At 40.8% G+C, this 144,179-nt stretch overlaps 1 protein-coding gene across 1 annotated transcript; it reads left to right on the plus strand.

Moving 5' to 3' along the window:
- Positions 1-13,620: 13,620 nt before the first annotated feature.
- On the plus strand, positions 13,621-64,246 carry ALKAL1 (ALK and LTK ligand 1). Its single transcript, XM_073329414.1, has 6 exons — positions 13,621-13,682; positions 15,493-15,849; positions 53,721-53,774; positions 59,147-59,227; positions 60,883-60,959; positions 64,172-64,246. The coding sequence occupies exons 2-5, from the start codon at positions 15,504-15,506 to the stop codon at positions 60,945-60,947; spliced, it is 546 nt and encodes a 181-aa protein (XP_073185515.1). The 5' UTR covers positions 13,621-13,682; positions 15,493-15,503; the 3' UTR covers positions 60,948-60,959; positions 64,172-64,246.
- Positions 64,247-144,179: the final 79,933 nt, after the last annotated feature.

The following is a 144,179-nucleotide window of genomic DNA, read 5'->3' on the forward strand; positions in this document are numbered from 1 at the left end:
ACTCCACAGTTCCCCAGCTGCTCAGCTGGCTTAAAGGCCAGTTAATAAGCCAGACAGCAGGCAATCAAGGGCACAAGATTTAAAGGTCTCTTGAAGTACATTTTGAGGAGACAATTTAAAAATGAGGGGTGGAGCTATTGTGTTGGTGGTACCAGTGACTTCTGTACTCTTATTTCTCTTCCCACCTTTTACAGAAATAATTCAGTTTGTGTTCCACCAACGCTTAAAACTTTAACAATTATCAACGCTCAAAATTTTAGCACACTGAATAATCAAACATTTTTTTTCTGTCTAAAATAAAACCCTCATGAACGTTTTGGTGGAATCCTTGAGGTTGGCCATCTGGCACTTAGGGAATGCCTACACTTCAAATCAGGAGTATAAATTCCACTGGTTGAGACAGCACACTAAAATTAGAATGTAGTCACAGTGGTGCGAGGAGCTAACTTCCCCTAGCACGTACATAGGGTTCCAGGCTGTATTCTGGGCAGCTAACCCTTCCTGTTTTTCATGCTGCTGCAGCTACAATCTATTTTTAGCATGCTAGTTCCATCAGAGCTAGCATAGGTATGTCTCCTCAAGCTGGGAATGAAATGCCCAGCTTGAAGTGTAGACATATCCACATGATGCAATTATTACTTTTGTGCTTTATAGAAAGACTGAAGAGGGCACTACGATAATCCATCTCACTTGGTTGATTTTTTTTAAGTAAAATTACTCTCCAACTGTCTAGAAAGGCTTAGGCTCAAATTAGTTAAACCTGATCAAGTTAGATTTAATAAAGGGCCATATGGTGCAGGAAATCTGGGGCTCTTAATGAATGTTCTTTGCTTGACCCTGTCAAAGGCTAGCCCTACTCTTATTTTTTTCTCTTGAAATAGATAAATTCCCTTGTCTGGGATGAGAACATCTAGTTATCCCAAACCCATGAGCTTTGGTAATGGATTTTTCAATGGGTCTTATAGCACTTCTAAAGCATCCTTAGTGGCTCATGGAATCTCCCTCCTTTTAGTTGGGGTGGGGGGCCCTGTCTCAGTTTCCCCCCCATTTCTTAAATCTCTGAGTAAAGCTGATGGTCTATACAATTATCAATAGTCAGTAATCAACCACTGTAATCAAAGAATGCATGTTAGTCAAACTAAGAGAGTAACAAATGCAGGGTCACAATGTGTGTGCACATTACTTTCTGATCTATGACCAACCCTTCTATCTTTTAGAGTTCTCCTACTGTGACTCCGGAGCTGTGGCTCTGATCTGGGTTTAAGATCGATGTGACATTGCTGTGTGATCGGTATTAGAATGGGTGCAGAGTGTTTCCAAATAGTCCACAGAAATGTACCCTTTGCTCAGCAACGTGAGCAGATTTCCTTCTCCATGATGAAAAGAGCATAGTTGAGGAGGATACCTGGTCATGATGCAGGAGAGCCATAGAAAGGGCATTGGTGTCTTAAATGCAGTCTGTGAGTGCAATAATGGGCCCAGTCCTCCTTCCATCCAGTCAGTGGGAATTTTACCATTGATTTCAGCAAGAGGAGGATGGGGTCTGACAGGCAAAGCAGCCATTTTTAGAGATATCCAGTTACTCCTCTTGCCAGCCAGGCTTACTCAGGTGTGCTTAGGAACTGCATTTTAAGGAAGAAAGGAAAAGCAAAGGGCAGTCATGAGCCATAGGCGCTGCCTCTGTGGGTGCTCTGGGGCTGGAGCAGCCATGGAAAAAAAAATAGTGGGTGCTCAGCACCCACCAACCACCTGCCGATCAGTTGTTCAGTGGGCCCTGCCCATCAGCTCCTCCGCCTCCCCCCGCAGCGCCTCCTGCCCGCTGCTGATCAGCTGTTTGGTGGTGGGCAGGAGGCGAGTGGGGGGCCCAATGAGGCAGGGTGAGGGTGAGTTTGGGGGAAGGGGAGGGGCCTCGGGGCAGAGCAGGGGTGGAGGACCCCTCGGGAAAACTGAAAGTCAGTGCCTGTGGTCATGAGTCCCAGTTGTGATTAGAAATGCTTCTGAAGGTTCACACGATACATTGTCTCACAGCCAAGCACTTCAAACACATACTCAGCAAAAGTAAAAGTACACAGCTAAGCTTGGAACAGTTTCTCCAATGGAAATACCCCTGGGAAGTAATCTGTAGGGAGGAAAATCCTGCAAAGATGCCCTTGAGCAGCAGTTATTGACCCTCTGGATCACAGAATCATAGGACTGGAAGGGACCTCGAGAGGTCATCTAGTCCAGTTTCCTGTACTCATGGCATGACTAAGTATTATCTAGACCATCCCTGACAGGTGTCTGTCCAACCTACTCTTAAAAATCTCCAATGATGGAGATTCCATAATCTCCCTGGGCAATTTATTCCAGTGCTTAACCACTCTGACAGCTAGGAAGTTTTTCCTAATGTCCAACTCAAACCGCCCTTGCTGCAATTTAAGCCCATTGCTTCTTGTCCTATCCTCAGAGGCTAAGAAAAACAAATTTTCTCCCTCCTCCTTATAACAACCTTTTACGTACTTGAAAACTGTTATCATGTCCCCCCTCAGTCTTCTCTTTTCCAGACTAAACAAACCCAGTTTTTTCAATCTTCCCTCATAGGTCATGTTTTCTAGACCTTTAATCATTTTTATTGATCTTCTCTGGATTCTCTCCAATTTGTCCACATCCTTCCTGAAATGTGGTGCCCAGAACAGGACACAATACTCCAGTTGAGGCCTAATCAGCGAGGAGTAGAGCGGAAGAATTACTTCTTGTGTCTTGCTTACAATACTCCTGCTAATACATCCCAGAATGACATTTGCTTTTTTTGCAAAAGGTTCCACTGTTGACTCATATTTAGCTTGTGGTCCACGATGACTCCCAGATCCCTTTCCGCAGTACTCCTTCCTAGGCAGTCATTTCCCATTTTGTATGTGTGCAACTGATTGTTCCGTCTTAAGTGGAGTACTTTGCATTTGTCCTTATGGAATTTCATCCTATTTACTTCAGACCATTTCTTCAGTTTGTCCAGATCATTTTGCATTTTAAACCTATCCTCCAAAACACTTGCAACCCCTCCCAGCTTGGTATCACCCGCAAACTTTATAAGTGTACTCTCTATGCCATTATCTAAATTATTCATGAAGATATTGACAGAACCGGCCCCAGAATTGATCCCTGTTGGACCCCACTGGTTATGTCCTTCCAGCATGACTGTGAACAACTGATAATTACGCTCTGGGAACGGTTTTCCAACCAGATTTGCACCCACCCTATAGTAGCTCCAACTAGGTTGCATTTCCCCAGTTTGTTTATCAGAAGATCATGCAAGACAGTATCAGAAGCTTTACTAAAGTCAAGATATACCACGTCTACTGCTTCCCCCCATCCACAAGGCTTGTTATCCTGTCAGAGAAACTACCAGGTTGGTTTGACATGATTTGTTTTTGACAAATGCATGCTAACTGTCACTTATCACCTTATTATCTTCTAGATGTTTGCAGACTGATTGCTTAATTATTTGCTCAATTATCTTTCTGAGTACAGAAGTTAAGCTGACTGGTCAGTAATTCCCTGGGTTGTCCTTATTTCCCTTTACATAAATTGGCACTATATTTGCCCTTTTCCAGTCTTCTGGGATCTCTCCAGTCTTCCATGATTTTTCAAAGATAATCGCTAATAGCTCAGATATCTCCTCAGTCAGCTCCTTGAATATTCTAGGATGCATTTCATCAGGCCCTGGTGACTTGAAGATATCTAATTTGTCTACATAATTTTTAACTTGTTCTTTCCCTAATTTAGCCTCTTATGATCCTACCTCATTTTCACTGATATTCACTATGTTAGATGACCAATCACCACCAACCTTCTTGGTGAAAACTGAAACAAAGAAGTCATTAACTACTTCTGCCATTGCCACATTTTCTGTTATTATTTCCCCCCACACATTGAGTAACAGGCCTACCCTGTCCTCGGTCTTCCTCTTGCTTCTCATGTATTTGTAGAATGTTTTCTTGTTAGCCTTTATGTCTCTAGCTAGTTTGATCTTGTTTGGTGCCTTGGCCTTTCTAATTTTGTCCCTACATACATGTGTTGTTTATATACATCCTTTGTAATTTGACCTAGTTTCCACTTTTAGTAGGACTCTTTTTTTATTTTTAGATCATTGAAGATCTCCTGGTTAAGCCAAGGTGGTCTCTTCCCATACTTCCTATCTTCCTACGCAGTGAGATAGTTTGCTCTTGTGCCCTTAATAATGTCTCTTTGAAGAACTGCCAACTATCTTCAATTGTTTTTCCCCTTAGACTTGCTTCCCATTGGATTTTACCTATCAACTCCCTGAGTTTGTTAAGTCTGCCTTCTTGAAATCCATTGTCTTTATTTTGCTGTTCTCCCTCCTACCATTCCTTAGAATCATGAACTCTATCATTTCATGATCACTTTCACCCAAGCTGCCTTCCACTTTCAAATTCTCCAGCTCCCTATTTGTCAAAATCAAATCTAGAACAGCCTCCCCTCTAGTAGCTTTCTTCACCTTCTGAAATAAAAAATTGTCTTCAATACATTCCAAGCACTTGTTGGATAATCTGTGTTATTTTCCCAACAGATGTCTGAGTAGCTGACAACTATCATCACCAAGTCCTGTGCTTTGGATGATTTTGTTAGTTGTTTAAAAAAAGCCTTATTCACCTCTTCTTCCTGATTAGATGGCCTGTAGTAGACCCCTACCATGACATCACCTTGTTTTTTACCCCCTTTATCCTTACCCAGAGACTTTCAACAAGTCTGTCTCCTATTTCTATCTCAACCTCAGTCCAAATGTATACATTTTTAATATATAAGGCAAAACCTCCTTCTTTTTTTCCCTGCCTGAGCAAGCTGTACCCTTCTATACCAATATTCCAGTCATGTGTATTATCCCACCAGGTCTCTGTGGTGCCAACTATGTCATAGTTGTGTTTATTTACTAGCATTTAGCGTTCTTCCTGCTTATTTCCCATACTTCTTGCATTATTATATGGACATCTAAGATACTGATTTGATCTTGGGGAACCAAGAGAAGGCTGGGACTATCTATGGGGAAGGCCTTGTGTGTGTCTATGCTGGGTTTGGGGTCTCTCTCACTCCGGGTCCATGTAGCTCCTTTGGAGACCTTAGCTGCCCAAAGAATCCTCTTAAAAAGGAATTCACAACCAGACTCCACCCAAATGCAGTACAGTCTGGCTTCATGTTCTATTGTGTACTGATTCTCTCAGGCTTGAGGGGGGACGACATACATTCTTTTCAGTTCCACTCTGCCCCTTATGCACCGGGCCAGTTTTCTCCTCATGTGCAGGTCTATATTTTCAGTGTAGAGTTCTCTATGAGGTACCAGAAAAAGGAAGATGTTGAGGAGGAGATAGTTGCGTGACCCATTATTCCATTTGGATGGTACTCTTCAAGTGTGCATCCCAATGGTTTTATTGGGCCCCAATTAGATATGCACTTGTTAATTCTTGTACCTGGCAAATACCTGTGGTGAAAGGAGATGAACAGGTGTGGAATGAGAACTGTACAGCTCAGCATAAATTAACCTCCATTTCAGTTAAACTGAGAAAAAGCCTACAATAGAAGAGCTTATAAGTCATTCACATTGATCACTTCCTGATTTTCTCTTATATTTTTTCTTCTTTTCTCCCCTTAAAGATCCCCATGGAACTAACAAAAATGTTAATGTAACATTACAGTTGCAGGGCCATTAAAAGTTAGGGAATTAAAAGTGTTAAGGTTGCCTCAACAATAACTAGGGCACAACTCAAATGCCACAGTGAAGAGCATGATATGACTGATAGATTGCACATATTCAGCATTTTCTCATGTTAAATGTACATCTTAAAATATTGCTGTCTATTATTAAAATATATGGGATGTACAACACTGAAGCCTTAATTCTTGGAATTTCTCGGTGTTTGATCTTGCAACTGCAGTGTGTGTGTGTGTGTGTGCGTGTGTTTCTAAATTAAAAGGAAATATAAGGGATGAGAGATTTCTCTGTGTGTGGGTGGATACATGGATGGATGGAAGGGATGACTGAGCAACAGAAGGAAAGATTTAAAGGCACCTGTAGGAAGCGGCAGAGAGACTGTTGCAGAGGATACCACGACAGAAATCAGGGAAAAGATGAAAAAGGGCCAGAAAGGTAACAAGACTAGGAAGAATTAGTGTTTTCATTATATTTAAGCTTTTGAGGATAGGTGCGTCAATGCATCCAGTATCATAATACACAAAAAGGGGAAATTAACTGAAAGTGAAATACAAAAAATTTTAAATTCATAGGAAAAACCCACACTACTAAATAATGCATAATTTGCCTGTGAAATTTTTTACAATAAAATACACTTGGGGCCAAGAGATTATGTGATTCCAAAGAGGATATGAAAATTTATATGGATAATAATGTCATGGATTATAAAACTAAAAGGGACCATTGTGATCATCTAATCTGACCTCCAGTATAACACAGGCCACAGAACTTCCTTGAATTAATTCCTGTTTGAACTGAATCACATCTTTAGAAGAATGGTTTCAGAGTAGCAGCCGGGTTAGTCTGTATTTGCAAAAAGAAAAGGAGTACTTGTGGCACCTTAGAGACTAACAAATGTATTTGAGCATAAGCTTTTGTGAGCTACAGCTCACTTCATCGGATGCATTCAGTGGACATTCAGTCTTGATTTATAGATTTCCAGTGCTGGAGAAACCACAACAGACTTGGTAAATTGTTCCAATGGTTAATTATCCTCCCTGTTAAAAATTTGCATTGTATTTCTAGTCTACATTTTTCTAGCTTCAACTTCAGTGATTGGGTCTTGTTATAATTTTTCTGCTGGACTAAAGAGCGCTCTATTATCAAATTTGTGTTCCTTGTGTAGATACTTATAGATTGTGATCAGGTCACCTCATAACCTTCTCTTTGATAAACTAAATAGATTGACCTCCTTGACTCTTTCACTATAGGGCATGTTTTCTAATCCTTTAAACATTCTTGTGTGTCTTTTCTGACCCCTCTCCAATTTATTAAAATCCTTCTTGAATTGTGGACATCAGAACTGGACACAGTATTCCAGTGGTGGTCAAACTGGTGTCAAACAAAGAGGTACTATTACCTTTGTACTCTGACTTGTATTGTTTATACTTCCAAAGATAACTTCAGCCCTTTTGGCCACAGCCAGTTATGTTATTCTTCAAGTATGTGTCAGTGTGTAGCCCACTGCAGATGAGCATGTGCCTCATGTGTGAGACTGTAGTTTTTTGGGGAGGTTGTTAATAGCAGTGTCTGTCATGACTGTCCATAGGACCATGCTCCTGTACAAAGGCCAAAGGGTGGGGTGGCCACAACCTTCTCTCAGTTCCCTTTTACCACCCATGGCCATGAGACAGAATCTGGTGACTGTCTGATCCACTAGTTCTTAGCTCAGGTTAATATCCAAAATCTTCAGAACCACTTCTGATCTCCTGTTTCCCTCACCATGATCTGATTCCAACCATCTGGACCAAACTTCGTTAGTCGGACCATTTCCCCCACCTCCCAACCCATACAGGGCTCTTCAGAATGGCAGACTCAAACGTGAAGGCTTCCAATTCTGTCCATTCTGTGATAAACTAATTCTACTAAAGGGCAGGCAGAGTAGATTTCTCTTTTGCCTGGGGTAATCACCTTCTGAGCCGATGCTTGGTATTCTTATCCAGTCTTGATATGAGAGGCAGAGACTCCACTCTCTGGAACAGTCCAGGCAGATCTCATCAGTCCCTGTGGAAACAAGCTCCAGAATCCTACTGGTGGACAAGCCAGCATCTTCAAGCATACTATCAAGAAGGGGGGAGGGTGACATCTAAGATCACCATGGAGAAGACAGCACTGAGGAAAGATCTGGAATAGATATTGGTACTGGCACTAAAGTCAGCTTAAACGTTGAAGCCTGCAGCAACACCTCCAGCAATGAAGTAGAGCACCAAAAGGAGTTGCTCCAAGCACCAAGGCAGAAATTCAAGAAAGAGCTCAGCGTCCTCCCATGAGGACAGTCACAGCAAAGCCTCTGGAGAGAAATCCTACAAACTCTGCATGATATTAATGCAACAGACTTAATGGTGTGTTCCTCTCTGTATCGATCCCATTGGGGCATGAGACTCAGACAGAACAAGGTCCTTCACTGGTGCTGAAAAATCTACCAACATCAGTACTGACTCTGATACTGACTCTGACACTTTAAACATGGGTGATGTCTGTAAAGAAATACGTTCTCCCCATCACTGAACAAAGAACCTTCTCCTCTAAGGTCTGCAATCAGCAACACCAAGAGACATACAGAATTCTCCTATAGGACCCAGCTGCCACTGGTTAGTCAAGACTCGCATTTGTCTAGCCAAGAACCAGTGAACCTTCCATATGCACAAGGTATGCTACCGTGGCACTACTGAGAGTCTCTCCAAGCCCAAGACTGGTGTGTAGCTTTTAATTCGTAGGATGTTTACTTCCATATCACCATCCACTCAGGCCACAAGAAGTATCTAAGATTCACGGTGGGGCCTATTATTAATACAGGGTTCTGCCCTTCTGATTCTCCATGGCACCAAGAGTGTTTACCAAGTGCCTGGAAGTAGTGGCAACACATTAATGAAAACAGGAAACCCACATTTACCCCTACTGGCTGATTAGTAGCAGATCCCAGCAGGAGCTTGAGACAACCTTAAATTGTGTCCTTTCTCTGTTCTCTCAACCAGGATTGCTTGTGAACTACAGTAAATTGTCTCTCATACCATCACACACAGTAGAGTTAATAGGAGCTTTAGTCAGCTTCAGAGCAGCAAGTGGTTACCTGCCAGCAGACACGTTCTGGTCTCTTCAGTCTGTCATAAACAATTCACAGATGAAATAGACTATGACAGTCCCTATGTGTCTGGAGCTCTTAGGCTACATGTCAGTGTGCACCTTGCCAAACTTCACCTGTGGTCCTTACAACTTTGGCCTCCTCATCCAGATGGCTCATGAACACGGTCCTGCCTCAGGTCCGGTGAGCGCTCATTTGGTGGATAGACCCCTTGAATGTGTGGAAAGGGGTAACGTTTTCAGTCACTTCCCTGATGATAGCTTTTATCATGGATGATTCTGGAACAGGCTGGGGCATCCACCTCAACCACCTGCAAATGTACTGAGTAACATAAAATTGATGATTATAAGTTAAAACTCCCATTGACTTCAATAGGAGCAGGATTTCACCTTCTGGGTTTTCTTGTGTAGTCGGGTCGACATGAAAGACATGCTAACAGATTCACTTTGACTCAGTCAGGCACCTATCCTTTGAATCTTCACTTTATCTGCTTTCAGTTATATGGATAATTTTGGGGTAAATTTAGGTAATTGGTGTATTTTAGTACCTAGAATCTGTGGTAAAACCTCATCACTAAAGCAACACTTGCAAGCAGGTCACCCACTTGCAATTGAGCTGTGTTGACTGAGTGACAGAGGATGTGGAAAAAGCTAATGTACTCAATAATTTTTTTGCCTCTGTCTTCACTAACAAGGTCAGCTCCCAGACTGCTGCACTGGGCATCACAGCATGGGGAGTAGATGGCCAGCCCTCTGTGGAGAAAGAGGTGGTTAGGGACTATTTAGAAAAGCTGGACGTGCACAAGTCCATGGGGCCGGATGCGTTGCATCCGAGAGTGCTAAAGGAATTGGTGGCTGTGATTGCAAAGCCATTGGCCATTATCTTTGAAAACTTGTGGCGAACGGGGGAAGTACCAGATAACTGGAAAAAGGCTAATGTAGTGCCAATCTTTAAAAAAGGGAAGAAGGAGGATCCTGGGAACTACAGCTCAGTCAGCCTCACCTCAGTCCCCGGAAAAATCATGGAGCAGGTCCTCAAGGAATCAATCCTGAAGCACTTACATGGGAGGAAAGTGATCAGGAAGAGTTAGCATGGATTCACCAAGGGAAGGTCATGCCTGACGAATCTAATCGCCTTCTATGATGAGATTACTGGTTCTGTGGATGAAGGGAAAGCAGTGGATGTGTTGTTTCTTGACGTTAGCAAAGCTTTTGACACGGTCTCCCACAGTATTCTTGTCAGCAAGTTAAAGAAGTATGGGCTGGATGAATGCACTAGAAGGTGGGTAGAAAGTTGGCTAGATTGTCGGGCTCAACGGGTAGTGATCAATGGCTCCATGTCTAGTTGGCAGCCGGTGTCAAGTGGAGTGCCCCAGGGGTCGGTCCTGGGGCCGGTTTTGTTCAATATCTTCATAAATGATCTGGAGGATGGTGTGGATTGCACTCTCAGCAAATTTGCGGATGATACTAAACTAGGAGGAGTGGTAGATACGCTGGAGGGCAGGGATAGGATACAGAGGGACCTAGACAAATTGGAGGATTGGGCCAAAAGAAATCTGATGAGTTTCAATAAGGATAAGTGCAGGGTCCTGCACTTAGGACGGAAGAACCTAATGCACCGCTACAGACCAGGGACCGAATGGCTAGGCAGCAGTTCTGCGGAAAAGGACCTAGGGGTGACAGTGGACGAGAAGCTGGATATGAGTCAGCAGTGTGCCCTTGTTGCCAAGAAGGCCAATGGCATTTTGGGATGTATAAGTAGGGGCATAGCGAGTAGATCGAGGGACGTGATCGTCCCCCTCTATTCGACATTGGTGAGGCCTCATCTGGAGTACTGTGTCCAGTTTTGGGCCCCACACTACAAGAAGGATGTGGATAAATTGGAGAGAGTCCAGCGAAGGGCAACAAAAATTATTAGGGGTCTGGAACACATGACTTATGAGGAAAGGCTGAGGGAACTCGGATTGTTTAGTCTGCAGAAGAGAAGAATGAGGGGGGATTTGATAGCTGCTTTCAACTACCTGAGAGGTGGTTCCAGAGAGGATGGTTCTAGACTATTCTCAGTGGTAGAAGAGGACAGGACAAGGAGTAATGCTCTCAAGTTGCAGTGGGGGAGGTTTAGGTTGGATATTAGGAAATTTTTTTTCACTAGGAGGGTGGTGAAACACTGGAATGCGTTACCTAGGGAGGTGGTAGAATCTCCTTCCTTAGAAGTTTTTAAGGTCAGGCTTGACAAAGCCCTGGCTGGGATGATTTAATTGGGGATTGGTCCTGCTTTGAGCAGGGGGTTGGACTAGATGACCTCCTGAGGTCCCTTCCAACCCTGATATTCTATGATTCTATGATAAGGTGAAAATTCAAGAGTGTCTCACTGAAATGATTTTGTCAGTATGACTTTAATTTCAGCCCAGCTAAACACAGACTTGCTACTGAGGGATGTCAGAGAAGCAAAAGAAAGTACCACTAATCAATGCAATAACTAAACCAGTGGTTTATAGTTTGGCTAGCACGTAAATATCTCAAACAAATTATGGCTATTGTGGTCATGTTCTTTACATATATCCTAAATAAGGGGCTGTGTCAAATGACAGAATTAAGGATTACTCTCTCTGCTGTCTTCCAAGTACTTTGCTATAAAAATCACACTGGGATTCTTTCCAAGAATACTGATGTGGGGGCTCTTCATGGCCACTGCTAGATAGCCCTGCTGCAGTCCTGGCCTGAGAACAGGTTTTCAACCTATCAAAATTGCCTGGGATTAGTAAAGCAGTCTTCTCCCCCCACTTGCTGCCCGTGTCTCCTTCTTTGAAATACTTTATGAAGAATGCACATACCCAACAACATAAGCAGAGGTAAGGCTTTGCACAATAGCAGAAAATAAATCTTTAAAACAAATCATAGTCTCTGAGGCTCTTGGGTACTTTTTTTATAACAAAATAGGAATAGCTACTTAAAAGTAGAGATTCAGGATGCATGTTGCCCTAATTAGTTCTTGTCATTATTTTAGGCTTGATCCAACTCCCATTGCAGTCAATGAGAATCTTTGCAGTGACTTTAATGGAAGATAGATCAGCCATACTGTCTGTTATGCTTACTCTCTTTATTCCCTTGGTTTCTTATTTACTCTCTTGAAAATAGAAGAGGAATACATTAAAAAAATGTAAAAGATGGGATAGTGCATTGGGCTTTCACCTTTGGCAACCTGGGTTGTTCTTTTTATATTTATTTATTTGAAAGTCTTTATTGTTTTTTTATATTGTTAATCCAAAAATGATAGGGTGCGGGTCATTGGAAAGAGAGAAAGAACTGGCAGCAAGCATAAAAGAGAAAGGAAGAAGTTGGGTGGTCCACAAGGTATTCAATGAATGGCAATCAAATAAAATGAAAGTGTGACACAGAGCTTTACAGTATATAACTATAGATTATTGACCACACGTGTCAAGGAATAGGTTACGGCTACCTACAACCAAATTTGCTGGTTTTATACTAATTCCTAGCAGACATCCACTTCCCAGAACCACCTCAGAATTTGGATGGCATGAGTAGTAGCTTTTGCTCAAGAGACGCTCAGGAGTCCAGATCAGGATCCATAAGATTTACAGATCAAGATTCAGCTGCATTTGCAGAGCTGATTAGGGAAGCTTGAAAAATGCCTTCTCCTTACTATGGTTTTGAGATCTGAGACTGGGAAGATTAATTTAGAATCATAGTGATTGCCACTGATCAAGGGAAAGTTTCTTCCTAGCTCCTCTAGTAGTTAAAGTTTGGCTTATATGTTTAAGCATGAAGATTTATATCACCTCCAAAACTCTTGCTTAAAAAACCCCCTTACTCTTACAACTTTTGTTACTCCATATAAATGTCCAATTCTTTTTTGAATCCTGTTAAACTTTGGCCTCAGGTAACTTGTGGCAAAGGGCTCCATTGGCTAATTCTGTGCTGCTGTGAAGAAGTATTTTCTCCTATCATTTTTAAATGTGCTGCTTTTCAATTTACTGCAGTACCTTCTGTGCCTGACTGTTCTTCCAGTGCAGAGGTCCAATTCCCAATGATTTCAAAGCTTCCTTTCCATCTTTATGAATCTTCAAGGCTTATTTACATACCTTTTGGAATTAATGATTTTGCTAAGGGAGTGGTAACTATTTTGCCATTTTATTTTTTGTCTCCCATGTTTGGAAATTATTTTTTAAAGAAAAGTATTAACTTTTAATGTGCTTTAGTTTATCGGTTCCTTAGAAATTCTCTCTCCCTATCTGCCCTCAAAATATAACCACTTTCAACCATGACAAACCTGGGTGTGTGCAATTTATACACACTGTTCTTTTCTGATGGCTTCTTTTTCCTCTCCATTCAACAATATGAGTTCAATTAATTTTACTTTCTCCCGATGTATTAACAGTTGTACAAGGGAATTCCACTACGTTCAAAAGTGTTCTCCTCTCTTATACGTGTAGGTTTATTAGCAAGCATTTCCTAAGCCACAGAAAAATCTAGTTTCACAAATAGATCCGAGCCACTTCAACTGATGGCTTTCAATTTCTATCCACTGGGGGACGAAAAGGGAGGAGGAAGATTGTCAGAAACACTTTCGCTGAGCAGAAGAATGATTAGCAAAGAGGTCTTCATTGACTGCCACCCACCTACAGTCGATAGTACTCAAATGAATACGCCGACAGTGAACTATATAAGACAGGTGAATGGCTGCTAAAGGCGCATCCTGCTGTTTTGGGTTTCGAACCGATCGCTCCCCATTCACTCCCTTACCAAAGAAGTAAGTCTGCACTTGGAGGAAGAAGAAGGAAAGTCTCTTAGCAACTTAGAGATACCAGAATTGAGCAAAATTTGATTCTACTTCAAGGTAAGCGCTCCCCCTTGTTCTCTGTTTAGAGAGAGACACATTTTGCCAGGCTGCTGCAATTCTCTTTGTAATCAAGATGTGGTGGCTGGGGTTTAGCGATTTCTTTAATTATTCCACGGGTATTGTCACCACTTAGAATAATCAGGATCCGCTCGCCGCATCAATGAATGAAAGGCTAAATCTGTTCCTAATTCATTCCCAGAGCTAGTCATATGCAATAGCTGCCGGGGGAGGGCTGGAAACCTGAACCATTTTGGAGGCAGTTCGCTTGCTGTGAGATCTTTTTAACTCTTTTGGCAAAAGGGAGTTGGAAGCGATGCAAACATAAATCGGTTTGTAAATAACCGAATTATCCCCCCCTTTCATAATCCTAATTGTTTGCTATATTTAGAGTAGCTTACTTAAATGTATTAAGCTCTCTGCTAGGAGTCTCAGCCCGTCGTTATTGTGTTTGCCTTTTAAACAGCCTTTCATATTTCTCTCCGGTCCAAAATAATGAAACACCTCAGCATCCGTTTTCCTAAAATACTTATGGAAGTATCTTGGCTGTAGTATCCACACGTGTGTAATGTGCTCGCGTGGAGGGGTTGAGCTCTCACCCTGATATAGTAAAGCAAATTAGAGGTTTGGACTTTTAAAATGTATTCGTATCAGAACACGGGCTACATGGAACAATAAAGCGCCTAAATTCTCTTACCAGTCACCTAGCCAAGTCCCTTACCCCCCCTCCTCCCCGAATGCCAGGAGTTTGGTCAATGAAAGTGCCTAGTAGATTCCCAGAGATGAAAGGAAAGGAGGACTTGTGACACCTTAGAGACTAACAAATTTATTAAAGCATAAGCTTTGGTGAGCTACAGCTCACTTCATCGGATGCATCTCACGAAAGCTTATGCTCTAATAAATTTGTTAGTCTCTAAGGTGCCACAAGTCCTCCTTTACTTTGTACAGATACAGACTAAGACGGCTGCTACTCTGAAACCAGAGATGAAAGGCAAGCCCTTAACCAGAACGGGGGGAAACTGTCATTCTAAGGGGAGAGACCGAGAAAGGGTATTTTATATAATGAATATCAGTATGAGACTCCACGGCAATGCCAGAGTAGTGTGGGGATTTCTAGTTCTATGGTTTACAAGTCCTGGGAAGATTTCTCCCTCCTTCCCCATTAAAAGAAACGCCTCTGTCTCGGTTATTTGTGTCCAGCTGAAAGTTAAAACTGGCTGTGATTCCGCTGAATGACTAAAGCCTCAAGAGTGATCACACTGGGAGAAGAAAGCCAGGCAAATCCCCCAATAAAGCCCTGGATTGTAATATGTGCTGCTTGGTTAATACCCTTGTCCTAATCCGTGTCTATAAATGTGTCCTAAAGGGATCCGGGGTCTGAGATGAAACTGCAGCGCTTGGCGCGGTGGGCGGGGAAGTGTGGCGGGGCCAGGCAATCCCGAGACCCCTCCTCCTCCCCCGCCGCCCCCCACCGCCCCGAGCGCAGCGGGACTGGCACTAGCAAGGTCCCCAGCCCGGCAGCGCGCACTTGGAGATAGGGGCGCGAGAGGAGAGGGGGTGCGCTGAGCCCAGCGCCCTTGCGCCCAGCCGGCTCCCCTGTGCGCCCAGTGACACGCGCCTCCGCGGCGCTCCAGCCAGCCTGGTCCCAGCAGCGCTCTTCTTCCCCCGCGCCCTGCAGCCGGCTCAGTCAGCCCCATTGGATTCGCTCGCTTCCCCCACCCAGTGGGACAGGAGCCGGCCCCAGCATGAGGAGAGGGCTGGGTGCGGGCATGGCCAGGAGCTAACCGTGCTCTGCTCTCTCTTCTCCCAGGAGCCAGAGAGATGCGAGGGGCAAAGAGATGTCACGCTCTGCCTGCCATCTTCTTCCTGCTGCTCACTTCAGCCCCTGCGCCGCCGGGGGTCGAGGGCAGCAGCAGGGACCTGGAGGCGCCAGGAGGGGACAGGAGGACTCTGCTCAATCTCCTCTTGCAAGCTATCGGGGACAGCGAGAGCCACCCGCTCCACCCCTCTCCAAGGGGGGACAGGGTGATCTCCCGGCGCTACAGCGGCAGCGCCCTCTACTCCGCAGCTGTGGACCAAGACCCCCGGGTGACCTCCTCCGCCTCCGCCTCCAGGGAGCGAGCAGGGGGGCAGGTGCCCCGGCTCTTCACCAGCTCCAGGCACGTAGGTAAGAGCAGCGTCCCTTTCCCCCCTCCTTTCCCCTCCGCACCCCGGAACCCAGCAGGCGGGGGACGGGTTTCAGTCACTAACCGCTCAGCCTCTCTCCCCATCCCTGGCCTGGCGGAGGCAACTTGTCCTCAGCAGCTGCGGTACTTGTCAGACCTAGTCTGGGAGGAAGGGCGCGTCTCCCCTGCTCCCCCGAGGGCAATCACGCGCGTTGTCTTGTGCTCCGTGGGGATCTGTATTTCGACCCTGTCCTTTTATCTGCGGGAGCGGGACGTGCTGATGGCTTTAGAGCCAGCAGGAGCCAAGCTGACCGTCATCCTGGCTGGTCTGAGATCTGCCGCTTTCACGGGGATCCCTGCCGCGCCGAGGAGCTGGCCTGAGCCTTGTAGAAACACGGAAGCAGAAATCTGCTTCTCTTCTTCTTTCCCCCTTTGCCCCAGTGTCCTTGTCGCTGCTGCTCGGCTCCCGTTGCAGCCACCGCGGCGCGAAAGCTGCAAACTTTCGGTGCAGGCAGCAGCAGGAGCAGCGCGCGGATGTTTTGACTGGAGCCGAGCGCGTGGCCCGATGCCGCGGGATTGGATGCTGCTGCCCGTATCAACTGCAGAACTTTCCCCACCCTGTCCTTAAAAGTTTCTACCTAGGCGATTCCCACTCGCTTTCAGGTCCTCGGGTGCCTTGTTAGCCTTTAAGTGCTGCAGGTCTCCCGAGGCTAAGAGCCTGCGTTTACTCGTGAGCCGCTGTCCCTCTCCCTTACACACCGCAGGAAGTCAGATGACGGGCTGCAGCAGCGGAAAGCGCCGGGGTAGGGAGAGCCGCTGAGGGCGGGGGTGAGCCGCGGCAGCACGAGAGGCTCTTGCAGAACAGGGGCTTCTTTATCAATCGCCCTCGTTTCCAGGCGGCTCTACTCTCGGCAGCCCCTGGATTTGTTTCTGCCTTTGCGTCCCTCCCGGGGCAGACGCAAAGACAACTAGCAAACAAATATAGGAAGCGATTTGTTATCCTGCCGCCTCCGCTTTGGCTCCATTCCCCAAACTAGCAGTTCAGCTTGTCTCGGGGTGTGTGTGTGTAGGGGGGAGGATAAAGTTACACCAAACTTACCAAATCATGCGGTCCTTATCCGGAGGTGTGAGAGGGGCAATCGAGTTTACTGGTGCCATGTGATTGTCACTTTGGCTGCAAAAATCGAGCTTCATACTTTTTTGCAAAAACAAAACTACTGAGTAGTTGTTTTAAATTAAGCCCTCCGCTTTTCACATTTACATTGACTTGTTCTCTCCTTGGGTCAGCACAGAAACAATTCGCAGGAAAACGAATTCCTACCCACATTCTGCGCTGGCAGTTGTGTTCTTCCTAGAATTAAGCACAGAGAAAATAACTGGTGTTACATTTAGCTCTGGATTTATTAATTCAAGATGTCTTCAGTTTTATTGACACTGACAGCACCATTTGGTCCAGATATTAATTAAATGTTAGCCACTTTCATGAGTCTGCGTGGGGGATATGCAGTTTAAGTTTCCTTCTTTTTGTGTGAAGAAGCTCAGAGTAGGTCAGAAACGTTGGTACCATTAAACAATGAGGTATGGCAGGGGACTGAATTGTGGGTTTGGGCACAAAAGTCAATTGTGTTGATCGACACAGATCAGGTACTAAGGTCTTATTGTGATAACATCTTGTATCCACTGATGATGCCAATACACTGAGTTACAGTGAATAGTTAGCAGAATTCTTTAATAGATAAGTGTACCACACAGTCTTTTGTCTATGTATGCTTAGGCTATGTACATTCTACAATAGTGGTATTTTTGTATGAAGGTAGCATTATAAGATTTACAAAAAGTAGATTAAAGCATGAATGTATCCCAGCTGTAGCCCACTGGCGTTTTCCATCAGGCTCACTGCTGTTTCCTCCTGATGATGTTGAGGAAAAGACACATTAGAAAAGTTGACATGGCAAAAACAAATAAAGTTTGGCCCTTCAGTATTGTACTTATGCCTCTTCTATACATAGTTCTCGACTTCTGCTTTTCAAAGGGGCAGGAAGATGTAATTAGTGAATACAGTCCCAGAAAGGAGAGTATCCTTAATGAACCTGCCAGAGTTTCCTCCAGTGCTTAGACCACCAGTTTCCTGAAAAGAGAGGTGCCCAGGATGCATGATCTATCACTATCCTGGCTTGGACTACATGTGAGAAAACTGCAAATATGTCTGATTTTTCACTGGTCCCCTTTTCAAGGCAACATGCAGGATGCTTGACCAAGTTCCACCATAAGTAATTTATGCTCATGACTGGATGGTAAAAGGACAGAATAATTTCACCCCCTCGTCTATGGATAGAAATCCTCAGGCTGGGGAGTGCTATTTAAAAAAATATATATTTTTTTAAAAAAAGCATGATAGATGCAAAAGAAGGATAAACCTTTTAGCGCTGAGAGCAGCCAGACTAACCCTGGTAGTTATGAAAAAGTCTACTAGAAAACATGTTCAGACAATATCCCCACAGATTCATGTGCTGACAAGAAGGGTGATAGCAGGGAACATAGGTATTGACATACTGGAAAAGACTAGTGGGCCATCAAATTCTGTATCCTGTCACTAAAAGTTGCTAATATCAGATGCTTTAAAGGAAGACATAATTATACAATACCTACCATAGAGGAAGTTTCTTATGCATTAAAATATAAAAGTTATAAGCATATACAATATTTATATCATATCTAATGTAACGGTGACTCTTCATTACCCATATAAATCTCTATTTTTTAGAATCTTTTCTGATAGACAGAGAAATACTTTTGAGTGCAGTTCACACAGCATGGTTTCTTTCTCTTTAAAGACTTAGTTTTGGAGAATGTGGTGCTTGTGAAGAATGCAGAACTGATAACCTTGGAAACTACAGACCTCCAGTTATCCATAGAACAGGTACAACATGGTTAACCACCAAGTAAGCTTCCTCCCTGATCTAGAGAGAGCTTCTCTAGAGTTTAGAAATTTTCATGCTTATTCAGCTTCTGATTTACTGACACAATAGACAGCAAGGGTGCCAATTAGCACCTGTTTTTATGGCTGAGGTTTTTGAGGTGGTCACCCATCTACTTGGAACTGGACTTAGTTCATCAACTCTTTTCATTTATGTCAATGGCATGGTGACAACTTTTGTTTCAGATGGTCATAAAGTGTCTATTGAACTGGATTGATGAAGGGATTTCTCAGTCAGAAGGCTGGTTCAATCAGCTCAGGACTCAGGCAGAACTCCTTATTTGGATCATCACTCTTATGTTCATTTTTGAAAATGATCATTTTGTGTCAAATGACAATTCAGTACCCCTTTTTGTTTCTTCTTTCAAAAACAAAAGGTACATGGAGCTATGGAACAGTAGGAGAAACACCTATTTTATGTGTCCTTCCTTTCCCTTTTCTGCTAGGAGCCATTCAATAAATTTGGAAAAAGAGGTCTTAGATTATACTAAATCATCTCATATTGTGCATGGAGACCATTATTTCCAGATCCAGTGAAGATGTCAGCTTCATCATCACTTTCTCTCTCTCTACTCAGAACCCAAGTCACAGGAACATCCATCGCCCAGATCCTTCCAAGTTACACTTGTAATTTTGATTAAGGAAAGTGAGCATCTATTCCCAGAGGGGTATTCAGACAAAGTAATATCTAGCAAACAAAAGACAATCTTCTGCTAGGATTTCTTCTAGAATGTGACTAAAAAGACACGTTGTTCCTTTGAAGAGTGTTATCCCTAATGGAGTTAAATTTGCTACTGCAACATAGAATCATAGAATATCAGGGTTGGAAGGGACCTCAGGAGGTCATCTAGTCCAACCCCCTGCTCAAAGCAGGACCAATCCCCAATTAAATCATCCATACTTTGAGCCTCTATAAGCCTGACAACTCGTCATATTAAGAAGCGTATTTTTTGCTTTGAAAAGTTTTTATGGGTCCCTCCTTTTTGAACCATGATTGAAATTTTCTCCCTTCCCTATATGTAACTGTGGCTTCCTAATCATCATTACTCTGAGTACATGAGTTTTCAATTCAGCCTTTTCATCTGAAAATTAAAGCAGTATTTTCCACAAAGATAAGGTGGTCCTCAGGTTATCTTCTAATTGAATGTTGGGGTAAATATAAACATTTCATTAATTTCATGAGAATTTCTTAGCTGCCTTTTATCCAAATACTTTCTTCAAAACAGGACAGCTTTGGTGTATCCTACATGCTAAAGTAGTCCTAAAAATTAAAAGACTGTATGTATTCACTATTCTTGCTTTTTGTAGAAGAAAGAGTCATCTAAATTCACAACAGCTAGATAGGTCAAATTTTGCCTTTGTTATGACAGGACATTATTTTAAAAGATATTAGTTGATTTTTTTCCAGGATATTAGGCCACAAAGCCAGGTTCTGTTCTCAGTTACACCAGTATAAATTCAACAGACAACTTCAGATTTTAAATGATGTAATGGAGAACAGAACTGAGGCTGATGAAAAATAGGAACTTGCTAATTATTATAAAAATACTAGGAAATTAAAAAGTATGTTCTGTCATGATGCACATGGGATATTCCAGGCAGTGCCTATGCATTCTATTAATTATTATTATTTATTATTATTTTCAATTTTGAAATAACCTTTTCCTACTTATAATGTGAAAGTAAAGATTTCTGGATATTGGGAGAAAAGGAAATAACAGTTAATCGAAATTTTCCATTCTCCAGAATAACATGTTCACCAGACAGAACCACCCCTAAAGATCAGCTAAAGTAACAGATGGAGCCACTTTATAAGTAATTCTACTTTATTAAGTTAAGAAGTCAAATATTTTTATTTGACTTCCTTAGTTAATCTTAGGTTTCAGAGTAGCAGCCGTGTTAGTCTGTATTCGCAAAAAGAAAAGGAGTACTTGTGGCACCTTAGAGACGAACAAATTTGTTTGAGCATAAGCTTTCGTGAGCTACAGCTCACTTCATGAATGCATCTGATGAAGTGAGCTGTAGCTCACAAAAGCTTATGCTCAAATAAATTTGTTAGTCTCTAAGGTGCCACAAGTACTCCTTTTCTTTTAGTTAATCTTGTGGTTCCAAATCTACAATTTGTGAGTCAATCATTTTTATTGGAAGGTTGGTGAGCAAGTCCTTCTGTGAGCTGCTTCCAGCCACTTAATCCATGATTAAGGATTAGTAGTTTTGCTGTTTTGAAGGAAATAAATGGATAGGTAAGCAAAATTATAATTGTGTGTGTATTCAAAATCTAGTAGCTAATAGACAACAAATTAATTCTTATGGAGTAAAGAAACCATAGCATGTTTAGCTCTTCTGATTATCTTCTTGTTGAAGTAATTATCAAGAGCTATTTCAGCAGAATTTCTGGACAGTGTTTGTAGGATTATCAGGTTTCAGTTAGTTCACAGTTCGCTATTATTTTATAATGGCTAATGTGTATTTTGTATAGTTATTTTGGAAGGAAGATTATATTTAGCACAGGGTTATACCATGTGCTTTGCAATTCAACTAGCTCTTTGTGTTTTCTTCTGTTTTGAGGGGAATCTAATAATATCGTGTTTATTATGGTAGTGCCTAAGAGCCAACCAAGAATGGCGCTCCATTGTGCTAGGTACTGTACAAACAATGGATAGAGGGTGGTTCTTGCCCTGAAGAGCTTACAAATGAAATAGGCAAGACAGACAAAGGGTAGGGGAAGGGGTAGAACACCCAAGCCAGATGGCAGATGTGATGGCAGACCAAATTCAACCTGTATCAGTGCTATTATTATTGTTTTATTTTATTTTGTTCCTTTATCTGACACCCTGTTTCTCTGTCCCAACTCCCCTCCCTGGAACGAACCTCTGTGATCTCAGTCTGTCCCCTCCATCTGTTCAGGAGCCATTTTAGACCCACCCTTTCCTACCAGATGAAATGTTACTTTGTATTATTACTGACATCAAATCATAGAAATGTAGGGCTAGAAGGGACCTTGAGAAGTCATCAAGTCCAGCCCCCTGTGCTGAGGCAGGATCAAGTAAACATAGACCATCCATGATAGGTTTTTGTCCAATCTGTTCTTAAAATCCTCAACTGATGGGGATTCTACAACCTCCTTTGGAAGCCTATTCTAGAGTTTAACTACCCTTTTATAGCTAGAAGGTTTTTCCTAATATCTAACCTAAATCTCCCTTGATGCATATTAAGCCCATTATAGCTTGTCCTACCTTCAGTGGACATGGAGAACAACTGATCCCAGTCCTCTTTATAATAACCTTAACATATTTGAAGACTGTTATCAGGTCCACCTCAAACATGCCCAGTTTTTAAAATTTTTCATCATAGTTCAAGTTTTCTAAAGCTCTTATCAATTTTTCCTCTGGACTCTTTTTTTCAATTTGTCCACATCTTTCCTAAAGTGTGGCACTCAGAATTGGACACAGTACTCCAGATGAGGCCTCACCAGAACCAAGTAGAGTGGGACAATTACCTCCTGTGTGTTACATAAAACAGTCCTGTTAATACAGCCCAAAATGATATTACCCTTTCTCACAATTGCATCATCTTGTTGACTCACATTCAGTTTGTGGTCCACCAAAACCCCTGATCCTTTTCAGTGATATTACAACCAGTTATTCCTCATTTTGTAGTAGTGCATCAGATTTTTTCCTTACTAAGTAAGTTCTTTGCACTTGCCTGCATTGACTTCTGACTAATTCTCCAAAATTTGTCAAGATTTTTTGATTTCTAATCCTGTCCTCCAAAATCGCTGCAATCCCGTCTAGTTTGGTATCATCTGCAAACTTTTTAAGCATTCTCTACACTTCATTATTTAAGTAAGGGATCAGCAACCTTTGGCAAGAGGCCCATCAGAGAAATCCGCTGGTGGGCCGGGATGGTTTGTTTACCTGCAGAGTCCGCAGGTTCGGCCAATTGCAGCTCCCACTGGCCGCGGTTCGCCATTCTAGGCCAATGGGGACTGCGGGAAGTGGCGGCCAGCACATCCCTCGGCCCGCGCTGCTTCCCACAGCCCCCATTGGCCTGGAACGGCAAACCGTGGCCAGTGGGAGCTGCGATCGGTTGAACCTGCGGACGCTGCAATTAAACCGTGCCAGCCCACCAGCAGATTTCCCTCATGGGCCACGTGCCAAAGGTTGCCGATCCCCAATCTAAGTCATTAATGAACATATTGAATAGCACTGATCCTGGCAGGACCCCACTAGATACACCCTCCCAGTCTGACAGAACACCATTGATAACTACTATTTGAGTTTGGTTTTTCAACTAGTTATGCACCTACCTTAAAGTAATTCATCCTAGACCACATTTCCCTAGTTTATAAGAATGTCATCTTTATCTTGGCTCTTAATTTAAATAATCTCCACACAGAATAGGAATACGTGTTCCCTGAGCCCCAAGCACAGGGCAAGTGTTAAAGGGTTAGGGTTGTCATTGAATTTACTGAGGTCTCAGTGGGTTACAATTGTGCTGCTACAGTTTCTCACCTGATGGTTCTGCCCTCAGGATTATTGTGCACAGTATCACACCTACATTTTGAAATCACTATGTGTGTGCCTGCCAAACAGGGTTTGACATGCTGTAAAGGGATATGGACTCACATGTGGACAGCTATTACAACCTATGATTTGCCAGCAGTTCTCAAACCCATACTGGATGGGGTCAAGCCTATAGGCCACTGTCCCAGCTACTGTGTGAACAATTGAAAGTACAAATATATTGAGTTTTAAAATATAATGAAATCCATCAAATAAAAATTATTAGATAAGTTCCAGTGACTCTTGCATATTTTTTTTACAAATGAAAGCCAGACAGGGCATATTTCACAGGATGTTGAAAAACACCTAAGTGATTTAGGAATACAAGTCCCATTGAAATTCAGTAAGAATTGTGCTTCTAATCCACTTAGGTGTTTTCAAAACCCCACCTTGTGTGACCTTTAAGGCCAGTAGTCCCCAAACTGTGGGGCAATCCCCATCCTAGGGGTGCACAGAGCAATGTTCAGGGGTGTGTGGAGGGATCCAGGCCAACTCCCGGGGGGCGGGAGGGTGGGGAAGTGCCACCCAGCTCCGCTCTTCCCCCAGCTCCCCTTCGGTCCTGCCCCCAGCCTAAGCTCCTGGCCCTGGCTCTAGTTCTGGCCTCAGCCCCCAGCCCCGCTCCTGGCCATGGCTCCCAACCACAGCTGCTGGAGGAGTGCACAGACAGATTATATTAGGGGCAAGGGTGGGTGTGGCTTAAAAAATTTGGGGACCACTGGTTTAGGCCAAGATTTTAAAAAATAGGGGCCTAAGGTTAGGTTCCTAATCCATATCTAGGGATCTAATGAAGTGATATGATCAAAAATCCTGAGCACTTCAATGAAAACAGCTGGGTGCTCAGCACTTTTGAAAATCAGGTCACTTACTTAGGAATCTAGATAAAGACTTAGAAGCCTAACTTTTACCATCTGGGCTGAGATATTCAGTGCTGCATGAAGGATTAAAATTATTAAAAACTATGCACCCAGGCCTCCATAGATGGCTTTGCAAACTTCTCCCCAATCTGTAACCTGGATGAGTGCTCACATATTTTGCACGAGGCAGTGTTTTTGCTGAGTTCATGTCTCTTTCCCTTTTGTGACTCGCTTTATATACCACTCTAGCAGCTCTTCTTCTGTTACCCTGATTAAAGATGGTTTGCCCCATCCTATAAGTAAATGCTGACAGATATTGGGCTCACCCCTTTTAATGGTTATGAAGGCATTATGGGTGTGATTACAGACTGTGTTATGAATACCCATTTGTGCATTAGCTACTCCCCGCTAGGTGTAGTGGTTTTGTAGCTCAGGCCCAGTTTTCTTGAAATCCTATTTTGCTCTTAGTACAATACAGCTGACATTTCAAATTCTTCTGGCTCACCATGTACTGGGATTTCATGGGATTTGGTCCGATGCAAGGTGATAGCTGTCAGTATGGGATTTCCTCTTTTCCGTGCTTTCTCATGGACTTCTTATTTACTGTATTCCAGTAACATCCAAAGGGCCCAATCAGGGTCAAGGGCCTGTGCTAGGTATTGTACAACCATATAAATTGACAGTGGGCTGGTTTCTCTGGTCTGCTAGGTCCACAAATTGACTTAACATGGCCAAACAGGGCCAGTGGAGGACCCCCTCGTGCAGGGGAACTCACCCAGTGATGGAAACCTGGCAGATGCAGATCAGCCACCTCCTGTAACAGCTGTCCTACCCACTCCCACTGTAGAAAAGGATGAAGGGGGTGACTGAGTGGAGAGGGAGTGTGGTAGAATAGCACTGTACTAAGCCTGATACCTCTTGGGCATAAGGACCCCAAATGTGTAAGTTAGAGCTATACCCCACAGCTGAAACTTGAGCTGGGTCTGTGTAGGTGAGGCTCAAAGAGCTGTAAATGGCGCTGTATCGGCAATCCCCCACACTGCATCTGTGCAGAGTTTGGATACAGTCAAGAATCTGTTCCACTATCCATGCCCTGAAGAACCTACAGAATAATTCAATGTAAGACCTAAGTAAAGGGAGACAAATAAAAACACCTTACTAGCATGATTTGTTTAACCATAAACATGTGATCAGTAATAAATTCACAGTGAACTGGAATCATGGGTTCACACAATATGCTCTAAGGCTCCACCATAAAATATGTTACTTTTAACTGTAAATTAATCAACCATGTTGTCTTCTGATCAGATTATATTTTAAATTTGTAAAAATATTTTTAAAAAATTGCTCATTACAGTATTTTTACCTTATGCAAATTTAGAATCAGCATAATAAATATATAATATTCATGTAGTTGTTTAAAGCAATTTGTATACAGTTTAATGCTTTAGATGTTCAAGTTTTGAGAGGTGAGTAACTTAAAAAAAATCTTATTAATATTAGTAGGGGCCTGACCCAGTAAGGTGCTCAGCACCAGTGCCCAGGGGGGGCCTAAGCAGGAATATTTTTGGAGGCCCTCACATACAACACATACTAATAATTAATTGGGGACCCCCTTGAGCTGCTCAGGGCTCTAAGGAATTGTTTAGTCTTCTTATGCCCAGTGCAGGCTCTGCTCAGCACTTCAGGCCTGGATACACGAAAGAAGTTAGGCATTGTGACTCAGAGTCACAGCACCTAATGTTTAGGTGCCTAGAAAATCACAGGAGCATATTATGATTCACCAAGCTGAATTAGGTGCCTAGGCTCCCTGTAGAATGAAGGAGAAGAGAGAGATGCCAGACTGTGATTCACAAAAGTCAGCGTGCTTGTCAGGAAGCTGCCAAAGCTAGCCAATGGGAGTTGCCAACCAGAGGGGTATATGCTAAGCTCCATCCCTCTCTGAGAGATAAACACTTAAATCTGGCCTGCAGAGAGGCCCCTGCCTTTGAGCAATTTACAGCCAGGAGCCCTCTTTGGATGCTGGGTATTAGGAAAGGCTTAAAAACAACAACAAAAAACAGTGATGTCTCCATTACTAAACAAGGGGAAATCTTCTGATGCTTTCTGGAATCCTGTTTGTATTGTATAAGTATATTTAGCATGACAAATGAGCCCCAATGAATAATGGGTTAAATTTTGGCTCCATTGAAATCAATGGCAAAATTCCCATGGACTTTAATAGGGCCAAGATTTTACCCAAAATAGAAGTAAGCAAATAACAGGTAACATAAATTAGCTTCAGAATAATCTGTGACGAGGACTGGATGGTCCACAGGATCAATAATGGGATGTGCATTTTTACCTCTATGCCAGCAATGTGACTCAGCCTAGCTTGGTAGTGAGACTGTGACCAAACTATTGACTGACATGAATCAATAAGCTATTTATTTTATTCTGTATTATTATCCAATTACTTGTTAACCCAGCAGAGGCACAGCAATGAGTCAAAGGTGGTGGGTGATGGAATGGATGAACAAGGGTTACAATAGGGTAAGACTATGGGATATGTTTATTGTTATATAGGCATCTATACAGTGGCATGTAGAGTACATGTAGCTACAGACAGCAGTGTGGACGCTGTGAAAGGCTCTGGCAGAGGCAAGGCAGTGGGAAAAGGCTCCTGCAGCTCCCTGTTGCTGGAGCTATTCACTGGGATGAGAAAAGGTGCTGGTGGGGGAGAGATAGCAGGGAAAGGCTGAGCCTTTTCCCCCTGCTCAAGTATTCCCCTGAAGTGAAGGAAAGGCTCCTGCAGTGGAATCTTTCCCTGCCGCAGTGGAGAGCTGCTGGAGTTTTGCCTTGAGACGGGGGAAGGCTTCAGCTGTTGGCAGAGCCTTTCCCATTGCTGGAGTCTGTTACTGTGGCAGGGAAGGACTCCAGCAGCGGGGAGCAGCCCCCCGCCCCGCCAGAGCCTTTCGCCACTTCCTGAGTCTTTTCCAGGGAAAGGCTCCAGCCGTGGGGATCCAGCTGGACACTACACTGCTAAAACATCATTGTAGGTGGGGAGGAACAGTTTGGGTGAGTAGAACATCATTTAGGGGATGTACTTCAATACACATCCACTTTCTTCAGGCATGTCTTTACTTGTCTAAGCCACGCCTCACTGTTTACACTGCTATTTATACCCATGCTAGAGGGGCAGTATGAGTATGTACAGTACACACCACCAAACAAAGTGGTACACACCCCCATAGATTTTTAAGGCGAGAAGGGACTACTGTGAGCATCTAGTCTGACCTTCTGTATAACACAGGCCACAAGACTTGTCTCTATTAATTCTGGCTTCAAGTCTAACAGCTGTGCTTGGACTAGAACATATAATTTAGAGAAACATCCAATCTTGATTTAAAATTTTCCTTTGATGGAGAATTCAACACAACCTTTGATAAATTGTTCCTAGTGCCAGATTAAAGGATATTTGGGCTATGCACTCTGGAAATTGTGGGCTGCCCACCTTCATTCAAATTAGGCCTGGCTTCCCCCTCGTCATGACTGAGGGGCAGCTAGGCCAAACCTGAGCGGCCCTGAGTCCCTGTGTTCCAGGTCACAGCACCACCCACCCAAATCCTGTGCAAGTGCACTAAACAGACATTGGTTAATCCAGGCATGGTTGTTCCAATGGTTAAGTATCTTCACTGTTAAAAATTTGCACCTTTATTTCTAGTCTGAATTTGTCTAGCTTCAGTTTCCTTCCTTGGATCGTGTTATATCTTTTTCTGCTACACTGAAGAGTGCATTATCAAATATTTGTTCCTTGTGTTGGTACTTATAGACTAGGATCAAATCAACCCTTAACCTTCTCTTTGATAAAATGAATAGATTGAGCTCTTTGAATCTTTCACTATAAGGCATGTTTTCCAACCTTTTAATCATCCTTGTGACTCATCTCTGAACCCTCTCTAATTTATCAGCATCCTTGTTGAATTGTGGATACCAGAATGGACACAGATTTCCAGCAGTGGTTGTACCAGTGGAAGATACAGAGGAAACCTACTCTTTCTATGCCTAGTTGATATTCCCCTGCTTATATATCCAAGGATCACATTCGTTCTTTTGGCCACAGAATCACACTTGGAGCTCATTTTCAGCTGATTATCTACCATGACCTTCACATTTTTTTCAGGGTCTCTGCTTCCCAGGATAGAGTCTCCTCCATCCTGTACTTATGACCAGCATTCTTTGTATGAAAAAATATAACTTTACATTGGCCATACTGAAACACATACTGTTTTCTTGCAGTCAGCTTATCCAAGATATCCAGATTGCTGTGTATCAGTGACCTGTCCTTTTCAGTATTTACCAGGTCCCCCTGAATCTATGCAATATCTGAAAATTTTATCCGTGATTATTTTATGTTTTTTTCCTCCAAGTCATTGATAAAGATGTTAAATAGGGCCAGGCACCTATCATCCTGAGACCCCCTCTAAAAACACAGCCCATCAACAATGAATCCCTCTTTATAATTACATTTTGAGACCTATCATTTCACTAGTTTTTAATTCATTTAATGTATGCCATGTTAAATTTGTATCATTCTAGTTTATTAATCAAGATGTCAGGTGGTACTAAGTCAAATGCCTTTACAAAAGTCTAAGTATATTATATCAGCACTATAACCTTTATCAACCAAACTTGTAATCTCATCATCAAAAAATGATATGAAATTAGTTTGACAAGATCTGTTTTCCATAAAGTGATGTTGATTGGCATTATTATTTACTCTCCTTTAATTCTTTATTAATCAAGTCACTTATCAGCCATTACATGATTTTTCCTGGAATCGATGTCAGGCTACCAGGGTTGTATTTACCTGGGTCATCCCATTTACCTTTTAAAACATTGGAACATCATTAACTTTCTTTCAGTTCTCTGGAACTTCCCCTTTATTACAACTTACTGAAAATCAGTATTAACAGTCCAGAGAGATCCTTGGTTAGATTTTATAAAACTCTTGGATGCAAGTTATCTGGACCTGCTAATTAAAAATGTTTAAATTTAGTAGCTGCTGTTTAAGATCATCCTTACTTTCCATTCCAACAGAAACTATTTCATCATCATCATATGATATGAATACAGTTTTCTCTCCAAATATAGAATTCTACATGTCCATCTAGTAATGGACTCTGCCATTGTTAGGATTCCTTTAATTCTTGATATACATAAAAAAAAAATCTATGGACATAAATTTATTATTCTTTGGATTTAGTTTTAAATTAATTTTAAATGTTTGGGACTATGTCTGGAATGAGGGTCAACAGGGCTGGCCCACAACATTTTGGCCCCTGAGCGGGGAGCTCAAATGATGCCCCCATTCCCCCTTGCTTGGGCCAAAACTTTGGAAGGTCTCAATTCTGCCTTCTTCCTGTTCTACTCCTCTCATGGTACTGCTCTCATTGGGGTACCTACCCCAATAAAGGAGAACTAACAACTTAAAATGCCTTGTTCAAAAATTTTAAGTAACACTTAACTTTCACAAAAAAAAAGAGTACTTGTGGCACCTTAGAGACTAACAAATTTATTTGAGCATAGGCTTTCATGAGCTACAGCTTTGAGTCTCTTGCTTACAACATTTATTTCAACAGTATGTCATGCCACAACACTAAGCCACACAGAAATTTGAAGTTATCTATGTTTCTGGTGATTCCATTTCCTTCTGGCACTGTTCTCCCACAAACAGTTCCTGTCATAGCATTATCCCAAATAATGGCAACTATGGCATCATCTGTCTTCCCAATTTGGTGTTTTATAGGCTTTATCTCCTCCACTTGACTTTCCCATCGTGTGGCACTCAGTGGTTTCAGTGTCAGAGAGGATGTTCCTAGATGTTGCTTCAAAATTTGCCATTGATGAGTTGATGCAGAGAAAAATACATAGATGCTTTGACTTACATTAAAAAATTCAGCAGCCTCACTAGAAGCTGATGCTGCATCATTGACCACCAAGTTCAATGAATGAGAACTGCATGGGACAAAAAAGCTCGAGGGTTTAATTCTGGGATCCGTGTCTGCACTCCTCTGTTCTTTCCTCTCATGTTGTCACCATTATCGTAACCCTGACCTCTCATGTCAGCTATCGCAATTGCCGTATCTTCCAGCTTTTTAAGGAGCACATTTGTCATACCAGCTCCTGTAGTATCATCAATGTCAAGAAATTCTAGAAAATGCTTTCTGACAGTCACCATTGCAGGGACATTTTCACTAGGTTCTATTGTTGTTGTTACAAAACGCACCATTAAAGTCATTTGCTCCGTATGGCTGATGTCAAGTGTGCAGTCCAGAATAACAGAGTAATATCTTGCTGACTTCCGATCTGCCACAATCTTCTGTTTGACTTTTGTTGCCAGTAACTGTATGATCTCATTTTGAATTGTTTTTCCAAGGTAGTGGTGTGTGTACATTTCTTGGGTGGTGACTCTTCTTAGATGCTCCTGGAGTACAGCATCAAACTCAGATGTCAGCTCCACAATTTTAAGGAAATTTCCATTGTTTGGCACATACAGCTGATCTGAAGCGCCATGCAGTGCTAGGTTTTGGGTTGCAAGCATTCTCAAAATGGCAATGAGCCTTTTCAAAACATTTTGCCAGTAAAGAGACTCTGATGCAATCTTCTCTTGATGCTGATCATCTCTGGTGGACTTTAATCTTAGTCTCATCTCAAGCTCTTTCCACCTATGGAATGCTCTCTGGTGATTTGCTGCCTTCTCATGGCATGCCAGATTTCTAGCCAGATTTTTCCAGTCCTTTGTTCCTGTAGAATCCAATGTGGCTGGAACAATAGACTAGAAGACTTTGCAACAAAAACAGTACGCAGCATTCTGGGTTTTTGAGTACATAAGCCATTGCCTCTCCACTTTGTCACCATTGGGGATTTCACGCCAGTAATGTGTTGGATGGAAACATCTATTTTCATTGTCTTTGGGGTACATGAAGTTTTTCAGTTGCTGTGGCCCATGCAGTATAAGAAAGTCCCTAAGGCTACTGCTCAAGTGGGCCCACTGTCCTGGATCATCTAGACTTAAGGAACTAAACTCAGCAGCAGCTGTTTCTTGCGCCTCCACCACACTCATATCTGATCTACACTTTTCTTCAGGAATGTGCATGGTTACATCAGAGATGGAGATATGGATGCTGCAGTAGCTGCCAGGTCAGCTGCACTCTGACTAACTGGAAGATTAGGCATCTCCTCACCACTCACATCCTCACTGGGGCCGGAAGGCTCATCATGACCATTTGTGTCTATGTATCTCAGGTGAGCTCCTTCCTGCTTAGATAGAAAAGTTTCCTTTGCTTTCTTTGTTTTTTCTGAATGATGCCCCAGAGGGGCGTTTTCTTCTTTCACTCATGACTGCTGTTCTCTGCCAGCTAGAGTGGCTCTCAACACTCAGTTGAAGGGGACAAATAAGGAGGCTGGTAGCAGGGCCTGAGTGTTGGAAGATATCAGCGTCTTAAGGGCCTAACTGGCTCCTACTACTTCAGTTGACTGCCTGTTCTCCTCAATGGGTTCATGGAAGCAGCAGGAAACAGGAAGCTCCCTGAGAAGCTGGTGTTAGTCAGTCCAGGCTCCTGGGGGTACTAGAGAGGTACATAAGAGGCTCCTCCTCCTCTCTCTCCCTGCAGCTCCTGCTACTTTCTGTTATTCCCTCTCACCTTTCCTCCTGCCTGCCTGATATGTTGCTTATGCCCTCCTTCCTCCAGCACTCCACCGTCTCTGTCCATCTAGAGCAGAGAGAATACATATGCACCAGCAGCAGACACAATTTTCTACACTCTGGGTCCTAGTGTCGCCCCCCACAGTCTGGGATATGGTAATGCCAGCGCTGACAGGGTGGAGGACAATGGGGAAAAGCTTTCTGAAAGAAGTGAGTTTTCTGGAGGGATTTTCAGGCAGAGAATGAGGTTGTTTGATATCATGGTTTTTGAGTACTACAGTAGTAGTTGCATTAGAAATACTGTGTGGTATTCTCAAAAGTGTGTAAGTGCTTCAGCAAGTACAAATGGTACATGTTAATGGGGCTTGTGCTCTTAAATCTCATAGTGCTTTTGAAAATCCCACCCACCATAGATAGATAATGGTTGCGTATGGTCACAGAAACTTTTATGAACAGGGAGCAGGATGATAAAGGCACAGAAACCATTGTGGGAGAAGGGACACTGGGCCAAACTCAGTCCTGGCATAAGCAAGTGCAATCACACTTATTTATGCCAAAACTATATTTTGTCCAAAGGGAGCATTAATGCAAGTGGAAGTGGCAGAACATAGGACACACGAAGCAGAGTAGAAAAGAAATGATATATAGGGTGCAATACGTGAGGATAAGGAGTTTGAATATGATATTGGGGTAAACTGGAAGCCAGTGCAAACATTCAGGAAGGTTGACGTGCAAAAGCAGTACACAAAGAAGATGCAGATAAGTTTGAAGGGTATACTGTGAAATTTGTGGAGGCCAGTGAGAGGATGTTACAGGAGTCAACAGAACCAGAGTAGTGGGAATGGAGAGGAAGGGATGATTTTAGAGAAACTCTAAGTTAATGCAGAAGAGTTCACGTGGACAATTAATATGAGGCGGGCTAGTCCAGGGTAGATTCACACTCCAGTTTGCCACAAACTAATTGTTTATTTAGACAAGCCCTAGATGTGGCGGAGGAAAGGAAAAAGGGTGTCCTTAGATTACTCTACGTTTGTTAACCTTGGTGTCATGAGAGATGGTGAAGTTGTTGATAGTGACAGAGAAGAGGGAGGATTTTTTTTTTTGAGGGAGGAAAAATAAGGAGTTCCTTAATTCCTTTTCACTTTGAGTTTAAATCGATGTCTGCACATTTGAGAGATATTTCCCAGTTAAAGAAGCAGGGCCAGATAGAATGAGAGTGGTCAGAAGTGCTAAGTGGATTTGGGTATCATCAGCTTAGGGGGTGATAACTGAATCAGTGAGAGTTGGTGGGATCACCCATGTATACCACAAAAAAGTGAGAAGAGAAGGGAGGGAGTGAAGGGGTCCTGAGAGACACTGGATGAGAGTGGAAAGTATGTAAGAAGAAAATGAGGGGCTACCTAGTAATACAGTGACTGGAGAGGTAGGATGGAAACTGATTCAGTTTGCCATAGTCCAGTTTCTATCAGAAAAGTGTCCACATCACAGCAGTTTTTGGAAGCCTTGTTGCCAGTTTCAGCAGATGCCAGAGGCTGATCTTTTATTTTTAGAGATGTTCTTTCCAAGTGAGTGTGGAGGGAGTTTGCCAGGGTAAAAGTATGCCTGTGCTGTGTCTGTATTCTAGAGAATTTAATCTCCAGCACTGCTTATCTAGCACTTTTCACAAATAAATTTACTAAAATAATAACACATTTTGTGCTTTTTCTAAACAGTGCCATTTAAAATGTTTTTTTAAAATATTTTCTCAATATATCCTTATTTCAAAGAATTACACTTATATAAACATATCACAAGTGTTTTCTTCTGTAGAAGAAGTCCTTGATTGAGACCGTATTGAAAGCTATAATTTCCTGAGTAATATTTTGATGTTTGGGCTTTGAGTAGGTTTGCTTTTGGTGATGAGGTAGGAATTGACCGTGGGTTGTTAGAAAAGGGTATGGTGTCTGTGGACATATATACACACATTCATGTACACAGTGGGATAGTATTTTCTATTAAAACATCTTTTCAACTGATTATTTGTGGCTTTTATAATAATATAAGTTTTTAAGCAATAGTATAAATTCCATATGCATGAAAATAATTCCTCCAATTACTCTGAAGGAAAATCAGCAATGTCTAACTATACTTTACCAAATCTCTAAAAATGGCTAATATATGCTACAGGAGAAATACCTAGCAGGACACTCTGGGGAGGAGCCAAAACCCACCAAACAGAATGGAAGAACTTCCATTGATCTCAGTGGACTTTGTGTCTAATTCACTTACAAAATCTCTCTGGTACGTGACACAGAACTGCCTGGAAGTGAGTTTTACTTTCTAAAGTGACCGTTACAATAGCTAATAAGTTAACAGTCTGATTTCTTTCACACTACATACTTTTATTAGTCATCGTTATTACATTAGGGCTGGTGATGATTTTGGAAATTTGTCTGCACACAACTTATGAATTCAGGCTGATGTTGTGAAATTGATGCCTCATGGAATGCCTCAGTGCATAGTGAGTCAGCCTTAAATTGACTGGAGTTTGTCAGACAAGATACACTGTTTAGTTCTAATATGTTAATAATCAGCTTAGGATAGTGGGATGGCTGAAGCCTGGGGAAAACAGTTTGGCCCAGTCTGTCTACAGAAAGGGGGTCTGGAGAGTGGAAGGTCCCCAGATGCAGAACAAAGAAACCAAAGTGTTGATGCTAGCCTTTGAAAACTACAGAGACTGGATGAGTCAGAGGAGACTCACAGAAACACACAGGGAGGTTTGGGCAGGAAAAAGGAAGAGATAGAAAGAGGCAACAGCTATCAGGGATGGTATACTTGGTCCTTCTTCCGCATGGGGGAATGATCTAGGTGACCTCTTGAGGTCCTCTCCAACCACACATTTCTATTCTATGCTTTTTTAGCAGGGGGGTCCTATTTAATTGTGTGAGCAGCTGAGGAAAAAAGGAGCTAGCTGACCTAGAGAGAGAGGATCCTGGACACCCCAGAGGACTCTGTACTAATTCCAGAAAATGCTCCAGAGTGGTGAGGAAACTGATGCAGGGAAATGAGTATTAGTATTTCTCATTTGTCTAGATCTGTGTTTCCCTTGTGCTATCTAAGTCTAGAGTATTTGCCTTTAGAATCCCTTGCAAATCTACCTGTGTGTCTATCTGTTGTTCAATGAAGAGCTAAACGGTTATCCCAAAGCACCCAGATGGTTGCAGTTCTAGGAAAAGGTGTACTTAAGCTGTGGAGAAATCTGAGGGGTCGGTACTGGTCCTGGTGGCCACTGATAGCAGAACTACCCATTTCTGTGAAGGGATAACAGATAGAACATTTGGTTGGAAATGTTACAGAGAGGCCACAGACACTGCTGGAGTCTGCTCAGCTAAAGGGAAGTTTAAAGCACTTGGGTCCAGTGGATTAGGACTCAGAATGGCAGCCTGATGCCAGAGAGATCTTGATCATGGTTTTATGTGTGAGACAGAGGTTATTACTGATGGTTGCTTCAGTGACCTTTTTATAGGCTATTTATTCATGTTTTGGACATGTTTAATATCAGTTGATTGAAACATGGTGGTTCTAGTGAAAATATTGATTTTGCTATCATGTGATTGTTCATTTGTACAGTATGTCAAAACTGATAGGAACTGAATCAGAGACATTTAGAATACAGCCATTTGCCTGACTACTGACATTCTTGATATCATTCTATTCCTACTATATTTTATTATGCCTAATGGGTAAAATTCAGTGCTGCGCAAGTGGATTTAACCCTGCTAATTTCAATAAACCTGTGGTTACTCTTACAAGAGGTGAATTGTCTCATCAAAAGAAGAAAAGTATGTTTAATGCAAACACTAGAGCTTATTGAAAATAAGAACCTATTACAAAAAAAATGAAAATTTGAAGTTTTTTGTTTTGAAGTGTTAGAAATCAATCCTTTTTATTTTTGAAATATGTGATTTTTTTTGTCTTAAATTTTTGTTTTTGAAAATGGTTAAGTTCAATAATGTTTTCAATACTTTTAAAAATAATGGGGGAAATGGCACAATTTGTCTCAAAAATGAAACATTTAAACAGTGTCAGCAATTGTTTGTGAAACATTTCATTTCAGAAAAAAGCCAGTTTTTGTTCCAAAATTGAAATCAGCTGTAATAATTGTAGCCTTAGTTCTTTTCTTGGTGTTTTCAGCTATGGTAGTTAAGTTTCATTTTAGCAAATATTCCATTATGACACAGTTGGAACCTAAGTGTCTGGGGATGGTGATGGAAAAAAAAAATTAAACTGCTCCACCACTTACTGCAGCTATTGTCAGCTTTAAGATTTACTGCAAGATTAGGGATGCTATGACACGAGCACAATGATAGATTTGCCTTATAAAGCGTAGTGCTCACAACCCTATTAAATCCTTCAGTACACTGTTTCTCACCCTTTCACTATTTATGAACCAAGGTTAGGCATTTCAGTGGAAGATAGCTTTAGAGAAATAGTGTTAGTAAGTAGTGCATACTTAACAGTGCATGTGGAAGCAGCAGTGGATAAATGCGGCAGCACTAGATAAGTACAGTAGATCGGCAAACCTATTAAATCCTGTGGGATTAAAATAGCCAAAGAGTTAGCTGTGATGTTGTTAGAATAGCTTTGATAAAGCAGTTACTCATTCTTTGTCTGTTAATGACATATCATAACTAATGTACGGGCAGTGTATCATAGTGGATAGAATAGCGAATTGCTACTCGGAAGACCTGGGTTCTATTAGTGGCTCTGCCACTGGCCTGCTGGGTGACCTTGGACAAGTCATGTTGCTGCTCTGTGCCTCAGTTTCCCCATCTATAAAATAGAGGTAATGATACTGGTCTCCCTTGTAAAGTGCTATGAGATCTACTGCTGAAAAGTATTATTTACAACAGACATCTAGTTTGTCAAACAAGTTTAGTAATTTCCTAGAGATTTTTGTCTTGTATTGTACATAGTATGGTTTGTTTATATCCATTTACATCTTCTTAAAATTATTTGATATCGCTTCAACTACATAACCAGCTTGTAATAACCATGAAACCATAGAATATTCTTTCTTGCGTGTAATGCTGGTGAAAGATTTCAGAAAAATGGCCTGTGGTCCTTTATCCATCACACCCCTTCCAGTATAACCAATGTAATTTATAATCCTTACCTGCTTTGACAAGACATTAGTAAGCCCTTTCGGACAATAACAGCATGATACCTTTTCAATGAAGTGAAACCCCTAATCACCCTACTGCTAATCATTCACTGAACTTTGTATGACTAGAAAACTGATGTGGGTATGAGCGCATGTTGGTTTCCAACTGGCTTCCTGTCATCAGTGACTATTACACAACCCCCATAAAAGGATTACTTGGTGGCTTAGAAATGTAATTATCTGCTTGAGCCTCCAGCTGCTTGTGCCACAATCAAGCAAATTAAATCATTACAAATCCAATATATCTTACTATACTGATTCTAGTAAATTGCAGAGCACCTACATCAGGCATTGTACAATCTTGTCCTCATCTTAAGTGGCCTCTCAGTATTCCCTGGACATATTGTAATAGATTTCATTGTATCAACAACTCTATTCACTATTATTACTAAATTCAATGCCATTGTGCTTATGGGATCTAAGGCGTTTAGCTTTCAGGTAGCTGTGGCTATTTCTGCACTGAATAATGTAACTTAGGAGACCAGAAAAAGTCACAGTTCAATGTTTGGTAGAAAAAAAAATTGCTGTGAAAACTCCTTCCTACGTATTCAGAAGCAAAGCATAAATCCTTCATTTGGTAATTTTTCAAAGTACCATTTCCAAATGAACACCATGATTAGCCTTGTCAAGCTTTTTGTAGTAAACAATAGATCTGAGTATTCAGGGCCAAATATTGGAAAACCCACAGCAGAATTGGGATACTCTGCAAATTAAATCTTGCAGTTACTTTCACATCACACCATGGAGAGGTGAGCTTTATAGATAGCCGTACTAACATGAGGATGTCCTGAGATCTGCAGGGAAAGCTCATGGATCACAGAAGAATCTGCAAAAGGCTGGCACATCTACATTGAGACCCAGGGACTCTGCTGCCCACTAACTGCACTCTAACCTTGTTCCCCCTGGCTCCTCACTTCTGCCTAAAACAGCTCTTCATCCCCTGTAGGGGCAGAGAGTGGTGTCACAAACAGTACTGAGAATAAGATAATACTATCAAGGTCAGCATTATCTTGCCTAGAAAAATCCTCCTGGGTTTTGTGGGTAATGATACAATTGCTGGCCCAGCGCCCTTTCTCCCCAGCTGTGTACGTACATATGTATGTATACACACACACACGTTAAATTACAGTGGTGATAGGCATTACATAAAAGAACAAATATGGAAACAACAGGGACATAGTATATGGAGATTATTTGTAGGGGATTAGATGGGCTCTGTTTAAGGCTAACACTCTTTTCCTCCCAAACTTTGGCCCATTTCAATGTGAGGTTTTCACATTTTTCCCTTTGGTTTATCTTTCCTAGATAGGTCCCCATTACCATAGTGTACCATAGTGTATGAACATCTCATAAATACATTAAAGACTTAACACACTGGATAAGCAAATACTTTGAGTCTAATTCTTATTTATAGAAAGGCCTTTTTATACCACTCTGGCAGTGTAAAGTGTCCTCAATATGGGTGCAAATGTAATTTGTGTTCACTTTGAAGCAGTTTTAGGCTAACAGAGCAGTCTAAAGGTGTAAATGAGAATCTGGCCCTAAGCTTTAAGTGTAAGGATTCCTTGTAGACTGGTATGTCCTTTATTTAGATATTCAGTCCAGATTACTAATTACTCTATCTGCACCATTACTGTTCTAATTCAAAGAAGAAATAGAAACATTTCTAAAATAAGCATAGGAAATGTCAAGTACACTGAAACATTACCACCTACACTGCAAGTAAACTGGAGCCTAATATGTCTCATTACTTTAAATAACTTGTCCTTTTAAAGCTTTATAAGCAGTTAATGTTTATAGTAAATCAGGGTTTGTTCAAAATGTAATAAATATTTTTTGTTCCACAGTCAGGTGTGCCTGCTACTTTGTCTCACAAACAGCTAGGGTAGTATCCTATCCTCTCTTTTTACTGAAATCTCTCACTAATGCTCTCAGATTGTACTCAGATTAATACAGTATCTAATAGATTAATATAACATAATGCTCTCACTCAACTTAATTTGTGTGTGGTATATATAATGGTCTTAATGCCTTTTTAAATGTAAAAAACAGGCATATAAGAAAACTTGATAAGAGGGCTTTTTAAGCACATATCTACAACTCTGACACAGGAGAAAGAGGAATAGTTTATTGGGGAGCTTTAGACTGGCATCCAAATGATGCTTAAATTCGAATTCATTGTTTGGTATAAGCAGACTCATGATAAAAACTATGGTCGCTAAAATATTTTTTCTTCATTTTGTTTAATATAAAACCTGAAAAACTGCATATATCTACATTTACTTCCATTGGAATATTTTTAAACAGTTTGCTGGGAAGACCAGTCTAGCATGAAGTGGGGAAAAATTGTGTGTGTGTGTATTTATGCATATATGTAGTAAGTTTGGTTTATTTCACTCTCCTGCCAAACTGATGGATTGAAGCAGAAGCTTACAATGGAAAAGAAGGAGAAGTTATGTTTTTTAATGGTCTTTTGTTAAGTGAAACCTCAAAGTTTCTACAGGCTAGGGTTAACTCACACAACTATGCTTTTTGAGAGAGACCATAGAAGAATCATTAATAAGCATTGCTATGGCTGTTTTTTTGTGCTCAAAGACAATCAGCCTTGTAAATATATCCTGATAATTTCACTGTGGTTGAGGCTGAAGAAGAAGCTGGCATTTCAGACTCTCTAAGTCAAGTATTAATGAAAGATTAGAAAGCATTGGCTTAGAAGAGACCATTGTATTTTGAACATTATTCTTTAATGATTTTTATTTATCTGCTAAGTTAACTCATTCACTGGCAAAGGAATCAAAATCCCTTGGCAAGTGAGGGATCATGGCCCATGTAGTTATGGGCTTCATTTGCTGGGCCACTACATGGAGAAGAAATGCATGTCCCAGAGAATAGAAATGGTTGGTATATACATAAATAAATACAAAAATTAAATCAGCCTGAGGTGGGCCTTGATCCCTCCTCTGTAATGATGCACATGGGGATCACAAAGGAGGATGGGAGTCTGCCCAAGTATGGGTCCAAATAGGCAGTCACAAGTGGCTAGGTAAAGGTGATGGCCAAGTAAGGGACCCACAAGGTTATTTAATGGCCTTCAGAAGGTCATTAAAAGCTAGGTGAAACTCACTGTGCCCGCCTTGCTCCACCATTCTGTTTGTCTGACTAGTGTTCTTGGTGTCATCCCCCCTCAAATATCTGATTGGGGCCTGGTTTCTTTCAGTTGTGTCTGAAGTGGATAGCTCTTGAATTATTAAGAAAACAAAAAAGACTGATTATCTTTTTAAAGTGACTGGTGCTTAGCACAGTTCACATGCTTTCAGAAGCATAATAAGTGAGTTTCTCTGAAGATTTCCAAATTTCATTCCATGCTCTGCACTAGCATTTCACAGCAGAGATACCCAAGTCTACATGTCATTTGTCAAAGCTCAGATAATAATAATGAAAAAAAGGCAGCAATGGAGCAGATTGTTGGCCCCTTTTGTTTCCTTTAAACCACTCTCTTTGTAGATCTTTCTGATCTGGAGAACAGTTGTTACCCATAAGACCTGACCCAGGGAATGGTTAGCAAGTAATCATTTGGATCCATTTGAATATCCTGTGATATGCCAGTGCTATTGAATTGTGGATTTTCTTCAAATTTGAGGGATTTGGATCTTGATTGGCAAGTATAAAATCTACCTTCAGGCTCCTCTCAATGCGCCTAAATGAGTTATCTCTTGGGAGGTTGTTTATTTGGGATTACAAGTGTCATGACATAGTCTTTCAACATGGTGGTTCGTATCTTGAGCATCCTCTGAAAAATTCAGCTCCTTCTTAGAATGGGTACTAAAAAGTAGAAGCGTCGATTCCTTTGGTTGCACACTTATTGGATACCTTCTTATTTGTTGGGCTTGGGGATATACAGATATAATTTTTAGATTCTCAGTTGCACCTCATATCTTGCTGGGCAGAGCTGCTTGCACCAAAAGAGCCAGTTGCAGTTCCCTGATCATACTCTGGCCTCATTTTAGTTTAAAACAGTCCCAAGGCTACTCTAATGCCTCAAGAGACCAGTACACAAGATGAGAATAGCTAGAGTACAGTAGTGCGCTAGTCATGCCCCTTTCTATACCAAGGACTGAAGGGGCCAGAGGGAGGGAATATAACATAGAAGATGACTATACAAACTGGAAACTCACTCATTCTGGGGGAATCTCCAACTGGGAAAATCTATTGGTATTATGTCCTTTGTGCCACCAGAGCAGAGAAAAAAAGGCTGGATTGAAGAAGATAATCTGGCTCAACGAACTTAAAATAAATTTCAGCTGTTAGAGCGCTGATTTAATTGTTTTGCTAAGTAGATCATTTGAATTACACACAGATTAGGGACCTTTTCTTGCTTCCACTGAAGTCAAAGGGAGCAGGATCAATCCCTAAATCTGCTACTACAGTACTGTCTTTCAGCAGCCACAGCTGTATCACCTGTGAATATTACACCTTTAGGAAATATACCTACCAGGCACCCCACACAACAGCTACTGATGCTTTTCAGTTTACTACTTTAGACGTAAGTCATTTATCTAAAATGGTGTATTTTTTTGTCCATCATTGTTTGGTTGTGATTTTATACATAGCCTTTTTATACTTTGATGATACAAGATTTCTAATAATGACATGAATGATTCTAAGTATCATAATAGGAACATCAATTTCAGTTTCCAGTTTTATGATAATAGATAATAATATTTAGAAGGTATGTATTGTGATAGTAGCAACATTTTCCTTTTCTCAACACATTCTATCTTAAAACTCTGATGGAATAAAAATGACACTTGTGTCCTGAATGAAAGAGTTTAGTGTTTTATAGATAACTTGAGTAATTCTCTTGATCTGTTTTTCTTTGATTACATTTCAGTGAAAATGTTTGTTTTTTTCCCCCTTAACATATTCATCAGAAATGGTTATTTTCTCTTGAAAACTAAAGCATTTAAAGCAAATTTCCTTTTATAAAATTAGCCACTGATGTTACATGTTTCCTTTGACATTTTAAAATCTTATATTAAATAAAAACATATTTAATCATGGAGTTTCTGCTGCAGTAAACAAACGATCAGGAGAAAGAGAGCAGTGACTGGAAACTGGAAAAGATAATTTAAGCATAACTAGAATTAAATTTACTCTAGATTTGTTTGATAGTCTTGCTCCTTGCATTAAGGATTGAGAGACAGTGGGTGAAGCTTTCACATGTGCAGCTGAAAATATATTTCTGCTGCATAGCTAAAAGCCTACACAAGGCATTATGGACGCAGAGTGAAATACAAGCTGACAGATGACAGTAGGAAAGTATTCGAGAAGATCTACAGTCAATTTATGGATTAACATGTATTGGTATAAATTCTGACTGGAAGGTAAATGAATATAGATATTATATGTAATTGTTCATAATGTAAATGAGCTGATATATAGAAATGCCTTAATACAGTGGCAAATTTTTAGAGGTGTTTGGAAAACAGTGGAGGCAAATGCCCAAATTGTTAGAGAAATTAATAGGTGCTGTCTTCAGACAGCTTTTATTTTCCTTTGTACCGTTCGTCAGTATAATAGGAGAGCTGGCCCTTAAATGAAATTGGGTGCAGTGCTTCTGTTCTAGTCCAGGTACACCCTACTTTGGTGTAATGAAGAGGGTGGGGTTGCTCTTGGGAATTATTAATGAGAGTTCAGAAAGCTGAGAGGGGAGGCTAGAATCCTGAGAAAGTTTAGAGGGAGAGTTTAAAACCCAGAGGCTAGGAAGGGAGATCCCAGCGTCCGCAGGGTAAAGAGAGCTCAAAGAAAGAGCAGAGCAGAGCTGGGCTGAGAGCTTGAGCATGGGAATGCCCCCGAAGAAAGGAAAGGTGAGAGTTTTCTGGTTGAGCACTTGAGCCAGATCAGGCTAGTGAAAGTGGAAGGCAATCAGGGGCTCACCTACAAACTTTTCAAGGCCATAGAGCCAAGATCAGAGAAGGCTGAGGAATGATGGATACCAAGGGGGACCTTGGTCTGTAAAGACTTCAGGTCTCCCCTTTCTCTTTATGGCAAGAAGTCCACCAGCCATATCCTACTGTCCATTTACTTCAGAGAACTGGTCCTTTTAGCCTTTATGCACACTGGACGCCAGCTGCAAGTTTTGACAAACTAAACATTCCTTTATTACTTCCTAACATTTGAATCCCACCCTTATTCCTTTTTACCTAAAGTGGGCTCCATAGTGCTGTAAGGAAGGGAAAAAACCCTGCAGACGCTTGCCAGTTTGGCCCAACAAATAAAAATTCCTTCCTGATCCACCGTCAAAAGAAGTGATTGGTCAGATCTGCAGAATCCTGGAAACACAGCTCCAGTATACTTCAACTATAGGGAGGGAGATCAGGCCAGCAACAGTGGCAAGATGTCCACCAGACACATAGCAGGGGTTTAATGGAGGGAGGGGATACATGAGAGCCAATAAGCTTCCCTCAACACCCCCTGATGAACTAATCAAAGGCAGAGAATCCTCTCCCCCCAAGTACATCCCCAGGTGCAATTTAAGCAATTTAATTGCTCTCCCATTCCCTTCCCAGGAGTTGGCCATCCCACCTCTGGTTCAACCAAAATTTCTTCTTGCTGAGAGAGAGGGAGGGGCATTTTGTTTGTCTCACCATTTCTGAAGTATTCATGTAGAGATTATTGAAGTGCTACTCTAGACCTTATTCAGCCTTGCCTTTCACGTTATGTAATCATTTACACTGGTGAAAAGTGAGTGTAGAATTCTACCATTCTGATTTGAAATGAGTAACTGAAACACAAAATAATATTCAGTCAAAAAAGTACGCACAGGCATGTTTAAGTAACTTTTTAGATCAGATTCACTTTAGTGCTGTGCACATGTGCTGGTCTCATCATTTTTGCTGCTAGAGTGACATAATGGGTCAAATTAATCTCTGGTGCAATTCCGTTGATTTCAGCAGATTTACCTCAGGGATGAATCTGGCATATTATTTTGCGACTAAGTGTACCCACTCAATATAATACATTGTCCTACAATTAAACCTCTACACTTGTAATGTTAACCTCTTTAGTATACGTCTTTTTTTTTAGCTGAACAGTGAGTGAAATGCCGTATGAGATAGCCATACTAGTGTACTTATTTGTACGTTATGCGTATTTAAAAAGCACTTTAATCTGGGAGAAATACTTTCACATTTATTTTGATATTATATTCATTTGTTTAGTTTTAGCTTTTTTGGTAATTTGGCATATGAGTGTTGCTAATAACCAATAACATTTTTGTTTAAAGAAAAGTTTATCCTACAAACATCCTATGTTATTTTTGTTTGCTGATTCCTCAGTGAAGTTATACGTGCTGAAAATTGGACAGCACTAGCTGTTATAATGTCACAAAGACAGGATTACAACTTTGCTGCATGGACACCAAGTCAGAAAGCTGGGTTATAAATCCACACAGGTAGCAGTAATAGAAAATGGAAAAGAGAAATGCAGGTAAAGTCAGTTTGCATTTTCCTTGTCTGTTCTCTTCTAGTTTTCCTGACTGCGAAAGCCACTGTTGCGGGACTAATTTCTCTGCAAATGTGAACAGACTTTGTGTGTCCCCTGCTTGCATGAGAGAGGGGAGCCAAACATCGGAAATCTGGGCTTGGGAAGGCACAGAAATAGGGAGAGCATTGGTAGGCAGCAGACCTTAAGTATGCTCTTAAAAGGAACTGATTCGAGAATAGCAGTGCAGCGTTAAGGGGCCGCCTAATGGAAGCAAGTTAAAGGGACTGAAGTCCCTGCCTCTTGGACAGGAGGGGAAACCCAACTTTCCCACACTCCCGTCCACCAGAAGAACAAAAAGGAAACTCCACAAATCAAAACTCTAGGACATGGAACTCTGCTATGCAGGAACAACTGTCACAGTAGAATATGGGGCACCATGGTAAGTGTAATTTCTCACGCAAATTGTTGCATATACATCCTGTAAAAGCAGCACTTGTGCTTCTCTCCTCTTGTGGGAGACTGAAGAGCGTCTTCTTCAACAGACTTATTTAACGTTAGAGAGGGAAGAATTCTATGTGCCTGGAGCCAATGGCTGGTATGTTAATAACTATCAGTCATTTAGAGTTGTAAAACATATCCACAAAGGACATCATAAAAGACAGATGATTTAGCAGGGTGCTATTTATGAAACAAACATGGGCTATGGTACATTGGGAGGAAGTGTTGTTATTTGGGCATTTCAAGTTTAATCTCATGTGATTCTTGTGCAGCTCTAGTCAACTATTTTTTTTATTGCACGTTAGCAACAAATAACAGTGTTTAATTCAGAAACTATCCATAGTTAGGTAACTGAAAAAAAGGATAAACAAAGCAAGTAACTGTTTTAAGAATAATGGCTATAGTGTCCCTTCTGCATGAAGATCGTGGGAGGAGGAAATTCATTCCATAAACTCAGAAATAGCTTCCTGTGTGAAGATTCTAAGGCATCAAACCCTGTAGGGGAAGAATTTGGGGCTGTACAATGGGAACCAGGATATGTTCTCATATCCAAGAGGAAACTGGAGATATCCCTGCGGAGAGACAGGCCCTCTGTGCTTTACCCCATCTTGATCCTCTCTAGACAGCATCGCTTGACCACAAGTGGCTTTGCTCCTTGTGGGGCTCTTGCTAATTAAGAGTGAATGCTGCTCTGAATAGCAATAACATTCAGTGGGAAATTTTCAGGCAGTAGAGCGAAGTTCTCAGCAGATCAGACAATGCCTCATCTGAACTATCCTCTCCTTTCCTCCACATCCAGAACCTTGCAGAACCCTCATTTTACCACCTAGTATTCAGATGGAAAGGAGAAAAAAGGAGAAACGGTGACAATACCTCCACTTCTTCCCTCCGCTGTTTTTGGGGCCTTTGCAGAGCCTGGCATTGGTGCAAATGGCTGGAACCCTGTGCTGCAGGGGTGTGTGTGATGGAGGTGAAGGATGAAGATTGAAGAAACTGGTACTCCCTTTGTGCCCTCTTGCACTGCCTCTAAAAATATACCAGGATGGTATTTATATATAAATGTAGAGCTCATGTCAGCAAGTGACTGATATTACTGGCATGAATCAGCCATAGTGCAGGAAAGCATTGTCAGGCTAAATTGCAGACACTGTTACACTCCAATCATGACTCGCATCATGCCCCTACTCTTCTAGTCTTTGGCTTTTTAATGACTTGTTACTGAATAAAGACATTCTGGGACTATCTATTGGCGTTTGTATGTGCGTGTGTGTGTGTTCATGTAATACCACAATAGTGTTCCTAACTAAAGCTGGGAGAATAGTGTATAAAATGTTCTACCTTCAACATTTAATAGCGTTTTCTTGGCCATGTTCATACCCCCTTTGAGGCTCACTTTCTGTGAACATCAGAAAATTTTTACTCAGAAGAAAAATCACAAAAAGTGAATTGCAAATTCACTAACTTGAGTATATACAGAAGCAAAATTTAAAATTTGGACAAATGAATAGGCAGATCATAAATGCACTCATCTAATAAGGGAACAACAACAGTGCCATGTGGCTTGGCTGACAAATCGCAACCAACTATCACAGTTTACATTTGAATATTCTCTACAACTAGAGTAAAAATACTGAATACAGATTTGTTGTACAGCAAATAAAACCACTAGGCTGGTGCTGTGTTCAAAGATATTGCGTAAGTAGAAAAGGAAAATAAATTAGTCAAATGCTTCATTGTGAATTAGTTACTACACTTGACTCACAGCTTTCATTCCCCAAAACAGACTTTTATTTGGAGAGCTATAGGAGTGGCCATTACATGGTGAATTACAGTAACAGCTCAGTTAGCTCAAATAGCAGAGAGGAATGATATGCCTGAGCATGTCTGGCATATTCCATTCTGTAGACGGCAGTGGTATATAAATTCATGATATTCTATTGAGCAGACAGTGTTTTTTGGCTTGTTTTATTATTGATTTATTTTGAGTCCTGTACTAAGATGAAACCAGCCAATCCATTTTCACTTGTGGTGTCACCGGTAATAGACCACCCTTAGAAAGTGATAAAACATTAGTTAACGTCCTTAAATCTTCATTACACTACAATGCAGTGCATTGTCAATTCTGAATTTCAAACAGATTTGTACTATTCATGGGAGGGAGATCTTCTCTGGGTGTAACATCCCTACTGAGTGTCAAATCATTTCCCATTAATCCCCCATAAAACATAATACACATACCAAACCCTCAAAATAACCCTTCAGTCAATGAGAGTTGAGCATGTTTCTTAACACAAGATATATACAGTGCCTCCTCTTAAACAAAAAGAGATATTTCACTTAGGCTGATGGAAGCAATGATATATATTGATATAATGATATATATGGTGTGTATATAGTATACACACCATATATATACGAGGTGGGTTTTTTTTATTGGGGGCGAGGGGGAGGGCAGGAAATCTACCGAGTTAACTATGCATTTATTAGTTGCACCAATTAGATTGTATCTGGAGAAAGAAAGAGAGAAGCTCAAAAATAGAACAAAGACTGAAATAGATCTGGGAGCCAACATAGATGGATTGATTTACAAGTATTGAACTAGACAGTTGAGATGAATATTTTCTCATTTAGCAGCCATCATATTTCAGGGAGCTCTATACCTTCATGTACACTTGCTCCAGGAAGATGATTTCAGCCCATTTGCAAAGTGGGACACTGGGCAACATGATTCCCCATAGTGCACTAGACCCAGAAGCTATCATTAAGGAAAGTGAACACTGTGATATTGTACAATGAAAGCACAAGGCACCTAGTATGTAAATATAATTTCTCAGTAACAAACTCAAAATACAATCCTAGCAACAGTCTGCAAGGAATGCAAGAATGTGCGAAGAGGTGTATCTTAGAGTTGCAATACTGCCCGAATAAGCTGTGCATTAATTTGTGAGGCAAACTGAGGTGCTCCATACCTCCATAGCCATTGTGTCAGGAACTGAAAAGGTGACAGTTCCCACAGTGTATGATATTCTGCCAGAACTTGCCAGGCCAAATATGATGTTGAAACTGGATTTTGGCACATAGGGCTGAATAGAGTCCAGCAAGGACTGGACTATGCATTTCCCTTTGGTCACCACCAGTCTGCAGGATTTCCAAAATAATGGGCGAGGAAATATTCTTCTCAGTTGTCACAGTGAATGATTTGACTAATTAACTTGCATTGGCAATATTTTGTTTTTGCTTTTAGCATTGTAACACTTTCTATTTATATAAATTTGTTTAAACTGGGTGTAGCAAGATCTAGACAATCTCACAATAACTTTGTTTCATCTTGGCATTGTAATATTGTCTTAATCGGCTATCTATGGGCTCCTTAGACATTATGGGATGGTTTTGCTGAAGAAAAGCCCCATAGAAATGAATGGGGAATTTCTGTTGTGACAAAGAATGCTACTAAATTTTCCTACTGAGTGTGTTCCAGTATGTTTCAAATCAAAATATATTCTTGGCCATTTTAAAGTTTTATTCCTAAACCAACAAACAAGCCCAGTCCACACTAAGGACAAGAGCTTTGCAAAATCTTTTTTTTTACCCCCTCCCCCTTTTTAGTTAAACAATAACAACAACAAATACAACATAATAAACAGTATCTTGAATTGAAATAATTTTTTGGAGAAAATGTTGCTTGGATTTATGGCATACATGCCAAAATGTGATTTGGGATGACTGAGCATCAAGGTTTATAGCGGAAGAGCCAGATTCTCATTCTCTAGCTGCAATACTGGTGCCAGGAAAATACACAAAAAAAGAGCTTACATAGAGCTTAAAATACCATAGTTGTAAAAGAATTTGAAGTCCAAATATGTGGAAATAAGTCCAGAGCTGACTTATAAACATTTGGTTCTTTTTTAAGGCAGATATTCTTAAATGTATATTTTTCTAAGATTACCATTCACAGAGGAATAAGCAGAGACAATGCTAAATATTTCAATGGAGGGATTCAAAGATAGAAGTGATGATTCTGGGAATTTGTGTAAAATCCATGAAAAGTATGTTCCTATAGGCAAGGTAGGTGTATCCGTTGGGCTCCTGACAAGTTGTCATTGCCTCTCTCAGTTACACAAAGTCTAAGTACCTCTAAACTAGACTAATAGAAAAAATACTACTAAAACATAGTGCAGGATCGGTTCCAAACTCTTCCTTAGTAATGGAATTAATTTAGCTTCAGTAGAACCACAAAATAAAACCCACCTTTTCAGGCATTTCTCCTGAGAAATAGGATGAAACAAAACAGCTTTGCATGAAAATGTTTGGTCATATAACCAGAATGAAATACCCCTTGCTTTCTGCTTGAAAAATAATTTATTTAAAACCACTTACACAATATTTGCAAAAGTAAATGCTGTACAGTAATGATAACTAGAGACTTGCACAATGTAATGTTCTATATGTAAGGGGTTGTCCCCTTACTAACATTCAGTGGGGGTGTCTTTGTTGGTTAGCTCCCAGTACCAAAAGTGTGGAGGCCAATGCTCCAGATCAGCCTGATTGACAGGGCAGGCAGGCTAATTGGGGAGTCAGGAAGCCAAAGGGGTCCTATCCTCCGTGTCAGGTGGAATTGCCTGGGTCAGACAGAGTGGGGCCGAGCTAAGGAGAAAGCAGGGGCCCAAGCTGACCTGGGGAGCAGAGCCGTGTCGGATCCAGAGCGGCCAGAAAAGCAGCCCAGGAAGCAGGTCAGAGTTGGGAGCAGAGTCACAGAAGCAGCCCAGGGAGAGCAGATCCTGTGCTGGGAACAGAGCTGCAGCCACGGAGCCAGGTGTGGTGAGCAACTGGGGCCAGCCAAGGGGAGACCTTGGGCAAAGGGCCCAGCGCAGAAAGACCCCCTCCCCAGCCAAGGGTCCTTGCAGGCCCGACTTGGAGGGCAATCTTAACCCGACGGGGGGCTGATGCTGGGAAGAAGGGTCCCACCACCCAAAGCCCGGAGGTGTGTGGCCACCACCAGAGCAAGTTTCCAACCCACAGCATCCCTGCAGCACAGCCAGGGCCTGAGAAGAAGGCCTGGGACCTACAAGGAACAGACTGTGAACTGCCCTGACATTCCAGAGACACTGTTTGTGATGTTCCGTGCCACAGAGCGGGGTGATGTGTTTTCCTTTAACCTTTCCCATTTTTCCTTGTTCTTTTTTAAAATTAATTGTTAATTAAACAACTTGTGTTTGCTTTAAATTGTATGAAATGGTCAGTGGGTCAGGGAAGTGCCCAGTGCAGAGAGTGGGGACACCCTAGCCCCTGTCCTAGGTGACCACAGCAGGGTTGGGGGTTGAGCCCCTCTGGAAGCCTGGACCCAGCCTTGTCGGGGTTACGAGGACTGTGCCAGACAGGATTGTGGAAGGGGAGTCCTCAAGGGCAGAGAGGCCTCTGGGTAAAGGAAGTGGGAGCGAGGACTCAGATCCTTTCTCTAGCCCACTTCACAGGGTAGTGCAGAAGCCAGGAAAGTTCCCCACAATAGCAGGACCATTCTCCCGCTTACATATAACCCAGACCTTGGAATGCAGAAAGTGAACATGGAGTCACTTGTTTTGTTGTAGGAAGAGAATAATGGAGTAAAGTAGCACAGAGAGGCCCAGCCAAGGCCCAGGGCACCATTATGCTAAGTACAGTTCAAACGGAGTAGAAAACAGTTCATGACCTCGTGGGCTCACAGTATATCTAGTGAGCTGTAGCTCATGAAAGCTTATGCTCAAATAAATTGGTTAGTCTCTAAGGTGCCACAAGTACTCCTTTTCTTTCTGAGTATATCTAGACAAGACAAAGAATGAGAAGGGAGACAGAAGCAAAGTAATGCACAAAATCTGTGGGTTAGAGCCAAGGAAAAGCCTAGCTCTCAATCCCCCTCTGATACTTTAACCATAAAACCATCATTCCTGCCCCAGGCATCAGAGCAATTGTAGAACAGTTCTAGCACCACTATTCCAGCCTTAGTAATTTTCATGACTATCACCACCTGTGGAGGGGCAGGATTTGCCCCCGTTGTGCTTAATTATCCAAAGGAGACTAGACATCCAAGATGAGAGATCCCACTGGAACCAAGGAAGAAATCCCTGAGTAAAGAAGATTTCTTATGATTATTAATTGGGATTATACTAGGGATGGAACTCTTGCTTATATAATACATGTCATTATAATTAATTTGTAACTTTGCCTATCAATATAAAGGGGAAATGCAAGATTATAAATCTATGCACAATATGTTGCATCATGTATGTTCTATATGAGTACATACATGGCTTAGTATCCTATACCCATATATTTGTGGTCTTTAAATAGTACTATGATTGTATTTGACCTCCCTATGCCACATTCTCTTCATGTTCAAAGAGTAAAATATATATGCTGCTTACCCATGTAAAAATTTCCTTTGCATCTTCCACACATAAGATACTATTCTGCTGTATTTATGCCCAGTGCAGCTCCATAGGAAGATAATTTAAGCAAAACTTTGCAAATATAGCTCATTTCTACTACACATGCTGTTTTCACTTCATGAAATGATTATGCACCTGAGCAATTTACCTTGCTACATGAGCATCCTTTAATAGGTGATGCGTACCATGTGAAATGTTACTAAAACTGTTAAAAAGAGCTGGTCGCAAGCCTGGCTAAAGTAGCACAGGGCTCTTATCTTGGGAATTTTACACCAACTTTTGGAAGCTTACTCTGTGTCAAGATTCTGCTTCTGGCTTCTGTTGTTGGGTCCATCGTATACAGTCTATCCAGCAATGGCTGCCATTGGTTTCACTTAATTTAAAGTGCTTTGGGAATATGGCTTTTTTTTTGTAGTCCTTTAAATCTTGGTAGAATTTGTTGATCTTTAGTGTCGGTAATTTTGAAAACATGCCTGCTTTTAAAACTGAGAAGACGCAACTAAAAAGATGAGAATTAACTCTCTTAACAATAGTACCATCATGCTGGCTCTCATGGTTAGCCTCATAGTCTGGTCATGTTTCCTTTAAATTGAGAACTGCTTCAGAGTGCAAGTTACTGTTGCTCCTCTAGTGCTACCAGTTAGTTTCAGGTAGAGCTGCTCATGTTAGCAGGTGCAGGTGGGAAAATGCTACCCAAAAAATCTGTGACTATTCACATTTTTAATACAAATTTATTTCAGCTCTGTTTATGGCTTGGGTGTGTGTGTGTGTGTGTGTGTGTTCACTTTCTGGGAATATTCTAGTGAAATGAAAGTAAAGGCCTTTTTCACATTTCACTGAGAGTAATTTTAAATCCCCTGAAATTTCATGAAAATAACTTCAGTGTGCTGGGGAAGAAATGAATTGGCCAACGAATGAAATCCATGTCAGATCAGGCTGGGATTTTCCAGGGTGCCTATGGGAGTTAGATGCCCAAGTCTCATCGAAATTCAGTAGGATTAGGGGACATAAATTCCTTTGAAAATTACAACCTAAAAAATACAGTCTCTCCCCATCTCTGCCCCCTCCCCCAGCCAAAAGAAACCCCAAACCAAAATCCCTGCCCAGAGTCACTAACAATTTATTTTGACAGATTGCTGCTGTCTTCCAATCTATGAAAGGGAACTTGCTTTCTATCTTTAGTTGAATGGGAGGTAATTCAGACCAGAGCTGGATTCATTGCTGATAATATTAAAAAAATTCAGGTAGAGCTATTTCCTATTGTTTGTCTCTGGGAACTGGGTAGAGAGCAGAAGAAGAATACAGAGACTTTAACACTATATAAACAAGAAGGAAACAGCTTATAGTGCCTATACATGTTTAGTGACAAGTCCATAATGTTAACTCCTAATTTGTCTACTTATTAGCATGTATTTTATGATCCAAGTATTTACTATCTGATACAATTATAATTAAGTGTAAATTGAATGATGCAGAGTTATAAGGAATAGATGTTGGAGAAGGGGCAAGATCTAACTCCTACTGACATCAGGGGAAAAGCTCCATTTACTTTAATGGGAATTTAATCATGTTTTAGGTGTATTACTGAGTGTTTCCCCCTTCCTCCGAAGCCAGAAGTTCTAGGTATCTGTAGAACAAGATACTGTATTCGGCTATCTAGTTTTTTATATGGCCCCAGTCACTGTGGTACCTGAGTACTTACAGTCTAGCACAGCATTCCTGTGTTTAGATTGGTTTCAGAGTAGCAGCTGTGTTAATCTGTATTCGCAAAAAGAAAAGGAGTACTTGTGGCACCCTGGAGACTAACAAATTTATCTGAGCATAAGCTTTCGTGAGCTACAGCTCACTTCATCGGATTGTGGTCTTTCTAAAAAATATGGTGTAGGTCTACTAAAAGATATGGATTTAATTAATACAGGAATTACTGGGTGAAATTCTATGGCCTGTTTGATGCAGGAGGTCATACTAGAAGATTTTAATGATCCCTTCTGGCATTAATTGATCGACCTATGAATTATTTGGAAAAAATATTGAAGCTAATTTAATAAACTATATCATATCTATGAAACCGAGAATGTTTACCAATATGGGAGGTTATTGTGTGTGTATAGCATATTTGTGTGCACCTTATTCTTAGTTTATTGTAATAAAAGTATCATGTGTATATTTTTTTTTTCTTCAGAAATATTTCCAAGAGATTCCAATTTAAAAGATAAGTTCATAAAACACTTTACAGGTAAGGACAACTCTTTGCTTTAATTCGTGTACATGATTATATTCTAAACAGACATGAAAAACTAGTTACATAGCTAATATCATTCTTAATGTCTGGTTCTGAATTTAACATTTGTGAAATTAAATTAAGGCTGGAATTTTCAAAAGAGACTAAGGGAGTTCAGTCCCCATAATCTCACTGGATTTAAATTAACAGCTTGCCAGTGCTATTGATGAACTGAATATATCCATATACTGCAATATATATATATATATATCAGATTGCCATTTGCAATTTGATATGAGGAAAATGAGGTATACATGAATGTAAATCACATCTGCTTTCCCTTGATGATTCTTTGAAAAGTCACCTTGAGTTCATCTCTAATTTTACCCTATTCTGTCCTTGACCATAAAGTTATGTCAGAGCTATCTTACTGTTCTTATTTTCAACTTCATTAGTATTATGGCTGTTTCTAGGCTATGTTTATTATTTATAGGTAGGCTCAGAAAGATTAATTTTTTATTGATTAAATGTTAGTAAACATCAATGTCACGATACACTCAAACTGATGACAAAATATTTCCACCGATGATAACTGAATTGCAAATAGGCAAAGTAGGGAAAATGCTACCTGAGAACTTATTAGAGTCAAAATGCAGTGATTTAGACTTTTGAATTAGGCTTATTAGAAAAGGACTAGCAAATGAGTAGTAAAAGCAGGTATAATTTGTTGATTTAAGTGTGTACATTTTGACATGTGATGTTGACAATTTGTGTTTTAACAGATTGTAAAGCTTAAACGTTTTGAATTTCAGTGTCTACTGTCATTAAATAATTGTGGCTACCCCATAATTTTATGTAACTGAACATTTAAATCAATCCAAATCTAAAAAAAACGCTTAAAAATAAACATCAATATTTTCTGTCAAAATTATAAAAAATAAAAATAAAAAAAGGATTCTGCCAAGCTTATTTATAGGCAATTCTCTGTCACTCATCAGCCTAAAAGTGAAGTGCCTCTCTCTCTGTTCTTATGTTCAGTCACACACAGGACCATGATTGATGTGTAAATATCAAAGTTTATTTTAAAGAGCAAAAATAAGTAGACATTTAGGAAATGAAAAAGATTAAATCAAATAAAAATCATAAGAATCATTCATTGTTTAAAATATATATGTATAAAATGGTTAAAAAAACAAACACTGGTTTCAATTTCAAAGCTTGAAAACCTCCCAAACTCCTCTCCAGTCTCTCCCCCCCACCATGTTCAGGAATTAAGGGGTAGGAGAATATCAGATGAGTGGTAATGGTGAGAGACCTGTAGAAGAGTGCTCCTGAATATTATGGGGCATAGAGGACTTGGGAACAAGAGAACTGGAACAGGAGAGAGGAACAGGAGGTTGGAGGGGAAATAGCAGCAACCAAATGAAAAAGGAAGCTGGAGAGAAGCCCCAGGCCTGTGGGGAGGAGAACGAGACGCAGCTTAGGGCAGGGAAGAGTGGCAAAGAGGAGACTGGAGAGGAGACAGGGAGATGAGGAAGTCCTGGTGGGTAAGGAGGAGCAGGAGATATGACCCCAGGTAGCAGAGGGATGAGACGTAGCTCCAGCCAAAGTGGAAAGTAACTCAACTAGGTGATATAGAGGATTCTCTGCAAGGGTCGAAGGAGATAGAGGGGCAGCAGGGTGGACTGAAAATATGGGAGGAAGGAGGGGGAAGATTAGGAGAAAGAGACAAAGAGAAATACAATGAGATTAAAAGTCCTGTAGTTCCCAAGTGCCACAATTGTGGTGTAAAGGAATCCAGCTGTTCTAAGCTTTTTTTGGCTGAATAGAAGAATGTACATTCAACTGATAACCAAATTTCCTTTTACTAATTCTTCCTTAGTTGTTCTTAAACTAAGAACCCGTATCTACCTCTTTGCTGAAAGATTTAGTGGAGTGAGATTACAATTTTACTCCTCCTGGACAGGGCCTGCTTCCAGAAGCTTTAACTTTCAATGTCTCTTGGGTTTTTCAAGTGTTCTGGATACTACTGATGTTGAGAAGTGAGTTGCCTTGGTGTATCGTAGGTACTGTTTTCCAAGATAGGAAAAAAAATTAAAAAAGGAAGGGTGGCCTGAATTACTTAAAATGCATATACTCAAAACACAAATCAAGTGATTTTTTATTTCTAAATAAAACAATAACACTGAAAAGCAGAAAGCTCCTTCTCGTTCTCTCCCCCTCTTTCCCTTCTCTTTAACCCCTCTAAGCTTTCAGTCATTTCAAGCCTCCTTAATCACCTTCGGAGTTGGTTTAATAACATGATATTTTTTTTATCTTATCCTGTTCCTCTATGCCAAAGTCCTCCCTTTTTCAGTGGAAATCCATTTCCATCTACTAAAATGTCTTCAGATTCTGAAGTTCTTCTACCAATGGACTAAAGGCAAAATTCAGCAGAATCTTCCCTAACCATTCAGCCTCTCCTTCTAACTCTTTCATATGCCTCTGTAAATTCATCTCTGACTTTTTCCTACATCACTGAGAGATTTCTTTAAAAATAAAAATTGGTTTGAACATATTTTTCCTGGATATTTCAAAGCGATATTTAGAGGCAAAAGGCAATGCTTCACAGAGCTTGCTACCTCAGTGCTGTCTCCTTCACTCAGGGTCAAATGTCCACAAATCTTCAAGCTAAGCACAGTTTAAGGGTCATTCTAGAGTTCTTGATGACTGTGGATTTTTGCACAGTTGCATCTGCACAGAATCTACTCTATCACCTGAGGCTTTAGAAACCAATAAAGACATGGCCTTGATCATATACGCCATTGTTACTTCCTAACTGGTTTATTGCAAGACAGTGTACCTGGGCTTGAAAACGTGAGTCCTGATAAAATTACAAATGGTGTGGAATGTAGTAGCACATCTCAGAAATACAGAATGGAACCAGCACATGATCCTGTACTTTACTAGTTTCCTATAGAACAATGGGTCAAATAGAAGGTCTTGGTCCATATTTTTAAGGCTGTAAATGATGGGGCTCAGGTTACATAAAGTATTGTCTCACCCTGTGGAAGCTCCTTCACTTTTGACTCTTCTCAGGAATGGTAGGATTGTCTACTTTGAATAAAGCATGTGTGAGAGGAGAGAAGGGTTTTCTAGTGCCTGATCCCCAGTTTTAGAAGTTTTAGTTGAAGGAACTAAGAGTGACTGCAAACCTTACCCCTGTCCAGTACACCTTAAAAAAACAAAAACAAACACACATAAAACCACCAGCAGCAAAAGTCTTTGACCTTGCTTTCCAGTGTAGCAGTGCGTAATACACCCATTTTATTTATTTTAAAAACAACAACTAAAAACACTCATAAGAGTTCTCTTTTGGGGAGCGAAAAAAGAAAATGTCACTAGACTGATGTTAGTCATATTGTTTAACATTAACTGCTCAAATACTGAAGTGGGTACAGTATAAGAACTTAGATGGAATAGAAATTGTACCTAAAACAGAGTACATTGGTCAAAAATGATAGTGAAAAATATCCATGAATACTGTAGAACATATGACCAGAATACAGAAGTTAGCGATGGATAAAGACCTAAATAAGGCCTGATCCTGAAGCCCTTAATCATATAAGTCCATTTCTGTATGAGTAATCCCAATGAAATTAGTCAGACTGTTTACCTCAGTAAGAATTCCTTGCATGAATAGGGAAAGCTGGATTATCCCGTAGATCACGTAGTCTATTCACGTAGCCCAGGATTATTCCCTATGGTATATTTTGTAATGTTCCCAATATACATTTTAAAGGTCTCAAGTAATGGGGCCACTTCCCTTGAAAGACTATTCCATAACTTTAGTAGATCTCACCATCAGTAAATTTTTCTTGAAATTTAGTCTACATTTTCAATGTCTTAATTTCATCCTATTATTCCAAATTATAATCCTGTTTGCATCACTGTAAACAACACAAGCCATTTTACAGACATTCATTGTTAGTTTTAGGGCATCCTACATTTATGAAGGGGTCGGGATGCGGAAAAATAATCAACATTTTTCCATAGTCCATATGCTTCCAAATTAAGAAAAATATTCTACACATCAAATATGCCAAGAGATTATGATCAATTTAAATGTTGAATAAGTACTGTATATAAGATTCTTGGACAATAAACACATTAAACAAAATAAGGGTTTAATTTAAAACCCCAGATGTTCTCTAATATAACAATCAATTTTAAAGATTTTACTTCTGTTTCATCTCACATGTGTGAGGGAAAAATAACTATTTTTCCAGGTATTCCTACCACCTTCATCTGACTTCCTGGCTTATTAGCTACTTTTGGGCTATTTTGTTTCACTTTCTTTAACTCTTGAGCCAAGTTCTGAAGTCCTCCTCAGTTTCAGCATATTTGTGCCATGCAAACAGAAGATACTGACTGTATGCCCAGACTAGGAAGCACAGCTAGGAAGATGTCATGGATCCAAAATAGCAGAGGCAAACCAGTTACTTTCCTTTGAGCCTAACTCTGAAACACAGTGAGTGGTTGAGGATGCATAATACTTTGCAAGAGGCACTATGGGGCCAATCCTGCAAGTTGCTATCTTATTAAAACAGTTTAATAAAACAAATCCTTACATAGAATCAAAAAGTCTCCATGCAGCATCTAAAGCAAACTGAAGTTGTAGTCTAATTACTTTAGCTTTGCTGGACTTGGGAACTTTGTTTAAAATGTTGCTTCTTTAGAGATAAAAATTATAGCAGCCAAACAATGAACTACATCATATTTATTCCTTCCACATTAGACTACTGTATATTGAGCTAAGTGGGCACTGTGGTAGCTACACAATTTTGTTTTTTACTTTATTGGAAAATTTACTCCTGGCTTTGGACTTATTTCTGGGACTTCAAGTCAAAGAGCTGTTTCACTTTCAAAGGACTGTATTCCTGACACATAGACCATGATCATATCAGTGAAAGAATGCATGATAGGACCTCATTACGGTGAGATAATGTGTTAAATAGAAAAAAAGGAAATAAGGGAAAATTTAATGATAAAAATATTTTGACTTTGGAATTTAAAATTTCTCACTACCTCCACACCAATTTACATAACACCTTTCTGTTATCTTGTGGCATCATAATCAGATTACAATGTAATTGTTTAAATTGTATTAACAGATTAAGCATAATTGTATTAAGGCTGTAAAACATTAGCAGTTGTGAGATGGCTCAGACTTGCTTTTTTCAACCTGTGATGTCTTAGGCAAACACAGATCTGTTTCTGAAGATTGTGTTTCATCCAGAAGAATGTTGGAGCAGGGGGATTTATATACACATGTACTAGCTATCAAACAGGCTTTGAAATACTCAAACATTTCCTTTTGTCACTAACTGCTATTTGCGATCCAACAGGGCCAGTCTCATTCTCAGCTGAGTGCAGTAAGCATTTCCATCGGCTCTATCACAACACAAGGGACTGTTCAACACCAGCATGTAAGTAACAGATGAAATGATTTTTAGCTCTAACAGCAGTGTTTTTCCGTCTATAAACATGCTTGTTTTGCCTCCCAAGGGTATGCCTTTACTATGTAGACTATGCCAGCATATCTCTGTAGTGTAGATGCAGCTGACACCAACAAAAACATGTGTTCTGTTGGTGCAGGAATACCACCTCCTCAAAGGACGTTAGCTGAATGGATGGAAGGCCTCTTCTGTTAACATAGTGGTGTCTACACTGGGGGCTATGTTGGCATAGCTACATTAGTTGGGACGTGTTTTTTTCCACCCCCTGACCAATGTAGCTATGCTGATACAACCAGGCCTAAATGTGTGCCATGCTAGGCCTGATCATAACCTTTGCTTATAGCGGTCCTCACGCCATACCATGGAAAATACACTGGGTCTGATTTGTCTCTCACTTTCATTGGTTTTACACTAGTGTAATTCCATTAACTTCAATGGAGATGCTCCTAAATAAGACTAATGTAAGTGAGAAGAGAACCAGGCCTCTGGAAAATGGATACATTGTAGCAAGAAAATGCCAATTTTTAGAAGAATTTTCTGTAATTACATACACACCTCAAAGAATGAAAACCAATGAACTCCCAATTTTCAATTGTTTTTTGCAAATAAAAATAATGCCAGCAAGAAGAGAATCATTGCTTTTACTATTGACAGATTACAGCCCCAGTCCTACAGTCCTTACTGAGCTAAAATTCCCATTTCAACTCAATGGGAGGTTTACCTGAATAAGGACTTCAAGGCCAGGTGCTAAATCTGTACCAGAGCTTTGTTTAAGAATTTTTTTTTCTAAATAATGTATTAAAAGGGGGGAAAATGGAACTCTTAACAAAGAAATTGTTCTAGTGAAACTGAAAGGAAAAGAGAAACTGACTGGCAATCAACAGCACTGTTTGTCTACAACATTTAAATCTATTAGTCATGCAAAACCTCACACTTCCAGACATATGTCATTATTCTGAAAAGTAGAGAACAGTTCTTGTGAGGTGTTGAGAGCTCAAGTCCCATTGAACATTAGTACCTCACAGAATCTGGCCTTCATACAACCCAGAATAGCCAAGTCCGAACTTGACTGAATAATACTAGGCCCTAGTTCTCCAATCCCTGTGCTGTGTAGAATTGGGAATATAGAAATCAAGGCCTGATCCTGTAAAGAATAAATAATATTGTTCATTGTAGTAAAATTACTTTCTCTTTCCTGTAGTGTATAGGGATTGAATAATATCCCTTTAATTGGTTTGTGACCTCACTATCTTCTATCTCATAAGACACCAAAACCCTGCCAGAACAGGATTGTATATATGGCCTTGCACGTTATGTATATTTATTAAATTCACAGAGCCATGTGATTCCTTCATATTATATAGATTTTGTAAGGAGCAAAAGACAAAATTTACCTTCTTTTAATACAATGGTGTACCATAGGTGTGTGATGAAGAGCAAAATTGTAATAAGTAACTGGTATCATTTTGCAACCAGCACAAATTATTTCATGTATTTCAAACAGAAATGTTTTTATTGTGCAGTTCATATAAACCTGGTTCCCACTCTGAACATTAATGTTGCTCACCCAGAATACATGGCAATTCCAATTATTTATTGTTGTTGTGAATTATTTTATTTTATAGATTACAAAAGGTGCGCAAGATTACTAACAAGGTTGGCAATGAGTCCTTTGTGTACACAACCTTAGAAAGTTTGCTGTGTAAGTATCCTTTTTCTTCATCTGATCCTTGTTTACTTTATGGCCTAATGATTTGCTTGATACCTTTCACCTGTTATCTAGAAAACAAACAGAAATATGTTAGTGTTTATAACCTGCTGCTTTGGTATTAATGTGCTCTATTGTGCCACAGTTTGAATTTTGCACCTACTGGTGTATCATGGAGATAGCACATTAATGTATAGACCTGTCCTGCATCTGTTATGCATGCTCCAATGTAGTATTCTTATATTAGCTCATGGCTCCATGTGATGTTTCTGGCACTAAATAATTATGGGTGAGATGACCCACTTCCATGGAAATATCTGAGAAGGAACCTGGAAAGGTGTGGGAGGGCAGGGAATCTGTGAAGCTCCCTCACAGTATTTCCTCCAGATTCTTTCTTCCATGTAGCAGGGTTTGCTCCTCCATGGAAAAAAACAGGAAGTCTGGTTCCCAACCCACAATTCCCCTGATATCTGTGAAGATCCCAGGTGGGCTAGAATCCCTTAAAGGCACAGTGCAAAACGTCCTGTGCCTTTGCACCAGATTCAGGTGCATCTGTAACTCCAAAGTCTGCCCCGGGAACAAGCATGAAGGAGGGTTTGCATTCATCAAAGCGGAGGTTTTGGGGGAGCATAGAAAACATAATACAGCCTGAGGCTTTATTAACTCTTGGGCAGCACGCTTTCTGGATACCAATCCATTGCCTGTGGTTAAATATGGGGCACAGTATCATAAATAGGAAGAAAACAATGCACACCTTTGAAAGAACGTCACTCAACCACATAGACTCTCAGAAGGCTGTTTAGAATGTTCAAACTTTTCATGCTGATGTTAAAAGCACTCTAGAGTCATCATAGCTTATAAATATCAAAAGCTGGGATATTTGTTTATTTAAATATCTTCTGCTGGTGTTCACTTCTTACTACACCCAAACAATGCTTGCAAAGAAGTTACCACAAGGTAGCATGATTTCAAAAACATTTTCCTTTTAAAATATAGTGATAGCCTTAAGATTTAAGAAGCTGTGTCTTTTTTTTTGGTATCAAGATCTCAGTTCAAATTGAAAGGGAATAAGGAAAGAAGAGCAGGATAAAAAGCAGCTGCCTTTGCTGATTTGATTCCCAAGTGAAAATGGGAAGATCCGGGGGTGGGGGAGGGTTGGTTGGGGGGGGAGAGCTTAGAAAAATATATCAATATTCTAGTGCCAGAAGAAATGAGACAACTCTTTCTTTTATCCCAGTATTTTTTATTTTCCTTGTTTAAACCCGAGTCATCACTATCTCAACATGCTTTGTTCCACTGCCACAGCACACCACTGATTCTAGCCCATTGTCTCCTCACTGACTAGAAGCAGGTGTCTTTCCTAACATCTCTCTTCTGTTTATCTCTGTTTTTTATTTTCTTCCTGTGTGTTTCTACAATATTTATCTTCCCCCCTACTCAATTCTATTTTTTTTCCTGCTCCTTGTCTCCTTCTTACACTATGTCTCACTGGTCTGCTTTCCCTGCCTCTCTTCTGCCTCGTCTTCCCTCCTCCATGTCTTTTTTTACCCCTCCAGCTCGCTCTGCAGGATTCCCACAGACAGTTCTATGTTCCCATTCTTCTCTTCACATGGTCTTCTGATAGAGCTAAAGATGTTTGCTGTAGCCTCAGTGCAGGCCTATTCCCCAGAAAGTTTACTGCCTTCTGCTTTATCCTAAAAATCAGGGTAAGGAGATCAGAAGTGGCCCCTGATTTATGGACCCAGCTGTCCTAATTCACTTGCCAAATGGATAGAAAATGAAGAGCTGATTTGGAGGTTAGAAGGGCAGGCAATGTGAGCAGCTTCCCACTCACCATGTTCTCTTTAACATGCATTTGGGCTTTCTTTAAAAAAAACAAAGTAAAGGTTAGAGGGAAAAAGTAATACAGTCAGACAGTATAAACATGTCCCAAGTCTTCCTTGCCTCCCTCTCCTCTCCCATGTTCTATCCTCCTGCAGGGGAGATCAGAGCCTGCTCTTTGTGCCCCTTTTTCCAACCCTAGTACCTTACAGCAGCTGAGGCTTTTCTCTTGGGGGGGGGTGAAGGGCAAGGGGTATGTTTGACCCACCTTCCTCTACCCTACCTCTTACCCATCATGCAATGGGGGTGTCTTTGCTTGCTCCCTTGCCATTTGTCTTGGCAGCAGTGGGCAGGACTGGTGCTTCTCCTTACCCCATTAGTTGAGGATTTAATTGGTGTGATTGATTCTTCTCCTCCTGCTGGCTCAATAAGGTCAAATGTAGTGCTCCCTGCAGCAGCTGACAGAGAACCAAAATTATTGTTGTTCCTGTCTCCCATGAAGGACCTGCTCCTTGTGTTACATCTGAGAGAGCCCTTTTGGGTTCCTTCATGGCACCAACAGCAGGACTAACCTCACCGCAGATATTTAAGTACCTTCTCCCCCCCACAAAATAAAAAATAGGCCCATTTTAGGATGTAAGTGACCTTGATAATTTTGTTTAACCAAAACAGCAACTGTGTTAGAGGGGAGCACAAGCTTGTTCTTTCCCCTGCTTTCCATGCCCTGGGAGAAAAGGATGGAGTGGTATTTGTACATTATGGCTCAGGTTTTCCTTTGGAAATCCCAAGCTCTCTTTCCAAAAGTATATTACACCAACCTTTCCAGGAAGGGATGTACAAAGGTTTCCTCTGTTTCCATTTCAGGACCACGGAGAAGTCTACTGATGTGATACAATATGTGTAGATTGGCTAGGTGACCTGCTAGCTTGGTTACAAAAATGACAACGCTGTAAAGCATTTAGGAACATAGTTTATATGAAGAATGATTACGTGGTTGCAATTACAATCTTTATAGTTTTGTCTCATTAAAGTTACTGTGGTTTATTGCAGAACAGGTAGTACACAATGGTACTTGGGAGTGGCGATAATAAAGATAAAAATGGCAGCCAATGCATTTGTACAGTATGCATGGGAAACTTTCAGCATGCACCACTAACTTTTAAGCCTCTTACCACCATTAGTTAGGATTTGCAGATGCAAAACTCATTAGTGCTCACAGCAGGGGGGCAAAATCCACCTGCACCACAGAGTTAATCTAAAGGTTTCTTCAAATCTAGAGGTTTCTTTAGTTCACACAAAACTGTAATTTGTAAACAGATTTGGATTAATCAGACCACATCAGTGTTGCACAGCTCTGAAACCAGATATGTTTGTTCTTCTTGCAGTCCTTTCTATTACAAGAGAACTCTGATTTGCCGAGAAAGTGCCTTGAAATCTTCCCCAAGATAATAGAAAAGTCATCTTGTATCTTTTTGATTTACAGCATTGTTTTGTTACTAGATGCATTTTATTTTCATATGTTGGACATTCCATATTTGTGTGAAGGAAACATTATTTTATTTTAATTTGTAAATTTGTTTCCTATAGCTCAAATAAGCCAATTATTTAAATATATTGTATATAAAGAATAATAATATACTAATTAAATGTTATCATATGCAGTGAGTTGGTTAGTTTTTGCTGTTGATTTTCTTGTTCCATTGTATTTACACCATTTTGCTCAGGCTCCTACTTTCATTATTTGCACTAACTTGAAATGCAAAAGTCTATGTAACTGAAATCTGAATAAGCTGTAAGTGGGATGTTCTACTTTCAATGGAAGATATTGTATATTATGAAGCTTTGTTAAATATATACTTTATATATTATTGCACATAAGAAAATAATTCCCAGAAATGCACCTTGCTTTCAGGAACATTTGTACAGCTATTCTGGATGATCATCAGTTACATTTGTACTGGCACTTATGGAAAGAGTTGCAAATAATGTAAATACTATAAAAGACTGGAAGACTGCAATGCAGTTTTGGTGGAATAAAGAATATAAAAATAACCTGTTTCTAAGTTGTTTTTATTGACACCTTGGATGGAGTTGGAACTTACTACAGAGATAACATAATACTTTAGCTGTAACAGAACACTAATGTAATGCTGGAGAACTTGCAATAAAATTTGATTAAGAGATCTAACCCTTGATTTTACACAGCACAGGACTTTCACAAAGTTTGCTTCCTAAGAGCTACATTTGCCTACGGGTTCAGTCTGCAGGTGATTAAGTATGTGAATGCGAGTACAGAATGTACCTAAAGTGCACAATGAACACAGCACCTAGTATAGGGCTAAAGATAGCATCCTGACACAGCCCACAACAGTAGAAATATTTTCACAAAAGTAATGCCAGAGATCAATATAAAAGTGCTAGAAGGAGCATGCTTAGAAGGAACAACCCCCTACAAACCCAGCTTGCAGCCACCCAGAACAAGTGCAATGCACCACAGCAAGCTGCAGTAAGGACAATGCACTAGGCCAGTTCAATATGCCATCCTGCCCAAGAAAAGCAAGATTTTTATTACACAGAGTATACCACACTGCATATATATGCTTCTGCTGCTGCTGCTCTGAAGCCTCTTGGACATAGTGTAAGAACTTGGACAATAATATGACAAGTTCAAATATTTTAGAAAAATCTCTAACTACTACATCTTTCTTTAATGATTGAGCAGCTCCAGCAATTAAGGTAACATTTGCTCTTCCTTTATAAATTCATGTTGTTGTTGTTTCTCAAACTTTTTACCATCACATCCTACTTTTCTCAAAGTGAAGAAGAGCTCAGGCCCTGACCTGATGCATAATGGAGACAGTATTCTTATTAATGAAATGTTGAACTATGAAATTCTAGGATCTTTTCCCTGAGACATTTCAGTGAGACAGATGAGCTTGCTTCTCTGCACATACCTTCTCTAGTAGTAGAAAGACTACCCCAAACTGAAATTGGACCATGCTCTTCTAGTTTTCCAAGGAGCAGTGAGGCAGGATGGGAGGGAAACTGAGTGATCTCAGGAGTTCTGGGATCAAAGAATAGGGGAAGACCAGAGGCTCATGGGGAATACCTTTCCCCACTCCAGACAGTTCTCAGAGAGCTTCTATGCATCCATTCTGTTCTGTTTACCTCCCTGCTAGCAAGGCCCATAGGCTGCCTCTTTCTCCTTTTCAGTGTCTCCATATGACTGAAAGCCATGAGAGCAGAAGAGAAAAGACTGTCTCCCAGACATGAGTTTCTGCATCATAGCCATGGGTAGGAAGAGTCACTGCAGGAAAACCTTGCCCAAGCCTTGCTGGATGCATAATATCCAAGGTCATTTCAGACACGTAGACACACATTCAATTTAAAAGAAAATCCCATGCAGTTTCTTATTTTCAGGCTGAAGAAGCCTGATCTGGGCTATTTAATGTCATTCTTGGCTAACCTATAATAATATAGTAATTTGAAGGTCTGTAACTAAATCATAAGCTTTGCCTCCCCATGATAGGAGGTAAAGACCCTGGTCCTTGACTGTCAGGGAAATGGTTAATTGCCTTTCCATAGGAAAGGGTGCAGCTATCTTCTCTCAGTGCAGGGATAATCAAGAGAGGGTGGAAACATATGTGGCGAAGGGAAGTCCCTCCTTCTCACACTCAGATGCTGGGGCTGAGAGAAAAAGAATGTGAGTGAACTGAATGAGGGAAGAAACATAAGCTTGTGAGCCCTCAGGACTGAGACCAGGAAGAAACTAAACCTAAGAATCAGACTTTCAGCTTTCTTCTGGTGCCTTGGCTGAGGTAAGTCATGTTTTGCTGGGAACCTTGGGTGCGGAGAAGGTTATTTGTTCTGGTTAGCCTTTGAAGGGCTAGGACTCTTAGAGCCTGCTATCTTGTGACGAGCTGGAGTTAAAACTAGCCTTTCCCAGGCTGTGAAACACACACCTACTGTCTGACTTCCCCAAGTGGCTACCTTCTTACCACATTCCTTCAACCCAATTGTCTGATACAAACCTAAACAGATCAGAGTAGAAATCTGAACTCATATTCTACTACATGAAGGGCACTCCAGAAATATTTAGATGCAGCATTTTTCAATCTCAAAGATGATAAAATTTGTTGCTGGGCCACACTTTCAAGACCACAGGAGTCTCGGTTGTGCCTGCGTATACAAACCACTAACCGCATGCATATACTTTATAGATATATTTAGACACCATTCCTTTTTAAGTTTGGCCCTTAATTGCTACAGTCTTTCTGGGATTCACGTAGTTCCATCCACTACCTGGAGTTGGGACTTTCAATATTGGGGCACCCAGGCATTAGCCCCCCTCTTTTGCTTCAGTCTTTTGTGTGGAGGCTCCCTCTGTGGCCTGGAGCTTGATACCACCCACTTTTAATCCCTGCCCTGAGTGTATCGAGGAGCCAACATTTGGTGGAGCGGTCAGCTTTCATGGTGATGGCATAGGTAACTGTTATGAGGCAAAGCGAGCAAGCAAAAATTACCAGGGGCTGAAATGGAGATCAGGCATTTATTTGCCAAGAGAACTGCTGCAACAAAGCACTGGGTTGCTTTTGCGCAAATGCTAGTATGTAGATGAAGAAATCAGTCTTCATGATGAAGTATTAAGGGAAGATCAAAGCAGCTGCCAATAATGACAGGGAGGTATGATGCACTGCAAGGCACTAGAGCACAGAGACAGAAAGAGGGCATAGAAAGACTACGAAAATATAATAAAGCAGCTGGAGGCAAAGGCTATACAATGTGGGCAGTGGGGCTATATAGTAGGTAGGAACATGTGGAGGTCATATAGAAAAGCTAACGCAGTGCAGATGCATAGCCACAGGGAGCTTTTCCCCCCAAGCCTGGCCTGGAAGGATCTCTGTGGAATGTTCAGAGGACAGCATTTGTACCCTGCAGGGGATCGTATCAATATCCATTAGTGGGCCTGGCTAATGCTCTTTCTCCACTACCACGGCCCCAGAGGTCAATATGCTATAAGAGCAGTGCAAGTTATGCTAATCTCATCCTAGGGAACTAAGGCCCAGGAATGAGCATCTTGGCAGATGGTACCAATAGAGATTTTTTTTTTTGGTCCTTTTAACTTTCTCGTTCCTTTAGAATGCAGAAAGAAAAGACCGTAGTCCAAGTATGGATGGAAATATAACCCAGAGGTTACAGAAACGTGTGTTGGCAGCTTAATTACAAGTATATATATTCACTTCACTGCAGGGGCCACCTTGACCTTAATGAATGCCAGTGGTATATGAATTACAGAAGCATCAAATAATATGGCAAAGCAATGGGGAGGCTTTAACAGTCTAAAAAGACAGGGGAATTCTGAAAAAATCTTGCACAATGCTTTGATGACAACCCCTTGTGTTTAATCATTGCATCCTATGGTGGGAAAACAACAAGATAGATAGCATGGTTGAAATACATGTATTGTAAGTATATAGGTACTGTATTTTTACCTATTACCATCTATGGGTCTCATTTTATGACCCATTATTCAGATAAGACCCACTTCACATAAGTGATCAATTAACGTTTTTGCATAAGTAAATGTGGGCACGACTCATCCCGATTCCTGAACAAATGTACAGAATACAGGCAAAACTGAAATTAATGGTGCTGTAAATCTGGGCATCTAGGGAAATGTTTCTTCTTTCCCATTACATGAAGTCCATTTTACAATAGAAAGAGCTTTGGTTTTTTTGATATTCACTCCAAATATGCCACACAAAGACTAAGCCCCACGTAAAACCTATTTAAGGGCTACTCACAACTTTGAAACAGATCTTAATAGGTGAATAGGGCCTCTCAGAGGGTGCTCTAGATTGGATGAATCTCAATCTTAGAGCAGTTTAAACACTTTAAATCTAAAAACTGCTTAAACTGCTAAGCCACTCCTACAGCAGATTAGCAAAAGCTATAGTTTAGATCATCGCTATAACTTCAACATGTATTGGTATTTAAAAGTTTAAAATTGAAAACTCCTTAAATGTGCCATGAAAATACATTAATATTGACAGAAAATTTCTAATGGATGAGTGCCACCGCTAACTCTAATGATAAATAATTGGTTGCACTTGCTTAGATCCTTTCATTGAAGGATCAAAAAGTGATTAAAACTCTTTGCTCCAAAAGGAATTCAAGAAGTAAAGTAGTAAAAACTGACACAGAATAAAAAATATGAAGCATAAAAGAAATATATAATGCAGAATGCAATAAGATGTTTATTGCCATATGTTGAAAAAGACTGGAATTTGTGGTTCTGCTTCTTGCGAGTACTGCAGTCGTGAACTTAAAGCAATAAAAATTTCATTGAAATTCACACACTGTCAGAGTTTCTGTTGTATACATGAGTTGTGAATTACAGCTAAGTTATATGTTTCCCACACCGTACAATATTCTCTATCCATTCCTAAATATACTTTACATGTTCTAAGTCATACTGTGCCACAAAAATTGGCAACATGTTATTTTAGTGACTCAATTAAAAATAAGACATCACAGTCTTTGTTGCATAGATGAATTTTTAAAATTTCAGTTGTCTCCTTTGTCAAAATTGCATCTGTATGTTTGGTCCAACTGAATGAGTTTTAAAAACTGGAATGAAATATCATACTTTCAGCACTGCACAGAAGACTTTGCCACGCAAATATGATTTCCGGGCACTTGAAACTAAAACAAACAAACAAACCCTACAAAATCTCTGCTGAGCAAACAAAGTTGTATGGGCAGAATCAATCTTGTAGGTAGCATACTATCAGAAATATTTTAATTTATTAGAAGAAATGATACGATGGGCCCTCTTCCCACATGCTGTTGACTTAAGTCTCTACTAACATTAAAATATATATATATATATACATATATATATATATCAAAATCTGCCTTACCAAACAACCTACTATTTTATTTTTATTCTCTCTTGATCTACATATACTATAAGACATAAAAAATATATATATAAAAATTGTACTCAGTTATTTGGTTCTGATTTTGTCAATTAGTTGTTGTTAAGACCTTCTCTGACATGCCATTCCCATTTAGCCATCTGTGTTTGTCATCTCTTTAACATATCTCTTGTCAGACATATTAAAATTACATAAGCTAGAACACTGTGAGCAAATCACCTCTGACACCTTAAACAGAATTTTTTTTTCTAGATTGTGTCTATGGATGCTGTGAAACATCAAATTATATTAAAATCTAAGCTACTTATTATCTAGAAATTTTAATTTAGACATATTGGGTTGGATATATAATCTGCATTCAAGGTGCTCAATGCCTTTTGCAAGGTGCTGAGAATCCTCAGCTCCCAATGTGTGTGAGAGAGGGGGCAATGATATTTAAAGAGTGCAACTACTCAGTGTAGATGTGCACACACTGGATGGGATTCACAAAGGTACTTGGGCACCTAACTCCCATTGAAATCAATTCCTAAAAACCTTTGTGAATCCCATGCTGTGTGTTAAGTGAGCACAGATATAGATGTGCAATTGCATGTGCCTAACTTTGAAAATCTGGCCAGTAACACAATTTCAAGACCAATCAGATGACTAGTGTGAATTATTTTGAAAATACATTGATTAAATATTCCATATTTTTGTGTGTCAGGAAATCGAGTATTTAAACTTGTAGTATATAGGACACATGTGACCCTATCTCCCTATATTCTGCACAAATTCTTCTCAGAGGAGCAGTCCCTTTTTCCAGAGTCAATGGTCCTGTTCTTTTATATCCTAGATGCTGAAATACACAAGTAGTTGTTCTGAGCTGGTGCATACAAGTATGACATAACTATACGTCTTACTTTTGCCACATAACCATGACATCTGAATAAAACCCACACCTTTTATAGGAAAATAGGAGTTGTCAGATTTGTGGTTCACAACAGTGGCTAGTACCAGACTTTCAGAGGAACACTTGCAAGAAACACTTGAGTGGTTATAACTTGATCGTAGGCAAAGCTTCTTCCCAGCTCCCATCAGTTATGACTGCATTATGCTCTTAAGCATGAGGGCTTATTCCATATTTTAAACAAACAAACAAACACACACTCTCTTATCCTATTGAATGTAACTGTGGATGTTCTCATCCATACAAGTATCTTATCTTCATTTGAATTCTATGACAGTCTTGGCCTCCTTGATACCTTATCTTTGGAGAGAGAACGAACCACAGGTGAGCAAAGTTAGTCACATTATTTAATGCACTACTGGAAGGTGCCTGGTTGACAAAGGTGGCATAAGTACTTACATAGAATATTACACACACAGTTATTAAGGCTGCAAGATCAAGCACTCATAAATTAGGAAATACCAGAGTTAAGGTTGCCTGTTCATCCTTAATTCAGTCCCTTTGCACATACGCATTATGCTAATCTCATGTACTTTGTCCCCTGTACACAGGAGAAATGGTAAAATGGAGTGCCCAATTTGCCTTCTGTACACCATTCATTATCTTATACACAGATCATGTTCTCTTTAAACTAAATACTGCCCTAGATAATGAGCTGTTCCTGCAAGCTAAGAAGGGGAAGAGAGAGTCTTGTTAGGTTTTTGTTCTTTATTTATTTATTCAGAAGGTAGATAGCATGAGGACAATATAAATATCTTCACAGATAGTAGAGATACAATGTGGGTGAGGTAATTTCATTTATTGGGCCAACTTCTGTTGATGAAAGAGACAAGCTTTCAAGCTCCACAGCCCTGAAGAACTCTTTATAAGCTCGAAAGCTTGTCTCTTTGGCCAACAGAAGTTGGTCCAATAAAAGCTATCACCTCATCCACCTTGTCTCTCTCATATCGTGGGACCAAGACAGCTACAACAATACTGCAAATAGATAGTAGTTGCATAAATTCATTCTAACCACTGTTTGGTATTCTGATATTGACTTTCTTTTGGGAAACACATTTAAAGCACCACTCAAGAGGCACTGCACACCTGTTCAGATTTCAATCAAATGCAAACAAGGTTACAGCTAGGCCAAAGAAAGAGAACTTAACTTTTTTTAAAAGCAATAACCCTCAAGTATATTTTTTTTAAAAAAAAAAGAGAAGAAATCCATTTGGATAAAAATGCATACACCCTTTTAAAGAATAATTATTGTTTTTTAAAAAGGAAAGAAATCCATTCCGCTAATAAGGAGATGAAAAATACCTTCCATTTTGGTTACTGTGCTTAGAAATGTATTAGTACTGTTCCAAGGGATACCTAAATCATTATGCGTTCCTGAATCATAGGTAGGTTAGATCACATGACTGACACATACAAGTGGATGTTGATAGTAATCATACAATTATGTATATAAAAATAAGATCTGAGAATTGTAGGTCTGCTAGCATTTGTAAAGTACCTCCACATATAGTCAAAGAATGGTAGCAATAAAATCTTGCACTTTGTTTGTAGGACTAGTAATAGCTTCCCCATGATGAAGGAGATCTATGTCTCTCTTTCCAGCCATTCAAGGCTTAACCCCAATTGTCCACAGATGTAAATCAAGAATAGCACCACTGGAGTAATCGGAGATAAATGAATGCAAAATTAAAATATAGGCACCCAACTCTGTCAAACATATAATGCTGTTGGCTTCTAAAATATGTAGATTTTTGTAACCATTCATAGGTGGATAAAGGAATCAAAGGAAAACTAGTTGTCTGAAGGGTAAATTGGAACCTGTTAATAACGTACACACTCTGGAAAATTTTGCCCCAAGTGATTTAGAAGCCTAAATCTCATTGAATGTCAAAGGGACTTGAGCGCTTGTGAGGATTTTTACCCCATATCTTTTCTTATTGTTAGCCCCAAACTGCACTATGTCTAGACTGGGTCACCGCAACAGTGCAGCAGAGCCCGTATCCTATTTTTCTTTCTGATGGAGCTCCATTGTTGGGATTTCATCTTAATGTTTAGTTACAAAGATTCATACAGGTTTAGCTGAGTCTCCTGAGGCATCAAAGATTTTGAACAGGTGAACATATAATTGCAAATTTTGCTATAACTGTAATTGGACAAGTAAGCTTGTTTGTGATGCAGGGAGAAAAGGGACTCTCCTTCAATCTCTTCTAATCCTCTGAGTTCCTAAATTTGGGTGGTTTGGGGTTCGAGTTCTGTTTTGCTGAGAGATCACTCCATAGGTAATCTAGTAGAATTTTACTAACAGCTTTTATCCTCAGATATGGAAATTTTGGCTGCTAAATTCCCTCGTCCCTGGTGCTACACTCAAGTCACTAATGGATTATAGATGGCCTTTGACAGTTAAGAGCGTGGAGACTGCTACAGAACAGGTGACAGAAGTCTATTTAAATGTGAGATATAGTTTTGCCATGTCTGTGCTAGAAGTGAAGTATGGCTTCTTTGCCTCAACTTGAGCATTCACAGTCTCCCACAACAGAACTATACTGGGCAGTGGACAGTCTAGTTAATCAGGGTTGCCTTTTTGGAAAAAAAAAGTTTTTAAAAGTGTGTCATTTTTTCATTTACCGATAGCTGTTTATTTTTAAAAAGTAATTAATTTTTTTGGAAAAATAATAGAAAAGAGGTCCATTTCAAATACATTGGAACAGTTTTTTTGAAGATTTTAATAAAAATAGCATTTTCAACCAGCTCTGCTCATTACAAAGGTGTTCTCATGTTGCAGCACAGATAAAATTGCTCAAATGCAGGTTGGGCTGTCTGTCTTTATCGATACAGGGTGTATTTTTGAGGGAGCAAATGCTGACGCTCTTCTGGTTGAGTGTTGAGCAGTCTCACTCAATGAGATGCCATGGGTGCTCTGCTTCATAAGTTGTGAGATGGACCCTTGAGCCTCCTGGCTGCTGAAGGCCATAGGGGACGTCATGGGTCTACTCAAGAAAGTAGCTCTTGACATGGACCATTTTGCCAACTATTGACTTGCACCTAAACTCCTTTTATAAGGAAAAGTCATTAAGGAGGTTGTGACAGATTGGTTGACTGCTGGTTTAATTAGCCCTCGGATAGCTTCAACTCCAGTCAATTTTGTTGTAGTTTGAGGTACAGTATTGAAACTCACTGACTAGGTCAATCAGTCCAATCTCTAAAGCAATGGTTGAAGATATTAACACCAATTCTTTTAGATCTGTCAGCATCCTATTGACCAGAAGAAAGCATGGTGGTTTATGATAGCAAAAATTCCAAATTCATGACTTAACTCCTTCCTCCTCAATGCCCCCCAAAAATCAAAATTTGATGCGCAAAAAGTTAAAGGGACAGAACCAGGAAAAGGGAACAGTGGCTGTAGGTCCTTAGCAACCTACAGAGAGCAGGTCAGTGGGGCCAGGCTGCTGGAGCAGGAGTAGAGATTTGTTGTCATTCCAGAGCATGGGGCACAGACAGTAGCAAAGTTTCTTCACTTCCTTGCAGGGGGTAAAAGCAATGGGAGCAACAACAATGGCAATGGCAAACATTGTTCTGGCATGGCTCAGATCCTATCTTTGTGAAAAGGTCTGGAGTGTAGTGCTGGGCAATTGCTTTCCTGCCCCAGGTGCATTCTCAGACACTATGGTGGTATCTGTTCTGTTAACTCTCCTGCTGCACATGTGTATGAGGCCATTGACAGAGCTAGCAAGGCGATAACAGCTCCTATGTATTCATCATGCTGGAAACACCCTGCTCCACGCTTCCATTGCATCTGCCCCAGCTGCAGCATTAGAATAAATAATTCAATGTCTACATGAGATTGGGGCATCGATAAAGGCACCATCCAAACAAGTCTGTGGAGTCTGGATAGAGGTCATGAATGGAAGTATGGGCAATCTAGGAGGAGGCTTGCCATATGGGGGGGTCTTAACCTTGACTGAGTTGCTCATTACTAGTGTCTCTGCCAGATTCATGCCCTGAGGCAGATTAATTCATGCTTTAAAGGCACAATTTTTTAACAGGAAGGCTGATTAATCATTGGAGGAAACTACCAAGAGAAGTGGTGGATTCTCCATCTTTTCATGTCTTCAAACCAGATTGGAGCTTTTTCACAGTTCAGGGCAACTGCACTAGTATTCCCCATCTGTTGTCCCTCAAAGACATGCACTTGCTGTTCCTGGCTCCTTGATCAATACCTCTCTTGGGCAGAGATCTATGTCTCTCTGATTGCTGAAAGGGTTTTTTTTTCTAGGCTACACAGTTCTCTGCCTATACTGTGATATCCCGAGAAAGCCAGACAGCCTAAACGGGCGAGCATCTATACTTTGGTTTCTCTTTGAAGGCTATGAACACCTGTAATTGCCAGCAGTCACAAGTCAGCACACAGCTCTTTCTAAGCAAGCACATTTATTCTTAAGGTGAAAGCATTACAGAGAAAATAAAAGTTCCTAGATGTATGCCAAAAGCTTACCAGAGGTCACCCATCAGCCTTATGGGGCTTAAGTAGGCCAAAGTATTTCCTACCCTTCCCAAGAAAGGTTGAGCCCCCCTTGGACATAAGGTCCTGAGTCAGTCTCAACTCAGGCTATTTATCCAAAAGTCCATTCCTTGTCTGTTGAACTAGTATATGCAAGTCTCTCCAAGTGATGATACTTCTCTGAAGGTGTTACAACCTGAGATAACTTGCCCAAGCTCCCTCCCCACCACACAGAGTTCTTAGTTTCTGAAGGAAACTGCATGCATCTGATGAAGTGAGCTGTAGCTCATGAAAGCTTATGTTCAAATAAATTTGTTAGTCTCTAAGGTGCCACAAGTACTTCTTTTCTTTTTGCGGATACAGACTAACACGGCTGCTACTCTGAAACCTGAAGGAACTGTGGTCACCCTGATCCATGGAATTACATGCAATCCTTGGCCCACAATGATATATAAACTTAATAGAGTAAAATCTCCCAAAAATATTTCAAGAAACTGCCATTTTGGTCACAGATTGTGTTTAGCTAGACACAATCTCGTGCTCAATGAAGGAGTACTGGATGAAATCCTATGGCCTCTGTTACACAGGAGATCTGTCTAGATAATACAGTGGTCTCTTCTGGCCTTAAAGCTTATGATTCTGGCTGATTATCCAGGTGACACAGTTTGCCTGAATTGAATTCCTAGCCACCAGTTCAGGCTAGTCTGTACTAGGGTGACCAAATGTCCCAATTTTATAGGAACAGACCTGATATTCCAGGCTTTGTATTATACAGGTGCCTATTACCCCCCACTCTCTTGTCTGATTTTTCACACTTGCTATCTGGTTACCCTGGTCTACACTCTTGTTACACTGGTGTTGGGGGAGATCAAACAAATCTGCAGTGATGTAGAGGGTCAGGAAGGCTATGAACTGAAGAGTTTTGTGTGGTTACTTAGCAGTAAAACGTCACGTGCTACTCCCAGCCTGTTTCATCTCAGTGATGTGCACCTCTTTGACATTGGTTCTGATCTATACATTTTTTAAATGCAGTATTGAATTGGCTGGGTGGTTGACTGGAATCTATAGTTAAATGACAGTTAAGTCTTGAGGGTTGTGGCATACTGCTATTTTTTATTATAACGCCTTACTTGAATTAAATATAGCATAAAGGCTGGGACAAGGCCCCATTATGTTAATCAAAGTACAAACATACAGTAAAAGACACAATGAATTTACAGTCTTGTTTGAAAGAGACATAACAGTAGCTTATGCAGGACTGCTAGGCTGTCTGAACTAGAACTGAACTAGTTCTGGCCAAGAGAAACTACAGACCGTAGAGTGGAATAAAGCAAGATGTGTTTTGAAGGAAGGGAAAACTGTTAAAGATATTTTTTAGTATTTTAAAAATATATATATTTAGAGGAAAAAAATGAAACCCAGGCTGGTTCTGGATTTTAAGCAGAGCACTGACTCTTCCTAGAATTCTTTAAAATTTAATTATTTACTTTTAGATTAATAAAGGAAGATGAAATGCAGATGCCAGATGGAAAAAATGTATTTCAAAATTGGGAGGGATGGGGAAAACCTGAAGACAATCACATTCTTGCCAGAAGAGGGGAACAAGGGAAGTGAACCTGAAGATTAGCCAGACATAAGGTTCAGATGGAATCCATCCTAGAACTCTGCAGGCAGTGCCAACAAAGACTGGAAAACATTAACAAAACTATTTTAAATTAAAGGTAGGGGCCAATGGCCCAGATGGAACCTGATGTCATGGTTAATAGATCCAGGAAAGGGCCCAAGAAAAGTGCAGCTCTCTAAGATCTATTAAAGGGGTAAAATATATAGAATGTAATTTTTTTTCCTGAAAATGAAGGGTCAACACATGAGCTGTGAGAAACCCTCTTGGCTCAGCATTTGACTGCTGTTTCTGGTTTTTTGACAATTCTACTTTGGCCAAGAAAAAAAGGGGCTGCTTTTTCTTTGTGATTCAAGACTGTCTTCTTTTTTCACCTTTGAACTTAATTTTGCCCAGCAGGGGGAAAAAAGCATTAATATCATCATCATTAATTTGTTTAGCACCAAAAATGTGCTTCTGGCCCACAGTGACAGGGAAAAACAAGAAATAATAATTACAAAAAACACTTCACTTCTTCAGGGGGAAGAGAAGAATAGCATGCTTTTCAGTAGGCTCCTTATTCCTTTGTGGATTATTGGGTGCATACAACAAGGCATCGGTCCAGCTGATGCTCTGCCCAGGCTGGGAAACACTACATCACATGTGCTCTCTGGCATACACAAATGTTTATTGAAGCTGCAGGCTCTAAAGTTGAGTGGGAATTTTTACGAAAGCTGGGTGCAACATCCTTTCATTGTCTCACATCCTTTCCTCCATGTACACCTGGAAACCCATTGTTGATTCTTGCTTCCACAGGGTGATCTCTACTCTTCCCAGAGGCATTGTACATACACATTTATTAGTATTCTTGCCATTTTAAGGATGCAGAAGTCTTTTTTCCACTGGTCAGAATGCCATAATATTTTACGTGATGCTTTTGACAACGTCTACAATACACATTAGGATGACTTAATAATTACATTATAATTACAAATTTGTATTACTGTAGTGCCTAGGAGCCCTAGTCATGGACCAGGACCACACTGCCCCTCGGGAGCTTGTTCATGAATTAAGATCAGAATAGACCCCTGTGAACGTTACAATGATGTACAGAGTCAAAACGCCATTGCTCCTTACAAGAAAATTGGCTGGTCATACTTCTTAAATTACTTTACATTATATTTGCATAAACTGCAAATACTTAAGCCAATTGATGGCATATTCATGTTATCTAAGGCTTTTTACACACTGTACTGATGAATACATTTCAGCATCTCAAGGATACTACTGCATTAAACAGGTAATAAAACAAAGTCACAAAGGGCAATACTTCGTGTGTGTGTGAGAGACAGAGATGCAACTTATTAAACTAGTATATTTTCACTGATGCCATGGACATCCTTTTTATAGATCATTTAAAACATAGATCTTTACAATACATAAAGAATTATCTGCACTTTAAAAGATTTCTAACCCCCTAGAAACACGATATTTTACAGTTTATTAAAGTAACTGCTTTCTTTGCTTTAGGAAAGTTAGGATAATCTTCAATTTGAATGATTAAATTACTTCATCTCTTTGGTTTAACCCTGTTTGTGCTCAGATTATATCTTTCTGAAAGTAGGTGTCAAAATCAGGAATTAAGGACAAATCCAGCTGAAAAAAAATGGTACCACTATTTTTAACTGAGCACCACTGAGGTACAAAACGTAGAAAGACAATCTTGGTTTCAAGAAACTTAAATTCTGAATAGCCCAGACAAAACAGTTCTTTCTCGTACACACCCACACCCACACACTAGCAAACTGGATGATGAGATTAAAGTCACAGAGCAGTGCAGATAACTCCACATCTTCCCCTGTACCTTTTTTCTAGTGTACAATACATTTTTGTTTTGATGGTTTATTGTTAAAAGCTTTCATATTCCCTGTGTGATTTTTAAGGAAAGAGATGAATTGTGCTTTATGTAAGATGCTGTGGCAGAAGTACTATTACCTGATCATTTAAAGCAAGTGGGCCAGATTCACCCCACTGGGGCTAGCTGACTTTTTAAGAAATGCACCCAGAGGAGGGAAGGCAAGTGGTACCTCCAGGACAACGATCCCTCAGGTAATCTGCTTAAAGATTCACTCTGTCACAAGTTCCAGTGCGGCTTCTATAGAATCCCACCTGCAGTGGCAACGCACCAAATCAGCATATTCCCTAGTTGCTATAACAATCCCATTTTTAGACATCACTGATCCCCTGAAGCTGGCAGAGTGAAGGATTCAGCTGCCTTCTGCTTTGGCCCACTAGTATCTACAATGATGGGTTGGGTAAATTCAGCCAGCTCTGGCTGGGAAAAGGTGTAGTATACATCCTTCTCTTTTAATTTAGCCTCTCTGAGATTGACTATTAAAACAATCATTCCCAAAAACATGATGAACAAAGAATGCAGGCCATACCCACAGAATGGGGAATTATATCCTGGAAAACAGTGACTCTGAGAAGGATTTAGGGGCCATATTGGGAAGCAACTCAAATATGACCTCCCAGTACAGTGCGGTGGCAAAAAGGGCCAATGTGATTCTTAGCTATATAAATAGAGGAATAGAAGTAGAGAGGTGATTTTGACTTCAGAATATGGCATTGGTGAGACTGACGCTGGAATATTGCATGCAATTCTGGTGCCCGTGTTTTAAAAAGGATGTTGTAAAATTGGAGCAGATGCAGAAAAGAGCTACAGAAAATGCCTTATAGTGAGAGACTTACAGCTCAACCTGTTTAATTTAATCAAAAAGCAGACTGAGAGGTGACTTGATTAGTGTCTAGTTACCTTCAAGGAGAGGAAATACTGGATATTAAAGAGCTCTTTAATCGAGCAGAGAATGGCATCGTGTAAACCAGTGACTGGAGGCTGAAACCAGACAAGGCACAACTTTTTTCATTTTTAAAGTGAGGGTGATTAAACTTTGGAACCAGCTAACCAGGGAAGTAATGTATTCTCCATCTTTTGATGTCTTCAGATCAAGACTAGGTGCAGGGCTGGCCTTACCATGAGGCGAACTGAGGTGGTTGCCTCAGGTGCTAGACTGCGGGGAGGCACAAGGACCCAGAGTGTAGAAAATTGTGTCTGCTGCTGGTGCATATGTAGTCTCTCTGCTCTAGATGGACAGAGACGGTGGAGTGCTGTGCTGGAGGAAGGAGGGCACAAGGGACATAATAGGCAGGCAGGAGGAAAGGTGAGAGGGAATAACAGAAAGCAGCAGGAGCTGCAGGGACAGAGAGGAGGAGGAGCCTCTTATGTACCCCTCTAACACCACCAGGAGCCTGGACTGATTAACACCAGCTTCTCAGGGAGCTTTCTGTTTCCCGCTGCTTCCATGAACCCATTGAGGAGAACAGGCAGTCAACTGAAGGAGTAGGAGCCAGTTAGGCCCGTAAGACGCTGATATCTTCCCTCACTCAGGCCCTGCTACCAGCCTGCTTATTTGTCCCCTTCAACTGAGTGGCACAGCTGGCACAGAACAGCAGTCATGAGTGAAAGAAGAAAACACCCCTCTGGGGCGGCATTCAGAAAAAGAAAGAAAGCAAAGGAAGCTTTTCTATCTAAACAGGAAGGAGATCTCCTGAGATACATAAACACAAATGTTCTGGCCCCAGTGAGGATGTGAGTGGTGAGGAGATGCCTGATCTTCAAGTTAGTCAGAGTGCAGGTGACCTGGCAGCTTCTGCAGCATCCATATCTCCATCTCAAATGGATGTAACCATGCATATTCCCGAAGAAAAGTGTAGATCAGAGAAGAGTGTGGTGGAGGTGCAAGAAACATCTGCTGCTGAGTTTAGTTTCTTAAGTCTAGCTGATCCAGGGACAGTGGACCCACTTGAGCAGTAGGCTTAGGGACTTTCTTGTACTGCATGGGCCACAGCAAGTGAAAAACTTCATGTACCCCAAGACAATGAAAATAGAAGTTTTCATCCAACACACATCAGAGTCTCTTTAATGGCAAAATGTTCTGAAAAGGCTCATTGCCATTTTGAAAATGCTTGCAACCCAAAACCTAGCACTGCGTGGTGCTTCAGATCAGCTGTATGTGCCAAACAATGGAAACTTCCTTAAAATTGTGGAGCTGACATCTGAGTTTGATGCTGTACTCCAGGAGCATCTAAGAAGAGTCACCACCCAAGAAATGTACACACACCACTACCTTGGAAAAACAATTCAAAATGAGATCATACAGTTACTGGCAACAAAAGTCAAACAGAAGATTGTGGCAGATCGGAAGTCAGCAAGATATTACTCTGTTATTCTGGACTGCACACCTGACATCAGCCATACAGAACAAATGACTTTAATGGTGCGTTTTGTAACAACAACAACAGAACCTAGTGAAAATGTCCCTGCAATGGTGACTGTCAGAGAGCATTTTCTAGAATTTCTTGACATTGATGATACTACAGGAGCTGGTATGACAAATGTGCTTCTTAAAAAGCTGGAAGATACAGAAATTGTGATAGATGTCATGAGAGGTCAGGGCTACGATAATGGTGCCAACATGAGAGGAAAGAACAGAGGAGTGCAGACACGGATCCCAGAATTAAACCCTCGAGCTTTTTTGTCCCATGCAGTTCTCATTCATTGAACTTGGTGGTCAATGATGCAGCATCAGCTTCTAGTGAGGCTGCTGAATTTTTTAATGTAAATCAAAGCATCTATGTATTTTTCTCTGCATCAACTCATTGATGGCAAATTTTGAAGCAACATCTGGGAACATCCTCTGACACTGAAACCACTGAGTGCCACACAATGGGAAAGTCAAGTGGAGGCGAAAAAGCCTATCAAACACCAAATTGGGAAGATACATGATGCCATAGTTGCCATTATGGAGGATAATGCTATGACAGGAACTGTTTGTGGGAGAACAGTGCCAGAGGGAAATGGAATCACCAGAAATGTAGATAACTTCAAATTTCTGTGTGGCTTAGTGTTGTGGTATGATATACTGTTTGAAATAAATGTTGTAAGCAAGAGTCTCCAAGGTGTTGACCTTGATATATCTGGAGCAATGGAACAACTGGACAAAGCAAAGTCATGCCTACAATTTTAGCTGTCAGATGAGGGATTTCAAAACGTTCTGAAGAGTGCACAGATATTGGCAGAGGAACTTCATCCTGAAGCTATTTTCTCACCCATTGAAGAATACAAGAGTCACCGAAGAAGACATTTTGATTAGAGGCATGGGATAATCCCATAAGAGACCCCAAACAACAATTCAAAGTTGAATTCTTTACCCAGGTGCTAGATTGTGCACTAGAGTCAGTTGAAGAACGTTTCATGCAGCCCAAGGAACACAAAAGTATATTTGGGATGTTGTATGATATTCCAAAATGCCTCACTATACCTGAAGAAGACCTACAACAGCAATGCAGGGCACTAGAGACAGTGTTGACACATGATAACATGCGTGATATTGATGCAAGTGATTTAGGTGATGAACTGAAAGCCCTTTCAAGATACATTTCAGCAGGATCAACTCCAAAGGCTGTTCTGGAATATATGTGCACAAATAAGATGACCACCCTCTTTCCAAATGCTTTTGTTGCTCAGCGCATACTTCTAACACTTCCTGTAACAGTTACCAGTGGAGAACGCAGCTTCTCCAAGCTGAAGTTAATAAAAACACATCTAAGCTCCACAATGACACAGGAGAGACTGGTTGGCCTTGCGACCATCTCAATAGAGAATGAGCTGGCCCAGACTGTGGACCTTCAGGAAGCAGTTCAAATCTTTGCAATCAAGAAGGCACGGAAAGCACCACTTTGATTATTCAAACAGATAAAAATGCCAGTGTTTACTATGCAGACAAGAAAAGTTACATTTGCTGGTCAGGCGTTTGAAAGTTAAGTTAAAATTTTTGAACAAGGCATTTTAAGTTGTTAGTTCTCCTTTATTGGGGTAGGTAGCAGAGCAGTGCCATGAGAGGAGTAGAACAGGAAGAAGGCAGAATTGAGACCTTTTGAAGTTTTGGCCCAAGCAAGGGGGTATGGGGGCATCATCTGAGCTCCCCGCCTCAGGTGCCAAAATGTTGTGGGCTGGCCCTGACTAGGTGCTTTTCTGGAAGATATGCTTTAGCCAAAAACAAGTTAGTGGGTGAAGTTCAATGGCTTGTGATAGAGAATTTCAGACTATACTTCTAATGGTCATTTCTGAATTTATGAATCTTAGCCTTGCTGTTGCTTTCTCAATGAAGCTAGTGGTCGACGGACATTATTTGTGCATGATAATTGTGAACATACTGAGGTGAGTTTTACTGGTAGAGCTGTTTGGAAACATTTTGCTGGAATCATTTTCTGTCAAAATGCAGCTCCACTGAAATCAGAATGCTTTGTGAAATTGTGAATTTTTCTGAAGTTTGGGGGACAAGGAAGGTTCTGACCCCATTGAAATGTACAGTTTTGACATTTTTCAGAACATTTCAGTATTTCCTTTCCAAAGGGTTTTTTTGGTTCTGAAATGTTATTTTTCTATTTTGTATTATTGTCATGGGTTCACTCACTGTGAGCAGCACTGCCTGCTGGCCATCCTGGGGATCAGCTCTGCCACCTTGTGCTCTCCCTCTGATGTTGCCTTCTCCTGTCTTGTCTCGCTCTGATGCCCTGCTCACTCCCAGGTCTGCAGGTGTGGCTTGGCCCTCCAGCCAGGTCTCTAAAGTCCTCCCCTTCTGGGGAATTCAACAGTATTTCCAGACCTGCTGTCTGGCTGGCACCTCCAATACGCTTGCCACTCCCAAGTGGCTAGTAGGGGAACCCAGGCCTGCTCGCTACACTAGGTTCCAGCTCAGGGACCCTATAACAAGCAGCCCCAGTCCCTGTACAGTCCTCCCACTTGCTGCTGTTTCCCTGGGCTTCTTCCTACATATCTGGCTTCCCTATTCTCTGGGTTTGCCAGCCTCCAACTCCCTCTGCTGAGGAGGAGTCTACAGCAGTGGTTCACAAACTTGTTCCGCCGCTTGTGCAGGGAAAGCCCCTGGCGGGCCGGTCCAGTTTGTTTACCTGCCATGTCCGCAGGTTCGGCCGATCGCGGTTCCCAGTGGCTGCGGTTCGCTGCTCCAGGCTGATGAGAGCCGCTAGAAGCAGAGCGGGCAGAGGGATATGCTTTCCCAGCACAAGCTGCGGAACAAGTTTGGGAACCACTGCTCTAATGTGATATTATAACAAGAAATACTGTGGAGATAATTTTAAGGTATATACATGTTTGCTGTACAATGTAAAATTAGAAAGATCTTCATTTGAGGTAAATTGGTTTACTGTTCATTTTCCACAGTAAATGAAACACATTAGTGGTTGATCAAAAATAACATATAAAGGTTAAATCCTCCACTCACTGAGGTATGAGAGTAACCCCATTTCCTGTGCATCTCTTCAGATCAGTGAAATGGCAGAACTCATTTTTGAACGTCTTTTGCCTGCCCGTCAGACCTGAGTGCTGCTGTTCCAACTGGGGAAAGAGTTTCTAGATTTACAGCTCCCTTGTACAGGGCCAACAGTGTGAAATCCAAAACTAACCCCATAACTGAGATTACATTTGGAGTTACAGTTTTTAGTTCAAAGCCTTTTATACTGACTGGTGAACACAGAATAGATTATTTCTGTTCAAACGTACAACCATCATTTTTACAGGTACTGCTTGTTCTATGTGCAATGACACTTTTTTCTGTTTTTAACCACTATATTTTAAATGGATTCATGCCAACCATATTTTTTCCCCTACATCAAGGCCAACAACTACCTCTAGAGCAGCTAAACTGGACAATCCAGTTAATGGACACAAAGTGCCATCTTCCATGAAACATATATCCAGCTCACTAAGTATCTGCCAGCTGGTTTGTGGATCACTGGTGGCCTGAAGGTCACTTGCTGGTATTATCTGATACAGGGATCTGACACAGATGTGCAAGCAAGAACCACATTTCAGAGCTAGGTCCTAGTCACAGCTTGGATTAGAGCTCTGAAGCCAGATACCTCTGTCACATGACAGAGGTCAGTAGGTGTTGACATCAGTGCTTACTGGCTTCTTGTATGGTGCAGACTTTCCTGCTTGTTGACTGCAGACACAGCAGATTAGAGGGGAGATTAAATAAAGGGCAAAACTGGACAATGTAACTTTCTTTTTTTCATTAAGATCAGATTACTTAATGCTTATTTTAAAGATAAAATATGTCAGTATGTTTCTAATATTAATGTGCCATGTGTAATGTGGTACATGACAGTGAGTGAGGTAGCCCACATGATTGCTAGACAGAGGGAAGTATTCCACAAGAAAATACTTCTATTGAGATCTGGTCTGAACTTTGAAAAGGTCTGGGAATTCCTGCTGTAATGTAATACCCATCCAGTTGAGGATCAAAACCAGGCAATGGCACAAGAAGCCAGCATAAGCCTCTGACCGAACAGGATATTGAACACCTTCCTTGACAACTCCCAGAATCCTCTCTCAAAAGAAAGTTCATATTATAGTCAGTGACACTGGCAGAGCAGGTACCAGCTCCTGCTAAGCTCGTAGGCCTCACTGAACACTGACAAAAATCAGTCTGGCTCACCCATTTGCTAGTATTGTTAAAATAGGTATTAAATAGGCATAGAGATGTGTTTACTGTTTGGACTTTATGAAATGCTTGTGAGTTGCAGCATGAAGTAATCTCACTTATAATATCTGTATCCCATGTTAGAAGGTAATATTTAAGTGTTTTGCTCTGTAACTATAGAAGTGTTTGCGGTGAAACCGAAAACCTACACAATCAGGACAGAAGCATTACCAAAGGCTAGTTCACCACAAGAGATTTCATCTCCTGCCCAACAAAAGGAGGCTTGTAGACACCAGAAAAGCCGTTGTGGAACATAAGTGGACAAAAGACTTTGTTGATTGCTCCCACCACACCCATGAAGAGGGGATTTGCACAAACTCTCATCCCATCACAGTTTGACCTGGAGAAAGAAAATAAAAATTCCTGTCAAGAAGAAATTGTTGTCCTTATGCAGCTTAAACTTCAGGGAGCGGGCAAGACGTCTAAGCATAAGCAGGAGATGCCTGGCTCTTCAGCTTGGGTTAGCCTTAAAGGCCATATTACCTTGCACATTACAGCAGCTCCTACTACTTTTTGAAACCTACACTGTAATTCATTTGTGTGTATGTTTACCAGTTTTTCCTTAGTTAATAAATCTTCAGTTAATTTGTTATAGGCTTGGCTACAAGCATTGTCTCTGGTTTGAGATCTGAAGTGCAGTGGGCTTGGGGTAAGTGATTGGTCCTTTGGGCCTGGGAGTAACCTGAATAGTGTTGTGATTTGGGGTGTAAGGGACCATCTACCACAAAGGCAGGCTTGCCTGGATGTCAAGATAGGCTGGAGAACCCCAGGGGACTGTCTGTGACTCCATGTTCAGGCTGGTGTAGTGCTTGAGGTGTTCACACTTGATACACGGTTGATAACATCTAGTTATAGAACACGCAACCTATTTGGGTTTTGTGCCCTGTTTTCTAATAGTCTGCCCTGGGGTTGGCACCCATGGGCATGAGCCACTCTAGACAGTTTGACACAGGCCTTGGCCACAGTTGCATCCACATGAAAGATCCTCTGACAATACTGATATTGCAAATGAAAGAAGACAGGGCAGTACATACAGTGTATATAAATACTGTTTCATTGTCACAATAAACATCTTATTCTGATGTCCAGTACAAAATTATAGCTGTTTAAGGGAGGAGCCGAAAGCTATTTTACTTACAGATCCTTTGGCCATCAGAGATTTAGCTATGCATTCATACCTGGGGACATATCCATCCATGCTAAACTACTCCTACATAAGGGTTTTATTAATCTCTGGTCTAATTCAAACAGTTTTAGCTTATGTAATGATGACAGTCATACCTCCCATGGGTCAGATACTGGTGATCTGATATCCTGTCCTTTGTTTTGACTTGTCTGGCTCTCTCCCCATTTTAATATGAGTCTCTGGACACTAGTGATGTGCCCCATACTGTCAGGAAATCTAAATCATGGCAAGGAATAGTTAGTTTAAAACATCAGTTTTATAATGATGTGAGAGAAGGCTAGGCTCATGAGAAACTTATTATTGCAAGAGACAGTTTTGCCCTAATTCATGTTAGGAGAACCCAGAGTTACCCTTGGTCTTAAAAAGAAAGAGAAGAGAGAAATAGAGAGAGCAATACGAAAATACTGTGGAGGAAAAACAATACAGTATTAACATACTGCATGTGCCAGATCTGACATTTAGTCACATCTGTTCACCATGCACAAAGTGAAGCTGACACACATGTGCTTTAAAGTAGGATGTTATGCAAAGTTTGAACCGCACACATACATATTCCCCATCACTCTTCAACCAAAGGAGGTTCTATGGGACACCACTGACAAAAACGCACGACAGTATATATAAGATTTCTGACTTTAGGTTTTAATTGAGAAACACTGATAAAATACCCCAATACATGAAACCAAACCAACAAAAAGTTGTTTATCCACTAAACACCTGAAAAACACCAGAAATGGTTACTTACATCTGCGGGCTTATCTACATGGAGCATCATTAGGGACTATAGGGGTGTCATTACACACTAATGTGTGGCACATTAATTAGTTCGAGTAGACACTGCCGGTGCATGCTGATGTTCTCCTAGTGCGCTTTAATATAGCGCTGTTTGAAACAGTACTATGTTAAAGCACACTAGGGAACATCACAAAGACATTACAGTGTAGACAAAGAGAGACCGAAAACCCCTGACTTTTGGACATCTACATAAAACTAAAAAACTGGTAAAAGATAACCCCCCAAATGAAATCAATAAACCCCACAAAATCTAGAAATCCTAAATATATTACAGGTCCCAAACACACATCTTACAACGTTACCCCTGAGTGCTGAACCCTTACTGTAGAATCTTATATTTTATAAAGGACACATTCTCAACACACAAATTAATGAGAACAATGTTTCAGTATAGACATATCATGTACTAACAATTGCGTGCGTTCACACCATACAATTGTATTCTGTTTATATAGCAATTCTACATGCTACCTGCATGTGGTAAACCTTCTAACATTAGGATTTCTGGTGCAGCTTTTCTGCATGAGTGCCATAAAAGTACTGTCAGCCAAGATGGGAAGACCTACCTGAAGAGTACAAAAACTTTTCACATCATGCACTAGATACTTTCATATGGGGTAAAAACTTTGTGGTGATTAGTAGCGCTGTTAATTAATCACAGTTAACTCACACAATTAACTCCAAAAATTAATTATGACTTAAAAAATAATTGCGATTAATCACAGTTTTAATCACACTGTTAAAAAATAATAGAATACCAACTGAAATTTATTAAATATTTTTGGATGTTTTTCTACATTTTAAAATATATTGAGCTCAATTACAACACAGAATGCAAAGTGTACAGTGCTCACTTTTTATTATTTTTTATTACAAATATTTGCATTGTAAAAATTGTAAACAAAAGAAATAGTATTTTTCAGTTCACCTGATACAAATACTGTAGAGCAATCTCTTTATCGTGAAAGTGCAATTTACAAATGTAGATTTTTTTTATTACATAATTGCACTCAAAACCAAAACAATGTTAAACTTTAGAGCCCACAAGTTCACTCAGTCCTACCTCTTGTTCAGACAATTGCTAAGGCAAACAAGTTTGTTTACATTTACAGGAGATAATGCTGCCCGCTTCTTATTTACAATGTCATCTGAAAGTGAGAACAGGTATTTGCATGGTACTTTTGTAGATGGCATGGCAAGGTATTTATGTGCCAGATATGCTAAATATTCATATGCCCCTTCATGCTTTGGCCACCATTCCAAAGAACATGCTTCCATGCTGATGATGCTCATTACAAAACTAATGTGTTCGTTAAATTTGTGACTGAACTCCTTGAGGGAGAATTGTATGTCTCCTGCTGTGTTTTACCTGCATTCTGTCATATAGTTCATGTTATAGCAGTCTCCGATGATGACCTGGCGTATATTTGTCACTACTGACACCTAGAGGTAGTTTCATAAGATAACATTTTGCTGTACTGTAATAGTTGGTAATAGTATCGATAAGTACTAGAACAACTAGTAAAATGGGAATGAAAATTTGGGAAATGTTTGAATACAGACTCACTTAAGTTAAAATGGTATGCTATGAGCAGGTAGCTGAAAACCAGCATATAGGAAGGTAAAGGACATGAAAATCATGGCAAAATTGTTTTGGTTCCTCGAACAGCCCAGCACAGTTGCATGAGGAGACCTTATGCTAGTTTGGTTTGTGGTCCAGGTGCATCTGATTCAGGTGATTGCTGCCCAACCATCTCGTTAATTTTATTGTAGCACATAGCTTGTGTATGCTAAAAATTCAGCCATAAACTTTGCTGACACCTGGTGGATTCCACTGACAAAGCAGTGAGATACTAATCTGCGTTTACTTCGTGTGTGTGGCTGTCGGATGTTTCCCTTAAAATAAACAGTCATTTAAGTTTCTTCAAATGATCATTCACGCATTTTAGCAAAGCTATCTGTGCAATGTTTGCTTCTCTGAGTCAAAAAATGATTTGCTTTCTAACAATATCTTGGATATGAATGAACTGATATGTTTGGAGAATGTGTTCTGTTTTATTTCACGCTGTAATTATGACCAGAATCTGCTGTAGGGAATAACATGACAAATTGGTCTGTCTTAAAGTTGTCTAGGTTGCCTTTTAACTCGAAGACTGTAATCTAATTGGAAGTCTACAACTTCTCTCTGATGGCACCAATGGCAGCACAGTGGAATATCTAAAATGGAACTGAGATCAATGATTCAGCCCTTGATTTTTGGTTTTGTGTATACTCGTGTAAATCAGAAGTTACTTTACTGAAGCCAAAAGGAATGACATTGGTTTAATGCTTCTGTAAGCGAGATCAGAAGCAGGCCCATGCTACTTAGTATATCTGCATATATAATATGAAAGAAAAGTAATGAGAAAGATAGGGAGTCAGGTGATCTGGATCTTATTCCTTGCTCTGCAACCTTGGGCAAGTCAGTTTCCTTATCTGTGCCTCAGTTTCCCCTCCCACGTTTGGGGGGTCCTGTCTGTTTAGAATATAAACTTTTGGGGACAGAGTTTGCCTCTTAGGCATGGGCTACACTAGAAAATTAGATCTGTTTAACTTAGTCGGTCAGCGGTGTGAAAAATTCACACCCCTGAGCGGCATAGTTAAGCCGACCTAAATCCCTGTGTAGACAGCACTAGGTCGACAGAAGAATTCTTCCATTAATCTAGATACCACCTCTCAGGGAGGTGGATTACCTCTGGTGACAGGAGAATCCCTCCCTTCAGCGTAGGTAGTGTCTACACTGAAGCGCTGCAGTGTCACAGATGCCACTGTAGTGTTTTAAGGGTAGACAAGCCTTTATATGCACAGCACCTAGCTCAATGGGAATCCAGTCTCAATGGAGATTTCAAGATGCTACTATAACTACCATAATCTTTGAAAGATGCTCCATTAGAGATCAGCCCTGTTGGGCTAGTGACAGCATCATGCACTAATACTGAAATCTTTGCCATAGCTCTCAGGATGGTTAGTCAAAAGATAGCACTTTGACCCATTGAAGGAGAATGTTTCATATCGCTATACAGGCAACCCCTGGCAGAATGAAACATTGCTTTTCTAGTCTCAATAGGGAACCTCCTGCTCACTGGAGGAAAAGTCACTGAAGACACTGATGGGGCAAAGGGAAGTATCTTCTCCGTGCTCAACAACTTTACACATTGTTAATTTCCTTTTCAGTCATTTTTAAGAGCAAAAAGTCATCAGTTTGTTTATTTTACTAGTGGTTTATTGGATTTTCTGGTTTAACATTGTCATTATGCATATGAATATGCATAGAAAAGCTCTTTCACTGGAGGATTTCGAAAAGGGCTTGGTAACCATCTGTCTTGGATGGTTTAGACACAACAAATCCTGCATCTCAGCAGGGGGTTAGACCAGATGATCCTTGTGTTCCCTTGTAACCCTATTCTAATATAAGAAGTCATTTAAACTCTTCTTCCTAGAAGGAGACATTAAAACAGTGGTTCCCAAACTTGTTCCGCCGCTTGTGCAGGGAAAGCCCCTGGCGGGCCGGGCCGGTTTGTCTACCTGTCGCGTCCGCAGATTTGGCCAATCGCAGCTCCAGGCCAATGGGAGCTGCTGGAAGAGGCAGCCAGCGCATCCTTCAGCCCGCACCACTTCCAACAGCTCCCATTGGCCTGGAGCAGCGAACCGCAGCCACTGGGAGCTGCGATTGGCCAAACTTGCGGACGCGGCAGGTAAACAAACTGGCCCGGCCCGCCAGGGGCTTTCCCTGCACAAGCGGCGGAACAAGTTTGGGAACCACTGCATTAAAAAATGTAAGTCAAGAAAGGATAAAAAGCACCAGTTACAATAATACCTACTTCAGTTGGTTGTAAATAACTTTACTGATTTAAATATAGGACATAACCCCTTCTCAAAAACACTTTAGTCTTTTATAACTAGTGAAGACTGGACAATTTCCTATTAGAAACAGAAGGAAAGAACCTCTTAAGTTCCTATAGTAGTAACTATCCTGTATAACCAAAAGATGGATCCACCCATGTCAGTGGGAATTTTGCCATGGATCTCAAGACGAGTAGATTCTAGGACCTAAACTCTTATAGTTTTATTTTTGTTATTTTATTACCCTGTTAAAATTTATTTTTTTATGTTTTATTTAGGCACAACTGTCACCACTTGTTTAAAATATATAGTTATGTATATTTTAAAATATTTTAAAAGAAACCTCAAAGGCTAGTTTAGTGGCTGTCTTTTGTCTTCTACAAAATATAGTAGGTTTCAGTGAAACTAGTTAAAACAAATGGTTTGTGTTAGATTTGGGTAACAGCAGTTTGAGTTATTTATATAGAAGATATTAAACTTATTTTCAACACTCCTCAGATTTTACTTTTTGAGCTAAACGTTTTTAAAATGGCCTCAGTGGAAATCAGACAAGTACAAAATTTTTAACTCTCCTCTGAATCACCCCTCATGCAATGTTATACACCAAAGGCACAGCATATTAGAAGAACAAAATACAAATTCTGGAAGAATCAAATTCTAAAAATAAGAATATGCATAGAAAAAGTTACAGAGCTGAGTGATGGAATCCTCAGCCTCCACCTGAAGTTGCTAGTTTACAGTGGGATCAGTGTTGTTCCTGCAGGAATATGGCTCCACAGCACGCAGAGGCTTTCGGCTGCCTGCTATTTGCTTTTCATCGGGAATCTTTTAGAGGCATGGAAGCCCTTAGCTGAAAGACATGAAGTGAGTTTGTTACCTGAAACACAGAATTATAAATGACAGGAGCATTAAGTAACTCTCTTATGCTGAATTTCAGCATAGCATCGTAATATATCTTTGGGCGGGAGGGGTAGATTGGCCATCCTTGCCTCTCGTGTAGTCTTATTGCTCTGGTCACACACCTCCCTGTTTACAGACTTTCCTGTGTGCTTGGCCTCCATAATAATTACTAATGAACACCTGTATCTCTCATGTGAGAACTGATCCCAAGTTTTCCTTAAGGAAAATCTTTAAAGATTTCTGGAAATCCAGGTTTCATTACAGCATGACATGCATCAAAGAAAGAAAGTGGTCATGTTTGTGCACATGAGCACTTGCAGAGCCTCATCACTTAGGATCATAGAATCATAGGACTGGAAGGGACCTCGAGAGGTCATCTAGTCCAGTCCCCTGCACTCATGGCAGGACTAAGTATTATCTAGACCATCGGTGACAGGTGTTTTTCTAACCTACTCTGAAAAATCTCCAATAATGGAGATTCCACAACCTCCCTAGGCAATTTATTCCAGTGCTTAACCACCCTGACTGTTAGGAAGTTTTTCCTAATGGCCAACCTAAACCGCCCTTGCTGCAATTTAAGCCCATTGCTCCTTGTCCTATCCTCAGAGGTTAAAGAGAACAATTTATCTCCCTCCTCCTTGTAACCACCTTTTTATGTACTTGAAAACTGTTTATCATGTCTCTTCTCAGTCTTCTCTTCCCCAGACTAAACAAACCCAGTTTTTTTCCAATCTTCCCTCATAGGTCATGCTTTCTAGACCTTTAATCACTTTTATTGCTCTTCTCTGGACTTTCTCTAATTTGTCCACATCTTTCCTGAAATGTGGCATCTGGAACCGGACACAATACCCCATTTGAGGCCTAATCAGCATGGAGTAGAGTGGAAGAATTTCTTCTCCCATCTTGCTTACAACATCCCTGCTAATACATCCCAGAATGACGTTTGCTTTTTTTGCAACAATGTTACACTGTTCACTCATATTTAGCTTGTGATCCACTTAATCAACATGTGGATAATTAAGGGCACAAATGATCTTCTTACTTTAAAAAAAAACCTGCTAGATTGTTTTAAAACTGAAGGTATCATCAAGGGAAGCTGAATGGAATTTGTCTTATTTCACAGAGAGAATAATTTTGGCCCAAATTGCTCAGTACTTACAATTTCATAAGTAAAGGATAATGTTTTAAACTGAAGTTTGAGGCACAGGCTAAATGTCTTGAATCTATTTTCACAGCATGGCGGTGGTGGGAGGGAATAGCACATGGAACCAAAATGACTAAAATATGCATAGACTAAAACAATAATCACTTTGATAGATGATACAGCACATATATATGTATATATAATATAACACCAGGAGCTAAACCACCAGTTACATAGTTTCCTGCTTTCTTTTCCCTTTTCCCTTTCAGACATTTACAGCAAATCTTTGAATTAAGATTGTCCTAGTTATCATGGCAAAGATACAAGACTGAATCATTATTGTAGGCTTTCCTAACATTTTAAGGGATTCAGAGTATTACAGTAAATATTTTCTCTTGGAATAAGTTAGCAGCATGGAAGATGAGGGAAGTTTTGTTGTATTTCAAAACCAAAACCAATTTGCTTTTACTTTTCTTACATGAAGAAAAAATAGTTGCTCCCTTTAAGTTTAAAAATCATTATTTGTCATTTATTTCATGCTTTAAAAACTTTCAGTTCATTTAGATGAAAATAAAATTTTGTCCAAAACAAATATACTCAGAGATTTACTGTGTAACAACACTGTGGGGACATGATCTATCATTCTCTGACATGGACACTTAACAATGGGCAAGTCACTTACACATCCTTCAGTTTTGCCATGTTTATACTGGGGTCTTAGCCGTCAGAATAAGTTAAAGAAGCTCTGGGACTGTTCTCTTTTGCACCAGAGGTCGGTTTGGTCCCCTGCAACCTCTAGGATTGGGAAAAGAAAGCGGACATAAAACCACACTTCTGAGGTGAACTGAGCACTGTTGTCAGAGGGGTTTTACTTTTGTGTGTGTGGGGGTGTTAATTTCTTAATTTAAAAAAAAAAAACATTGTGAATCACCGTATCATAGTGCCTTTAATTTTTTTCTCTCCAAACTAATTTGGAGGTGATCAACATGATCTGTCACTGAAAGGTATATAGTTGCTTGACTGTGAATTGGGCAAAGAATGGTGCATGCATTGTTTCTCTGAAAAGGTTATATCTGCAAAGATATGCTGCTACATTCTGCCTGCTCCAGGTCTTGGCCCATCCTTTCTCTGGCCTTCCAGTTTCACTTTTTCTCAAGCTTTCCAGTTTCTCTGTCTCTGCTGAACTATTCCTTCTAACCAATCTTCAAGACTTCCATTTAATTTAATATATTTTCCCCTGTTTTGCACCTTGTATAGTCATCTGCACCTGTGTGAAGTGAAAATAATCCAGATCAGAGGCACAAGCCAATGCAAACCAAGGGGGCTTGCTTTATTTTACCTCTCTCTAATCCCTACTTACTTGCAATGCTGCTTGGGGACTGTAGTGAAAAGAGGTTTAAAAGAAATAAAAGCATTTTAATATTATGTAATATTCAAGCAATCTAGTGGTATGGTTGACCAAGAATCATTTTAAAAATTGTAATAGAAATTGCTGGTACAGTTTTAGAGCCTGAGATATTCCATGAAATTTAACAAAAGAAAAGGACAAATGAAGACTGAAACCAGAAAAATCTCAATTTCATTAAGACCTTTATGGAAAAATCTTCCAAGGAGTGAGGTGGAAGCCACTTCATGTGGAATATTTAAAAGCTGACTGCACAAATCACTAGAAAAAAAATATATTGCAGGAAAAAATCCTAAATGGAAGGAAGATGGATTAATGACCAATGGATCTGATATTTCTAACTTCTATGGGACAAATTCTGCCCTCCATATCTCCCACACAAATCCACCCCTGCAGAATTGACTGTGATTCTGATACTGCATCTAATTACCACACCAAACTTGTGTTCCTATCAATGGCTTGAGGGCCTTTTTTCTGAGTGTGTGTATAAAATGAATTGACCAATTGCTAACAACAAATGTTTCAAAGAGAACCTTTTAACTGCATGACCTAAGTCAAGTCTCAGGACTATTTTTGTGGGATGCTCTCACTCTCAAAGTCTTACAACAGCTGTTGAGTAGGTAGCAAACAGTGTCGGGAAAAATAATCAAAGATAACTTGAGAGGACTGAGCTGTGAGATTAGGGTTTATAATGATAAACTTCATGATTAGTGTATTTATGATTTGCAGACAGATGGTACAGATATCATTATGGGAAATTGGAAAAAACCCAGTTGGCAAGCAAGGTCTCCATTTTTGTTTAATAAGCTCGCTACGTCCACACCAACCCTTGCGGAGCTTAATTTGATTAAATGAGAATCTACAAGACTGACAAAATTAAGCTCATAAATACAGTGGCTCAGATCCTCATCTGTCATTGAAGAGGCAGAAAGATGCCTTTTGCCCTTTCCTGACCCTGAGCAGCTCTGCACTAGTCTGTTACACTCCCCCACTCGTCTCCTCACATATTGGATCAGGGTTAAAGCTAGTTTAAATGGCACCAGTTTCCAAGGACCCTGAGAGGCCATTAATGTAGCCAGGAATCACTTGGGTTCAGGGATGCCAAATCTACAAACAACCAACTTGCCAAGTGCTAGTCAATAGCCACTGGGAGACTTCATGCTTGCTTTTCATCTCCTGAGTACATGGATCTCTGGTAAAATGCTTCTTGCAGCTATAGTGAGAATAAATGAAGACAAACAATGTATGTGTAGCTAGAACAGCCCTATGTTTGTTTGTACCCTAGACAAAGACAAGATTTGGTGCCTCCTTTTTGGGGAAAAAAAATCACTCATTGCTCTCTCCTTTCCAATTAGTCTCCTACTGGTGTCTTTTCCCTCACTGTTTCTGCAGTGTCCCTCTTTGTTTTCCCGAAGCAATCCAGAATCATTTGCATTTGAATCAGCTGAGCTTCAAAACCGGTGTCCCATGAACTGGGGCAAAAGATTCTGAAGCACAAGAGTGATCCAAAGGAGCCAACTGCACATAATTGAACCAAAATGAGAGCAACCTCTTTGGAACTGCGAGGGAAGAGAGTGGGAAAAAAAGAAAAGTGCTGAAACTCTACAGGTGGATAACAGCAGCTTAGGACTTGCATCACAGCTAAATGCAAGGTGGAAGAGATTGTTTAGCATAAGTACAGGTTTCAGAGTAGCAGCCGTGTTAGTCTGTATCCGCAAAAAGAAAAGGCGTACGTGTGGCACCTTAGAGACTAACAAATTTATATGAGCATAAGTGAGCTGTAGCTCACGAAAGCTCATGCTCAAATAAATTTGTTAGTCTCTAAGGTGCCATAAGTACTCTTTTTCTTTTAGCAGAAGTAGTTAGCACACATTCAAGTAGAGTGGCCCACTAATACCCCTCCAGTCATAGGACAAAAAGAGGGGATTAGTGGGTTACAGACGATTGAAATAAGCCATACATCCATAAATCCTGTCTCCATTCAGTCCATGATTTTTAGTGTCTGGAAGAGTTATGCATTTAAGCTCCCAGGCTCATCTTTTGAAAGTGTTGTGCAGGTTTCCTTTGAGGATGAAGACTGAGAGGTCAGATATAGAGTGATCACTTTGTGAAAAGGGTTCATCCACTGGTGATCTGGTGGTTTTTTTTTTTTTTTGATTCACTTACATTAGCTGGAGGAGATTGCATAGCATTATGGTAGGACCAGTCATTTGATCCAACAGGACCTTGAAAGTGGCAAAGAACAACTGCTCTTCTCAGAAAAATATTTTCGCAGTGACATGACATGGACACCATGTATCATCAGTGACATAGATGTTATCTTCCTCCTCTATCTTACTAGGAGATTTGTCCCTTCTTCCCTAACAAGGTTCTGGCCACAGCAATTTACACATTCAGCACCTCCAGACTCGATTACTGTAACTCATTGTGTCAATGTTTGAAGGTAAGCTTCAATGTGGAGGTTCAGGTTTGTGCCAAATGGCTTCATAATGGGTTGGGCTGTTGTGAGCATATTTCCCCTGTGCTCCAGTCCCACAGTGGGCTCACCGTCTGCTTTTGTTGCTGGTTCAAGTTTTTAGTCCTGATTTTCATTAGAGAGCTAGAACTTGGTGACATTAGTATCAGTATCTCTAGACACACCTGGGGCTGGATTTTTAAAGATTTTTAGCTTTAGGTCTCTACATAAGGTGACTGGTGAGATTTTCATAAGCACCTAAGTGCCTGATTTCCATTGATTTCAGAGCTTTAGTGATGAGTAGAGCTGACTAGAGGATGACAATTCCATTTTCCAACAACTTTTGAGGTTCAAAATTTGTTTGCATTCAGTATTGGAAGGAAAACAAAACCTTTTGAACATTTTTGTGACAAGAGACTTGTGTAGAAATGTCCATTTTTGGATCAAACTGTGTGTGTGAACTTACATCTGTTTGAGCACTGACCTAGGATGTGAGAGACCCAGCTTCAAGTCCATGTCTCATTCAGAGTGATTGGGGATTTAAAAACTCTTCTCCACTCAGGCAGAGTAAGGGACTTGCATGTGGGTCTCCCACATCTGAGACCAGTGTCCTAACTACCTGGCTATAGAGTGGAGTCTCTTTCTCTCAACATGCTTTCTGGCTGAAAACTTCACTGAAACTGATCCATCTCCATGATGAAATTTCATTTTCTTGAAAATATTCCAACCAGCTGTAGTGGTGAGTGCAAGATAAAACCCTAAAATAGGCAGAAACAAGTACATGCTCTCTAAAAGAAAGTGTTACTGCATCCCACTCTTCCAAAATTAGCCTGTTCTCATTTAAATCCTACACTTCTCTTTTAAGCTGACAACAGCATGGGGAAATTAGGAACAGTAAGACAGTAATTCCCAGAACAGATGTGGTGCAGTGGGAATCGAGTCTTTACAGCGCTCACATTTATTACCTACTTCAGTGTCCTTTAGGATCCAGCAATTTATTGCATTTCACGTATAGCCGCACAAAGTAATGTTTCTGAAATTGAAAGCTTTTTCACAGCATTTTACCATTGATCTTCTACTGTAAAATGTTCATCACATTAAATACTTACAATCTGGGGGATAATTTGCTGATGAACCAGGTCATTTTAATATAGAACTTTTAGTGCCCCATTGTGGAAATCATCGGGCTATATATGTAAGTAGCCGCTTGCCAACAAAGTAGAAGGTTTTACAAATGAGCCCATTAGATTTGCATTAAACAGACCCAGTTTGTGGGAAAAAAAATATCCTCCAGATCTTAAATGGCTGATATGACAAATGTTATAATAGACTAGTAAGGGTAAAATGGCATTGAAAAGTTTTCAGTAGCAGGAACATAACTATGAGTGGGTATATGTGAATTAAAGGACACCAACTGAGCAGAAGGCCTCTGGCAGATGAAGTCACTAAGGAATAATTTGTTCAGACTCCTTGCAGCACATCTATAATTAAGGGTTATTAAAAAGTCACGGTAAGAATTAACCCTAAATTGAGAGAGAGCCAGAGAGAAACAAAACACCAACAGCGGAAATGTGGACATTAGCTATCCAGCAGTTTGTAATTAGTTCATCTATTTAAAATTTATATACATGCAAGTGACCAAGAAGAGCAAATACCTTCATTTCACTTGGCTGTATGGCAAAGCAAGCATACAGTAACTGTTTAGTATCACTGTTGTAGGTCTAAGGTGAAATTCTGACCCCACCAAAGTGAATGACAAAATTTTCATTGATTTCAGTGGAGCCAGGATATCACTCATCATTTCTTGACAGATTTTTGCTTTTAAGGTACATTTGGAAAACCTGATAAATAGTAAAATGTTACTAGAAAAACTAACTAGCCATTTCTATTTGTCTTGTCAGTTTTGGTTACATCAATGTCATATTGATCTATTTGGAGCTACTTTTCAGATATTGTAATTATTTATTTTTTTATATATTTTAAAATATGATTACTGCTCAGCATTACATTATACTGTATGAAGACACTTAGAACATTTTCTAGTCAGTATTAAGAATTTGGGACTAGAAACTGGTTTGACTTAAACTGCTTTTATTTTAGAGAAGTGGTTTGGATTTGCACTGATGTAATCAAGCTCAAAACTGGGCCATATTACATTATTTTTTCAAGCTAAATATGCATGTATCTGATTTTTATATTGTATACAGTTGTGTGTACCAGGAGTGAGGGAAAGAGAACTAATTGGCTGGATTGGCTATCCATCGCCCAGTTAGACAGAGGAGGGATTTTCCTTCCCTGCAAAGGATTCTGTGTATAAAACTCTATAAAACTCCCTGGTGTCCAGTATGGAGTCAGAGTTGCAGAAGGAAAAGTCACATAGAGGAATCTGGATATGCTGTAGTTGTTATGGAAGGTAATTTTTAGAAATTACTATTATTTAAAATAAATCTTGGCATATTTTTTAAAGGAAAACCTCTGAACTGGGTCTTACTGCTTTATTGGACAACATTGCTGCTGTACTCTGTCACAGCCTTAATACTTGAATATTTATATTGTTCACCTACAAATCATACACTTTTTAAAATTTCAAATACAATTCATCTTCCATATTAAGTCTGTTCTTTCCGCTTGGGTACCAAGAGGGACTACAGTTTTGCTAGGTCAGTTTCTGTGAGTCTGTTATAATATCAGTACACAATAGTTATCACAAAGAAGGCACGTCTGTTTCAAGAACATGCGTTTTTGTTTTTTTAAACTTAAATGTAACCACCCCATTGAGTTAAGAGTCTTGTCTTCAACACAGAATTTACGCTCTCCTTTTCAGCTCTCCCTGCCACCCTCCTTTCCCTCCAGGGAGACAGACAGAAACACACACACACACAACATTTTACAAAATTCTCTTTGGTTGCTTTTTTGTGCAATCAAAGAATGAAACAATGACTATCACCAGTATGAAAAAAGGTGGGATTTTTTTGTTTTGCACTTAGATCATTAAAAGATAACTTCATTTTCAGATGGCTTAAATAATATCCTGTATATGAAGCTATAGACACTCAAAAATAACTTATGTGCAGTAGGCTGTTTGGTATTAAACTCTCTAAACAATACACACAAATACAGTGCTTGTATGTATAACCTCACACAATGAAATACTTCCTATAATGGAGGCAGTACAGCTGGGCTAGGTAATCTCAACCTTTGTCACTATAGAACTTCGATGTCCCCAGTCAGCCAGGGCTGGGAAATCATGTTTATCAGTGTGCAGAATGGTTATATTGCATATGCAATCTAAATCTCACTGGCTCATCTATGTACCTCATAGTACATGCAAACTATGAAAATGGCACTCGGTCCAATGATAGCTTAAAGTTTACTGTGAACAGTGAGGGGATAACCTCAACAATAGGTACTATATCAATAACAGTATAATATTAATGGACCTGATGTTTCAGAAGTGCCCACAAACTCCATGAAGTTAATGGGAGCTGCAGAGGCTCAACACCTTTGAAAATCAGGTCATTAGTCTCTACAGTAGAAATAATTTGCCTAGCTACTGTAACCCTATAGGTTTTTCTCTGCCCATCTCACACTTTTTAGTTATACAACATTCTGTAGAATAGATCAGTGGTTCTCAACCAGGGGTACGTGTACCCCTGAGGGTACACAGGAGTTTTCCAATGGGTACACCAACTCATCTGGATAGTTGACTAGTTCTACAACAGGCTACAGAAAAAGCACTAGCAAAGTCAGTAAAAGCTAAAATTTCAGACACACAAAAGACCAGCTTTCACGGGGTGAGGAGACCAGATTTCATTGTCTGTGATCCAGTTTTCATGGCTGTGAATTTGGTAGGGCCCTAAATTCATGTATCTCTCTGTACCCTTCTTCATAAAAATCTGACTGATATTACCGCAAGTTCCCCTATCAACTTAAATAGATGTTCAGTGACAGGTTTTGGTGATGAATTGCATGGTAAATGTACGTATTGATGATCACTTGGGAATTTAGATTCAGCTCCTTACCAACAGATGAAAGTTTATACCATCTTCTAATAGCAATAGGCAAAACCATGGGATGAATTAGTAAGCTATTAGTGCACCACTCAGATGGTTGAAGGCATTAATCTTTGCTTTCATCAATGCACAGAGGATGTGAACAAATAGTTTTCTATCATTTACAGCAAATTAGTCATTGACGGGTTAAAATTGGAAGCTCAGAATGAAAGTACCATCCCAGGCAGAATAACTGAACACCGTGTCTTACTAAGATGGTACACATTTTTCTGGGTTTTTTTAGATTCTCGTTTTTTAAAAAACACTGTCTGTGTGGTGTGTTCAGAATCCATGTGGAAATGTCAAGTCCATTATGTATGAATGGTACCTGAGTGCCAAACATATTTCTGCCAATGATCAGTTCGGCACTATATTTATAATACGGATGCAGTAGTTATACACAAATTAGTTAGAATGGCAGCTGTTTTTCTTGTGTTACAAGTCAACAATCTCTTCCAATCTGCAAAAAGAGAAAATTGAACATTTCATTAATTTAACTAAAATATGGTACCAAAAGCCACTGGAAAAACAGAGCATGTAGTCATGGGAAAGAGGGTCACGTGGAATTTACTGTCTGATCTAAAAATAATCCATCTGTCACAAGGAAAACCATGATAGACAGTTGGCAAGCTTTCAGCTAATTCCTTTCATAACTTTAGCTGGATGAATCTAGAATCCACAAAAGCAAATAGTATATCTAATCTCTTGACTTCATTATCAAAATAGGCAAGTGAGTAGAACCGAACCACTGATGAAAATGAGGAAAATCAAAAAACACAGTTCTCCCTGGCTGGGACTAAGGAGCAATAAAAAGTGATAATCCACCCAATTCAGTAAGTGTAATGGCAAATCATTAGCAACCAATTAAATGATATCCTGGCACATTTATTGCTGATTCTAACTGATTGGGTTCTATAAGATGTTTGTCTGCAATTATTGTATATACACAGTAACACAAGTAGTACATACCAAGACTGATATGCTTTGGAAGCGGTATATATCCAAAGTTGCATGGGACGTACAACCTCACTTTTGCATGTGTATCTTTAACTTTCACTTGGAATTCTTCATTTTAAGTCATACACTGGAATTTTCAAGAATGCTTAGTCTAATTTTTGCTCCCATTGACTGAAATGGAAAAAGAATTTCAGTAAAAGAATTAAATGCATTTTGTTGACAGCTGTTGAAGGGACGAAACAATCTGTAAGTATTTGAAAGATGTAATCACTAGAGCTGCTCCAATTTGGGATGCACTTACATGAATATTTCCATGACAAATTTATTCTCTCCTTCCCATCTCCCCTGCCCCATCTTGGGCAAAACTTTTCAAAATTAGATTTTTTTTTCTTTTTTTTACTATTTCTAGTAAATATCAAGGATCAAGAGGAATTACTGGGAATAATACCGAGGCTGAAAGTAGGGCTAATTAGAATTAAGAAAGGAGAAAGTTTTGGTTAAATGTCATGGAAAATGTTGTGCTTGTCTACACAGAGAGTTACTGCACAACAAGCTGGAGTATACATCTACAGCACAGTAGATACACTTTATATTTCTAGATCTATTAGTATGAGAAATTGAAGATGTTTTTGACTTCAACCAGTTATTGTTTATTCCTCATGTACTAACTACAGCTCTTTGCAGGCCAGAGGCGTGCACAATAAAAACATAAGGTGGCAGCCTGTTCTGGATTAGCTAGCTGGAATAAATATGTTTGTGTCTATCATGTGTCTTAAGTAGAGAGTGGGGCCTGGTTTTTCACCTCTGGATGAGCTTTGCTCAGTGCAGGAACTGATGAGTGGGGACAAATGTGGCTTTATTTCACTTTTGTGCCTGGCCAGACTAATAGTTTATTCACTGAAGAATGCAGTTTCAGGTCACCTGAAACAATTTGTGAATTTGGTGAATAGCTTTGGGGGAAAAGCGGGGGTGAGGAGGCACTAGATTTGCCGGGAAACTTAAATGCCATATCCAGGACACTCACTTGGGATGGAGGGGAGGCTCAGGTTCAAATCCCCACACAGTAGCAAGGACTTGAAGGTAGGTCTTTCCTCCTTTCAAGGGAGTATCTTAACCACCAGGCTATACAGTCATTCTCACTGGGCTCGTTCTCTGGCCCAGTGACTGTTCAGATATTTCATATGGAGTGAAACAGTTTCAAAAGGAAAGATTGAGGTCTCCCCATGCCTCAGAATACTCACTAGCCTGGGATTTAGGAAGCTTGCCTGCAATGTGGGAGAGCTGCATTCAAGTGCCTGATCCAGAGTGACCTCCCCACTGGAATACTGGGTGTAAGGGGGAGCAGCACCATGTCTTCCTCCACAGGTTTTGTATATCTTTATTTCCTTTGCTTTTATATGTATAATATATATTTTAATTTAAAAATGCCAAGACACATAACTGTCTGGGAGCCTGCTCTGCTCTCAGGGTTGCTCTAAATTAAGCTCAGCTGCCCTAAGGAGTCATTCTGGCAGCTAAAAAGAGTCAATTCCCACCATTGCCGCTTCTTTGCCGTGTTTCAAGTGCTGACGGATATGAGAGGAGGTGGCATAAAGATATTACCATGGGAATTGCTCTGCAGCAGGGACATTCACTGGTGGTGGGATCCTCTAGTTTTATGGCTAAGGCAGCAAAGAGGGGCCAGAGAATAAATAGGGCCTCTATAATGCGTGTATGTAAGTTAAACACAGAACTTATTTTGCAGAAATAGTCATCTGGAAAGCTCAGCAACAGCCAAATGCAATGTTCAGAAGCTGTGAAAAGTTTTACTTCCTTGGCTATGTAACCTTGAGTAAACTTCCCAGATAGTCAAATGCATTTAATGTGGCTTTAGGTAGGGTTACTTTAATGGCAGAAATCTTGTAGAACATTTTAGAATAACCCTCCTACTCTTCTTTGCATGGTGGATTTTTAGTGGTTTATAATAGGTATGGATATTAATCGAGACTAATAAGAACACTCTTAAAAAACAAAGCCCTCGAGTGTGCACTTTAGGGAAGAAGCTCACATTGGCATCGAGATGACCTCATAGGTAAGGCTAAGATTTTGTCACAGATATTTTTAGTAAAAGTCACGAACAGGTCATGGGCAATAATGAAAAATTCACGGAAGCCCAAGACCTGCCCCTGACTTTTACTAAATATATCCATGACAAAATGAGGATCCTGGCCACCACCTTTGGGGGCTCGGAGCTCCAGGGTCCCCATCTGCTGGTGGCTCTGGGGGTCCCTCCTGCCATCCGCGGTGGCCGGGAGCTTCAGTGGTCCCTCCTGCTGCCCACAGTGGATGAGAGCAGCAAGGGTCCCCCCTGCCGCCCACGGCTGTGGGGAGGGACAGGGATCCCCCCTGCCACCTGGGATGGTGGAGAGTGGTAGGGGTCTCCCCTGCCGCTCCTGGAGGTGGAGAGCTCTGGAGGTCCCCCCATCATATGCAGAGGCAGAGAGCCGCAGGGGTCCCTGCTGCTGTCTGCGGTGGCTGGAAGCTGAAGGGGGTGGGTGGGGGGGCTCCTGGGTATGCGGGGGTGCCCCGCAGCTCCCTGTCTCTGCAGACAGCAGGGGACCTTGCAGCTTCCAGCTAGTGCTGGCTGAAATCACAGAGGTCTTTGGAAGTCATGGAATCTGTGACTTCTGTGACCTCCGTGACTAAATTGCAGACTTACTCACAGGCATTTCAAACCTTTAGATTTCATGAAAGTCCTATCCTGAATATATTGTGGCATTTAGAGTATGAGAGAATCACTAATAGTGATATGAATTCTGAGAAAATATCATTCCTGAAAGGCCTAAGACTATCTGAGGAAACTAAGATTGTCGAAATAACGGCTCTTGATAACTTGCTAAAGCAGTGGAAAGATAACAGGAAGATCTTTTGTTCCTACTGCAGAATGGTCAGCTTGCAAAGAAGAATCTTCCCAGGATTTTGGGTGCACTGCAGGTAGAAAACCCACCAAATACATGCTAACATGAGTGTGGTATAAAAATGTAGATAAACAGATCTGGTGGTTCCTGAAAACAGCTGATAGGTAGAATGGCTATCTGCCATCCCCTGAAAATCAGTGAAGGAAGGCAGCTGCTGCCTGATGTCACGTGGATGACTTGCAGGCCGTCAGGGTCTGTAGAGGGCAAATTGTCTTTGTGGAGGTAAGCCCAGGGATCTAAGGCCATGTCTACGCAACAAACTTTGGCTGATGCAAATTACATCAGCATAAAGCTGCTGCAGTTAGTATATTGCTTGTATGCATGCACACTTGGCTCCTTGTGTCGATGGTGCGTGTGCTCACCAGGAGTGCTTGTACTGATGCACGGGGTGGTGCACCACATTTAGTTATCTCACTGTGCAGCCCACCACCTTCCAGCACACTGTCTCGTGAAGTTTCGGCAATGCATGGTAGGGCATAAATGAGTCACACAGGAGTGACTGGGAGCAAGGGTCAACTTCCTAGTGTGCAAGTGTTTTCATCTCATAATGTTATCTATATCCCATAATTTTCACACTTTAAAAAATCCCACAAACTCACTCAGCCCTTTTCACTGTCCACCATCTCTGACGCACAATCTTCTGGTATTTGCAGAGCCACACGAAGAACTGAATCAGTGGGGAACATGATAATATCTTGGAGGACAGATGGCTGTGGGACGTAGCAAGAACCAGTACAAGGTTGGTGGTTGTGTGCACAGAACAGCTGGTGGAGTGCCACTTCTGGGCCTCAGAAACGATCACTGACTGGTGGGATTACATTGTAATACAGGTTTGGCATGATGAGCATTGACTGAGGAACTTTTGGATGCACAAGGTCACATTCCTGGCTCTGTGTGCTCAGCTCACCCCAGCCCTCCAGCACACAGACACCAAAATGAGAGCTGCACAAACACTGGAGAAGCGAGTGGCAATTTCACTCTGGAAACTTGCAATGTTGGATTGCTACCACTCAATGGGAAATCATTTTGGAGTTGGAAAATCCAGTGCAGGGGCTGCTGTCATGCAAATGTGCAGAGTCATTAATTGCCTTCTGTTACCCAGGACTGTGCCTCTTGGCAATGTGCAGCATATAGTGGGTGAAGCAATAGACAGCATATCCCTATTTTTTCATCAGCCCACCTTGCCACAGAGTACATCAACAGAAAGGGCTACTTTTCTAAGGTTATGAAAGCATTGGTGGATCACTGAAGATGCTTTACCTACATCAGTGTGGGCTGGTCAGGGTAGGTACATGACACTCACATTTTTAAGAACACAGGACTGTTCAGAAAGTTATAAGCAGGGACTTTCTTTCCTGACCAGTGGATTACCATTGGGAATGTTGAAATTCCAATAGTGATCCTGGGCAACCCAGCCTACTCCTTGCTCCCATGGCTCACGAAGCTGTTCACTGGCCACCTCCACAGCACCAAGGAAAGATTCAACTGCCAGCTCCGCAGGTGCAGAATGACGGTTGTATATGATTTTTGGCAGAATTTAGACAGTAGAGTCACAATGGAAAGTGAAACTTAAGATTCAGAATTCCCTTTCCTTGCTCCCCTAAAGTTTTAAACAATATAGGCTCATTTACACTTGTGCTTGGGAGTGCTTGTGCATGGTACCGCTCACTGCACCAGCCATGGTGAGCATGGCCCACCTGGGGTCAGGGAATTGCTTGAAAAGATAAGTATATGGCAATAACACTGAATACTGGCACCTATTTGCTGCAGGTGGTGGTGATTATAGCTGATACTTTACTCCTGAGGGTAACAAAAGCAGAACGATCACAGCTGTGCTGGGTCTGTGTACTGCAATGGTGCCAGCCAAAGTTATCACTGACTGGCGTGGGAAAGTTTCCTACTGCAGAGGAAGAAATAAGGCTGCCATCCCTAAAACCTTTGGGAGAGGACTGCAGAGTACCTCCATGAAAGTTTCATCAGGATTTCTCAGGAGGATTCAAGGGACATCCCTGTGTTCATAAACAAACTGCTTGACAAGCTGGTCAATCAAGAAAAGGTATTTCAAAAATTCGCTGGGCTTTAAAGGAGAGGTGGGCCTTCCGGTCTCCATGAAGGTCACAGTTGTGACCAGCGTGGTCAGTCTTGGGCCTTGTGGGACAGCTGCTGGAGGACTGTTAGGGTCGACATAAGTAACACAGTGTTCACCCACACTGCTTTGACCTCAATACATTGAACATAGCCCAACGCCATTCGGGGAGGTGATGTTACTATATCAGCGTAACAAGGTTCTTACATCACTGTGAGATAAATTTAAGAATGGAAACACGCACAACTAGTTGACACAAGATGACTTACATCAACCTAACTTTGTAGTGTAGACCAGGCCTAAGGCAAAGACTAAGAGGAGGGAAGTTTATAACTCTTTGGATTCAGATGCCTGACTCTCACTTGAATATTAAGACCAATGAATATCGTTCATACCCTAAGATTAGATTATTTGACCTAGTTAGTCAAATTAGATTATTTGACCTAGTTAGTCACTTGCACATCTACAAATACCGCTCTTCAGTGATGGCTCAGATTGCTATGGGGCAGATAAGAACTTTTCTCCAGCCCAAGTGTACCTTAATACAGCACTATTTTATTTGGGGGTGGGGAAGAGAGAGGGGAAACACTGGGTAACAGGACACCTAAAACTTTTGGGATGACACTAGAAAATCCCATATAATAGATAGAGCCAATCATTTGGTTAAATTAAAAATTGGAAACATCTCAAACTAACAAGTCAGTTTAAGTTTATATAAAAACCCAATTCGCCATGGCGAATGCCTTATTTCAAAGGGTTTTCTTCCGTTCATTCAGCAGTGCTACTTAGAAATTGTTCTTTGATGCAGCAATAAACATTTCTTTAACTTTGTAATTCATGTGGAATTTCCAGCCAACAAGTAACACTTTGAAGAACAAAAATAAATATGCCATATCTGACAGAAAGAGGCTTGTTAAAGGAATACAAACCACCTGAAAAGTCAACCATATTATGATCTCTCTTTATCCCACACTAGAACTGACTTTGACAGGTTTTTTCAGTACCAATAAACCAAATAATATTGTCTGAGGAGTTATACAGTCTGTCATACTTATTGTCAGATTAGCTAACTTGTATTCACTGTCAGAGGGTACCATCACATTAACATTATTAACATATTAGCTAATGCCCTCATATTAGCTTTGTAAGCTCATTGGACAGGAACTCAATATTCATATTTGCCTGTATTGCACCTAGTACACATTTATTAAATCATTATGATTGTGTATAACCATTTTCATCCTGGATGGGAGGGATAAGAACCACCTTTGGGCCTCTCTTCTCCCTGGTCTCTGAAAGGAGGAGTGGAGAAAAGGAATAACTCTGCAACCTCCTCCTGAGGGCAGGGACATTCTCCTTCCTCTGGTTCCTCTTCCCACCTGCTTCTCCCTCTGGAGACGGCGAAAAGAATCCACACTCTCTTTACTGGAACTGAGAAGAATCATTTGAGGGCTGAAACCCTCCTTCTCCTTGGAGGAGTCCAAGGAGGCTACAACTGGCAGCCTGCCTTCTGCTGACTTTTCTCAGCCCAGGGACAGAGATGAATGACGGTGGTTTGTGCATCAACTGATGTGTGCCCGGGAGGTGCTGCTGGGTGGAAAGAGAAGAAACGAACATGAGGAAATGGGAAAGAAATGTATATGTGTTGGGGGGAGGGAGGGAAGATATTTGTCCCATTCATATTTTTGCTTGGGGCCCTTCTAAAGATATTTTAATTACCCCTGTTCTTTATGGGTCTCTGGAGTGCTGCTGTAACCCACACACCTCCTGGGTGTGGTGTTTTGTCACAGCTAGTGGCACCAAGACCACTTAGAGAGAGTTAAATGAGTCTGCTCTACAGCCTTGGCTAACAGCCAGTTGGCTTTTAGCTCATGTGGTAGAGGCTCATGCACTAAGCTCCAGAGGCCTCAGGTTCCGTCCTGCCCACCGATGCCTGGGTTCTGTTGGTGTTACACTGAGATACACTCACCCTTTCAGTACTTGCTAGTGTGCCAAGTATCCCAGGTCTCAGAGACAAGCATTAAAGGTGTTTCAGCTTCTAGGCCAAATAGGTTCTAGTGCCTGGTAGTTCCCACTATGCACTCAGACATATGATTCAAATGAAAAGATGGTTTATAAGGGCTGGGAGTAATGGTTGCAAACACCCTCGGCTTAGTAACCTAAAATTACAAATAATAATAGAGGTGTGTGATGGGGAGTACTTGGCCCTTTGAGGATCCCTGCTGGAAGCCCCATGGTCCTACCACATCCTGCCCCAGGAAAGGAGCCACAAAGGCCTGTCTAGAGAGGCTGCATAGAAGGAGTCAATCAGAGCCCAGCAGGCTCAGATAAAAGGAGCTGTAGGGGCTGAGCTGCTCAATTCCTGGCAGGGGCAAGGAAGGGTGCTCTGCTCTGGCGAAAGAGTGACTGATGGGCTGCATTAGTTACACCTGGGAGTGAGAAGACCCTAGAGCTGTAGACCTAAGGTAATGGACAGAGGTAAAGAGGCCAGGTGGAAAGAGTCCCAGGGAATGTAGCAGCAACCAAGTGAAGGAAGCCGCATGTGGCTGCTATTTATAGGGTCCCTGTATTTGGACCTGGAGTCATGGGTGGGCCCAGGTTTCCTCCCATCAGCCAGGGCTGGAGTGACCTAAGCCCCAGAAAGGGGACATGGCTAGTTTAAAAAGCCCCAAGAAAAGGGGCTATATTTAAAGGGCCCAGAGACAGGGCTGAAGATTCTCGTGAGGGCAGACAGTTTTGTTGAACTCTTTGCTACCCTGGGTGGGGTTCATCTGTGTGACTTGACTGGAGCACTGAGCACTGAAGGCCTGCCTAACAAGGTCAAAAACCTATGGGGGTGCTAGGGAAAAGGATTGCAGCACCACACCCAGCCAATAGGAGGCTCTCAAGAGATGAGTGACCCTGTCACAAGGTGTCTAGTTTGGCCTTGAGGAATCTGCCGAAAGGTTAGGGCTCCTCAGGCTTAGTACATGGGATGCCTCCTTTTAGTCCATTCCTCACTGGAAGTATTTAGGAATCTTGCAGGTTTCTTGGCCAGGGGTCAGTTGTGCAGTACATCTCCTTGGGGGGGGCACTCTACATTGTTCTGTGCACATGCAACAGCCTCTGTACTGTTCCCACAAGCAGGCTTCTTCACAAATGCTTGGCTTGGTGTTGAACTAAACAGTCAGTGCTGGAGCAGCTGTTCTAGATCCTCGTGCACCAGATCTCATAGCTCAGCTGCCTCCGAACACCATAATACTTCTGGGTTCCCTGGCCATCCTGCCTCATGGATCCAGCCTTGACCAATCAACTTCTTTACTGTCATAGAACCTTCACTTCCCTCTCTCTCCTCATTTATGACTGCTCAGGAGATTCACCACACTAGCAATATCTGTGGATAAGAAATCTGCTTTTTGTCTCATCCAGACAATAAAGAAACACAGATGCATAAGTATGGTGGTTTATTTTATAGGGGCATAAAATTATAGCTAATTTACATATCTTTTTAATACAGCCCTTTTTATAGAATCATAGAATCATAAAATCATAGAATATCAGGGTTGGAAGGGACCCCTGAAGGTCATCTAGCCCCTGCTCGAAGCAGGACCAATTCCCAGTTAAATCATCCCAGCCAGGGCTTTGTCAAGCCTGACCTTAAAAACCTCTAAGGAAGGAGATTCTACCACCTCCCTAGGTAACGCATTCCAGTGTTTCACCACCCTCTTAGTGAAAAAGTTTTTCCTAATATCCAATCTAAACCTCCCCCACTGCAACTTGAGACCATTACTCCTCGTTCTGTCATCTGCTACCATTGAGAACAGTCTAGAACCATCCTCTTTGGAACCCCCTTTCAGGTAGTTGAAAGCAGCTATCAAATCCCCCCTCATTCTTCTCTTCTGCAGGCTAAACAATATCAACTTACTGGCTGAGATTTATGGTATAGGTGCTTGAAGTGGCCACAAATATCTTTCATCCTGATTTTGACCTAATTAATCTTAAAAGCATGGATGCTTTTGACCCAAACACAGATTTAACACTTGCTGTCTATTAACTACTTTAGGAGATCTAGAGTAACAGATTCTAAATCCAAAAGGAAACACTGCGATCAACTAGTCTGACCATCTGTCAGACACAGACCATGGTACTTCCCTTTAATTCCTGATCAGACTAGAGCATATCTTTTAGAAAACATCCAGTGTTGATTTAACAATTGCCAGTTGTAGAGAATCCATCACAACCCTTCATAAATTGTTTCAATGGCCAATTAGTTTCACTTAAAAATTTCACTCTTATTTCCATCTGAATTTGTCCAACCATTGGGTCATCCCATAGCTTTGTCTTCTAGATCAAATTTCTGTTCCCCATATATAGAGTTACCAGATAACAACTGTGAAAAAACAGGACCGGGAGTGGTGGGTAATAGGTGCCTATATAAGAAAAAGTCCCCAGAAACGGGACTGTCCCTTTAAAAATGGGATGTCTGGTCACCCTATCCATGTAGGTACTTATAGACTATGGCCCTTAACCTTCTCTTTAAACTAAGTTGAGCACCTGCAGTCTATCCCTATAAGGCATATTTTCCAATCTTTTAATAATGTTCATGGCTCTTCTCTGAACTCTCTCCCATTTATCAACATCCTCCTTGAATTGTGGACACCAGAACTGGACATAGCATTCCAGTAGCAGTTGCATCAGTGCCAAAAAGAGAGGTAATATAACCAGACATGCCAAACCCGTGAAAAAAACACAGAAATTGGGCTTCTTTTTGGCTTAATTGGCTTGTGAGCTACTTGTTGGCTAGTTTTTGGCTTATAGCTTGTTGCTCATTGCAGCTTGTTGCTTCTTTTTTTTATTGGCTCCCGGCAAGCCGGGGCAAAGGGGGACATGCAGAAGTAAGGGCGGGGAGAGAGTCAGGGTGCAAAGCGGTCCCACCACAGTCCCAGACTGCACGCTGCAGGCGAGGATCTAGTCACATTGAGTGTTGGGGTTCTTAGGGATTGGCTTGTTTTGGCCTTGTTTTGAAATGGGATTATCTTGATTTTGGGCTTATTGTGAAAGTTGGGGTGCTTATTTACGGCATGAAAGTTGACAACTGTGAATATAACCTCTGTACTCTGACGTGAGATTTCTCTGTTCATACATCCAAGGACCATGTTAGTCCTTTTAACCACACTGCAACACTTGGAGCTCATATTCAATTGATTATTGATATTTTGTTGCTATAATTTGTGTATTGTTGGTATTTGTCAAGGTTCCTCCCCCACTCTGAACTCTAGGGTACAGATGTGGGGACCTGCATGAAAAACCTCCTAAGCTTATCTTTACCAGCTTAGGTCAAAACTTCCCCAAGGTACAAAATATTCCACCCTTTGTCCTTGGATTGGCCGCTAACACCACCAAACTAATACTGATTACTGGGGAAGAGCTGTTTAGACGCGTCTTTCCCCCCAAAATACTTCCCAAAACCTTGCACCCCACTTCCTGGACCAGGTTTGGTAAAAAGCCTCACCAATTTGCCTAGGTGACCACAGACCCAAACCCTTGGATCTGAGAACAATGAAAAAGCATTCTGTTTTCTTACAAGAAGACTTTTAATAAAAATAGAAGTAAATAGAAATAAAGAAATCCCCCCTGTAAAATCAGGATGGTAGATACCTTACAGGGTAATTAGATTCAAAACATAGAGAGATTCAAAACTTAAGGCAAAACCTTAAGTTACAAAAAAGATACACAGACAGAAATAGTTATTCTATTCAGCACAGTTCTTTTCTCAGCCATTTAAAGAAATCATAATCTAACACATACCTAGCTAGATTACTTACTAAAAGTTCTAAGACTCCATTCCTGGTCTATCCCCGGCAAAGACAGAATATAGACAGACACACAGACCATTTGTTTCTCTCCCTCCTCCCAGCTTTTGAAAGTATCTTGTCTCCTCATTGGTCATTTTGGTCAGGTGCCAGCGAGGTTACCCTTAGCTTCTTAACCCTTTACAGGTGAGAGGAGCTTTCCCCTGGCCAGGAGGGATTTCAAAGGGGTTTACCCTTCCCTTTATATTTATGACAGTCGTCATGGGAACTTATAGACATAAAACAAGGGTCTTGGCCCAAAGAATTTGCTTTCTCAATTAGACAGGTAACATAATGAAAACAGACCAGGATATGCAGAGAGGATGAAGAGAAAACAGTAAAGATGACAAAGGAATGGTGATCTTGGGAGAGCAATGCTTTCTCTGGAAAAGTAAATCACAATGTTTTTGTTCTATATATAAAACTTCCTTCTTCAGCGTTTTCTGATGTTTGTTCACTGTGTTTTTTAAATGGCTAAATCAAAGAAACTACTTGACAGGGATTGGAAAGAGTGAGATCATGTGCTGTTGCTCTTACCATAGAGAGCAGCATGAATACTTGGTCATGTGTGGGAGGAGGCAAAAGAAAGTACTAGAATGGAGAGAATTACCCAGAGAATATGGGACAAACTGGGTGTAGAGGGGGGAACTATAGCTGCATCTGAAACTGTGTTCAGTTTATCCATTAATTGTGTTGTTTTGTTTTGGAAGAGGCCTAGCTTTGTGTAATAAGTGTTTTGATTTGCCCTTTGCTCCATGTGTCACGTAAACTGAAATATTAAGCCACCATCAGAAGAAACATCAAAATGCACTGCTGGAATTTTGGAAGGCTCACTGAACCAACTAAAAGGCTTAAGTTTTGAAACCAATGGAAATCTTGAACGACAAGATGCTCAGATGCTATGGTGATGAGGACCATATAAGTACCTAGATATAACAAAATGAGCCAAATTCCTCAGGCTTTTTTGTATTCAGTGAGAATCTTGTGTAATCACTCTTCTGGCTCACTGAAATTAGAGACCCATCTAATGCATGAGGGTATACTTCAGCTAACTTCCTGGCTTAGGTCAAACCACCATCCTCCCACACAGGACTTTCTCTAAAGGGACAAGTGGTTCTTCGGGCTTGTCTAAAAAGTCAGTGCATGGTAAGCCAGGGTGTAAATCCACATTACTCTAGGCTGCCATGTACTACTGACCATGTAGATCATGCTACTACATGCTAAAAGTTTTTGGTAGTGATTTTTGACGTACTGCTGTTTGAAACAATCTCAGGTAGCAGCAGCAGTTCCAGTAGGAGCTGGAAGAGAGCATCAGGCATGTAAGCTTAAAATCAGCAGCGAGTGACATCATTAGGATCTTTTATTTTCACTCCACAGAACTTTGCATATTGACTAATATCACCTGTTCTTCCTGCAGTGGTGCATCGTCCCTGTCACACTCCCTAGATTAAGTCATATCTACACACTATCCACCTCATCTTATTTCCCTTGGCCTTCATCCTTCTACTTTCTTCGCATCTGTCTAGTGTATCCTATAGAAATGATGCTTACTTATGTTACAAATACTATTACCTAAAAATAGATTTGACCATAGTCAAGCAGGCCTCATAAAATATAGTGAAGATGGCTCAAAAGCAAGTTAGAGGGAGAAGTAAGGACATAGCCCCAGGTCATGTTTTAAATGTGTTTTGGTCCTAACTGTTTTTTACAAGTGTTTTAGATAAATTGTTAATGTTTTGGAAAATGCTATCGATAGTGATAGTTATTCGTATGGTATTTAAGCAGATGGTAATTAAGCTGATATTTTCTACTTCCTAATTAGCTATTTAACATTAACATTTGATTATGGTAAAAAGGTTATTTAATGTTAATTAAGGGGCATTATTATAATTGATTATAACTTTAGATTAGGCATCTCCATCCTCCATCAAGGTACCATTAGAGAGAGGATTACCTCCATTCTCATTTTTTAGGGACTGATCACCCCTAAATGTATCATATCACCTTAGAATTTGAGGATAAATGCAGCGTAGGATTATATTGTAATGCCTCTTTGCTTAGCCAACTATTTTATATTAAAGTCTTTAATTTTATCACTCTTTGTGTTAATCAGTCCTCCACTAAATTATCTGTAACCACCCTGGAGGCTTGAACCTTAAAGAATTTAGTTTGGTTTTATTCCTTATTTTTATACTACTAATTGGGAAGACAGAAATCAAAGGTTACACCAGGCAGCCATCTTCAGCCCCTTTGTGTGTACACCCTCAAAACACTCAATGTTAAGGGGAGTGTGTATGTCCCTGGGCCAGCATGTTAGCAAATGAGTGACTAGATTGGAAACAGGACAATTTATCAGCAGCTTGAACAGCTTCTAAAGCTACTGTGGCCAAAAACATACTGTGGCTTTGCTACTAAGGTCAAAATGGGTATGTTCTGTTTGTTCAAGTGCAACATCTTTGTAGCACAAGGTCATAACAGTGGATGGGAGAGAAACAGTATCTTGATTTTGGTAAGGCTTTTGACACATGACATTTTCATAAGCATACTAGGGAAATATTGTCTATATTAAATTACTATAAAGTCAGTGTATAACTGCTTGAAAGACTATTCTCAATAGTTATCTGGTTTGCTGTCAAATTGGGAGGGTGCATCAAGTGGGATCCCAGAGAAGTCAGTCCTGAGTCTGATATTGTTCAATATTTTCATAAATCACTTGGATGATCAAGTGGAGAGTAGATTTACACAATTTGTGGATTATACCAACCTGAGATGGGTTCCAAGCACTTTGGAGTACAGGATTAGAATTCAAAATGATCTTGATAAATGGGAGAATTGATCTGAAATCAACGAGATAACATAATTAAAGGTAAGTGCAAAGTACAGCATGTAGGAAGGAAAAATCAAATGCACAAATACAAAATAGGGAATAAATGGCTAGGCAGCAATACTGCAGAAAAGGATCTGGGGGTCACAGTGGATCACAAATTGGTCATAAGTCATTGAAGTGATGCTCTTTCAAAAAAAGAAAATGTTATTCTGGGATGTATTAACAGGAGTATTGTAGGTAAGACAGGATGTAATTGTTCTGCTCTACTTGGCACTGGTGAGGCCTCAGCAGGAGTAATGTGTTTCGGTTTGGACACCTCACCTTAAGAAAGATGTGGAAAAACTGTAGAGCAGGGATCAGCAATCTTTGGCATGTGGCCTGCTAGGGTAAGCCCCTGGCGGGCTAGGCCAGTTTGTTTACCTGCCGCGTCCGCAGGTTCGGCCGGTCGCAGCTCCCACTGGCCGCGGTTCATCGCTCCAAGCCAATGGGGGGCTGCAGGAAGCGGTGTGGGTCGAGGGATGTGCTGGCTGCTGCTTCCAGCAGTCCCCATTGGCCTGGGCTGGCGAACCGCGGCCAGTGGAAGCTGCAATCAGCTGAACCTGTGGACACGGCAGGTAAACAAACTGTGTGCCAAAGGTTGCCGATCCCTGGTGTAGAGAATCTAGAGGAGAGTAACAAAAATTATAAAAAGTTTAGGAAACTTGATATATGAGGAAAGGATGAAAGAACTGTGGCATGTTTGGTCTGGAGAAGAGAAGACAGCAGTGGGCTAAAAGTCTTCATGTATATAAAAGGTTGTTATGAAGAGGACAGTGATCAACTGTTCTCCAGGTCCACTAAGTTTAGAACAAGAAGTAATTGGCTTAGTTTGCAGCAAGGGAGGTTTAGGTTGTACATTAGGAAAATCTTTCTAATTACAAGGATAGTTAAGCACTAGAATAGGCTTCTGATGGAGGTTGTGGAATTCTTGTCATCAGAAAGGTGTTTGTCTAACCTGTTCTTAACTTGTCAGAGATGATTTAGGTATACTTAATCATGCCTTCAGCATATGGGGAACAGGAATGGACTAGATGATCTCTTGAGTTCCCTTCCTGTTCTACATTTCCATGATTCTATGATAACAGAAACAGTTAGTTTATTCATAGACAGACTGCATACATCCTGAGTCTTCTATGCGTTAGTAGCCAATTGACCAAGGCAAGGTTTAATCACATACACTGTTAAGTCAAAATTTTACAGTATAATACGTATCTGTCTTAAAGTATATTATTCCAAACATAAGGAGACAGCTTCTTGAACACTGATTACACTAGTATTTTTTTTAAATATGACTCTTTCACAGCAGGAATGATTTGAAGCTAAACATTTATACTCAATCAGATTTACAAATGTCTAACAAGTCCATTAACACCTAGCCCCATGTTACATTTTGCCAACAAAATGATTATGAAACTGTGTATAAATGACTGTCTCCTCTATAACTTACCTCCTTTTGCCCCCACCTGTGCAGTAATGTCAAATAGCACTCTGAAATATCTTGGTGTGGTTATGACAGTACTATAAGCACAGTACAGTATGTGAATGCATTGTAATATGAGTGAAAGATTATGATTTATGAGGAGTACAACTTCTACTCATGTGCCTATTTCCCAAATTACCAGTTATGGGAAGAGATTCATGGAAATACAGACACGACGAGTGGGAGCAGTCTAAGACCATGATCCTGCAAAGATGCACATGCATAATGGGACTACTCAGTGCATAAAGTTAAGCACATACATAAGCCTCTGCAGAATGAAGGCATGATTGAATTTGAGTACCAATTACAGAGCCAAATCTTGTCGTCCATATTCAGGGAAACTTTTCCATCAGAATCTTACCTCAATGTGAGCCTTGTCAATATTAGATCAGTAGAATTTAGCCATTTATCTAACCCATCAATTTGACACACATGGTCCATTAGAAAAAAAGAAAGGCAAAGTGTGAGATGCAAAAATTGAACTTTACAACTTTTACTGAAAATATACCACCAGCTGTATGGCTTTAAAATCCTAAAATATACTCAAAACAAAGATATGAATGTCTGCTTAACAATGATTCTGGGCTTGTTTCAAATAAAATAACCATAAGTATTGTGACGTTCCCCTCTGGTGTTGTCTGGACTGGTGACCTGCTAGGTCACTCCAATCCTTGACTCTAGGAGCCAGCCTTACCCATCTCTGCTGTGAGAACCCGTGCTCCTAGGCTGTTCATGCACAGTCTCTGGAATGTAAGCTGCTCCTTGGATTGTGCAATTGAATGTCACTAGCCCATATCTCTGGTCCCAAGTCACAACCCTAGGAACTTCCATCTTGCCGTGTCCAGTTATGCCCGCTGGATGCTGCAAGCTATAAGAGTTCGTCAATTTAACAAAGAAGTTGTTATGTACCTGGCTTGTTATCCCAAGGGGAGCCTCTGACACACTTCAAACCAAACACACTGCTTAGGTAGAATAAACAAACAAATTTATTAACTATAAAGATAGATTTTAAGTGATTATAAGTCAAAGCATAACAAGTCAGATTTGATCAAAAGAAATAAAAGCAAAATGCATTCTAAGCTGATCTTAACACTTTCAGTGCCCTTACAAACTTAGACGCTTCTCATCACAGGCTGGCTGGCTGCTCTTCAGCCAGACTCTCCCCTTCGATCAGCGCTTCAGTCACTTGTTGATGGTGGTGTCTGTAGACATAGGTGGAAGAGAGCAAGAGAGCATGGCAAATGCCTCTCCCTTTTATCATGTCCTTTCTTCCCTCTTGGCTCCCCCCCCCCCTGCCACTTTCAGAGTCAGGTGAGCATTACCTCATCGTAGTCTCAAACTGACCAAAGGAAGGGGGTGGCTCACTCGAGAGTCTAACAGATTCTTTTGTTGCTGCCTAGGCCAGCATCTATTGTTCCTGTGAGGCTGGGCTGAGTTTGCCCCATCCATGCCCTGACGAGGTGTGAACTGCCCCTCTGCTTCTGGAAAGTTTTTGTCTGGGCTAGCTTTAAGCCTTGAGAATACATTTTCAGCCATATAACTTAATACATGAAATTATAACCTATAACATCACTATAACAATTACTGTAACATCACTATAACAACCATGATCAATGCATCGTGATCTTTCTAAAGACACCCAATATGACAAACTTTGCATTGGATACCACACAATCATTTTATAAAGATGAACATGGAAGTGTAGGCTGTTCCTCAAGTATATATTGCTATTGTTGGTGGCACGGTAGTGACACCTATTGTTGAGGGTGCCTAACACTTTGCATTATAATCTCCCCTTTTCCATTGCTTATAAGATTCACAAACTTTAATTTTTCAGGCTGAAATTTCCCTTGCTTGGTGTCTGATTTAAGTTGAATTTTTTTGTTTTGTTTTGTAACGAGGACCTGCCCAAACCCCTTTCTAACCTTCAGCCATAGAGAAGGAACTCTTTACCATAGCTGCCCACCTAGCTCTACCAATTTATAAATATTGATGCACATATTGATGGTCCAGCTCTCATATGGATGACAGACATACCACCTTAACATTTGGCAAATGTAGAGATAAATACATTCCTTCTTTCTACACAGGCTTTATTAAAATTGACTTACACTTATATATAAGTGTATGTATATATATATATATATATATATATATATATACATGGAAAATATTAAAGAGCATGGCATCTTTCCATTGTGGATGCAGGACGTCAGAGTGCACACACAGAGAATTACCCTAACTCTTTTCAGAGTTTTCTTCTACTTTGTTTTTGATATATATATATATAATGTTAATTCCATTTTAATGAAGCTTTTAGCTGAGAATTTTAACTTGTGGGGAGAAAAAAAGCCTTTGAGAATTTAAACTCTTGATCCAGGTGTTTAAAATATTTTAGTTCTTTCTCTTGATCCAGAAACAATACATTTCTGCATCCATTAATTTTAATCTCATTACAGAAAATAGGAGTTACAACCACTATGAATCTGGAAACAGTGCCTGTAAGAGATACTTTTATCCTGATTTGTTGCCAAATTATAGGAGTTTTGTTAACCCATATGTCTGATTGTATCTGGAATTTTACTTTGTTTATATCAGAAAAAGGAAGTGAGCTCAGTAGTAATAAAAAAGACAGACAACTTATTCTTTTCTACTCAAGATGTACGAACCAGAAGTCCAATAAAAAATTTCAAGTACTGAGCTTTCATAATAAGTTTTAAAATTAGCCCTCAGTACCCCTGCACAAAAGTGATGCTTCTTTATTGCTTCCACTGTCTTTTGCAGGGAAAAATATCCATAGAGCCACCTAGAGTCTCTGTCTTTCTGTAGAAACTGTTCAGATCTCCAGCAGTTTTGTGCAAGCTTTACACAGGGTGGAAGCACAGTGAAGGATATCTACTCTACTCTACTTCTTAGACACCCCAAAACCAGAGCTAACGAGGGCCCAGAAGTTCTGATTGCTTTTACACCAATGGCACTTAATGTTTTGTAACCTCTTTGACGCAACAAAATGAATTTAAAAAGATTCTCTTTTTAAAAACTTCTGGTAGATGTAAGATCTATCACAGTACAGTGAAAATCATACCCTCTCAGACCTGAATGTACTAATCCTACATCCATGAAAGTGGATATTTAAGAAAACATCTGTTTTTTTTTTTTTACTGATTATTTCACTGCAGAAACAGGCTTATTCCATTGCCTAATAGAGCTTGTAGTGTGTTGAATAGATAATAAACTGGAATGGGGTCATGACACTTGCTACAAAAATCAAAGTCTCTTCTTTAAGATTTTCCAAATGTAGGATGGATAGAAAATTTGAACTACTGTTTGGTTTCCTTTGAATAAGAGTGTCTTCACAAGTAAGCCAGCTTTATATTCTTATTACTTAGCCTCACTGACATATTTATAATATCACTCTGAAGAAAGGTGACTTGAAAAATATTTCCTTCCTGAAGAGGCATCCAATGACCCTTAAAGAACAGAACCATAAGAGTTAACATTATTCCTGAGAAAAGGGGAGGTGTACATTAAAGGAATGTAGGTATCACCAGGATGAAGGAACTTTGGGCTCAGCAGTATTACCAGAGGGTCAGATGGAATTGTTCAAAGGTAGCAAGAATACTCTGAGAGGAATAAATATTCTTCAGGGGAACACAAGCAATGTCATTCTAGATGTGACCACTGGTCCATTACGTTTGGTATTCTCTGACTATAGCCAGTATCAGATGCTTCAGAGGAAGAGGCAAAAATTCCATTACTGGTAATTATAGAATAACTTTGCTTTAACAAAGGGTTCTTTTAGGGTGGTCTATTAATCGTAGTTAATTCAAGCGATTAACTCAAAAAAAGTAATCGTGATTAAAAAAACTAATCATAATTAATCACAGTTTTAATTGCACTGTTAAACAGTTGATTATATGTTGATTTAAATTAAAACACAGAATACAAAGTGTACAATACTCACTTTATATTATTTTTATTACAAATATTTGCACTGTAAAAATTATAAACAAAAGAACTAATATTTTTCAGTTCACCTCATACAAGTATCATACTGCAATCTCTTTATCATGAAAATGCAACTTAGAAATGTAGATTTATTTTATCACAGAACTGCAGTCAAAAGCAAAACAATGTAAAACTTTAGAGCCTACATGTCCACTCAGTCCTACTGCTTGTTCAGCCAATCACTAAGAGAAACAAGTTTGTTTACATTTACGGGAGATAATGCTGCCCGTTTCTTATTTATAATTTCACCTGAAAGTGAGAACAGACATTTGCATGGCACTTTTGTAGCTGGCATTGCAAGGTATTTACATGCCATATATGCTAAATATATTTGAAAATGTGGAAAACATTCAAAAATATTTATATAAATAGTATTCTATTATTGTTTAACAGTGCAATTAATTGCAATTAATTTTTTAATCGTGATTAATTTTTTTTAATTGCTTGACAGCCCTTGTTTCTTCTGAATCCCAGGCAGTTAGTGGAAGGCTTATTGTCAATTATTCATATTATGGGAGTACCCAAGCTCCCCATGTGTGTAGAACAGCCCCTTGTTGTGCTAGTTTGTAGGGTGCTAAGGTCAAAGGGTATGCCCTTCATTTTGGAAGGTACAGCCCTTGAGTTCAGGGGCAGAGTGAGGCGCAGGCTGTAGTCAATTCCAGGCTCTGGCTTCTCCTATGTTTGAGCTATGTGATCTTAAAAATAATGTAGCTGTTAAATAGAAGCTCTTGATGCTGTAATATGAAGAATATGAAGTTTTACCTAGCCTATGGATAATCTTATTTATAGACATAAAATTCTACTCAGCTCTTGGCTTCAATTATATTTTGTCAGTGAATTGCACAGGATAATTATGTGCGGTGTTGTTATTGTTGTTTAACTGCTTTAAATTTGTTGCCATTCAATTCCACAGGCTGTTGCTCATGCTTGTATTGCAAAAGGGGGTAAAGAGCAGTGCCTGATCTACCTTTCCTAGATCTGCTGTCAGATCCCTTCTCATTTGTCTCCTCTGTAAACTAAATCTGCTACTCAGATCATACCATTACTATATAAAATGGCATTATAATACTCTCAGTATTCTTTTTAAATCCCATTGTTTTTACATCCTAACTTTTTTTTTGCTTTTTCACTGCTGCTGCACATTGGGCAGGAATTTTCAATGAGATGTCTACAAGGATATGTTGTCACAGGGATAAACTAATCTGTAAAGCTCTGTGCAAAAGCAATTTGCTGAGGTTATATGATTGTTGTTCTAAAATTATTCCACAAGAAATAGTTTTAGAGGTTTGTAAAGCTATCAAGTAAATGTTCTTTTTTTCTCTCTTACATTTCTGAGTTTTCATATTTTGTTACTGATCTAGAGGAGAAACAAGTAATTTTCAGCTGTGTGGTGATGTAAAACAGATGTTTCTCCTTAAATGCCCTCTTCTTCTATAGTGATGAGGGTCATCTAAACCAGGGGTTCTGGAAACAATTTTTCTGATGGCCTCAGAGTGTGGCCACCAACTCTTCCTGGTGGCCACACTGTCGCTTTCTCCTAAAATTTTGTATCTTTCCTAAAGTTAATAAAGTAATATGCACATATATACATCCAAATCATTGTAATTTATTTATGTAAGGTTTTGGGTTTTTTTTTTGCAGACTCAATAATAAAAATCATGCACAGTTATATCTATTCTTTACTGGACCTAACAGAATAGAAACACAAATAAGGTCCTTTGCATGTTCTTGTCTTTTATATTATTGTTTCTTTTGCTTCTTCAGTAAAAGGGGTTGTCTCTATAACAATTCTGAAGTAAACTTAAAAATGCTTTGACATAATAGAAGTCCAAATAATAATGAAAAACATACCTGGGTGGTTTGGGTCTGAGGAGGGGAGGAAAGGCACGGCTGTGGCTGGCCTGGGGCTCCTCCGGGCAGGTGCATGTGGGGGAGTCTTGGGACCTCAGCCAGCCTGGGGCTCCTCTGGCTGTGAGAGGGGAGGCACTTGGGGCTTCTCCGGGCAGGGGTCTTGGGGCTCCGGCTGCTGAGGCGGGGGAAATGTGGGCAGAAGGGTGGAGTAAGGGGCTAGCCTCCTCAAAGGGGGGCGCCACCCGCTGTCCATGCGCCTGATGCTCACTTCCTCACACCTCCGCTCACCTCCTGCATCCCTCTTCAGTCCCCCACCCGCTGCTCGTCTCCTCACTCCCCTGCCACAGACACCCCCCTGCCCACTGTGAGAACTCCCGCTCAGTGGTGGCTCACCGCTCACCTCCTAACTCCCCCGCTCGCAGCCAAACCCTCCTACCCACCTCCTCACCCTGCTGCTGCCTCACCATTCACCTCCTTACTCCTCCGCCAGGACCTCCCCCCACCACTTGTCTCTCCACTTACCTTCTCACCATCACCATCCCGCTCACCTCCTCACTCCCCCCGCTTGCAGCCAGCCCCCCCTACTCACCTCCTCACCTGCTGCTGGCTCACCGCTTGCCCTCTTACTCCTCTGCCACGCCCCCCTGCTTGCCTTACCACTCGCCTTCTCACCCCCTCCTCGCCCCCTCACCTTGCTCCTTAAGTGTTGTGTGTCCCACCTGTGTCTGCAGAAAGGTGGCACATGCAGGAGCAATAGGGAGGAAAGGAAGGGGCTGATGCTTCCCCCGACTACCCAGGAAACTGCTGTGGTCACAGGGAAATCCCCTGGTGGCCGCATTTGAGAAACTGGCATTTAAACAGACGTCCTCACCAGCTCTCAAAAACTGAGTGTGCACGTCTGAGAACTAAATTACAGAAGGAAAATGGATCAGGAGTTTGTCAAAGAAGGTGTCTGGAGATAGTTTAGTGGGCATAACATAAGTGACTTGCTGAAAAATGCATATGAAATTGCAGAAGTATGTGATATAAATTGCATTGTTCTTGCACCTTTCTATATTAGCTTTTCTGAAAAGCATGTGGCATAAATAGGTGATGGTTTGTGCTGATACAAAGATTTTATTGTTCCTGAATTCGATTGACTCCCTCATAGACTCATATTTGTGAGTAATCCAGCCAACCCAAACCTGTACATTAAACCCTTTCTGTCACTTCTAGCCACCTGTCACTTGCACACAAAATATGTATAGCACTTTAATTTTCTACTAAATGTGTCCCATAAATAAAAATAATGTTGCAACTTCCCTTCTGCTGATTATATTTGAATCACACAACCACAGGGGTCCTATGGTGTACAAGGTGCAAATATGCCCATACATGTCCTCAGACAGAGCAGGTTATCTGGGCATCCAATTTTAAAATTTAATTTCATGTATCATCTGAAGTTTGTACTTGTCTGTGTATATTGTGAAAAAGTCAGGCCAGACAGCTGTAAGAGTGGTGGAAGGCAGTAGGGTTGCCAACTTTCTAATTGCCGAAAACTGGACACCCCTGCTCAGCCACTTCCCTGAGGCCATGCCCCATTTCCCCCAAGGCCCTATCTCCTGCCTCGACTCTTCCCCGAGGCCCCGCCCTCTGCTCGCTCCCCATTCCCAGGAAGCTAGTGTGATTGAGCAAGATAGTGCTAATTCATGAGACTTAGAACTGCATGAGAGGTTTAAAAGAAGGGTTTGTTCTTTGCCTCTTGGAAAACTTTTTTCTCATGCTTGATTCCTTTCTACAACAAAACTCCACAGAAAAATCATGTAAAAAAACCCTCTAGCCTTAGGAGCGTTCATTAAATGCCTCACCTGTTTCCCCAACACCTTCTCAGGGACTTTTTATTTTTAAAAGAGAAAACTGGTTACCCACTCAAACAAAGCAAACCTAATGAGCAGATTCAGTGTGGTATTGTACACATACATATTGACGTTTACCCAATGTGCATCTCTCTGCAATTGTGTCCTAATACTTAGGGCTTGTATATATCAGAAAAGTTGTACAGTCTTAACTAAATTAATTTGAAGTCTGTGTAGTTAAATAGGTGATGCCCCTAAAGTACGTGCACTTAAACCCATTTAAACCTTGTTTTGCATGTACTAGTAAATTACTAAATTAAACTAAACTGATTTAAGTGAGGATTGAACAGGTTTAAGTCCATCTACATTAAGTGAGAAATATCACCCCTCACTAATACCCAAAAACAAAGTTTAAAATCTTCTTATAACTTGGTTAGAAGCCCAACCCACCTCTTTTCTATGTGTCATTAGATTCCAAATGGTATAGGAATCTGAATTTTTTTATTGCAGTGAGGGTGAAAGAAGTTCCACAAACTTAGAAAAAGAAAGTTTTAGTTATACAAACAAGAATGCCTTGCTAAAACATAATATGCCAAGATAATGCCAAACAAATCTGGCAGCTTATGTAATTCTGCTATAAAAGGCAGCAATCCATTTGCGAGGCTGATGCTAGCTACCCATCCCATTTTCCATAGTCCTAATCATCTTGTTTCTGTTTTAGAATCTCTAAATTTGGTACACATTTTATGGCTTCTGGCATATTATGCACAGTAAGATTTGTTCTGTAACAAATAGGTCTTTTTCGGTGTCTAAACAGTTCTTTAAATAGCTGGCAAGTGATTTTTGGCTGGCTAAGAAGGTATTATATTTCAAACTTATTTTTTAAATTGTCACTGCTTTGTGTGAGTAGAAAGGTGGCAACCCTATTTATACTGGACCATGTGATGGGGGTGTACAAACCTCACGCGAACCTGGGTAGGGTTATTGGACTGCTTTAGGCTCAATCACTGCTGTCTAATATACCTGTAGTGGGTGTTGGGCCTAAAGGAAGGGGCTAAATGGGCGAGCCTTTTGTAGTAACTTCTCTAGAGGGCTGAGCCACATAAGCCACAAGAGTGGGCTGGGAATTTTGTTGGGAAAACTGAGTCAGAGCGGGTGCAGGCCCATGCTTTGTTACAAGGAGGCATGTGGGGCAGGGACATGATGAGAGACCTCCTTTTTATGCAATATTTATCACGTTTTCGCTCAAGCAGTTTACTTTCTTACCTCTGCCTCTTTTTCTTTCATTCTGTTTCTGTAGTCTCCAGTGAGGACCACACAAGGACTGGAATAGCAGAGGCAGATTTAAGTGGAGGTGCTCAAACCAAGTTCTGTTAAGAAACTGAGATGGGCCTTATTATTATTATAGATTTAAAATCTCTCACTTGTTCTAGCATCAAAATTCAGACCCTCACATTACTTCTCCTAAGCTACCTGCAATACAGGCTGATTATGCATATATACCTGCTGCTTTCATAGAATCATGGGAGATTAGGGTTGGAAGAGACTTCAGGAGGTCATCTAGTCCAACCCCCTGCTCAATTGTCCAACATATGTTAGTTTTGTAAGCTCCTAGAGCAGGGATCTTGTCTTCTTGCATGTTTTTAAACAAAACTGTGCATATCAATTTAAGAGGAGGAGAAAGAGACTAAAACTGTGCCAGGCTATACTTGCAAGATAGAGCGCATTAAAGGAGCCCCGAGCGCACTAGCTCACTACCTGTCCACACTGGCAAGGCACGTAGAGCACACTGACTCCACGGCTGGTCCACTTCTGGTACTCCACCTCGGCGAGTGGAATAACATTTTGTGCACCCCCGCTGGAGTGCCACAGCACCAGTGTGGATGCCCTGGTCTGTTAGTGCACTCTGATCGGCCTCCAGAAGTGTCCCACAATGCCTGTTCTCGCCACTCTGGTCATCACTTTGAACTCTACTGCCCTGCCCTCAGGTAACCAACCATCAGACTCGCCCTTTAAATTCTCTGGGAATTTTGAAAATCCCCTTCCTATTTGCTCAGCCAGGCGTGGAGTGCTCTCAGCGAATCTTTCCAGGTGACCATGCCTCCACGTCCCAGGCGATCCCCAGTATGGAGCAATGGCGAGGTGGTGCACCTCATCAGTGTTTGCGGGGAGGAAGGTGTCCAGTCCCAGCTGCACTCCAGCCATAGGAATTATGCTGCCTTCAGGCAGATAGCAAAGAACATGATGGAAAGGGACCATGACCAGGATGTACTGTAGTGCAGGATTAAAGTGAAGGAGCTGCGAAATGCCTACCGCACAAATGTTATAGAGGGTACAGCACGCAAATATAACCACGGGGATGCTGTCATTGGCCGGGTCCAGTTTCCCATACAGAAAGTGCCAGTGGCCCTTTAAACAGCCAAAAGCACACTCTACAGTCATTCTGCACAAGCTCAGCCTGTTGTTGAACCGCTCCTTGCTGCTGTCAAGGCTCCCTGTGTAGGGTTTCATGAGCCACGGCATTAAATGGTAAGCGGGGTCTCCAAGGATCACAATGGGCATTTTGACTTCCCCTACAGTGGTCTTCTGACCTGGGAAAAAAGTCCCGGCTTGCAGCTTCCTGAACAGGCCAGTGTTCCGAAAGATGAGTACCTTTCTGGGCCAGCCTCGTTAATGTCAATGAAACGTCCACAGTGATCCACAAGCGCCTGGAGAACCATAGAGAAATACCCCTTCCAATTAACGCACTCGGAAGCTAGGTGGGCTGGTGCCAGAATTGGAATATGTGTGTCATCTATCGCCCCTCCGCAGTTAGGGAAACCCATTTGTGCAGAGCCATCCACAATGCGGATGCACATTACCTGGAGTCACAGTTCTTCTGAGCAGGATGCGATTAATGGCCCTGCAAACTTGCATCAACATGAGTCCAACAGTCGACTTCCCCACTCCAAACTGGTTAGCGACTGATTGGTAGCTGTCTGGAGTTGCCAGCTTCCAGATTACAATAGCCACCCGCTTCTCCACCGTCAGGGCAGCTCTCAATTTCATGTCCTTGTGCTGCAGGGTGGGGGCGAGCTCATCACACAGTCCCGTGAAAGTGGCTTTTCTCATCTGAAAGTTCTGCAGCCACTGCTCGTCATCACAGACTTGCATGACGACGTGATCCCACCACTCAGTGCTTGTTTCCTGAGCCCAAAAGCGGCGTTCCACGGTGATGAACATGTCTGTGAATGCCACAAGCAAACTCGTTTCATATGAGTTACTCGAGTCGATATCATCGTCGGAGCCCTCACTGTCACTTTGGATCATAAGGAATAACTCAACTGCCAAATGTGACGTGCTGGCGAGATTCGTCAGCATATTCCTCAGCAGTTCGGGTTCCATTCCCACAGAACGAAAGGGAAGACAGAGCGCGCAGTACAAAAAATGTTGAAAGATGGTGCCAAATGTGGACGGAAGCACAAGGATTGCTGGGATGTGAACCGATGCATCCGGGGCGTTGGGACAGGACCCAGAATGCCCTGCACCCTCCCACCCCCTTCCCACAAGCCAAGCACCAGAATGGGAAAAGGTGCTCAGTGGGATAGTTACCCATAATGCACCACTCCCAATGCCGCTGCAAGTGCCACAAATGTGGCCACGCCAGTGTGCGTTCCTGACAGTGTGGACAGATTGCAGCACTTTTGCTACTGCACTCTCCGAAGGCGGGTTTAACTCAAAGCGCTATATGTCTGCAAGTGTAGCCATGCACACAGTGTCTGAATCAGATAGCATTGCTTCTCTTCCACTGATAGCAACCAAACAGCAGAAAACAAGCAATCGGAACCCTAATGCAGAAACCGTTTTAAAATATTTCAGCAGAACGACATCTGCTTTTTATTCTTTAATTTGGAAAAAGACATATAGTAGCTGATAGTCTCTGAAGTTTAGTAGAGGCATTTCTGTATAAGCAGGAGATTTAAGAATAGAAAACATGAATAAGTACACACTCTATAAAAAAGGGGAGAGGAAGGTTAGATAGAACCATTTTAACGCCTTTAAAAGACACACAAAAACGGGGCGGAAGAGTGTATTATGGTCTCCACTGACCTGTGCTGGATCAAGTAGGTGATGTCCATTCCTTTTCTTATCAGAAGAACTATCTCCACTTGGTGTGTAGAGTATCTGTCATTAGAGCTGGGCAGCAAACATTTTTGACATGCTGTAAGAATGTTCAAGATTTTGACTATTATTGAAATCTCCAATTTTTGCAAACAGAAAATCCTAAATAAATACATTTTTGCACTGGGTCAGTTGAAATGGTTGTGTCAAAACTTTTTGGTTTGATTTTGACCATTAATATATATATATTTACTCAAAACTAACTTAAATTTCAAAATGAAAAGTGGAACTTTTTCATGCTGAAAAATGTCGAAACAGGAGATTTTCACAATGCTGAAAATGTCTTTTAATTTTTTTCCTCAAAATGGGAAATTCATTGAAACCAGCCCCTTCCCCCACACCATTTAAATGAATCAGCATTTTCCAGTGAAAAAACATAGCTGAAAAATTTCCAACTAGCTCTGTCTGCATCGACTCCTGGTGGGTGTCCCAGTGGTTGCAACTACACCCCCAAGGGGTTAGTGGGAAGAGAATTTTGGGGCTGCCCTACCAGGGGAACAGCATGCAATACCCCACATTTGTGAAGTATTATGCAAAAGGACGTTCAAAGGAGTGTATGGCAGTTAGGTGCCCAAAGCCTACGGAATTCAATGAAACTTGAGTGCCTAATTCCAGAAAGTTTGAAAAATCCCAGCCAAGGTGTCATCTGGGTACATATGTGTGTAATGTGTTGCTCCTGCTGCCACTTTGTGGAGATGGCCATAAGAAATGCCATTCACATGTCTCAACGGATGGGGGAATATGATGGGGACAGCCCCAGCAGTGAGGGAAGGAGATGTTCACTGACGGTCATCAGGTAGTGCCTCCCCATGCTGCCCCCTCTTGGAATCTCTAGCACCCTTTGTCTGTTGGGGGTGGAAGAGGAAGAGTGGGGATTGGCCAGCATTAACCAGCTCCCAGGATTTAATTCTGACTGGGGTCCATATGGGACCTCTTTTGGCTCTATTTTCAGCAGTTGTGCCCTATTCACGCTGACTAGGTGGGGGAATCCAGCCTGGCAGATGCTGTGGGACTAGTCAATCACCTGTTTGGGGATCAGGAAGGAATTTTTCCCCCAAGGGCCAATTGGCAGAGGACCGGGCAGTTTCTTGCTTTCCTTGCAGTGCCTGCAACCCACAATAGGCTAAGTAGGAATAAACTTGGTACCTACCCGAGATACTTGTCTTGGTTGTTGATTCATTGCAACTTGTGCCTGGTTTCCAGTGTGGTTAAATGGGTAAAATGAATGGTTCCCAGAGGTAAAAGGCCTGGAACTTTGGTGATGGGGCCTTGGGCTCATGGAATAGGGTCAGACCTTGTGGCCCTCATTGGCCAATGTCCCCACCTTTCTGAACCCTCTGTCCCCATTCTGGGGGGAGGGTGGTAGGACTCAGAGTGTGCTGAGTCCAGCGGGTAGGCTGAGGAGAATCTACCCTGAGTTGCAGGTTTTATGGTAGAAGACCTGTAAGCCCTGCACTGGAACCAATTAAATGCCTGATATGGGAGAGTAGGAATGAAAGGCAGTGGAATCAGCCTTTTTAGGTTACAGCTCCTCTTCCCTCATTTTTAATATTAATATAATTTGATTTTTATTGTAGCAGCACATAGGGGCACCATACAAACACATAGAAAAATGGTCCCTGCCATAAAGAACATCCAGTGTAAATTCTGATCTAATTTAGGATGGAACTGGACCAACACTATCCAATAAGCATTTCAATGGTGGGTTTGTTTCAATTCTTTAAGATAATCATTCAGCTACATCATTAAAAAGTGCTGCACAGATAACTGTTCATAGTGGTGTGATTAGATAAACTAGATCTTTATGTGAAGATTTGCCTTGGATCTTTTCTCTGACTCTCACCAAACCTGATCCCCTTTAAAGGATCATTTTGTTTATAGTCACATAATGCTACTCATTGGCTAAATCAGCCACATGACTAACATGTGAGTCAGTTATCTTGTTATGCATAAAATGACCCCCCAGAATTGTGGAGTTCCTTTTTCAGCTGTGGGGTGGGATGTCAAGCAACCAAAGATGCCTTTTTATTTCTAAAAGAAGTTACTGAATTTTAATTCTTGAAAACAAATCGAAATAATGTATTCCAAATTACTTTGCCACACTGTGCTTTAAAAAAAACACCTTAAAAGCAGATTTTTTTTTCCATGATGATTTTGGCATGAGCTGCCAGTTGAGAAGCTACTGCATTCTTGAACAGGGCTGTTGCCACCAGAAGAGGTATGCAGTAAGTGAGGAATCAAGACATATCACCACTGCTTAAGAAGAGAATCAATACCTGCACTAATTCATACTTTGATGAGATTACTTCTGTGCTGGGCAGAAGAGAGAACAGAAGAAGAAAATTGTGTTTATATTTAATTAAATCGAACCTAAATAAGTCAATTAGTCAAGATCAAGAATTTAACCAAAGCAAGATTATCTTCCTAAAGCAAGTTACACGAGTTAAGACTATAGAAGCCTCCACATGTTCCCCTGAAGCTAACTTTGTCCTCTGATGACACAATACTAAATCAAGTATCAGAGGGGTAACTATATTAGTCTGGATATGTAAAAGCAGCAAAGAGTCCTTTGGCACCTTATAGACGAACAGACGTTTTGGAGCATAAGCTTTCATGGGTGAATACCCACCTCGTCAGATGTATACATCTGATGAAGTGGGTATTCACCCACAGGACTCTTTGCCGCTAATACTAAATCAAAATATTGCTAATGAAAGATGTTTGGAACAATAAAAAAGAAGTTGTACATCTTGGGAAATCATCATGACTGAAATTCTTCTTTTAAGCTTTCAATGATAAATGAATGCTAGTCTTGCACAAGTAAACATCAGTGTTATAATATTAAAAGTAGTCTGATTTACTCCGATTAAAATATATCAGTATCCTTAGCTAACATCGACAGTTCTCCGCTTGTGATACAAGCTCCTCTGCACCCCTGTCCATTCTATGCATTAATGCATTGGAAAAGTTCTTTGTCAAAATCCAAGAAGTCATCACCTTCTCCTTCTCCCTGCCTCTCGTTGAAATTCACTTCTGCCATGGGGCATACAGAAAGCTGTCATCCAATAATGGCGAGATAGATAGTGGGTTGTCTTTACTGCTCCTGATTAGTTACAAATTGTGCACACAGCTAGTCTATGCTGAAGCATCTTGTTCCTGTTACCTAATGCTTCCTTCCCCCCTGACATTGCCCCCAGTCACCAATATTTGTTTCACTCATCTGTTTAATCTTGTCTTTTAGACCTTGATCCTGCAAACACATGTACACTTAACTTCATACACTTTATAACTGTATATGAACAGTTTCAGGGAGTTGGTCCAAATGAGACTATTCACAACCGTATAGTAAAGCACATGCATATGTGTTTGCAGGATCAGGGTTTTGGACTGTAAGCTCTTTCGAGCAGGAACTGTCTTTTCACATGTTTGTACAGTACCTATTACAGTGGCGTCATGGCCAATCTAGGTGCTACCTCAATATAAATAATAATAATAAATTGGTTCCAGCCATGAAATAATGTAAAATATCAAACCTAACTCAAATATATTGCTTAGCTGAATGCTAAAATAGGCCTACAGATAAAAAATTACAATGTATAAGGTTAAGAATATACTTAAATACATTTTTAAGCTACATAACACCTCAAATATAAGGGCACAGAATATACAAATGTTCAGGATTTATGATCAAAGAGTGGAGTAAATACAGGAGAACTAATTAAAAGAAAATAGTTACAAACACAAGGAGTAAGTCACTGGGAAAAGGAAATGACACAAAGGGTTTAACCATCTTCAAGAGCCAGCCATGGCCCTAATCCTCCAATCAGATCTACACATGCAGTCCTTTGGTTTCACTCAGAGGCCTGTTGACTTCACTGCGTTTTTTTCACAGGGACTTTTCTGTCTTCATGGATCTGATTATAGGACTGGGGCCTACATTTGTTTCCTGAGAATGATGGAACTAACAGGTATGGTTTAAAGTAAAACAAAAGAAAAAAAGGGAGATTAAAGCATAAGGTTCATGCAACCTTTGAAGTTCCTCTTGTGTGCTATTTGAGTCTTCCCACTCTGTTGCAGCTAATAAACTAGACAAGCCTATTTCGGGGGCTAAAATTAATTAACTAAGCGCAAATTCTTCTTTTAGTTACGTTGCTATCTGTTATGAGCTGATGTAAATTACTGCACAGAATAAGTCATTTGCAGTGCACAACATGAACAGGATTTTTATTGGCCTATAAAACCAAGGAACCATGCTACATATTCTTGAACACCATCTTCTGGCATCTTACCTATTAACTATTTACATAGATAGATACAATCAGGGTGCTGGACATACAGGTACTGGGGGTGTGGCAGCATCCCCTGTCTTGAAATGGTTTCCATCATATACAGGCTTTACAGTTTAGTTCAATGGTTTTCAGTACCCTGTTATAAAAATTGTTCCAATGCCACGGGACAAAGAGCTCTCTCATAAAAAATATCTCTCCTTGTTATGGAAATGGAATAATTTTAAACAACTATTCACAGAAATACCAAAAACCAAAACCCTTAATTTAACATTAGTCAAGGTTGCTTTCATCAATAAACTAAACCATAAAAAATAGAAAATACAAAGTTAAGGATTAAAAAGTATTAAGGGTTTGAAAAATCAAACACTCTCAAGTTAGCAAATGCCAGGATGGAAGTTGCCAATTAAACCTTAATTAGTCCCCTTTTTGCCTATACCATCCTGAAGACTTGGATTCTATCCCTGCCTTTTCATATCTCCTAGAGCTAGCCAGGACAGCCCTCTCTCAAGGAAAACAGTGGTGGTCTCCACTTCTAACCAATTAGTTAGAGAACTCACTCATGCTGTGAGAGAATTAGATTCAAATCCCCACTTTGCTTGATACAGAGGAGGGACTTGAACCCAGGTCTCTCTGGTCTTAGCAGTGGGCCCTAACCAGTAGGCTATAGTGGTGCTGCTACAATTCTTCTACTTGGTATGAAATAGACACTGGAAGCTGGGTCTCATCAGTCAGTGCACTAACCAGTAGGCTATAGTCATTTTCACTTTCTATCTCTGTGGTCCAACAAATATTTAATTATTTGCATACACGGGGACAGATTCAACAGGACATACTGAGAGCTACCTGCCTCAGAATGTTAAGCCCAGTGGTGGGAGCACTGTCTTAGAAGATCTGGGTTCAAGTCTCTGTGTGCACATGAGGCAGATGGGGATTTAGATCCAGTTTTTCTCACAGGCTGTGTGAGTTCTCAAACCACTGACTATTGGACAAAAGGGGAAACCAACATCTCCTCTAGCTGTGCTTTGTGTGAGTCAGGCAGCCCCTCAGCATTGGGTCCTGAGAGCAAAATAGGTGGAGCAATGCCTAGTTTGTAAATCCCACAGGGCTTAGGCATTAGTTAGGTGCCAAGCTACATAGGGATGTCAGGACTTAGGCAGATGAGTGCACACCCAGCAGCAGACATGTAAGCACTTCAGGGATCTCACCAGTGGAATTTCAGGTGTCTAAAGTCCATAGGTACCCCCAGCATTAGGCAACCTAAATGTCAGACTTCAGTACCTAAAGAGAGGTAGGTACCTAAATCTCCCTGCTGAATCTAGCCCTCTGTGCCTTAATTATTAATATTTTCCCTGGCAATCATCCTCATTACAAGGCAAATTCTGTCTATCCCTAACAGAAGTATGATGGACACAACATACTTCTTTGATGACTTCTTGGTCCCTACTCACTCTCCACAGTGCAGGCTTGGCCTCTTAAACAAATATTTTTCCCAGAATGCCTTTCTAGGGCTTGTCCTTTAAATCTGGCAGAGCCAAACAGCTGGAGCCCTAAAGTAGCCATTTTATTAGCCGCTGCATCTTTCTCTCTTCCAGCTGGTAAGTACCTATTATATGTTCTTCCAGTTTTCCCTTTTTTTTTTTTACAGAAAAGATGGTACATTTGTACAGGGAGCATGGATATGAGGAATGTTTCCTACCCTTCCAAAGGCTGTGTAGAGGTTAGGCAGAATTGCAGCTTCTGTGCTCTTCAGAGTTGCACAAGGACTGCCCCAGCCTTACTAACCTGGGTCAGACAGAATCCCAAATGGCAAGAGTGGGGCAAGGTAGAGAGGGCTGCAGCACGCAAAAGGATACAGCAGTAGGCATATTGTGAGCTCTGGGAGCTATTCCTGAGGAAGAATACTTCCTACAGCAGTGTGCCTCTGCACTGCCCCTTACTAAATGCTGTGCTTAAGTGGCCAAATCTAGCTCAGAGTGAACCTGCTCTTTTTGAGGAAGCTGATTAGTGGATTCCACTGATTTATAGCATTTGGAGAAGAAAATGTTGACAAACTCATGAACTATCTGGTATTTGCTACCCATCCCTGAAAGGCAAACCTGCCACAAAGAAATAATAATAAAAAGGTCCTGATTGCCCTCTCATACCAGTTTTACCTCAGCCACTCCACTGATTTCAGTGGCGTCACTGCTGATTTACACTAGTAAGTGAGCATTTAAAAATGAGAGAAGGATATAGTCTATAAAAACAACACTTCCCCCCCACAGAGATGAAGAATAAAAGAGCTAGACTGACTTTGAGGCATTGTTTGGGGATAAAGGTCTATCACCTCTGACTCCATGTTCTGCCTGAATAGGTATACAATAATTTGAAGCAGTAAATATTGTCATAAACAGTTTGAAAGAATATTTTTCACAATTTTAGCATTTATTAACTCCTTGCTGTTTCTAGCAACACCTTGGAAATATTAGTTCAGGGAAAATATACACATAGTATGAAGCATTATAGACTCTGAATGTGCTTAAGTCTTATTTAACTCATGATGACTTGCAGGCTTGATTAAACAGTTGCTCTAATCATTTTCAGATGGATATGAAACTAGATTGAGGAGATTTGTAGCTGAAGGGTTTCCCTGATTTTGTTGTTACTGATTGTCAGGAGAACTGAGATGTAGAGAATGAATTAAAACTAATCTTATGCTCCTTTTCAATAGCTTACCCTTTCCAGATTTGTTATTCTGTATAACTTTAATTGTGAAACAAACTACATTTCCACTTTCAGGTTTCTTTAGTTCTTGGCTCTTAATATATTGATATTATATTTTCTTATCAAAGTCCTTTAAACTGAAAGTTGCTATGTATACTCTATTTATGCCCTCCCAATGAATATGGTACCTATTTATAAGTAAAAGGTGCGGTGTATGTCACCTGAAAACAGATTTAATCAATCATCTTTCTACCTTGTTTTCCTATCTTTTTGTTCTGAGCATGTGCATTTCAGGTACCAAATGGCATGAAGCCACTTCTTAGGTTTATTCTAGGGTAGAACAATCATATGTCTTGTTCTCAATATAGACCTGTAAGAGTAACTCCCCATCTACTTCTGTGGTAAAACACTCATCTGTCCTGATCTTGACAGCTTCCCTATTTGCTCGTGTCAAAACTTACTTCAGTGAATGTCAGCGGTTATGGGATATTTGGCATAAGTGAGTAGGGTTATATAAAAATCATGGACCAATTTAGGCTATGTAACTGCTTTAATATCTGTGCTTAATGCTATTTTCACTTAATACATACATACATATATATATATACACACACACACACATATGATGTGGATTATATATATTATGAATATGATATATATATATATATGCTAGTGAGCATATACTAGTCAACCATATAATTATTAGGGCTGTCAAGTGATTTAAAAAGTTAATCGCGATTAATCGCACTGTTAAACAATAATAGAATACCATTTATTTAAATATTTTTGGATGTTTTCCACATTTTCAAATATATTGATTTCAATTACAACACAGAATACAAAGTGTACAGTGCTCACTTTATATTTATTTATGCTTACAAATATTTGCACTGTAATAAACAAAATAAATAATATTTTTCAATTCACCTAATACAAGTACTGTAGTGCAATCTCTTTATCATGAAAATTTAACTTACAAATGTAGAATTATGTGCAAAAAAATAACTGCACTCAACAACAAAACAATGTAAAACTTTAGAGCTTCCAAGTCTACTCAGTCCTATTTGTTGTTCATCCAATCGCTCAGACAAACAAGTTTGTTTACATTTGCAGGGAATAATGTTGCCCGCTTCTTGTTCACAATATCACCTGAAAGTGAGAACAGGTTTTCGCATGGCACTGTTATAGCCAGCATAGCGAGACATTTCCATTCCAGATGCACTAAAGATTCATATGTCCCTTCATGCTTCAACAACCATTCCAGAGGACATGCGCTCATGCTGATGATGGGTTCTGCTTAACAACAATCCAAAGCAGTGCATACCAACAAGTTCATTTTCATTATCTGAGTCAGATGCCACCAGCAGAAGGCTGATTTTCCTTTTTGGTGGTTTGGGTTCTGTGGTTTCCGCATCAGAATATTGCCCTTTTAAGACTTCTGAAAGCATGCTCCACACCTCTTCCCTCTCAGATTTTGGAAGGCACTTCAGATTCTGCAACCTTGGTTCGAGTGCTGTAGCTATCTTTAGAAATCTCACACTGGTACCTTCTTTGCATTTTGTCAAATCTACAGCGAAAGTGTTTTTAAAATTAATAACGCGTGCTGAGTCATCATCTGAGACTACTATAACATGAAATATATGGCAGAATTCAGGTAAAATAGAGCCAGAGAATACAATTCTCCCCCCAAGGAGTTCAGTCACAAATTTAATTAACACATGATTTTTTTAATGAGCGTCATCAGCGTGGAAGTGTGTCCTCTAGAATGGTGGCCGAAACATGAAGGGGCATATGAATGTTTAGCATATCTGGCTCGTAGATACCTTGCAATGCCTGCTACAAAAGTCCCATATGAATGCCTGTTCTCACTTTCTGTTGACATTGTAAATAAGAAGTAGTCAGCATTATCTTCCATAAATGTAAACAAACTTGTTTGTCTTAAGCGATTGGCTGAATGAGAAATAGGACTGAGCAGACTTGTAGGCTCTAAAGTTTTGCTTTGTTTTGTTTTGAGTGCAGTTATGTAACATGTCTAATACATATGCACACTTATTAAGCAGTTAAGCATTTGCTTAACTTTAAATGTGAAATAATCTCATCTAACAAAGCACTTAAGCACCTGCTTAAGTAAACAAAGCCTTAGAGACTTGCTGCTCCAAAGTGAAATTTGTTGTAGAAGAACCTGCTGGTTCTGGGTGACCTTGTACACTTTGGAAGCCCTGCAATGCTGCGGAAACAGCCTCAGAAACAACCTCACTGACCACTTGCCGGACAGCACTGCTGACTGTCCCACTAGCAAACACAGTCGGCCCACCTGCATGTGTGGATACTTCCCCTTGAGCATCCCCTTCCCTCAGTCCATGAGGCTACCTTGGATGATCCAACACACCACCCTGGGCTTTATTAACCCCCGTCCTGGTAACAACCCCCTGCTGCAATGTTCCTACTCTTGGATCCCCTTCTGGCCCATGAGCTCCATTCAGACCGCCCTGTGCTGCGTTTGCTTGTCCCCTTTCCAATGAAGTGCATTCCCCCCAGCAGTAACCTGCTCACAGCAGGAAAAAATTGCAACCCGATCCCCCACATTTCTCCTTGCAGCACAGCAGCTACATGAGGCAGTTACTCTCCTCGCTTCCGCCTCCCTCCAAAGGCCCGGCGACTGTATCAGACACTGAGTAGTTCCACGTGCCAACTCCCTCTCCCTGATTGCTGCTTGCACCCTGCCTCTGCCTGTTCTTCCCTGTACCTGGGACAGAGGGGTGTTAGCCCCCCTTCTTCCCCCTCACCCTCCTGCGTGAACCTGAAGCCATGTGGCCTTGCGAGCCTGGATTCTCTGCCCTCTACAGCTGCCTTGCCTGCTGCATGGGACAAAGGGGCTCCCCACCCCCAGGGCTTGCACCTTTATAGCCTTCAGACCCCACATTCCTGGAGGGTGAGTCAGCGCCCCAAAGCTGACCACCGTTGACCTTTTGCAGCAGTCTCTGACCTCTAAAGCACAACTACTGCCCTATTTTGCCAAGCCCAGCCAATGTTTGCCCCACTTTAGGTGCGGAGAAGTCATTCTTTCTGTTGCCCATTGCTGGTGGATGACTGCCTTTGTTTGACAGTTGCCTCTCTCAAGGAATGCATTCTCCCTAACTCTCTCATGTTGGCTAGAGAAGACAAGTTATGCTTATATCTTTTTGTTTTTCCCTTGAGCCTGATGCTAAATGTGGGAGGTATATGAATTTACTACTCTTACTTTTCCCAATCAGCTGTTTTTATTGTTACTCTTCTACCTTTTATAATTTTAAATGTGCATTCTCATCTTAATGGTCATATAACAGTATAGGTTCTTTGTTAGAAAAAGGCTGAACATAATATGCGCTTACCTACCAAATGCATGGGAAATCACTCAGTTTGCATAGCCTCACAGTTCAGGCGGGTTTAACTGTGAAGAGAGAACCTTAGTCATTTTTCCATGATAGAGAGTGTTGCCATCTAACTAGATGTAGATAACGCAGCAAGAATTGACAATTGCTGTTTAAGTTAAGAAAATAGAAACATAGGAACTGCTATGCTGGATCAGGCCAGAAGTTCACCTAGTCCAATATCCAACCTCCTGGGGCTTCTGAGGAAAGTGCTAGAATTGCAGTAATACATAATTATTGAATAATCTATTCAGAGGGAAGGATTCTTCTAATCCCTGTCAGTTTTAAATTGGTCCATGCTAGACCTGTGTATGTTCTTGTCCGTTTAAGAGTTTAATCTTTTTTTAATATTCTTGGACTCTACAGTATCTTGTGGCAGGATTCTCCACGGATAAATTTTGCACTAGAGAAAAAATTTTTGGTTTTGTCCATTTTAAATGTGCCTTTTTTATCTTCATTGGATAGCTCCTTGATTTGGTATGATGGGAAATGGATAAGTAAACTATCGCTCATAACTTAAAACGGTGCATTTGTCCTTTTTAAGGAGTTATAAGAGCTGAAGATGGGCAATAGTCTGCAGTTCAGAGTACTGTCTGGTGAGGAAGTGAGAGCTGTTGATAATCTGTACTTCACAAATTTACTGGAGACTAGCCTCTAGCAGTATGGCCAAAATTAGAAATTGGACTATAAAATTACCTGTGCTCAAACTGGAAACCAATCTTCAACTTGTAAGTAACTGATACAAGAGGGGCTGATTCATAGAATCATAGAATATCAGGGTTGGAAGGGACCCCAGAAGGTCATCTAGTCCAACCCCCTGTTCAAAGCAGGACCAATTCCCAGTTAAATCATCCCAGCCAGGGCTTTGTCAAGCCTGACCTTAAAAACCTCTAAGGAAGGAGATTCTACCACCTCCCTAGGTAACGCATTCAGTGTTTCACCACCCTCTTAGTGAAAAAGTTTTTCCTAATATCCAATCTAAACCTCCCCCACTGCAACTTGAGACCATTACTCCTCGTTCTGTCATCTGCTACCATTGAGAACAGTCTAGAGCCAACCTCTTTGGAACCCCCTTTCAGGTAGTTGAAAGCAGCTATCAAATCCCCCCTCATTCTTCTCTTCTGCAGGCTAAACAATCCCAGCTCCCTCAGCCTCTCCTCATAACTCATGTGTTCCAGTCCCCTAATCATTTTTGTTGCCCTTCGCTGGACTCTCTCCAATTTATCCACATCCTTCTTGAAGTGTGGGGCCCAAAACTGGACACAGTACTCCAGATGAGGCCTCACCAATGTCGAATAGAGGGGAACGATCACGTCCCTCGATCTGCTCGCTATGCCCCTACTTATACATCCCAAAATGCCATTGGCCTTCTTGGCAACAAGGGCACACTGCTGACTCATATCCAGCTTGTCGTCCACTGTCACCCCTAGGTCCTTTTCCGCAGAACTGCTGCCTAGCCATTCGGTCCCTAGTCTGTAGCTGTGCATTGGGTTCTTCCGTCCTAAGTGCAGGACCCTGCACTTATCCTTATTGAACCTCATCATTGAAGGACAAATGTTAATAGATACTTTGTGATGTAAAATTCACAAAGGGCCAAATCATGTAGTCTTTTCTCAGTCCTTTTTCAGGTGAAAATCACATTTATTTTAACTGGTAATCTATCAAAATCTGGAGATGTCCATCTGTTTCTAATCATAGATTTCAGTTACCAGTGTTTGTTCAGAACAAAATTTTCAGTCCAATAATAACACCTGTAATACTGAAATTAAGTGGGGATCTTCTAAAGCTCCCTGTAAGAGAAAAAGTGTATCTTTCCATGGTGTGTGTGTGTGTGTGTGTGTGTGTCTATATATCTATATACACTTCCAGAACTTGAGTATAAACAGAGGAGCCTTACCCTTGAACAACCATAATTAATCATTTTCATAAAACTACTGCCATTGATAGTGGAAAAACAAGAATGACATGCAAATGATACTTGTTCTGCAGAGTATTTAGTTTATAGCTAAGCAAAAAGGATATGATGGAATTGACAAGAAGAGTAAAGGGTTGGCTGGCTACTCAGGAAGATGAGATTGCTAGATCTATTCCATCTATTACTTAGAGGATGATACCATTATAAATAAGTCAAATAAGATCAATCACCTCTTGTATTAGTTTTATAGCATATTACTGTTAAAACTATGCATTTGTACTGTATATTCTCCCAGGAACAATTGGCTGCATGTGATAAATCTGTTTTGAAAGGTGAATTAACTATGATTATGCCCAGGTTTTGCAAAGTTAATCCATAACCTACTGAGCGGACGGATAACTCTTTCTCCCCAATAAGGGCCATTCTACCCTCTTGTTGGGTGGGTAACCTCCTTTACATGGGCACCAAGATCCCAAACTTGAAATCAGAAACCTCAATTAAAGTTGCTCCCTAACACACCAAAATCAATTAAAATTGGGCTACTCCAACAACAAATCAATAAATGTTACCTCTTCAATAAACTAATGTCGGGCAGTACACCCTCCCCTGGCCCAATCCAAATAAATCAATCTATGTTGCCACTGCTGTGTTAGCAGGAGAGAATTCCAACTCTTTTGGGGTAGTGTTATACTTATAAGAAGCACACAGGATCTTTATAGGGGAGAAGGCAACACGCCGCATTTATTGAGAATACAACAGTTAGCATATGCTTTTCAAGCACACACACACACACACACACCATGCACACAGTCCCGCCAGTTGATGTTTATAGTTACCAGTCCAGAGTCTGGATCAATCTAGTGGCCAGCCAGATTGGTCACAGAGGGGAGCAGGGCTCTGTCGGTCGTGATCTGATGCTCCTGGAGTGTGGCAAGACGAACCCAAAGTCTCATGGCCAAGCACCCTGTTCTTATAGTCTTTTTTTTTCTCTGTTCAAGGCTGTGTCAGTTTGTGACCTGTTACTTTTTCCTTGGTGTTATCTTTTGATGTTAACATTCCAAAACACCTCCAAGAGGGTCGTCCTGTCCTGGTTTCGATTTAATCAATTGTCTTGTCTTTAGGGGTGCCAGCCTCCACCTCAGGGTCCACCTGCCCTTCCTTCATTATGAATGCACATTGATGGTTCTCTAATGTCGTTAAGTCTCTTCACTCCTTCCTTGACCACCTGGCTATAACAATGGCCTGTCCCTGCCTTAACATCACTGGCAGTCTGTCAGATGCGTTTCTACCAATGTCCCAGAGGGTCATTCCTTTCTGCTATTCAAAAAGGGGTGGCTGATCAAATCATACATTAATTTTTATAGTACAAATATAAAATCCTGCTCCTACAGTAGTGGAGACTGATTTTTTTCTCCTTTTAAACTCACAGCTGTATCGGTGGCTTCAGTGGGGCAAGATAACAAATTCAACTCTTTGAGGTCCTGATGTGCTTTTACTGTAATTGTATTATAAATACTTATCCTTGCAACCATTACCCTTCCCTGTAATCGCTTCTCGCCTCCTAAGGAAGGGCACTCATTTCTTTTGTGTGTGACTACATTTTGTTTTGTGTTTTGATTTATCTGGATTGACTTTTGTTGCTTATGTTGTACTAAGTCAATGAAACTTTTTAAAAACAATCCACATTTTTTCAATAAGAGATGAACAGTTGACTTCTCAATGACCGTGAACTTTAATTTTAAGCCTAAAATCTGCTTTGTATTGTTTTACCTATTACCTTGTCTGCATTATAGCTCCTGTATTCATCTTGAGATGACAGAGATAATTTACACAAAAATAGAATGCTCATTTCTGCACAGGCTGCATCGAACCTGAAATCAATAAGAGGCAGAAGGAGCAACTCACATATCAATTACGCTTCAGAGAGTTGGTGACTGATGTGGGAAACCTCTAGTATAGCATAAATAAGGATTCCCATTTTTCTCAGTAGAGGATATCACTTAGCCACAAGACAAATGAGAGAGATCAGCAAAAGTGACAGATGATTGGCAGATATCTTTACAAAGTAACTACACCAGAAGACCTGTGGGAGGATTCTGATAGGAATGAATATACCTTGTTATATTCTTTCCTAACGGCAATCCACTGAAAGGATGGAATGAAATTCTATTATTTTTTCCTAAAATAGTGTTACAGAACTTGAACCAAAACCTGCTTCTGAACAACCCAGAACTTTAAATGTTTTTTGAAATCCAAACCTGAATCCAAATTTTGCAAAATATTCCTGTTTATATTAATCTAAATAAAACCCCTCTATCTCAACACTCCCAAATTCTTGAGTGCTTATAATACATCTGAATATTTTTATCGAGACTGTCCTTCCTTATGATACGTAACAAGCAAAGACATTTTCTTTGGCATTAGCATTGAAGATGGGCCTGAAGCTAAAACTCTGGATTTATTCCATCTTGAAATTTGGGGTCATGGAAATCTGAAACTGAATTTTGTTGTGTGCCCCCCCGTCTAAACAAAAGTGGTGCAACATTTCTGGAAAAGTGGAAATATAAGTCGGGCCTTGTTCAGCCCCATACTCTGTGTATAGCTGGTAGATGAAGA

Source organism: Lepidochelys kempii, chromosome 2 (genome assembly GCF_965140285.1).
Source record: "Lepidochelys kempii isolate rLepKem1 chromosome 2, rLepKem1.hap1, whole genome shotgun sequence".
NCBI lineage: Eukaryota > Metazoa > Chordata > Testudines > Cheloniidae > Lepidochelys > Lepidochelys kempii.

Coding starts and splice junctions, on each gene's coding strand:
- ALKAL1 (XM_073329414.1), top strand. CDS start 15,504: ATGCGAGGGGCAAAGAGATGTCACGCTCTGCCTGCCATCTTCTTCCTG. Junction 53,775..59,146: donor GTTCATAAAACACTTTACAG/GTAAGGACAACT, acceptor GCGATCCAACAG/GGCCAGTCTCATTCTCAGCT. Junction 59,228..60,882: donor GGACTGTTCAACACCAGCAT/GTAAGTAACAGA, acceptor TTTATTTTATAG/ATTACAAAAGGTGCGCAAGA.